The 144179-nt window shown below is 36.2% G+C and overlaps 2 protein-coding genes across 2 annotated transcripts in view; one reads left to right on the top strand and one right to left on the bottom strand.

Annotated features, from left to right (window-relative positions):
* SYTL5 (synaptotagmin like 5) overlaps nucleotides 1–14565 on the top strand; it is a 195537-nt gene extending 180972 nt beyond the window's left edge. The window contains exons 13-16 of the mRNA XM_074210607.1: nucleotides 7257–7365; nucleotides 9759–9891; nucleotides 12656–12864; nucleotides 14010–14565. Coding sequence (XP_074066708.1) covers nucleotides 7257–7365; nucleotides 9759–9891; nucleotides 12656–12864; nucleotides 14010–14152 — 594 coding nt within the window. The 3' untranslated portion in view covers nucleotides 14153–14565. The remainder of the gene's footprint in view (nucleotides 1–7256; nucleotides 7366–9758; nucleotides 9892–12655; nucleotides 12865–14009) is intronic.
* A 15175-nt stretch (nucleotides 14566–29740) lies between these two features.
* On the bottom strand, nucleotides 29741–128854 carry SRPX (sushi repeat containing protein X-linked). The gene is made up of 10 exons (XM_074214193.1): nucleotides 128680–128854; nucleotides 75583–75642; nucleotides 69214–69405; nucleotides 68530–68706; nucleotides 51963–52089; nucleotides 46938–47059; nucleotides 44652–44831; nucleotides 40928–41061; nucleotides 35568–35689; nucleotides 29741–30399 (listed from the first exon to the last, which is right to left on the bottom strand). The coding sequence occupies exons 1-10, from the start codon at nucleotides 128750–128752 to the stop codon at nucleotides 30219–30221; spliced, it is 1368 nt and encodes a 455-aa protein (XP_074070294.1). The 5' UTR covers nucleotides 128753–128854; the 3' UTR covers nucleotides 29741–30218.
* Between the last annotated feature and the right edge of the window lie 15325 nt (nucleotides 128855–144179).

Raw genomic sequence — 144179 nt, 5'->3', positions numbered from 1 at the left:
AGGAAACCTGAGATAAATAAGTTTAGAGTTCCCCCTATAGGTGTTCACATAGACTATTTGTGCTTGACCTGTGGAAGGACATTCCTAGACCCAGTATTGGTCTGATCAGTCACAGTTGGATACACTATAAGTTGTCTCTAACACAGTGATATCATTATGGTATTCTTTGATAATGAAGGACAAGAACCAACCAACATAAATGCTAGTTATTTATATCATTAATCCTATAACTTCACCAGATCTCCATTTAGCTTGTCCTATTGCAGCATAGATACCTACATAACATAGTCTGACCTCATGTCTTTGAGAAAGCAGGTATATATTTCTCCACACTATCATCTGTGAAAAGAAAACATTTTGAGATATTAGTTTGTGAATCATGAGTTTTGATGTCCCTCCCTGAAGGATAGTTACCTTGAAAGTCAAATAGGGTAAAAATTATACTATCTAAGGGTGTGGAGAAAGGAGAAAGGAGAATATTTTGTCCAAAGGATCTGAGGTATCAGATTGTGACCAGGCAGATATGGCACAGTATCCCTTCCTGCTTATCCTAACTATAACACATTATGATTTTATGCGGTTTTAGCTATAACATGATCTGATATCATAGCCCTTAAAGTTTCATTTGGATGAGACACTGCCATATTATGCACAACCTAGGTGTTAATAGAAAATTGTCTGTTAACATCCCAACACATATTGTTAATAGTGGCAGAGAGAGTCCTACCAAGACCTCAGAACTTCTAAAGAAGCATAATTTTATTATGGACATTATTTCTTTTACACATTCTATTCTATGATTATAAAGTTCAATCTTAGCATGGGTCACAATGACCAACATTATCAATCACCCAGTACCCTTTCTTTGAATGATTAGTCACTCTGCACTTAGCTAGATCTTTTCCCAAGGAACAGACACAAAGAATAACAATTGATAGACCTTAAAACTTTCCCAGGTTGGTGGTACTTATATATTGTATACCCCATGAGAAACCAGGTTTATTTCTATTGTGACTCATTGCAGAACTTTTATGGTGATATATGTGTGTTTTTGATTGGGTATGTGTGCACCTGTGTGTGTGTAGATAGATAGATAGATAGATAGATAGATAGATAGATAGATAGATAGATATAGATATAGATATATGTATTATGTATGTATACATGCAAAAATAAAATACAAGAAACATATGTAAATAGATGTTATATAATTTCCATGGTGCATATATTGTGTTATGTTTTAAATAATATATACTTTAAAATCTGTTCATATTGCTTTTCACAAAGCAGGATTTTTTGCCTAAGTATCCCACTCAACATCAAATCATCAAATAAATAATTGTTGCTTTTTATGTTTTCCCCCTCCCTTGAAATAAAAAGCAAAACAAAACACTTAGAACCCTTGAAAATGTGTTAGAGAAATTTCATGATACTGAGTGCAATCCAAAGTAAACATGTTCATAATTAATGAATAACCCATACACAGGATGACAGATTTTGATTCCATATAAGGAAAATCTCCCTAAGAATTGCAGTTGTCAAAAATAGAATAAGCTACCTCTGGAGGCAGTCTTCAAACAAATACTAGAATGTCCATAACAGGCATTTGTATTCAGGTACATATTATACTAGGTCCTTAAATATGTAAAATTTGTATGGTTTCAAACTTCTAAAGATCAATCATGTGCCATGATGGACACAAAGAATGAAGCTAAATTGACCTTTTTGAGAATTTCTTTGTCTTATCCAATGTTCACTCCAATGAATATAAATTCTGGGTATTATGTTTTGTTGTGCTTTTTTGTGTATGGAAGAAAAAAATGTGTCAAATTCAAGTGGAATATAATGAAAATTTTCAAAGCAAGACAAGTCAAGGTAAAGAACATAGGTTTAAGACTGGAATACCTTGGGTTGAATTTCAGCAGTGTTACCTGCTGAAACTGGACTGTCATCTAACCTTAATTTCTTTGTGTGAGAATATTATAAGACAGATGACCCTTTCTAGCTCAAAATTTTATTCTACAAAGAAATAGATAAAACTTACTAAACACTTAAATTTTGATGAAGAACTCAATGATTCTGTAGGCATAAAGCAAGAAAAACCTGTAAAATAGTAATCACAATTGTACAATTCAGTACTTAAGTTCATCTGAAGTTTCATTTATGTAAGACTCCTTCCAAGGATACTGATTACAACTCACTTACCCCTTGTCATTTTATGTTATGATTTTCTCTATGATCCTGTAAACCTTCCTCAATGTGTTCACTCAGCATGCTGGAAGCCTTTCCCCTACATCTTTTGATCTGATTTGAGCAATAGTGCATCATTCAGCTGCCTACATGTTCGTTATCCTTTGATCTCACTACATTACCAGTCTACCCCTTTTCCTGGTCAAATATTTTTAGATACTTTAGACATGATTTTCATGTGTCAGTGATCATTGACATTTTACTACAGTTTATGTATTTCCACTCCATGTCCTTCTATTTTCTATTGAGTGACCTTAATTTTGAGAGTAGATGGAGTTCCAAGACTCAGCCAGAGAATCACTGAATGAAAATCAATTTTTAAAAGATTTTTGTTTCAGAGAGAAAGATGGAATCACTGAAAGTGTTGCTCACTTTCCCAAATGCAATACAGGCCATTCTTTTCTTTCTGCCAATTCTTAATTTGGTTTATTTTCCATCTGAAGTGTACATCCAAGACACGTGTGCTATATGTCAGTTCAACTGCATAACATGGTCTGAATAGTAAATGCTCTTCATTTATTTGGATTTTCCAGGATGGATGGCTAGGCTAAGCCCTCCTGAGTAATTAAGAATTCCATTTTTTTTATTTTTAAATGTTTTTCAATGAATGAATGTGCTCCTTTCCTTACCTTCTCCACTTCAACTGAAACATCCTCATAGCACATATTATATATAATATATATCTATATATAATATACAATATATAATATATAGTATATAATATACAATATACAGCATACAATATATAACATGCAACATGCAACATGTAACATGTAATGGGTATAATCTATTCAAGTAACACAAGTTCCTTCATTAACTATGCATGAATCTCATTTAAGAGACTTTGGAGTATTGGGAGGCTTGTTGCAATCAGTACAATATCTTGCATAAATAAGAGTATCTGAAGGATCTCACCATCAATAAGTAGTTCCTCTTCTATATAGACTGTGTCAGACATCTTCCATAATAGTGTCAAAAACAGCTGATGAGCATAAGTGGACCCCTTTGTTATGCTTTGTTTAATTTTAATATTAATAATTAGGGGATTATCAAACAATGAAATCTCAATTATTAAGTTACATTCATTAAAAGATCTTGTTTCCACTTTCAAAGTATTTCTCACATCGATTCCTTTCTTTCTACTCCCCTGGCTACCACCTGATATTGTCCTTCATTATCTCTCACCTGGATTATTTCTAAGTGGCCTCTCTACCTTAGGACCATCTTTTCTCCAATATACAGTGCACCTGACTATCAAATCATTCCATGCTTAGAATGCATTGCCTCCACACCTCTATCCCTTAAAAACTTAACTTTCTTTAAAAAGGAAAGAACCCACATTTATATGGTTTCTATCCAGCCCCTTTCAATCTGCTAGTACCTTCCCCCCCAAAAAACTTAACCATTTTTTGATTATCTTATTTGATTTATACATATATATATAATATACAAATATATATGGAACACATGCATATTGTCTTAGTTGGAATATAAGCTACTTGGAGGATGAGTTTTTGAATCTCTTCTAGCTCATATAAAAGGAATTTAATAAATGATTGATTGATAATTTATAGCCTTAACATATGCATTGAAGCCATCTTATTGGAAGAGAGCTCTTAAGATTTCATTTTGATTTACTATAACAAATGCATATAATATGCACTTAATAAGTGTTTACTGATTAATTAATTAAGACCTTGTATTTCTCTGAACCATTGAATCATTTGTGTGACTACAAAGATATTATCTATACAATATCATGTAGGAAAGAATGGCTGTTCACCTCTCCTACTTTAATCAAGTATGCTTTTACATGTGTATAAAGCATTCTCAGAATGATATTGAAGGGGGCAACTAGGTGGTGCTGTTGATAGAGCACCAGCCTTGGAGTCAAGAGTACCTGGGTTCAAATCCAACCTCAGACACTTAATAATTACCTAGCTGTGTGGCCTTGGGCAAGCCACTTAACCCCATTTGCCTTGCAAAAGAAAAAACCTAAAAAAAAGGAATGATATTGAAGTGGGCATATGAGTCAATAGGTGTTAATTTCTTCCCACTTAACCCCATTTGCCTTGCAAAAAAAAAAAAACTAAAAAAGGAATGATATTGAAGTAGGCATATGAGTCGATAGCTATTAATTTCTTTATTACTTCTTTCAGAAGTAATTTTTCTAGTTTTTGATATCATTCCCTCTATCCTATCTTGAAAATTATTCTTTCAGTGCCCTCAAATTTGTGTCACCTTCAGCACGGGCTTAGTGAGAATAAGAACTGTTATGTCTTTCTCTTTAGAAAAAGACCAACACTGACATGTTACTGGTTTTTGTGATTGCCCTACAATTCTTAAATTTCCATATAAAGTGATATAAGGTGATAGTCTATGTTGATATTCCTTTATCCACTTCCCATTTTTTTCCAGTATCAGTAGTTTACTTGAATAGATCAGATTGTTTTATGCTACATAGGGTTGTGTGGGAGAAAACTCAAACTGGTGAGAATCAATTATTAAATTTAATGTATGATTATTTATACTTTCAAACCAGTACATGCTACATACAGTTCAGGGCTTGATTTATTATTTTGCTGATGGTCTAGATTTAAGAAAATGATGGAGAAAATAATTGTCATGCAGATTAAACTTAAAGTATGTTGTATGTCCATTTCTTTTTTTCAGAGAGCCAGTTATTAAAAATTTACCAGCACATTCCTGATACCATTCTTTCTCTTCACCTTTATTCTTTCTTCTAATTTCATATTGATGTCAATCTTTCCTCTAACAAATATGTATTCGGCCTATAAGCAGACAATTAAGTAACAATTCAGATTGGCAAAGAGTTATTTCTTATCTGTTAGGTAAAGACTGTTTTATTTTTGGTTGATGTCTATTGTTCACTGTTTATTAACTGCTTGGGGGGAAAACTATTCATGATACTTGGTATGGGGACACTTATGATAACAATATATAATTTTTTTCTCCTACTCTGCTGCTATTACTTCACCAGCAGAAAAAGATATACAGGACTAAGAAACATTTTCTATTTTTCTTGTTTCATGGGTTTCCATGAGCAAAACAACAACAGCAACAAAATTGATCACTTGATGGTCAGTCTAATAGTACTTAGTCATCCTGGTCCTTGAAAAGCAAAAAGTTGTCTGTACTGAGACTATCCTTAAAGTTTACCTAACCCAAAGAACCTTATAGAGTTCCATCTCCTCTCCCATATCAATTAAAATCTTTGAAATTTCCAGAGCAATCTCAATAGTATCTACTATCATTTAGATAGGACTTTAAGGTTTAAAGAGTTTTAAATATGTCATTTCATCTGAATCCTCATGGCAACCCTGGGGGGAAAATGATATTATTACCCCTATTTTTCAGATTAGGAAATTGAGATTGAGAAGTCAGGTAACTTGCCTAAAGTTACACACATAGGAAATATCCAAGGTAAAGTTTGTACACAGATCTTCCTGACTTCTGGTTCAAAACCCTATCTGCTGTTATCACACTATATTAGTAGTGATTCCAAAGAGTAAATGTCCAAGAATTTTTATTCTGGTATAGATTTGAAATAAATACTCTAAGGGCTCTCTCATCTCTTGTTATTTTAAGAAACATATACATTTCTATTTTTGCCCTTAGAGTGAAAGATAAATAAAATATTTTAAATTATTTCCCCTCTTATTAATGAGAAGATTACTAACCACAAGAATGAAACTAGGAAGACTCTCTTTGTAAAAGTGTTATTCCTTGGTGTCAAACTGTGAATAATTTCTAATTATTCACTTTTCATAAAGTGCTGCTGATGATCATCATCAAATTTTTGTCTTTTTTGGTTTTTTTTCCACTCTGTCTCAGAAACTTTTCTGGCTTATCCTGCCTTAGAAAGGAGTGGGGAAAGTGGACCTGGAGAAGCTGACAAAAATCTAGGAACCTGCTAGTTTAAGGAAAAGGCTAAACAAAAGATTCTACCTTTCTATCCCTATTTGTAGAAAATCCAAATATTTACTACAGGGAATTGCAATCAGATTGCCTCAGTCCCACCAAGCTTGAAGAGCTGAACTACCGATATTGCTTTTAATAATACATAGGAAACAGGGTGGCTAGGTGACGTAGCAGATAAAGCACTGGCCCTGGAGTCAGGAGTACCTGGGTTCAAATCTGATCTCAGACACTTAATAATTACCTAGCTGTGTGGCCTTGGACAAGCCACTTAACCTTGTTTGCCTTGCAAAAACCTAAAAAAAAATAATAATACATAGGAAGGTCAATCTTTAGGGCATCTTTCTCTCATGTTGTTCACATGATAGGTCTTCACTTTACAGAATAGTAAATTCCATGTGTTCCACATCTTTCCACAAAATTTTCACGTCTTAGGGAATAGTTTGCTTCACTAAATCTCTCAGTTGTTGTTCCAAGTCATTTACTGAAATCAGCAGAGAAAGTGCCATGGTCCATTCCTATCTTATTCAGTCTAGTTCAGGTTCATGATCAATATAATAAAGAGTTTATTTAACCATAAGAAAAGATCAATAAACATACTACATTGTTATAGATGGATATAAGACTCCCCTTTGTTTCTGTACTTGTCACAGGAAAAATGCCTAATCAGAGAATTGTAGTGACTCTCAGAGTGGTGGGGATATTCTACCATACTTAAGAAGCCTCAAATCTGGGGTAGCTAGGTGGTGCAGTGGATAAAGCACCGGCCCTGGAGTCAGGAGTACCTGGGTTCAAATCCGGTCTCAGACACTTAATAATTACCTAGCTGTGTGGCCTTGGGTAAGCCACTTAACCCCATTTGCCTAGCAAAAAACCTAAAAAAAAAAAGCCTCAACTCCTCATGGAGACCAGGATATTCCAGTGGCTTGTAAAATAGATGCCACTCATACCACAAGGGCAATAACAATATCATGGTCAAGCTTAACATACCATAACTAGCCCTTATTAAGGTAAGAAGCTGAATACTGGAATTGAGAGGCATTGTATTTCTTTTCTTTCTCTCACAGGTGGAGTTTGCACCAGATATTGGTCTTCAGTACAAAGGGGAGCTGACTGTGGTCTTGCGCTACATTCCCCCTGAGAGTAACCTAATACTCCCACTTGAACAGCTTCAAGGTCAGACCAAATTCAGTTACATTAACTAGATATGCTGTTTTCTGAAAGCTTAAGGATAAATTTTAAGGATTGTTCCCAATGTTTTCTGTATCTTTCAGATAAAATGTCAGGATAATAACTATATTCACTTGCAGAGGAGAGTTAGGAGAGATAATTATTATGAGAAAAAGATATAGCTTGTGTCTTGTTTGACCTTTTTAAAAGATGTGATAGTAAGTTTTTACCACATCCATTCCCAAAGTATAGCAAATAACCATGGATAAACGCTTAGGACCTCAGCTGCTATAAGAACCATCTAATCTGGAGCATGTCAATGTTTCAGGCAGGCTCAGTGGGTGCCAAGGAACGTCAACATAATATCATATAAAAGATGAGTGAATTCAAGACAAGACTCTAGATCCCTTGATTCCTGGTTCAATTTGCAGGCAACCACCTCCTATTTCCATACTTCCAGTCATTCTCTTTCCACCCCTGACCTCATTAAAGAATAATTTGCCTCAGGTTGCAACCTTGGACATGATTCTTGGTGGTCAGTCAGCCAATAAGCAGTCAGTTAACAAATACTTAAATGTTCTGTATTTACTTCTTTGAATATTTTATTTTGCATTTTTGAAAAAATGCTTTTTTTCTTTTCTTTTGATGGTTGATTTAGGAAAGAAGAGTTTTATAAAGGGAAATAATTGTACTAAGAACTATGCTAAATGCTGGAGATAAAGAAAGGTGAAAGACAATTTCAGTTCTCAGGACTAAATCTAAAGAGGGAACTAATTTGCAAACTATTTGTGGTAAACATCTCAAATGAAATGATTGATATTTGTAAAAATTGCACAGTGTCAGCATAGTCAGCATTTAATAAAATCTTGTTCCCTCCACCACCACCCCCCTTCTATGTACAAACAAGTTTATCTGCAGGACAAATTGGAGATAATCAACAGAAAGGAGACACTAGTATTAAGAGAGATTAGGAAAGCCTTCCTCCAGGAGGTTAGTCTTTAAGTAGGACTTGAAGGAAGCCAGGGCAATCAGGAGACCAAAGTGATTTGAAGATAATATCAGATATGGGGAATAGCCAGGGAAAAATGAAATAGAAATGGAGTGTTTCCTTTGAGATACAGCGGGAGGGCCTGTGTCTCTGATTCACAAGTAGATATGGGGTTAAGTAAGATTTTAAAAAACTGGAAAAGTAGTAGGGGGGCAGATTATAAAAGGCTTTAAAAGTCAAATAGGATTTTCTTTTTTGATTCTGGATATGATAAGGAGCCACTGGGATAATTGAAATTTTCCTGAAGAAAAAACACTAGAATGGATTTAAGAGGAAAAATAAAAAATACTCTTTTGTGAAGATAAATTCATTCTGAAGGTCATTTATTCAACAATTATCTATTAAACATTTACTTTATGTCAGGTCCTTGCTAGACACTGGGTTCTGACAGGAACATCTATAATCTTGGTAGGACAGGGCATAGATAGACAGACAGACAGATAGAAAGATAGATAGATAGATAGATAGATAGATAGATAGATAGATAGATATAGACAGATATACATATATATCTATATAATTTAAATAGCAAATATACACAAAGCAATTTATTGCATTTGGAAAGATCTACATAATCATTCTATAGAAAGTGAAATGGGCTAAAATTTGAAGGGAGCTAGGAATTATACAAGGTGGAGGTGAGAAAGTCTGCATTCCAAGGTGAGAGACAGAATCTGCATGGGGACAGGGCAATATCATATGGAAGAATAGCAACTCAGACAATTTTGTTGGAAAGCACAATATAGAATAATAGATTATGCTCTCCAGGATTATTGGATCAGTTCACAACTCTACCAACAACAAAGCATTTGTATCCCAGTTTTCCCACAATTTACTTTTCTGCTATATTAGCCAATTTGATAGGTCTAAGGTGTCCAGAGTTGATTTAATTTGCATTTCTCTAATAATGACTTAGAACATTTTTTCATAGCTTTAGATAGAGTTAATTTATTTATCTGAAAACTGTCTGTTCATATCCTTTGATCATTTATAAATTGGAATGGAAAAAGTCACACATTTTAGAAGACCTGGGGACAATGATCATTATAAAGATCAGTATAAAGATGTTTTCTTTTTATCTACCTGTATATGTACAGCTAGGTCCTAATTAGTTTGAATATTGAATCCTTTGAAGTCATTGCTCCCTTTGAATTCTCTCTGGATATTTCTATTGGACTGGAACCATTGACTATACTTTAAATAATTGTAACTTTGAAAAGTGTGTATTCAAATTAATGAAGCCATTTTGTGGGTTTCATTATTCTCACTAATTGGTATTTAAATATAGATGTATATAAGTATGGATATTTTTAAAAAATGTTTTTTTCTTTTCTTTTGATGGTTGATATAGGAAAGAAGAGTTTTAAAAGGGGAAAGAAGGGGCCTTCTTTGCCCTCTGGGGGGCTATTAGAAGTGTTGATCAAAGAAGCCAAAAATCTGACAGCTGTGAAGTCAGGAGGCACTTCAGATACTTTTGTGAAAGGGTAAGTCTAACACATACATACACACACACATTTCAGATGATCATTAATTAATATATATTTTTCATGCATTTACTATATGAGTAGTAAATAGAATGATAGTCTCAGAGTCAGAAATAAATGAATTCAAATCCAGCTATTGAATACATGCTAGTTATAAGAGCTGGGCAAGTCTCTTGAAATATCAGTGCCCCTTGGCAACTCTCTTAAAAAATATAAATTGTAGAACAGATGCTGATATGCATTAATGGAGGATTTTTCTCATTGAGAATTCCTCTTCTTCTCTTGCCACAAAAAAAGAATATGCAACTGAAGGGTATTGATCGTTAAAAAGGAAGGAAAAAATGTATTAAATACCTACTATATGCCAACTATGTCAAACACTTAGAAAATATTATCTCATTTGATCTTGGCAAGATCTCTGGAAGATGGGGCTATTATTTTGCAGTGAGGAAATCAAGGCAGACAGAGGTTGTGATTTACCCATAGCTAGTGTCTGAGACCAAACTTAAACAAGTCTTTCTGATTCCATGTCCAGCACATTATCCATTGCATCACCTAGCTCTGCCTCCTTGAAATATTTCTAATTGAGTATATAGTGAAATGGCATCAATCTTTTCATCATTTCTCAGTTCTGGCAATTAGATAGGAAAAAGTCATTTAATTTCTCTAAACTTCAGTTTCCTCTTCTCTAAAATGAGGATAATAATGTTTGTGCCACATGCTTCAATGAGTTGTTGCAAGCAAAGCCCTTTGAAAACCTAAATATAATATATAAATATTATAATAATCTAATTTTGCTATTTTGCAATGATGAGGATAGAGAGCTGGTCTCAATACCAAGAAAACTTGGGTTCAAGTCATATTAACCCTCAAGGTAATAATTGCAAAGAGGGTTAGAAGAGAGAGTTTATACACATACATGCATGTATATGTGTTAATATGTTTGTATATACATTTACACATAAATTCTTGATTCTAATGAAATCACAAGTCTAGTCCTTATTCCATGGAAAACCTAGGCTCAAATACTATTTTTGGATTCATACTAGCCATATAACTCTGTAAAAGTCATTGCCTTTGATCACTCCTAGAACACTCTCCTACTCATCACAAACAAGCATTTATTAAAGCATTCTATGTAACAGAAACTGTTCTAGTCAATATAGATTTAATTTTAAAAAAAAACCTGAAGCAATGCCTCTTCTTAGGGATCTTACATTCTAACAGGGTAGATAACAAGTACTTATATAAGTATTTATGGCATAAATAAAAAGAAAATAAACATGGATGGGTTAAAGTAGCATTTAGAGTGATTGGGAAGTATTTCAAGTAGAAGGTGGGACTTGAGAAGTGATGTGAAGGAAGAAAGGGATTCTGTGAGACAGAGGTGGAAGAAGTGCATTCTGGACATGGACATTCTGGATAATTTCCAGTGTTAACCTCTGTAAAGTTGACATTATCTATTCCGTGTCAAACTTATTTGAACTATTATTTTGTCTTCCCCTTTCAAATAACTTCTCTGAGGGCAGAAATTGTGTTTCGTTCTGTCTTGTTTTCTATTGATATAGATCAACAGTAAAAACAAGTAAATGATAATCTGCTATATGAATATAAAAAAGGATTAGATGCAAGAAATGTGGAGATAGAAACAGAGATTTGTATATGTGGAATGAGGGATAATGAAGCATTGATGATAAAGTCAAGATTGTGAAGAAGTTACTTCACTGAGAATCCCTTATGTTAATGCAGTCATGGGTCAGGAAAAATGTCAATAAGAGGAATGATAAGCATCATAATAATATAACATAAATTAGGATATTAGATGTGCACGTTTATAATATCTACATCATAAAGTATTACCCTTTAGTATAAGCTATTGTATTTTGGACCTTTTTTATTTCCAAAAAGAATCACTTATTCTGTTAGCAACATATTTCAAAAGTGATCATCTCCTGGGACTCAGGGCTGGCAGAATATTCCTGTGGGATGGCATTTCATTACTGAGAGGAAGAGGAAGAGTGAATTTCTAAATGTAATGTATTTTTATTATATTCAATTATCTTTTGATTCTGGCAATATGCAGTATGGATACTCAGTGTGTGTGACTTAGAATAGGACCTTGTCCATTGTTTGGTTTTGGGAAATATTATGGGAAGACAGAATATGTTACAGCCATCCCCAGATATTTTGACTCATTGCTTCCTTAGAATTCCTCCCAGGAGCAATGGAGACTCATAAAGAATCACAAAGACGTCCAAGAAAACAGTCAGAGCAAAATTCCATGACACCATCTTACAGTAATTCACTTATTTTAAGATAGGGATCAATATATAATGACCTCTAAGTTCCATAGAGGCTTTAAGAAGTTTTTCTTAAATGAAAAGTTAAGAGTTTAATCTCAATGACTCCAAGTCATCAATTAGCAAAAAGGCAGATGTCTCTGCTTAACTTTACATTTATATCTATCTTGATTTATCCTTTGAATTTTTTGGGTATGATCAAGGTTGAATTAGCAACTTAAAACTGCATCAAGATCTTTAAGATACTCTGAATGTATTGGAAATGGAATAAGAGGACATTTACTACCTACCTCTCCATTCCCTAGAAATCAGACATTCTTGCAATTAAAACCCAAACTAAACTATTTGGGAGTCAAAGGCTGGGTCAAAGTTGGAGCAGGGAAGAACAAATATGAAAAAGACAATTAGGATGAGAATTCCAATACCGAAAGGCATATATGGTTGCTGTTTTTTTTCTTTTACAGCTACCTGCTTCCTGATACCACTAAAGCCACCAAGCACAAAACCCCTGTAATCAAAAAGAACATTAACCCCCAGTGGAATCATACTTTCCTGTTCAGTGGTCTGGATCCCCAGGATATAAAGAATGTTTGTCTAGAATTGACAGTCTGGGACAAAGAGGCTCTCTCTAGTAACATATTTCTTGGAGGTGTTCGACTGAACTCTGGCAGTGGTAAGTGACTGGTTAAGAATAGCCAATTTTCTTATTCTGCTCCATGAGTTGATCTAAAATGGTGGAATGGTTGTCAGTGCTGTAGTTTTCAGAATTTTGAGAAAACTCCCTCAAAATTCTCTGAATGAAAAATCTTGTCTTTACTTGAAAGTTCTCTTGGGTCAGCACAGTTAGAGGGAAGATGTGGGGATAGGAGGGGTAACAGGATTGCTTAGGTGGGATCATGCACTAAAAACAAGATGATTCCATCCATGATCATGCTAAGAAGAATGGCAAGAAGATGCCAACTCTATCAGAGTTTAATCAGCCATGATATTTAAGGAATAAAGCCTAGTATTGCTTCTAGCTAAGTTATATATGTTCTAAACCAGAAAGAGGATGTGAAGAATAAAAGGTAGGAAAGAGCTGCTAGATATTTCTTCCTTGTCTCTATGTATCTGGTTTTGGGTTGTGTGGCATTAATAGTAAGAGGGCTAATTTTAGTCATTTTTAGATGAAAATTTAGGTTTGAGTGACATCTCTTTGGAATACTGATTATATATGAATGACTGGTTAAGTCACAGTCTCCCAGGGCTAATTTTAATCAAAGACTTTGAATTTGAATCCCATATGTGGCCACAAAGTAAGTCATTAAACTGTTCAGTAGCCCAGTCTCCTCATTTATAAAATGAATGAGTTGAATTTGATAACTTCTCAAAGTCCTCTCTAATTCTAAAGCCTTTGAGAAATGACCTTGAATGCAAATGGGTGAATCTTCACGAGTTGTCTGTGTGGCTTATCATTCTGTAATTGCTAAATCTGAATATAGATCATAACCAAAAGACAATTGAGAAAAAGAGTCAGAACTAAGAATATATAGATTTTGAACAGAATCTTAACCAATTTTACAATCCATTTCTCTTTTAGAGAGTTGAAAGCACGAATTTTAAATATTGCAGCATGAACAACCATACACCATGGCTAAATGATTATACAAGTGCATTGGAAGAAAAGAATTTTTTTTCCTAAAAGTTATATACAGTGGGTAAAAAGTGTTAAAAGTGTCAAAAATAATTAGAAGGACATTGTATTCTGGCAATAAGACCTCTAGGTAAGATAAGTTACTCTCAATCACACTGTGAAGTTGATCCTCTTCCATTTTTCAGGTATGAGTCATGGAAAGGAAGTGGATTGGATGGATTCTCAAGGTGAAGAACACAACCTCTGGCAGAAGATGGCAAACAGTCCTGGAGATTCTGTTGAAGGGGTGCTGATGCTGAGATCTAGCATGGGAAAGCGTAGACACTAAGAGGAGATCGGTTCTGCCCAAGGAAGAGCTCCCAGTTACCAGTCTGACATCTCTGGTTTCATGGTCTCTTGCAAATAGCACATCAAATTCTTGCAATTCTGTTTCACTGGCATTTTGTACCTTTGGATATTGGGAGAGACAAGAGGAATACTTCCATGTCCCGAATGTGTGAGTGCTTTTGTTGGGTGACTTACACAACCCATATATCTATGTGTCCCCAAACCAGCTTCTTTTTCATTTGCTGTTCGGACAAGTGCCCTCTTTATGTCCTGTATTGATGAAGAGCGATTCTTCCTTGGATTTCTCACACCATTAGATTCAAGAGAAATAGCATATGGTCATATGAAGTTAGGGTATAGCTATCAGGGCCCCAACCCTTTCTTGTGTAGGATCTAATCTTGATTTCCTCCCAATTCTTAGGGAGGAAAGGCAAAGGGTACTGAATTTAATAGGCATGATTACTTAGGGAAGAAGCTGTGGACCATCTTTCCACTGCAGAAGTGAAAGAAGGGCTGGCAACCCTTAAAAGTCTTAAGCTGAAACTCTGACTTGTAGGTTGTGATGAACCTCTGGTTGACCATTGACACAAACATGTTTGTCATCTATGCTAACTACAAAGGAGTCTAAACTGTTATCCTATCTATAGGTCTTTGCCCTTTGGTTTACATTGACTTTCTGGCAGTGACTTCCTTAGTACATGAAAGGAATCTTCAGTACCTCTTCTGTCTCACAGAATGACAGAACAAGCATGGTCATTTACCATAGTTCCTTACACCTCCTTCTGCATTCTAAAACTCTTGGATATTACCCTAAAAACAGATCCTATGAGAATCCATCATGGGTTAATCATGCACCAAAAATAATTGAGTTATGATGTTTTAGAATAGGAAGGAAACCTCTGTGGCCATCTAGTCCATTTTACAGATGAGTAATTCAGAGAGGCAGTGGCTGTGGGGCAGAGGCAGAAGAGGACCAGAACCCAGGGATCCTGAACAAGGGACAATCTAGATCTTGCCCCACTATTCCAACTGGAACTATGGCTTGATTCCCAGGAGGGGCAGAAGGGTAAGACCCCCAAAGAGGTAGTTGCTTTAATTCTGAACAGATATGAATGCCAATATAGTCAGGAGTCTTCACCTGCCTCTCTTTTCATCTTTGCATTCAATACCATGCAAACTTCTTGAAGGGCAAAGACTACTTTATTTGTCTTCATTTCCCAATATTTAAGCATTGTACCTGATACATAATAGATGGTAAATAAATACATGTTGATTGTTTGATTAATTTGTTCAGATTAAGGGAAAGGGAGGTGGAAGGGAATAAATATTTATTAAATGCCTATAATTTGCCAGACACTATACTAAGCATTTTCCAAATATTATCTCGTTTAATCCTCACAACAATCCTAGAATATAGGAGCTACTATTACCCCCATTTTACAGTTGCGGAAGCTGAGGCAAAAAGAGGTTAAGGAACACAGTAAGTGTCTGAGGCTGTATTTAGACTTTGATCTTTTCCACTCCAGGTCCAGTGCTCTATGACCCTCTGCCACCTAGTTGCCTTATATGAAGCAATGTAGGGTTCTTATGTCTTGTGGCAATGGGCATATTCAAAAATGTCAAATTTCAGGAAGGAATGGTAGTTGCAAAATACAGGGATATATTTTATAGAATGGGAAATGAATTAATAAAGATCAGCCTTGAGGATGAAAATGAAAAATCTGCTTGAAGACCAGTTATTCAAAGTCCTTGTTTATTCTTTTGTTAATGCCAGAAAGCCAAGTTCTCTTAGGGATACCTTTGAGCTTAGTATTTTTGCTAAGAGTAGAGAATGAGGAGTGTGTGATAGCACATAGGTGTCTGAGCTTGGATTCACAAAGACCTGAGTTCATGTTCTGATTGTGACATCCACCGGCTGTCATAGTTAATTGCAAGACGACAGTGAAGCAGTGTCCCAGGCCACTTTCCAAAACTAGATGTTATAAAGAAGTTTACCAAACTGCATAGTTGGAGGGAGTGTTTATACTAATAGTTCTCCACTCTGGTTAACTTAAAGGTCTGGACCAAAAAATAAGTACTCATGGACTGTCTTAATACATATGAAAGATGTTTGTTTGGGTGTGGGTTTGGGTATGTCTGTCTGTGTATGTGTTTGCGTGTATGTGTGTATGTAAAACATCACAACTTCATCAGATGTAACAAACAAAAAAAAATAATTGGTTAAATGTCAAGATGCCAGGGTTCTAGCCCTACCTCTGCCCAACTGGAAGACAGTTGTCACACCATTGTTTTGCCTGTTTGCCCTCCTCTATAATAGGGAGAATAATACCTATCCTTCCTTTGTTAGACTCTGATGGCTATAAAAGTGCTTCAAAAAGAAGAGGTCACTTTATGCAGGGAGTATTGTTATTAGTAGGTAAGTGGTTTGGCAAAGTCTGGAATGATGGTCAGATCTACTCCAGAAAGTTATTTAACATTCATGTTCCTGACTCAACCTTGAGAATATATTTAAGAAAGTAACTGATTATGATAATAAGGTCCTGAACAGCATCAAACAAGAATGTCTCTCTTGCTTCTGAAAGACAGAAGTCAGCCATCCATACTAATTTTTTTCTATTGTGTTTTCTAGTTAGCTCACATCCCTACCTCTTCATTAAAACAAAGCATAGAAAAGGAAATTTATTCATTAATTTCTATATAAGGAAGAGTGATAAAGATGAGCTTCCTTTAGACCTGTTTAAAGTTATGTAGTTTTTACTGAGATTTTTAAAATATGATGGTGTCTGCTGGTTGGAAGAATACTTCAAATTATGTAAATGGAATTATCTCATTCTATAGAAATAGAAGGAGGTAAATAGGGTTCAATTGATAGAGAACTAGAACTGGAGTCAGGAAGACCTGAATTCAAATTTGGTCTCAGACACTTACTAGCATGTGTGACCCTGAACAAGTCACTTTCTCTCTGTTTTCTGTGGCAAATCACTCCAGAATATTTACCAAGAAAACCCCATGGATACAAGATCATGAAGAGTCAGACATCATTGAGAAACCAAACAATAATATAGGGATATAAAAGGACTCACTGTGAAATACATGTGCTAACATTACTTCTTCAGCTTGCTATGCTTATCTAGCAAGTAGGCAGGAGATCACAAGAAAACTTCGTGAGTAATCAGCTATTATAGTCATAAGTGGAGATGCTTTTGTATTGTGATGTTTATAAAAATCTCACTCACTAGGTTTCTCACTGACATAAAAATTGGGCATTTTATAATAATGTATTATAATAATGTATAATATAATTATTATAATATAATATAATATTTTATAATAATGTATTATTATAATATAATTATAATAATGTATTAATAACCTACTATCAGGAATTCTAATAGGCACTATGAATATAAGCAAAAACAAAAGTTTTCAAGTATTTATCTAATAGAAGAGGGGACAAAGGAGATCCAGAATCATTGCATTTCAGAGGTGGGAAGGATTTGAGTCACCTAATTCAATCCACTCATTTTATAGATGAAGATAGAAAATTAAGTATTTTGTCTTAACACTGTAAGATTCAGGCATAGATATTCTACTATTCCAGTGACTAACATTGTCTCCCATAGGCCTCTACTTTTGGAATTAATTGGCAGATTGATCTTCATATCTATGATAATCTACTTAGTTCCCAAATATTTTTAAAGGCAAACAGTACTGGAGAAAGTTGACAAGTGTAAAGAATAGAAATGATCTATTTTCATGGGATATTAGTGTAAATACGAAGGCAATGTAGCATAGTGGAGAGAGGGTCCCTCAGAGAGTCAGGAAGAACTGAGATCAAGGTCCCATTCAAATAATTGGCTCTGTGACCCTAGACAAATCAGGTCATCTCCCAGTGACACAATTCTTTTGGAATTGTGACTGATCTGCATCAGAGGAAGAAGTTTACTTAATAGAAGTTCTTAAGCAATTTAGACCACATGTTCAGATCATTCCATCCACACCCAAATAAGATTTTGCACCTCAGTCTTTTATCTGTCCTTACCTTTTGGCCAGTTATGCTTTATGTATGTATGTATATTATATATAATGTACATATTACATTATATATAATGCATATCTTATATTTTATATAAAGTACATATTATACATCCATATATTTTATATTCATATATACATGCATACATATATATACACATATATATATGTATATATATATATATATATATATATATGTACTGGAAGGTATATTAATAGTCCATAGGATCTAGAGTTGACATGAACCAAAGGACATCAAGTTCAAATTCCTAGTTTAACAGAAGAGGAAACTGAAGTGATTTATCCATGGTGATATAGGTAGATAGCATTAGAAGCCTCTAATTCCCCTGGCAATATAATTCCACTGTACTAATAGATTTCCTCCTCTATAAGTTACTGTAAGATCAGATCATGACATCTGACATTTTCATAGGTAAAAATCTAAATAAGCTTCTTAGTACAGTGCATCAGACTGTTAGAAAGAGAATTAAAGTAGAAATAACCCAAGGCTTGTTTTGAAAATGTGTACTCATTTTTTTTTGCTCTCTTTTCATATTGAATCAATCAATCAGTTAGCAAGCATTTGTGAATCAGACAGACCTACGAAGAGCTGTCAGGTTAAAAGGGATGATGTCATATTTAAAAGCATTTTTTTTTCAAATGGCCTTTCTGATAACTTAGAAGTACCTTATTAAACATGTAAGCCTTCCTTTTAAAGAAAGGCCATTTTTCACAATTTATACTATTTCTGTTATTCCGATTGTCCCTTTGAATTTCATATCCCCATAAACATTAAAAAAAAGTCATTTTTGAAAATCAAATTTCATTCCTTCATCCTCTTTCTACATTAAAAAAAACACAACACATGAGATAAATATGTGATCGTTCTATCCTTAATTGCTGTTTGACTGAATGAATAAATCCTAAATCCAACTCACTCACAGGAAAATCAATTTTTCACCAAAATATATTTTCAAGAGCTGTTAGGTCTAGTGTTGGATCTGATGGTAAAGGCAAAGACCATAGAAGAAATACTACATGTACAGCTATGTATAAACTATACATGTATACTATGTGATGGAAAGGTGGCAGTACCTGACTTATGAGCAGGCTAAGTTTTGTGGATATGAAGATGTAATCATAATTAGGCATTTGTTAAACTACAAATTTTAACCTTAGTCATCACTAAAATTTATTACAGTGTTTGATCTAGAAATGATTCACATAACAAAGTGTTTCACTTAATGAAAGGACAAATGTGACAGGAGAACCTGGTTATTTTAAATGTCCTCTTCTAAATTTTATACTGACTATGTGACCTGAAGAAAGTCATGATCTCTCTTTCACCCTAAGTCCTCTTGTCTTTACTTAATGGACACTTATTTCCTCAAGAACATGGAAGTTGTTACATATTCTGAAGAGGAATAATATTTGGATGATTTCTATTTTAAATGCTGCAAGCTCAGTTGGTGATTCATCTATCTAGAAATGCATAAATACAAAAAGTTGTAAAGTTATAATAGTGAGCAGCACTATAGCAACGTGGAATAGTGAGACATTTCCAGAAAACCCAACTTCTCAATATCTATCTCTCAAATAACTGTAGAAATATTACATACAAACTTACATAGGAAGAGGAAAAAGGAAATAAGACTTTTAAGTTTCTCCAATCAGGAAATAACAAAGAAATAAAAAAGAAATTCTAATTAGATGGATAAATATTGTGCAATAAAACAAACAAAAGCAAAGATTTCAGATGGAAAATGAAATTTATTAAAATCAAAAAACTAAAACTATTTATAGGTACATTAACATAAATAATATGCACACTAAAATAAAGAAAGAAAAATAAAAATGCAAATATAAAATTCAACAGCCTGGATATTTCAATGGAGAATATAAATTAAACAATGAATTAACTAAGAAATAGAATTGATTTTGCTGAAGGACAAAAATAGCTTAAAAAACTATCCAACTAGAAAAATGCTTGCAAGCTTCATGAGAAAGATGATAAATCTTGATGACAAGTTTAAAGAAAAAACATCAGTTAATAAGCTCACAATAGAAATGCAAAGAGAGAGTCTGATCACTATATATTTAGAAAATATTGCAAGTGTAATACAAAATTAAGGAATAGAATGCAAACTGACAGAATTCAAAGAACATCATAAGAGCAGAACTTTAGACAACTTCCCCAGAAATGTTATCAAACTCTGAAGCTCCAGGAACAAAAATGTGATTTCCACAAAGAATGTAAAAGAAAAAAAAATGACAAAGAACACCAGTTTGAATTGTACAGGATTTTTCATCAAAGATAAGAAATGACAGAAATAGCTGAAATGTTTTTTTAATAAAGGAAAATTGAATTTCACTTCAAAATATTTATTTAAGAAAAGCTAACATACTTTTAATCATGATATAGTCATTGAAGTGCCAGTAAAAATATCAATACTTTGTTCAAGAACTCAATGAATTTATGGAGGAATTATTTTAACATAGTTTATGACCCGCAAAACCAACAATAACACAGTCTTTCTCCAGGATATAAAACCCAAAGAGAACTTTACGACCAAGAATTACTGTTCCTTAATTTGATCCATTCAAGGAGAAGAAAATAATAAAGTTTTTGTTTAATTTAATATCTATCTCCATGTAATCACCATATAGTTATAACACAAAAGTTTTCTATCTCTTTTTCATCAGTAACCAATGTGTGTGCATCATGTACATTATACAAAGTGACTTTGGACCATTAAAATACTAAGACAATTAAAAAATCAGAAATATAACCAGAAAACTATTAACAAAACCAAATATATAGAAACTCAACAAGAAACTCCAGAAAATTATGTAAACTGGTAAATCTAACAATACATATTCAAAGTTATAAACATGGCTAGAAAACTAGAATTCTATTCAGTAGGTTAAAAAATACATTTAGAAAGCTTCAAACATGGTTAGGAAATAAATAAAAATATGATATGATATATAATGTTAAATTTATGTTTTTTCCAAATCAATATGCTGCCTGGATATTTTTATTTACACTTAACACTGTCTTAAAAAATCTAGAAAGAAACTGAGACATGTTTCAGCAAGATAAAGGATACAAAATAAGTCCACAAAAGTCAACAGAATATCAATATAACATCAAGAAAAACTAGAAGGAAATAACAGGGAAATATTTGCAATAATTACAAAATGTATAAAATATCTGTGTAACATCTATCAAAAGACAATACATATAAAGATCACTGTGCACAGTGGTCTTGACTGAGTTAAATTGGTGAGTGCTCTAGACCACAGGTGTCAAACAACTAACAGTGACCCACGACACTTCCAGTGCAACAGGAATAAAATTAAAATATAATTAGGAAATATTTTTCAAAATAAATAAAAATATAATAGGATGTAGATGATGTTGATTTGTGGCTTTTCTAAATCCAAATGCAGCCTGATGATAACCACTGTGATGCAGTTTAATGCCTCCCCTCACAATTTGTGTTTGAGTTTATTTCCCACTCTCTAAATCCTACTCTTATCCTGAGTCACTTAAAGCCCATTTTATTTCTCTTCTTGCATGAGTCATTGACACCCCCATATTTCTGATTTAGATGGAGAGACACTGTTGCCTATAGGCTTGGAGACTACAGACTTTTTGTAATGCAACCGCTATCTCTTGGTCCTTTGGGAAATGTTTGCTTTTGTTGCTATTTTGTTTTAGGTGCAAAAGGGAAATTAAACAAAGACTTTTGAGTAACATTCTATTTTCCCCTTCATAAGTACATGAGACATCATGTGTCTGTTCACAGGTCCATCAAAAATGCATTAGTGTTCCAATTTTCCCACATTTTCTCCAATATTTATCACTTGTTTTCATTTGCATTTCTCTAATAATAGTGATTTAGAGCATTTTTATGTTCATAAATAGCTTTAATTTCTTCATCTGAAAATTACTATTCATATCCTTTGACTATTTATCAATTGGAGAAATACAAAATAATTTCAAGAAGCAGACAGCACTAACAGAGAATAGGACATGTGTACAAATCAGAAAGGGTTCCCATGGGAAGTAGCTAAACTGGCTCTTGAAGGAAAATGGAATTCTAAAAGCAGAAAGTAAGGAGGAAGTATATTCCAGGCATACAGGTGATGGTTTTCACAAAGACTCATAGATGGGAAATAATATTGTTTATCCTTTATTCTTTTTTTTTAGGTTTTTGTGAGGCAAATGGGGTTAAGTGACTTGCCCAAGGCCACACAGATAGGTAATTATTAAGTGTCTGAGGCCGGATTTGAACTCAGGTACTCCTAACTCCAGGGTTGGTGCTCTATCCATTGCACCACCTAGCCGCCCTTTATCCTTTATTCTTAAGGAAGATCAATGACATCATGAGGAGGATATTTTGATTTGCAAATAAATTGAATTTAAATGAGGAAAAATTGTATAAAATCACCAGCTTCACCCTCTCCTATAGTCATCAGAATCCAGTGGCAAGACCTAGTTCAGGACAACTGGTGGTGGCCCCACAATGAGAAATAGTATATTGAGTTCAAGGAACAGTACTTGGCATTTGAAGACTTAAATTTTCAGTAAATTAGAATTTCATAAACACTTAAGACACAAGGCACTATGGTAGAGATTAAGGCTACAAGGACTGAAGGCAACACAATTACTACTCTCAAAGTCAATACAACAAATATAATACAAGGATATAATAATTGCTAACTAGTTAGTTTTTTATTATATTTTATCCCCAAAGTTATCTGCTTCTCTCTGATGTGATTTGCTATAACTATCTTTTTATCTAATCTATCATCTCTATCTATCTATTTATCTATCTATCTATCTATCTATCTATCTATCTATCTATCTATCTATCTTATGGTAAGTGTGTATCTATCATTCCAAGGTTCAAGATGCCCCTCACAAATTAAGCTCTAATCTCATCACCAAGCTGTTAAGTCAAACTTTAAATGACACTACTCCATTCAGCTTCATCTCTTCTGCAATCAGGAGGGTTAAAAGGTAAAGTACAAGGTTCTTCCCAATGCCTTCTTTTACAGAAGGTCAAAATTGGACTTTCAGCTCATTCCACTGTGTTGATGCCTCCACACTGAGTAACCCCCTTGGTTTCCATCTCCCCATCCCTCCATCTTTTTAACCTGGTTAGTGCATTTTCTCCTTACTAGATTGAAAGCTCCTTGAGAGTATAAACTATCTTTCTTTTTCTTAATTATATACCCAGCACTTAGTACAATGACTGACATATTTAAAAGTGCCTAATGCTTATTGAATTCAAATGATTTAAATATTATATATGTATAATTTGTATGTATATATACATGTATATATTGTTATTGTATTATATATAATTCTCTACTTCTCTTTCCTTCTTTCTCCCTCCCTTTCCCTTTGTGTATGGAGCAGTCAAGTGGTTCAGTGTATAGAATATCCAGACAGGAATCAGAAAGATTCATTTTTTTTGAGTTAAAATGTCCTAGCTATTTGATCCTCAGCAAATCACTTTACCCTTTTTTCCCTCAATTTCCTCATTTAAAGGCAATGGAAAACCACTCTGGTTTCTTTGTGAAGAAAACCCCAGATGGGGTCATGAAGAGTTTCACACAACTGAGCAAAAACAATTAGACTATATGGTTTCTGAACTCTCTTCCACTTCTAGGATTCTATGGGCCTGGAACAAGGAACTTAATTCATTCTAATGACACCAATTCAAAATAAGTTTCTATGTATGATTTGCAAAATTAAATAGTTAGGGGCCAGTTCATCTATAAGAACATCTAAAGAGGCAAACCTTAAAGCACTATGTGTTGTTGCTATTATTGTTACTGATTGTTTTGCCCTATCAGCTCTCTGAGCACTAAGACATGGTGATGCCACTTTCCCTCCTCCTTAAAAATTTTGTGTTTATGCAAAAAAAAATTGATTTTCTGTGATTACCAGCATTTACTTTCCCTACACACACACACACACACACACACACACACACCAAACACATACACTTTTCATGATCCTTGAATAGAATAGCTAATCAAAGGATCAAAGGAGCACTTCATAGAGAAATATTCATTTCCTTACAAGTCATGCCCTGGTGCTTAGATATTCAGTTTTCTTTACTTCTTAAATACATTAGCATCCTCCCCATGTTGCAAGATGACAATATTTTTCTCATTGGCATTTTCAGTAAAGAAGTTGTAGGTTGCCCAATTTTGTCCTTGACTCTAGAGGCATATGCCTGTTTTCCAGAGACTGTCTCTCCCTTTTCCTTTTTCTTTCTCTTCATCTTCTTGTCCCCATCCCTGTGTCTTACTTTTTCTCTCTTTTTCTCTCCTCCCCAACAAAATACTTGATAAATGGTCACTTAATAAAAAAAAATGAATTAGTAAGCAAATGGAAAGCACTGAATATCTACCATTTGGTTAAGTTTAATTCCATAAAAATTACTTAGAAGATATCCAGATGCTCAAGTGAGAGTCATTCAAATGTGATCTGCGACTAGGAGGATGATTACAGCTTCAGTTCCATTTAAAATTCATTTATTCATCTCAGACCACTGTGACCTAAGTACAGAGTGAGCCTTCCTGGAAGGGAGAATGCCACTTCTCATTTATTCAGAGAACTATAAAATGATTCTGAGTGTTATGCATGGAAAATGAATCTTCCCAGACTTTTAAGGCCAATAAGAAAACAAATCTTTAAACCCCTAGCATTGACTGAAATGCAACTAAAGAAATCAAATTAATTGACACTCATTTTAATAAATGGCAATTCTTACTTTCCATAGACTCTTTAGTGAAACACCATTCATCAAGTGCATTACTATTTAACAAAACTCAGGCATTTGAAATTATTTCTATTCCTTTAAACTTTTTTTTAAAAAATTCTGATTTAAATATGGGTCAGTGTTTTATAACAGTATTTAAAATTTTCTTTAATGAATAAATAGGACAAATAGACGGTGCAGTCAATAGAGTACCAAACTCAGAGAAAAGAAGTCTCATCTTTCTGAATTCAAATCCAGTCTTAGATACTTACTAGTTGTATGACCCTAGGAAAATCACTTAACCCTGTTTACCTCAGTTTCCTCAACTATAAGATGAACTGAAGAAGGAAATAGCAGACCACTCCAGTATCTTTGTGAAGAAAGCCCCAAATGAGGTCACAAAGAATTAGACATGAATGAAACAACTGAATAATTTAAAAAAAACACTCCAGATAATTGATACCATTTACAGGACCAACCTTGTATACTACATTGCAGATCAAATACCAGAACTTTGGTTTCAAATTCCTTCTTTTTAATATCTTGGATAACCTCCCATTCTCTCCCTATCCATCCATTCTATTTCTATTTCCCATTGCTGCTGTTCTATCCTCTCAATCAACACTGATTTTTTTGAAACCATATTATTTATTTTTTAGCATTCATTTTTTTAAAATTTCAAATTCTCACCCTCCCTCCACACATTGAGAAGGCAAGAAATATATCAGCTATACATATGAAACTATGCAAAACATATTTCCTTATTAACTATGTTGCAAAACAAAAGAGTAAAAAAATTATAATTATGATTTAATTTGTATTCAAACTCCATCTCCAGAAATGGATAGTATTTTTCATCATGAGCTCTATGAAATCATCTTGGATCATCAGCAACATTGATTTCTTAGTCCCATTTTCAGCCCTTCATAAAGGTTATGGTACCAGCTAGAGAAAATACAGAAGTTTCTGAATGGATTTTATTTGTTTATTTGTATTTGTATTTTTTCTTTTGTTTTTATGTCACCTAAAATGTATAGAAGTCCAGAAGAAGAATAGGTTGAAAAACTGTATGTTTGTTTGTTTTTTGTTTTTTAATCTGCAACTGTGACATGAAACTTCAGCATGTCTTTGTTAAAAAAAAGTGTATTCAGTAGTTTCAATGAAAAAATATGTCCTTGTCAGTTAATACCCTATATATTTTAATTATTTAATTTTCAAATTTTCTTGTTTTGTTAATTTGTTGATATCCAAAATATTTGAATGACATATATAGCTTATTAATTCCATTTTTTTTAGTTTATAAATAAATGTTTGCAGGAACAATTTTTTTCTTGAAGATTGCTTATCTAAATCTCCAAAATGTAAGGTTGTTGTGTCAGTTTAGCATTCCCTCCTACACAGTTATCATTTGCTCCTAAAGTTGGTTCTTGAACCTAAGAATTCAGGATGTTATTTTTTTCATTTAGATTTCCTTATTTATTATTAACAACTTAAGCAAATTTAGAGAACTTGGGTTTAGGACAGGTAAATGGAAGAGAAAGTGCTAAGAGTTTAAATTAAAAGACTAAGATTACTTTAGTGTGATTCTAGGAATATGCTTTAGGGTCTGTATTTATAAAATATTTATTTGATATCTGCCTTTTTATAGTTGTTTATGTTTTATCCATACCACACACATTTTACAGCCTGTTTTTACTATTAGAATTTAGCCTTCATTATGCCATTACATCTTATCACTTGAACTATATCTGTTTATATCCTGGATGCCAGCCAGCCTAGAGGCTCATAGAAACCTTCTAACCTGTCCCAAAATTGAAGTCCTGAGCAGTGCAACCCTTGCTTAAAATAACTGATCTCCCAAGGGGCTCATTTACTCCACAAACAAAATCCCATATTTGTTCCCTGTAGCTCCCACACACATATGGGTCCCCATGACACCCCATCATTCCTTTCCATCCAAAGCCCATCAACTTCTTGCTCCTTAACACCCAGGGTTTAACTCCCTTGAGTTCTTTAATCCTTGAACTGCTTTTAACTTATTTTCCCACAGCCTCAGAAGATTGTTATGCGGAGGAAATGAGATAAGAACTAGGCCTACTGCCTAGTACATAGCAGGTACTATATAAATGTGGTTATTATTGCTATATTGTATATTACTGTCATTGTTTTATATAGTTGTAAATTGTTTTTATTATTATTATTATTACTCATTAAGACACTAAAGAAATCACTAACCCTTCCATATTCCCAAAATAAATAAATAGTGCATCTCTGCTTCCTTTCTATCTTCTCCTCATTTAAGGGACTTTCCTTTGTTATTTCCTTACCTCCAAAAATACATTGATTTGCTTCTAGGGGAATGTGAGGTTTAGCACTTGAAGGATAGAAACAGTAAGGATATTTATGTTGCCTACCATGTGGCAAGCACATAATTGTGTTCTTTACAAACATTCTCTCATTTAATCTTCACAACAATCATGTGAGATAGGGGCTACTACATCCCCATTTTACAGGTGAAGAAACTGTGGCACAGGTTAATTGAACTGCCCAAATCAGTGTTTGAAGCTGGATTTGAACTCTATTCTTCCTGACCCAAATATCTCTCCCTCTCCCTCTCCCTCCCCTTCCCCCGCCTCCCCTCTCACCAATCACCAAATCATGTCAGTGATTACTTCCTTGTAATTCAATTTGAGATGTGGTGCTGATTCCTGATTTTTTTTCATCATTAACCTCGAAATTCTTGACCTTTTGTTTTCCATACAAATTTTGTTATTTTTCTAGCTCTACAAAATATTCTTAAGGTAGGTTGATTGATATAGCACTGCATAAGTAAATTAATTTAAGTAATATTGTCATTTTTTATTATATTTGCCTGACCCAACTATGAGCAATTAATGTTACTCCAATTATTGGTATCTATTTTTATTTCTGAAAACAGTATTTTTATAGATGGATTTATTTAGTTCCTGAATGCATAATAGTGGATATAATCCCAAATACTTTATAGCTTCTAGTTATTTTTAATGAGATTTCTTTCTAGGTTTCTGTCTTGAGTTTTGTTGCTAATGCCTAAGACTGAAGGTGATTTATGTGGATTTATTTTATATTATGGAAATTTGTTGAATTTATTAATTATTTTTGTTAATTTTTGACTGAGTCTTTAGGTTTCCTAAGTCAATTATCATATCTGCACAAAGTACTAATTTTGTTTCCACTTTTCCTATGTTCCCCCCATTTCTCATACATATCTTAGTGCTATTACTAGGTCCATCTAAAATAGTAGTGGTAATAATGGGCATCTTTGCATTATCACAGATCATGTTGAAAAGTTTTCTAACTTTTTTTCATTACCAATAATATTTACTCTTAAATTTAGATTGATAAAACCTACTGCATTTAGAAAACCTTCATTCCTATGCTTACTAGAGCTTTTAAATATAAATTTAGTTGTTTTCTAATATAAATCCAACCTGGTCATATGTCCTATATGTTGTTATAGAATACTTGCTCACATTTTAAAATTTTATTCAGATGGTACACAGAAAAGTGCACCTAGCATAAATTGAAGGGAGCAAAGAGGGAGCTACAGCAATCTCACCATACTGCAATCTAAATCCACTTCTACATTGTCTGTCTTGCCCTAATGAGCATAATCCCCCTACAAGGTCCACTCAGTAGATGTCAAGTCCTTTCTTGAAACCATTACCAGTAGCCCAAGTCAGGTTGCACACTGCCCTCATTTTCTCATCTTGTTTCTTCCACACCAGTTGCTTTGATCCTATTCATGCATTACCACCATCCTCCCACTTTCCATTTCCCTTTTATATATTTTCTTATCCTATCAGCAGGGAAGCTCATTGAGGGTAGAGCCCATCTTGTTTATGTGGTCCTAATGCTTAGCCAGGATCTGGTAAATAGTACTTAATGCTCCCCACTATTTGTCAATCTATCTGTCCATCTGCTTGTCTGTCTATATGAATGGCTGAGTGATTGTCTATCTAATTATTCCAGTAGTTATAAAGAAGTTGGAATTGATCTTGGTAAAATGAATGCTATGCAAAGAAATGCTTTAACTTTTAATTCCATCTCCTTAGAGACAGTGTAAGATGATATAAGAAAAAAGAGTGTTTCCTGGAATTGAGGATACATGTCTGTACATAGATCTGGCTATATATTCAGAATAATAGACCTTTGTAGAAGAAAATGAATGTGTTTATTGGTTACTTAGAACTGGGGTATCCATCACTGGCAGTTGAAAGTGAGCAAAATACAGTGGAATGAGAGCTCAGATTGATAGCTTTAGAGAATATCCCACAATCTATGAACATTTTAAAGCATCCACTATGTATGTACAAGGAGCTTTGTAAAGCTATGAGGATACAGAAAAAGCAAACAACCATCCCTATCCTCAATGAGTTCAAAATCTAAGAATGCCTCAAGAGTACCCCTAAAAATCTAAAAGTGAGATGTAGCTTCTTTGCTCTGAGAGAGTGAGACCAAGGCTGCCATTCTAATTTCTCTTCTCTTTTCCTCTCCTCTTCTCTCTTCCCTTCCCTCCCTTCTCTTCCCTTCTCTTCCCTCCTCTCCTCCTCCCTCTGTCTCTGGCTCTTTGTCTATGTCTGTCTGTCTGTCTCTTTCTCTTTCAGTCTCTCTGTCACTCCCCTTCCCTCCCCTCCCCTCCCCTCCCCTCCCCTCTCCTCTCCTCTCCTCTCCTCTCCTCTCCTCTGTCTGTGTCTCTCTCTTGTAAATGCCAGGTTGCCATTTGGATGTTTATATGATTAGTGGTAAGTTTATACATTCAAAGTGAAATTCAAAATACTCAATTCTGAATTTGCCCCAAAATATTTTATTAATAAAAGTTTTAATTAAAAAAATACAATGTAAAATAGTTCTATTATGGACTGAATGAAATGTCCCAGATTTGTGTGTTGCCATAGTCTATAAAAGTCTGTACAAGGTCATTCACTTTAGTGAGATAGCAGTGGAAGGAGGATGCTATGAGGATAGAGAAAATTAGAAATTCTAAATTCTGTTATTAGTATGAAATTTTCCAGAGATACCTAAAAGTACAAAAAACATAAGGTTCATTTTCAGATGCAAAGAAGTTACATAATAAAATAAAATTTTAAAATTACAAAAGAAATCTGTACATCAGTGACATTTTCCTGGAAAGACATGCTTTGGGTATTATGTAGGTTGGGAAACAGAATCCATTCACCATTCAGAAGTTTCCAGGTTTTGCCAGCATCAGTTGCATACTTGACCCATTTCAGCTTGTAAAACCATCTCTTCTTTTCTCAAGGGGAAAGTGTCAATCAGGTTGAAAAGGGATACTGGTGTCACTATGGACATGTAGCGTTCTTTATCCATGCCATGCTTATCCACCAATAATATGCTGAAGGTATTAAGAGGGATCTGCAGTAACAACCTGAAACCAAACAAAATATAGAACCGGGTTAGAGGTCAAATTTCTGAGAACATTCTGGTGGAATGTATATATAGATATATAGATATGGAGTCCAGGCTTGTGGGTCAGGAGAGCTCATCCTCCTGAGTTCAAATCCAGTTTCAGACATTTATTAACTGTATGATGTTGGGCAAGTCACTTCACCCTGTTTCTCTGCATTTTCTCATCTGTAACATGAACTGGAGAAGGAAATGGCAACCATTCAGTGTCTCTGCCAAGGAAACCCAAATGGATCATGACTAGTCAGACACAATTGAAAAACAATTGAATAACAACATACATGTGTGGATTTATTGGATAGATAACTGAAACAATTTCACCAAAAGACTAGAAAAAGACCCTTTAGGGATAGCCAGGGAAACTTCAGACCCATGTACAGTAGTGCAGATGAAATGGTGCAGTAAAGCTGGATGAGAGAAAACCAATTTATCTTCATAATCATAATGCCATTCACATCTCAAAGTCAGGTTATTGAGGTTCTATCTTAAAGTAAAGTATAGGAAAAGTTAAAATAAAATTGAACCTATCCATTATGTTGGCAGTAGTGGTGGTGATGTTTCTTCATTCTCAAAGAGGACCGTGATATCAGGGGATGATGCCACTATAATGATATTTGCAAAAGAAGCATTTATAGATTAGTTTGATAAAGACTAGAAAGGACAGAAAAGGATCAGCAATCAGTTACTATGATTTATCTCTTCTTAAGTGTTTCTTTTTAAATTTTGGGTTTCCTGTGATCACAAATCTCAGTCTTTCAGTCTTTGTCCCTTCTTTCCTCTTAGAGCTAAAGTTGTATCTTGTACTAATCCCCCGAATCTATTCTTCTTGTCAATATAGTAAGCAAGCTTATAAGCAACCAGTACACGATGGCAATAATTGAAAGTAATCTTCAAATGGGGAACCTGGAAGTCACATACAGACTTTCCCAAAGGCCAAAAGGGAATAATTTACAAATTGTATCAAATATTAACTAAAAATCACATCCTGAGAATTTGTGCTTCATCAGCGGAAGTCATCCATGTCTTTGTTGTCAGGAATTTTGAGTCCTATGCTGTGTAAATCCAAACATCTGCAGTAAGATCAGTTGTACATCAGATGATATTGATAATTGAGATGACATGGATATGTTAAAACCCCAAGATGGCAAAAATAAGAGCTGGACTGGAACTGACCAAAATCCTGCAACAATGAGATCTCAAGCATACCCCTTTCCATCTCCATTAAGTCCATGCTACTGAGGGCTCCCAATCCTGATCCACAGTTACGTGAGAGATGTCCTTGATCTCTTGCCCCCTCTACTTCCCCTCCCCCAATTTCTGTTTGCCTTCTTCCATCATTTCTCTCTTGTTTTCATGTCTTTTCTGTTTGTCTCTATTTTCTGTGAGGCTTTCCCTACATTCCCTGTGTCTTATTAAAAAGTGATTGCATATTTAACATGATTGTACATGTATATAGTGTACATCAGATTCCTTACTGCTTTGGGGAGGAGAAGGGAAAGAAAGGAGGGAGAAAACTGTGGAACTCAAAATCTTACAAAAAATAAATGTTAAAACTACCTTTATATGATTTTGGAAAAAAATAAAATGGAAAAAAGTGATTGCTACCTCATTCAGCCAGTGTTCAAAGAACTGGGCTTGCCTGCCCCTATTTCATAAAAGAATTAGCAATTCACCCTTCCTTCTTTACTTTTTTTCTTCTTCTTCTCTTCCCTCTCTCTTTATTTCTTTTTCTTTCTTCTTTTCCCTTTCTTCTTTTCTATTCCTCAGTTCCTTTCTTTTTTCTTCCTTCCTTTTCTTCCTTCTTTCTTCCTTCCCCCTTCCTATCTCTTTCTGTATCTCTCTCTCTCTCTGTCTCTCTGTCTCTGTATATATCTCTCTCTCTGTCACACACACACACACACACACACACACACACACACACACACACACACAGACCAGTGTGGTACAGTAGATAAAAGACTGGCCATAAAATCAGGAAGCCCTAGGCTTGAGCTCTCCCTCAGGCAGACAGACTATGTGGTGCTTTTAGGTGCTGTGTGAAAACTAAAGCAAATCATTTAACCCTTTATCACCCCCAAGTAGCTCTTCATGATTAGAATTGTACAGTCAGGGCTGATTTCCAGAGAAGGCTGACCTTAAATAAAATAACTCTAGACATGTGATTTCATAGTATAGGAAACTTCCTGTACCACTGCAAATTAACAATTACCTTGCAACTTAAAAGACTTAGAGAACTAGCCAGAGCACTGAGAGGCTAAGTTATAATAACAGCTAGCATGGACATTATGTTTTAAGGTTTATAAAGCACTTTCCATATGTTTTCTCACTTGGTCCTCACAATAATCCTGGCAAGTAGGTACTATCAATTATTCTTTCTTAACAAATGAAGAGGGACAGTTAGGTGGTGCAGTGAATAGAGCACCAGCCCTGAAGTCAGGAGTACCTAGGTTCAAATCAGACCTCAGACACTTAATAATTTCCTAGCTGTGTGACCATAGGCAAGCCACTTAACCCCATTGCCTTGCAAAAACCTAAAAAAATAATAACCTAGCTGTTTGACCTTGGGCAAATAACTTAACCCCATTGCCTTGCAAAAACAACAAAAAATGAAAAAAAAACCAGGCAGGGTTTAAATGACTTAGGATGACACAGCTAATTCATATATAAGTCATGATTTGAACCCAGGTTTTCCTAACTCCAAGGCCACCTCTGTATCACTTAGCTGTCAAATAACTTGGTTAAGGTCATATAACCAGTTTACTTCAAAGGAAGGGCTTGAACCCAGATTGAAAAACCAGCTCTCTATCCATTCTGACAAACTAAAAGATATTTGTACTACAAATCTGGTGGTGATGATGACGATGATGACGATGATGATGATGATGATGATGATGATGATGATGATTTTGTCCTTTGTTCTCAAAGAAGGCCATGAAATCAGTGAGGTGATGCCACAGCAAGCATGTGAATCAGATTTGATTGAGGGGGTGCTGTGCTAAGTCACCAGCCTCACTTTCTTCTCTGGAACCACCTGGGTCCAGGGGTCAGATATAAATCAGGACATCTGGAGATGTCCCTGGATGTGAGGTAAACAGGATCAAGTGACTTGTCCAAAGTTACACAGTTAATAATTATCTGAGACTGGATTTGAACTTAAAGACTTGCTGTGAGGAAAGATGTTTTATAAATCTCAATGTGCTATGGAATCATTATCATTAACCCCTTCTGTGGATAGTTCAAAGGAGCCTCACACTCTCTTCTCAAGGCTATCCATGGTATAGATACCTTTTCCTTCTCTTCCAACTCCTTGCATACCATCAGTCCTTTCTTCTGCCCACATTTTAGATCATTTAACTTTAATATGTATAGACAAAAGGAATAGTGGTGTTTGTGGAGTAGAAAGAGAAGGAATAGAACACTGGAGTCAAAAGGAATAATAAAAATTATATCACCCCCCCTCATTTACAGATGATGAACCAATGCCCAGATTGGTAGGTAATGAGATCACAAAGGGCATCATTGGAACTGTCCCAAAGACCTCCTGCTACCTTTGCTTCTGCCCCATCCCATGGAAATGAAAGGAAAAAGAACTGAGACTAGTTGGTCAAGTTTTGGCATGTGACTTCACTATCAATGAAAGGTGGAAAGGAAATGACATCAGTGCCACTGGGCAGATGACAGTCAGTGATTCTCTCTGAATAACATTTAGGTTTAGAGATCTAAAGCTCCAAGGGACTATAAAGGTCAATTCCTTCGTTTCACACATGGGGAAACTAAGGCCAGGGAAAGAAGTGATTTGTCCAAGATAAGGAATATCAGAAGCAGTATTTGAACCCAAATCCAGGCTCTCTACTCTTTCCACTAAAATCCCTATTATACCACACTATTATATCCTTGCTTTGGGACTATAGAGAATTGTCTCTAAATATACATCCTAAGTCTATAAAATACCAATATACCAAATACAAGTACAAAAGTTGCCCGCCTCAAAAATTTCCTTTTTGAATCTTAGAAACTGTTGGTAATCATAACAATGATGAATTTATTAATAATGCATCACAAAGCATTAATTGAATCTCCCTAGACCTAATAGCTCCCAGATATCACAATATTGTTGTACGGTTGTTTCATTTTTTTTCTGTTTCTGATTCTTCATGATACCATTTGGATTTCTTATCAAAGATTTTTTTGTTTGCTATTTCCTTTTCCAGCATTGGAAACTGAGGTAACCAGGATTATGTCCAGGGTCATACAGCTAATCTGAGGTCAGATTTTAACTCAGATTCTTCTGACTCAAGGCTATTCTTTTTTTTTGGAAGTTTTAGGCTTAACCCAAATTTGGGGGGAGAGCTCAAATTTTAGATTACCCTACAGATGTCAGGGCTGCCCTGTATTGGCAGAGGGAGCTCCCTATATAAGAAATCAGAACTTCAAACTCAAAAGTTTTTTTTTTAATTATAACATTTTCATTCATGAACCCTAGATCTCTGCACTTCCCTGTTTTGCTCTGTTCAGTATTCATGTCTAGTAAGAGTCTAGATATTGAGTTTTTTAAATGTTATTCTGTGATGCTGAAAGTTTGGACACACCTTTGATTTGATTTGGAGTCTGAGAAGGCTCCATTGGCTATTTGTTCAAGCTCTCTCTACAAGTTGCCCAGGTCTTCAGAGCTCTTCCACAATTCCACATCACAGAATGCATTGACCAAAAAGAAATGAGGATTTTTTTCTGCTTCCTTTCACACACACTGCTTGATATCGTTTTTTTTTGTTGTTGTTTGTCCTTCATTTCAGAGACGCAAGGACATCCTGAGGGTGTTGTCTTGACTTATGCATGAATCGGATTTAAGTGGGGCAGAATTAAACAAAATTGTCAGATTCACTCTCTCTTCCTGAGTCATCAAAGTTCAGAGTCATAACGATTGGTAATGGACCAGGATGCAGAGGGTGACCTTGACCTTTCTAAATCAAGACTAGGGACTGATTTCTCATAAAAATTCGTTAAGGAGAAAAAGGGTAAATTTAAAATAAAAGGAATTCACTAGAGTTAACCAGAAAGAGAATGGCAAAGGAAAGTATATATATATATATATATAGCTGGGAAGAAAATAAAAGGTGATTTTTCTCTTACCTGAGCTGGAGGGTGAGTGCTGGGGGCATGATCCTCATTCCTATTCTTCCTATCAGGGTTGGATATGTACCAACCAGTTCGATAATTGTGATGTGCCTTAAGTCCAGACCACACTGTGACTGCTGAAAAGATCAAAATGAAAAAGAGGAATAATTTTAGGATATGAGATCCTTAGTGTCAGGAGAAAAATAGGCAAAGAAAAAGTTGTCAATGGAGAAAAAATAATTTTGCAAAGTGAAGACAACTAATCAATTATTATTTTTATCTAGTCATATCCCTAGGGTCTCAATGTACAAAAACAAAAAAATCAAACAGTCCCTGGCCTCAAGGATGTTACATTTTATCAGGGGAGAAAATAAGTATGGATGGAAAAAGCACTCATTCCTAATGCCTACAGAGAGGAGAGGGAGAGATCATGAAAGCCATCCTACTAAATGTGGGTTTTGGGACCTATCTTTAAAGAAAATAAAGAATTATAAGAGAGAAGAAAAAAAAAGCATTTGGGGTATGATAAGGCAGCCAGTGCCAAGTCACAGAATCAGGAGGAGTGTCTATCCTGTGTAGGACTAGCTAAAGGCCAGTTTGGCTGAATTATAGAGTATCTAAAGGAGAACAATGAGAGCAATGATACTGGAAACAGGGAGGAAGATTGTGAAGGGTGGCTATAAATGACAAATGCAGAAGTTTATGTTTGATCCCATAAAGTAGTCTAGTTCCAAACTTCTGGTTTATATAATGAGTGGAAGTAATCCCTAAGTATTTTCCTATGGTCCATGGTGAAAAATGCTATCCACCTCCAGGGAGAGAGAGAGAGAGAGAGAGAGATTGATGAACTCAGAGTACAGACTGAAATCTATGTCTTTCCTTTATTTTTTGAGGTTTTTAATGCTTTCTTTTATAACATGGCTAATATGTGTGTATAAATTTTGCATGATTTCACATGTATAATCTATATAATATTGCCTGTCTTTTCAAGGGGTGAAGGGAGTGATGGAAAAGGGAGATCTTAGAACTCAAAATTTAAAAAAAAAATGCTAAAAAATTTACATGTAATTGGGAAATATTTAATGAAATAAAAATACATTAAAATACTTTTCTGTGGATCATAAAGCCATGGATTTAGAGCAGAATATTATCTTACTCTAGCCCCTCCCTTTTCCAAATTAGATAAATCTGAAGTACAAAGAGGTTTTAATGTGCCCAAAATAACATTGATAATGACAAAGGCAAAATATGAACCCATGTCTTCTGGCTCCAAAGGCAGTTTTCCACTAGTTATTTTTAAACCTGAACAAAATGGTAGCCTTTGTGTCTATGTCTAGAACTGTTGAAAACTCCATGGAGTCAAACTTTCCTAAAAAAAAAAAAAACCTACTGCTGCCCTAGAGAGTTCTAAATTTGACTTTGCAATGAAAGAGGGAAAAAATATTTACAAGTTTAAAAAGAAAAAGAAAAAAACGTTCCAATCATGTGAGCTGGTCCTAGGAGGAAGATTGAAAAACATAGAACCAGATAGATTTTGCCAAGTAATCTGATGAGTAATAAAAAAGGAAAGAAAGTTGCCAAGGCAGTTAAAATAGATTTTTTTTGAAATAAAAAATAAAAATATCTTCCAATAAATATAATTTTATTTTCAGATCACATATATTGTCATAGCCCCTCTTCTGGGCAGGAAGGTCTGCAGTTTGCTTTTGAAATAGTCTCTGCTTACAGCAAGCCTGCCTAGAATTTCTGCATCAGTAGACTCCATTGGGGTTAAGAAGGTACTGAAGGACTCCAACTGGGAGTTCAGTCTCTAATAGGAGTGACATCTTAAGCTATTCACATTGGAATGGATGCTAAGTGTTTTATTAAGATATCTATCAACAGGGAAATGGTAAGCCTCATTAGGTGGAGTAATAGAGAAAGAAGAGATTATATCCTGGGATTCTGACAGAGTTGCATACCTCTTCAGTAACAAAGTAGGGGTGGTAATAAGTGAAGAGTTGGAATGATGGCAAGAATGATGGGAATGTGACAAAGGAAGGAAGGGTGTTGGGGACCAAACATCCTCTATCACATTTCTGCTTGGGGTTTGACTGGATTCCAGAACTAGATGGATTAGAGGGTAGAGGGGGACCTCTGAGTAGGTATGTCAGGTTTATAGTCACCAAATTCCAGCTTTGGAAGGGAAGTACTTTTGTGGCCATTTCAACAAAACATCTAATAAAATCATCATCTTTGCTAGGAGACTTTAAATGAGGACAAGGTCACTCCTTTCAAAGGAAATCCATTCTACTTTGGGGTAATTTTACTATCAGATTCACTCTTCCATCAAACCTAAATTTGCCTCATTGTAACTTTTCCCTATTGGTCCTGGAATAGCCCTTCAGACAAGCTGAAACTTAAAGACTAAAACCAATAAACTCTATAAGTAATGATCATTCTATAAGACTTTTACTATTGAGATAAATAAACATAAATAAACAAATAGATGAATGAATGAACAAAAAATAAATAAAAGGAACTGCATAGTTCTAAGAAGTGGTGTTTAATAAATAACTTTGGGGGCTTGGTGGTGCAGTGGATAAAGTGCCAGTCCTGGAGTCAGGAGAATCTGAGTTCAAATCGGATCTGAGATATGTAATGATTATCTAGCTGTGTGACCTTGGGCAAGGCACTTATCCTCACTGCCTTGTAAAAAAAACTAAATAAATAAATGACATTGGAATGTATACTATTTAATCCAACCTAACACTATCATTTTATAGAGTAAAAACAATTAAAAGTCTGAGCATAAACTGTCTACTACCTATTTGAATAAACCCAAGCAGCATTTACAAAGGAACTATTAAGTCAGAGCACTGAGACAAGAGCTAGAGAATACAAAGAAAACCCCAACATTGTTTTATGGACATAAAGTTTATGAACATTAGAAATAGATCATCACATACTACATGTTTCTTCCTTAAGGATATAAAAAAGGAAATAGAATAACAATAGCAAGCATTTACACAGAGCTTTAAAATTTGCAAAGTGCTGTATACATGTTATCTCATTTGATCCTCAGGACCCTGGAGTTAATTCTATTAGCCTCATTCTTTGGTGGGGGGGGGAGGGAAGGGAGGGGAAACAGACTGAGAGGTTAAAGGACTTAATCTCTATTCTTCCTGACTCTAGGTTCAAAATTCTATTCATTTTTGCTGCCTAAGGAAGGGGGAATTAGGGATAATCTAGTCCAACAAACTTATTTTTTAATGAGCAAACTGAAGACTCAAAGGCTGAAGCAACCAGCTAGTTTGTGGCAGAACCAAACTCCTGACCCCTAGTCAGTGCTCAGTCACCACCTCATGCTACCCCTTCTCTAGGGTTATGTTACATGAACCCCAACATCAGAATGAGTGTTAAAGAAAATCCTTCTAAACTTCTTGCTTTTCACTTCTCCACTGATTCTGACTTCAAGGAAAGAGGCAAAATAAATTTTATAAGTGAGAAGCATCTCTTCAGAGATTTATGTTTGATTTCTCACCAAAGATGAAGGAAAAAATGTCATTTCATATTATAACAACACTGAGAGAAGGAATGCTATTATGTCTTTTGAAAAACAACAAATATATTCTGGTGCTTGCCCAGTGATAATGGTGCATGTGGTGCCTTGCTGATATGGAAGAAGTGAAACCAGTTCAATACCAGAAGACTCCCACAGGGGCCAGACTATCTACAATAGTCTTGTTTCCTATCAATCAGGCCATGGAATGGAACAATTCTAGTAAAGGCAAGTGAAATAATGTATTTATTCTTCACTATAAAAATATAATTGTGCAACTTATGTCTCCAATCATTAGTTGATGTGCTCCTCATTTATATATCAAAGGATTAGTAGTGATGGTAGTAATGATCAAACTTAGAGACTCATTATGACGTTTTACCAGTTGGAATTTTCCTAAAAATACACACTGATTATAGCCCTTTTTCAATAACAAAGGCAAATTCTGACTTCCACCTATAGTTATATTGGCTATCCTCACCCTACATTAACAACTTCAAGTAAGTGCTACAAGTTCTTATATTTTCAAAATATTCAGGATGTGGTATCTCAGATCCTAACATCTCCAAATTTTATACGGTTGCATGATTCATCAAAGAAAATAAAAGCATGCATACATTCTGTTTTGTATTCTATTTATGCTTATGTCAACAGTTGAACTAAGCTGTTAATTCCTTGTAAATATATATATCTCCTAGTCACCACTAAAATCCAATTCTAATGCCTCATTGAGACATGAAGCTAACACTGGAGACTTTTAAAGTTAAGCTAGCAAGTATAAAAGATATAAAAAGTATTAGCTATACGAAACAAGATATAAAAGCAGACATACAAGATATAAAAATTTTAGTGATAGGCCAACAGTGGAAGTGTGAGGTTGTCATCTAAGAATCAGTTCAATTAAATTTAGAAAAGTTCATTGTCAGGTTGATCCCACAGTAAAGACTTTTTCCTTTGGTCACAGAAACTCTTGTAATAGAAACATATTGATCTGTGTTATTATGAATAGATACCACACTCAAGAAATCACAGATATTCAAAATTCTGAAGTATTTCCTTGTCATTCTGAGCACAGTTATTTGATAGGGGTACTTAACAAATTGAGGAATTAAAGCAAAGAAGGAAGGAGGGAGGGACAGAAGGAAGGAAAGAAGGGGGAGGGAGGTGGAGGAAAGATCTTAAGGAGGAAAGAAGAAGAAAAATAATGGAAGAAAGGAGAGAAGGAGGAAAGAAGGAATGAAGAAAGAATGGAGGGAGGGAAAAGAAAGGAAAGAAGGGAGGGTGGAAAGGAAGAGAGGGAGGAAGGGAGAGAGAGAGGAAGGAAGGAAGGAAGTAAAGAAGGAAATCTATGAACTGGCTTCATTTTTTGGCACCCACTTTATCCTTTATTCATTTCAATTCAACAAGAACACATTAAATACTGAGGGAGATACTGTGCCAGGAAATGGATGAGAGAAAAAGTTTTGAGAAGATAGCCACTGTTCACCTGAGGCTTGTCTGGTAGGGGGAACAACATAAACACAGAATGATAAATAAGAAATACATTTCCAATCCAACAAGCATTTATGAAGCACCTACTATGTCAGGCACTAGGCTGGGGGGCCTGAGGATATGATGACCAGAACAGACAATCCTGCCCTGAAGGTACTTGCATTCTATTAATGGGGAGGGGGATGTGGGCAGAGTATATAGTAAATCCAAATCAAAGAATACAGTGCTCTGTAAAGCTGGAGGAGAAATAGGTCATTCCTGACTTCTTTTAGGGGAAAGGGTGGAGGGGGGATTCAGGGAAGGTTTTCCCTATCCCCTATCCTTCCCCCTAAGTGTGTCTTACCTGTAGCATCGAGAGCTGTGCCCTGTAGTACAAGTTACGGGCAGTTGGTGTAGACACAATAAGAAGCCTTCTTTTCTCATAAAACTGATCCAGAAGGGCCGCGGCAGTCCTGACACCCACATTGATCTTCATAGCTGCAGTGGGAAAAGACTGGTCAATGTCTGGGATAGAGATACATGATTTCTGCTCAGAATGCTCCATATTCCAGGAAATCAAACAATTGAAATATTTTGAGTCTCCTTTGGGTCAGTACCATGCTAAGACCAGAGGCAAAAACATGGAAGATTTCCTGTCCTCTAGGAGCTTGTGATGGAATGATAGTATAAATTCAATATAAAAGAGTAAGTCACTGGAGGATGGGGGCAGGGGGGATTAGTTGAGGTTGAAAAGAGCAGAAAATAGAGGGCAAAGTTCAGATTGACAAGGAATGTCATTCAGAAGAAGGCTTCCTTTGTGCTATTTGCTGATTGTTGCTGTTTGTCTTTTGTTCATGAAAAAGACCATGACATCAGGGAGGTGATGTCATGATAAGCAAGTGAATTGGATTTGAGTGATGGATGCTGTGCTAAGTCATCAACCTCACTTTCTCTTCCAGAGTCCTCTGGGTTCAGTGGTCAGATATGAATCCAGGATTTGCCCTGGATGCAAGGCAATCAGGGTTAAGTGACTTGCCCAAGGTCACATAGCTAGTTAAGTGTCAGGTATCTGAGGTTGCATTTGAACTCCCATCCACCTGACTCCAAGATCAGTGCTCTAACCACTACACTACCTAACTGAAGTGAACCATCTGTTCCAAGATGAAGAAACTGAGACCCAGATTGGTTAAGTCCAAGGATTCAAAGATTATGACAGGCAAGATTCAAACCCATATCCCCTGATTCAAAATTCTTCACTGCCTCTGAGTTAAAAGATATTTAGAGAGAGAAAAAAGATATATAAAATAACAAATGACATTGATACAAAGTTTTAAGAATAACAAAATGCTTTTCCCTGAAAAAATGACTCTTCTTGATTTATTCTTTAATATTTAAAGTTCTGAATATTGTTGTATTGTGGTTTAAAAAACAATAACAACTGGTTTTGTTGTTACTGTTGCTAAACATGGGATTATAATATAAACTTATCTTGTATATTTTTAATGAATATGTTCTGAATACAACTCCTGTAGCAGACAGATTGATGGGGAGGATATATGCCACTTCTTGTTCCAATATGATTATTTTCTTTGCCAGAAATCTATATTTTGATAGAATTTGTTCTGCCTAGCTTGGGGATAATGCATAATTGATATAATTACATCCATTAAAATAGTAAAATGGAGACTATAGTTTGGATAGTTTGCTCCAGTTTCAATGAATCTTAATGTGTATATATATATATATATATATATATATATATATATATATATATATATATATACATATATATATTACATATGGCCATATAGTCATCTTGAAGATGGTTATCCTAAAATTTTTAAATGTGAAAACCTGGTCCTGAAATGCCATCATAAATTCCTTTGTTTCCACAAACAAATCTGAGTGATTCAGTTATTTGTTCAATACTTTTTAAAATAAAAATATTACTAGTTGAAGTCATATGGATGGTTATCTCAAAATTAATGCTTGTTCTAGGACTGATACTATGATGTTACTCATTATTCTGGCATGGAATGATGTCTTTTTACTGCTCATAATTCTGAATTTAAGGAAATAAAAGTACCTGATCATGATGTTTTTAAGCAAAATCTATTCAATCAAAGCTTAATACTATGGTAATATTAGAGATTTCTCCAATTAAACTAGGGAGAAGAAGCTCAACATCATGCTTAATAGCCCAAATCCATTCTTACCAAAGACATTACCACAACCTATATTGTAAAAGATTCAAATATGGTAGTAAGAAAATGTATATGACAAAAAGGCAAATTTCCTTCACTTTTAAACAAATATATTAACATTTACTCTGCATTTATATAAAACAAAGGGCTTCCATATGACTCAAAGAGGAACATGGATCTTTTGATAAATAGCAAGTTAAGGGAGGCTAGGTAGCATAGTAGGGTGGCCAGGTGGCACAGTGGATAGAGCACCAGCCCTGGAGTCAGGAGTACCTGAGTTCAAATCCAACCTCAGACACTTAATAATTACCTAGTTATGTGGCCTTGGGGAAGCCACTTAACCCTTGCCTTACAAAAACTTAAAAAAAAGATAAATAGCAAGTTATCTGAACACCAAAAATAAAGAGCATTCAGGGTGTCTGTGTGTATGTTTATGCGTGCATGTGTGTGTGTGTGTGTGTGTGTGTGTTTGTATTCAAAGCAATACAGAGAAAGAGGGAGGCAAAGACACAGAGGAGACACAGACAGATAGAGGCCAACATAGAGACATAGTCTGCCACCATCATCTCTTACCACTTTCATCACCATCATTGCAATAGCCTGCGAGTTGGTCTTTCCCCACTCCACTCAGCTGTCAAAATCATCTTCCTAAAGCACAAATCAGGTCCACCTCTTTTCTTCCTCGACCCCACCAATGAATTCTTCTGTTTGGTGTTCAAAGTCCTTCATAACCTGCCTTTCCATTCGTCTTTCCAGTCTTCTTACACTTTAAACCCCTTTATATACTCCAGTGACATCAACTTCCTTTTTGTTTCTGAAACAAGGCCCTCAATCCCTCAACTTCTGGCAGTTCCTGTAGCCATCCCCGTATCCTGGAATGCTCTGTCTTATCATTTCTGCTCTCTGGATTCTTTTGCTTCCTTCTAGTGTCATATAAAATCCCACTTCCTAAAGAAAACCTTTCCCTATTCCTCTTAATTCTAGTGCCTTTCTTTTGTTATTTCCAAATTATCTTGTTTACAGTTTCTGTGTATGGGATCAGTCATGTGGACTCCTCCATCAGACTGTGAGTCCTTGAGGGGAAGGGCTAGTTTCTTTCTCTTTGTATCCCCAGTATTTAATGGTTGTCCTTCGTGATTGAAGAGGACCATGTCTTCATATACATGATGACATGACTTGCACATTATATTTACTATGGTGAGGGGAGTGTTGTCAAAGACATCCTACCTATCCAAACTTGAACTCACATCTTCCTGACTTCAGGCCCAGAACAAAAGACAGGATGGCAAGTGCTCAAAGGCTTCTTCTACACTTCCTATGATAATTCTTTATCATCATTTGTGCTTTAAGGCTTACAAAGGCGTTCATATATTTTCTCATCTGAGTCATGGTTGCAAAGATAAGGTAAATAATTTAGATACTATTCAAGCCAATTTTATAGATGAGGAAACTGAAGTACCTCCTTCCTCTAAATTAAATAATTCACCCAAGGTTCCTCAGTAAATATTTAGCAGAGCTAGCACCAGAAGTCTAGTCTTCTATTTTCTAACCCACACCTCTTTCATTCCACCACCCTATAGAAAGGGGACACTGAGAGCAATGAAAATGAACATTTCCTGCTTGAAAATTTTGTTAAACACCAATCCTCAGTTTTCGACACAGAGGATAGAAGAAGGTGATAAGTGTTAAGATGAAGGAACAAGTAAGAGAGATAGCCCCCACAATGAGGAGGGTTGGGATAGTTTTCAACCACGCAAATGAAGTAAAATTCCATTTAAAGCCTCCAAAATAGAAAAGAAGTCCCACACTTCCCATCCCTTTAATTCTGAACATATGATATCACAGGCTTTCCCATGTCAGGCCAAGAATCAGTTCCTCACTTACCTTTGCAAGTTGGATCTGTGCCTGACCAGGCCAAGTTGGACTGGCATACTCTGGCTGGGCTACCTTGTAGCTCGTAACCTCCAATGCAGGAAAACTCACAGGTCGCTCCATAATTATTGCCATCACTGGAACATTTGATGTAACCATTCTCTGGAGCGTGAAGCTTATTGCAACGCTGGACTACAAAAAGAGGACATTCAGAAAACAAAGCCTTCTTCAAAATGACAGTTAGAGTCGTAAGTGGGAATTCTAGTATTTCCAAAAAAAGGAAAGGTAGAAGAGTGAGGAAAATCCAATGACCTTTGGCTAGCAAGTTTTCTTCTCTGTATTCTTGAATTTAGAGTCATAGGCTAGCTCAGTATAAAACTCCTTTCCTGCTCCCCAACCCTTCATCTTTAACTACTTTCTCCTTACTTATTTTCCTTTCTTTCCGTTATAGGCTTTGGAAACCCCGTTTCTATCATGCACAAACATTTCATCTCTTTTTATTTTTTTTATTTTTGGTTTTTGTAAGGGGTTAAGTGACTTGTCCAAGATCACACAAGTAGGTAATTATCAATCTTTTTTTAAAAAAAACTTTCATTTTTTTTTTATTTTTCCCATTCCATCTTCTTAGACCTCTTCCTGACATCTTCTTTACTCATGGAAACCTGGCCCCTCTTAGAAAACACTACAGCCTTGACTATCACTCCTGGAATGGATGTACTTTTTCTCATTTCTCTAACAGTAGTGAACCAGGAATAAGAGGATCCTGGTGACTTACTTTTTGCTCCATGTTGCCATAACCAGAACAACCCTCATGTTGCCATCTCTCAGGAATCTCTCCTCCTTTGACATTCACTTCATTTGTCTTAAGATTAGCCCTTTAACATGCTGGTAGCCTTTATCTACAAATGTCCAGGTCATTCTTCCTGTTTCTCAAGTGTTTTCTATTTAACTGATATAATTTCTCTTTCCAAACCCCTGCCTCATACCTGCATGCTTCAATAACCAAAGAAAAATAAAATGTAAATGTACCCTTTATTGCAGGGCATTTGAGGTTAGATTCATGTATATTAATTAGTTTTAGTCTTCTATAGCTTAAAAGACTTTAGGGGACATCCTGTACTCTGATCTCTCCTGATATGCCTGACCACTTCTCCATGAGTCAATTGTCCTTGAGCTTATCCTCTACCAAGAACACTATAATGGTGCTTACCTCTTATCTCTAAACACTCTGGCTGCTGCCCTGTTCCTGTTCAGACTGAATGTGGTGAAATGAAGCCCTTTCATTTCACCTGAGAAGTATAGCTTCTAATCTCTATCATGTTCCTTCCATCCCTTTATCCTCTCTCCCCCATCCCCTAATTTCCATTTACAAAAAGGCTCTCTTCTATGGTTGGAAGTGAACAAAAGCCTTAGGAAACAATGCCTAGGATTCAATGAGGCACCATGAAGGAGGACCCTGGGCCATCTAAGGGAAAGAGAAAATCAAAAAAGGGGAGAAAGGAAATAAAGATGGGGGGAGGGGAGAATATATAGTTTTATAATTTTAAATATATAGCTTTATCATTTTAAATATATATTTTATATATAGTTATAGCTTTATATATATATATATAATATATAGTTTTATATACTTATGCTTTAACCATATGCAATATATAATTTTATATATAGTCATACAGTTTTAAATATATTATAATATGTTATATAGTTTTATATATTATATAATATATAGTTTTATAAATATATAGCTATATAGTTTTAAATTTTGAAAAACATTACAAATATTCTTATTTAATAATCACAACTCAGAGAGGTAGGTGCTATTATAATCCCCACTTTTACAGGTTAAGAAAATGAGGCAAAGAGTGGACAAGTGACTTGTCCAGAATAACAGTTATTAATTTTTTCATTGTTAAATTTAATGTTTAATTTGCAGAATAAAACAAGCATTTCTATAACATAGCACAATTAAAAAAAGATAACTGCATATGAAACTGCTATTATATGACTATTAATCATCTGAGGTGAAATTTGACCTCAGCTACCTGGATAGCACTGTTTGGTACCTCTTCAACATACACACACACACACACACACACACACACACACACCTAGTTTACCTGATCTTTACCTGATTTGCCCTAGATCCTAGGCTTCTGAACAGAATGAAAGGGAAAAAAAATCATTAAGACAACCCTGCCTCCCCTCCACCCCCTACTAAAGAACGTTTGACTAATTTGGGGGGGATAATAGAAAGGAAAAGAAAATTAAATAAAAAAGGTGAGTAATCATTCTTACCTCTGACTTTAATGTGGAATTTACAAGTTCCCTTGTTTTCAGCTCTGTCATAGACAGTGTATTGGATCTTATGGTGTCCTTCTGAGAAATCTGACCCTGGAGGCAGGCCTTTCAAAATAACACTGAAAGAAGGAGGAGGGATTATTTTCTTACATTTATAGAGTGCATACTGCATTCAGGTCATGTATTAAGAGTTGGAGATGTCTGAGAAGTTGAAGTTTCAACCTTGCTTTCTAGGGGTTTATGACTAACTTGGGAAGGCCGACCAGGTACACAAAATCATAGCCACCAATACAGAATAGACAGTACATGCCAAATGCAAGAGAAACAGTTGGTAAAGATGTCCCACAGCAGCTGAGAGACTGCTCTAGGTTGAAACTGTCAGAGGAGTTTTCACAGAGGTGATAGGGCCTAAAAGATCAAATTGAAATAACTGAAGGAAATGACAGAAGACATCCTAGAGAGTAACAATATGACCATAGGACTGCACATTTTGTATTTAGAAAATGGAAATAAGTTTGACCAGGGTGGAAGTTTCCCATGGGAAGAGGAAACAGAGATAACTGTGAAAAGGCAGGGTAGTTCTTGAATACTAGTTTTATTTCCATTATTACAGAATCAAGCCCAGAAAAACTTCATAGGCTAGGATTTTATTTTCATTTACTAAAAGCAAAACATAATTTTCTCTGTCTGAATATATTATCAATAATTGTGTTTCACCAAGGGAGGAGAGAGTTAAAGCAGGAAGAATAGAGAGAAGGATGATTCTAGAACATTGGCAAAGAATACCTTCTGGAGCACAATCCTGGGTTTTGAGGGGACTTCATCAAAGGGAACTCTGGACAGCCAGGGGGAGACCCTGAGACTATTTGGTGTTTTCTGAAGCACTGGACAGAGAGAACCAGGACCCAGGAGAGGGTCACTGAAAGAAAAGTTTGGAAGGGATCAAAGAAAGATGCATCTTATTATGGTCTTTATGATAAAAACCTTCTGAGTCAAGATTTACAAACAAACAGAAAAACTAACTCTTTTTAGGGGGGGAGGGAGGCAGAGGGGGTCTATCAGTGATACTATGGGGCAAGACAGCACTGAAAGACTAGAAATAGTTTGAGAATGTTAATTTTACCTTGCATGTTACAATAGCCAGGGAGGCCTGAGAAGTTAATATAATGTTTAATCTGCCTGACCCACAGCTAAAAATATATGTTAAACATGCAGGGAATCTAGTTCAATAGTTCACCCATGAAAATCAAAGGGGGGAAGGGGTAGGGGAAGACCACACTGTATAAGAAACCTTGGAAAGTATTACTGAAGAATTCTCTCTCAGCTTTGGGAGTCTCACTTCAGAGCATTCTAGGTGTCTCTGAATGGTACCTAAGTACCTCTTTTAGACTGAGCTAAGTCAAAGTAAAAAGAGTTAAAGACAAATCCCTCCTGACCACAGGAGAGATCTGTGACCTAGTGGATAAAATGTATAGTTGAATAATCAAGTTTTACTTGACAAGATCCCTACCAGACTTTATGACCTAGTTTCATGTTTTTCATAGGGTCTTGTTTTTTCCTCAAAGCTGTGAGGAGGTTGATAAAATAGTTCCAAAGCAACAAAAGTAAGAAAAGCTTTAAGGAAACAGATTGTAAGATTGTTAGAACCTGAAATTTAGCACACACCACCCTGAAGTACATCCCACACACACTCACTCACTCCTGTCCAGGATATGCGGCCAACTCATCATGCAGGACTTTCCTTCTTTCCTCCCTTCCTTCTTTCCTTTCTCCTTCCTTGCTTCTTTCCTTCCTTGATTCTTTCCTGCTGTCCTTCCATCTTTGCTTCCTTCTTTATTTCTTTCCCTCCTTTTTTCTTTCCTTCCTTGCTTCCTCCCTTCTTTCCTTCCTTCCTTTCTTTCTTCCTTTCTTCCATCCTTCTTTCCTTCCTCACTCCCTCCTATCCTTTCTTCCCTTTTTTATCCCTTCCTTTCCTTCTTCCTTCTCTCTCTCTCTCTCTCTCTCTCTCTCTCTCTCTCTCTCTCTCTCTCTCTCTCTCTCTCTCTCGTTCTCTCGTTCTCGTTCTGTCACTATACCTCCCAAGAAGGTACCTTTCTCTGCAACTCACTTATTAGAATGGAAGGTCCTGGAAGGTCCAGACTGCCTTTCTGCCTGTTTTTGTAGTCCTGGTGCTTTATGCTATATTTGACAAATAGTGTTTATTGACTGATGACAGCCTACAAAGCTGAGTTAACCCACTGAGTAAAGGATAGTTTTGTTGGTATTTATTTATTTGTTTGTTTGTTTATCATTCATTCATATATTTACTTATTTATTAATTTATTTAATTATTTATTTGCATTTCCTGTGAATAGCTGATTCCCCTGCTCCCTATAGATGTGGGACACATGAGAGTATAAACTAAGAGGGAGGCAGTTAAGTGACACAGTAGAAAGAGTTCTGGGCTTGGAATCAAATATGCACTCAACCACATACAGGCTATGTGATTCTGGGCAAGTCATTGACCCCCACCTGCCTCAGTTTCTCATCTGTAAAATGAGCTGGAGAAGGAAATGACAAACCACTCCAGTAATTTTGCTATGAAAATTCCAATGGGATCACAATGAGTTAGATATTTAAGATGTTACTGAAATAACTGAACAACAACAAAGATCTCCAATTCAAATCTCCCCTTATCTCCCCATTTAGCTGAGGGTCTAGTTCCTCTCATTTCCACCTTGTTTACAGCATTCTTTCTAAGTTCCATGTGGTAGAGTACAGAAATTGCAAAAGTTACTTCAGTAGAGGGAAGGGTGTCATTAAAATGCCCTATAAAATGTCACAGTTATAACCAGAGCATCCAGATTACCAATGAAAATGCCAAGGCAGATGCAGCTGCTGAACCTTTTAAGAAAATACAACCCACGAATGACCCAGCTGAGTTGACTCAGTGTTAAATGCTATTCTTACATGACTTCATTTCATTTCACAAATGTGACCCATTCTTAAACCCACCAGCTTAATTTCTCTCCTTTAAGAATCTGAGGTAGGCAGGCAGCCAATGGTGAAGAAATCAGAAACAAAAGGATAAATGGACAAACTGTCTTCCTTGAAGAGCACCAGTGATGCAAAAGACAACCCATGATGTCAGAAACCATGTGTCAGTCCATTACAAATGATGTGACTGAGACAGTTCCAGGATCCAGGATGCATTTATGCTAAACTAAAGTGGAGATGTGCCATTGGTCCCCTCACTGGCTTACTACAGAACAATTAGAGTTCCCTGACCTTCATTCTTCTTTCCCAGTTTGGAATCACAGAAAATACCTTTATTCAATTGGCCTTTGTCTTGGTGTCAGATACCAAGTTCTCAGGATTATGGAAACCACCATGTTGCTGAATACAGTTCAAATTCAGCCTCAGTTATTTAGTAGCTGTGTGACCTTGGGTAAGTCACTTAACCCTGATTGCCCAGGATCCAGAGCCATCTTCAGTTGTCCTGATTCATATCTGACCCCTAGATTTAAATGACCCTGGAGGGGTAAGTGAGGTTGGATGGCTTAACATAGCATCCCCTTACTCAAATCCTTTTCATGTGCTTGTCATGGCATCACATCCCTGATGTTATGGTCTTCTTCGAGAATGAAGGATAAACATTATTATTATGTAGTTAGGAAATATTTAACAAAATAAATAAACAAATAATGCAGTAAGGCATAGATAATATTAATATGTGGCAGGGGTTATACTACTACGTGATAGAGATCCTTGTTGTTCTTGTTGCTCACTTGTATCTGATTTTTTGTAACCCCAATTAGTGTTTTCTTGGCAAAGATACAAGAGTGGTTTGTCTTTCTTTCTTCAACTCATTTTGGCAGATGTGGAAACTTGAGGGAAATGGAGTTAAACGACTTACCTATAGTCACACAACTAATAAGTGTCTGAGGCCACAGTAGGACCTAGGAAGATGAGTCTTCCTGACTCCAGGCTCAGGACTCTATCCACTAGCTGCCATGAAAGGATATTTATGAATGATTTAGTGGCCTCCAGTTTTGAGGCTACTAATGTAGACCATGCCACCACTTTTCAGTCTCTGATTACTGCCATATTGACTCTTTGTACAAAACTCTATATAAGTTTGAGCCCTGAGCACTTTGAAGTCATGGATTGGAAAGCCCAGCTTGCCTTTGGATTTGGGGGCTAGTAAGGGAGTAGTGAACCTCTGTGTTGTTCCCCATTGACATCTATCCTCTTCCCTTGGCTACCTTTCCTGTGTGGCAGAATTGCTTTTTAGGAATTGTTCCTTCCCTTTCCCCCCCATACCAGGGGTCATCATTCCAATCCAAATTCCAAATCTAGTCAGCTAACTATTTTAAAAAAGCCCACAAGTTAGAGCACACAATGTGAAACTAGTTTGCTATGCTATACATAGACCCAAAGGTATATCTAATTCTATCATACAAACACAAAACATTCCTCAAGTAGTGTCATTTGTTTTGGTTCTATGAGCAATCTTCCAAAATTGACCAAGGACTTATTTATACCTACTTTAGTCTTTCTACCAACTAGTAGGATTTATTACAAACTTTGCATTATTATTATCCTCACTTTACAGAGTTAGTTGGGCATAGTTAGGCAGAATTAGAACTTAGGTCTTCCTGATTCCATAATTAGTGTTTCATCCGTTACATCACTTCGTATTATAATTAAAGTCTAAAGGGGACAACATAATGCATCATGGGTTTGAAAGCTGTGTTTGACACATAGGTTTTGTGACAATGATCTATTTCACAGGAATGTTCTCTGCCTCAGTTCCTCATGGTCTAGTACAATAGTAGTGGGATTTTCTCCCTCTCTCAAATGAAATCATGTAAGTAAAATGTGTAGAGAACCCTTTAAAGGCCCCATTGTTGCTGTTAATGACAAGTACAAACCTATCACCAAAACAAGTAGAACAATTCAAACTGACCAGGGTTCAGCAGCAGCATCACTGGATATATGGAATTAAATGGATTAATAAAAATAAAATGATCTTTCACTTACTCAGTCAGAATGCCGTCTGCAGTGTCCCTTCCCTCCGGAGTCTCCCAGAATACACGAACAGTCAGCTTATTGGGCTCTGCTATCCGCTCCTTTACACTGGGACACTGAATTCTAGGGGGCTCCACATCTGCTCAAAAAAATCAGAAATTTCCTCACTGTCATCATTAAGGAACAACGCTTTCAATGCCCATGTCCAGATGGGTAGGGAAAAAAAAAGGATCCAGATTGTCCTGCATACTCAGCAATAGTAAATACCACTGTTTTTAATCTTGAGAATCTTTAAACACTTCCTTCAACCCTATCAGTTAGCTAGCTTTTCCTTCTCAGTCCAGTTATTTTTTCCTTCCTGCCTTTAAGGCATTTTACATTTATTTTTAACATTCATTTTTTTTTCATTTTAAGGTCCAATTTCCCTCTTCCTCCTTCACACTCCTGACCAACCACTTGAGAAGCAAGCAATCAATTACACACAAAAAGTCATGCAAAATACATTTCCATATTAGCAAAGTTGCAAAAAAATCAAGAAAAATTACCAAAGTGCTTCAATTTGCACTCAGATTTCATCAGTTTTTTCTCTATGGGTGGACAGCATTTTTCATCACAAATACTTTGGAATCATCTAATGTCATTACCTTGATCAGCATAGCTAAGTCTTTGATAGTTCAGTACTGTCTCCGGGTTCTGCTCACTTCACTTTGACTCAGTTCATATAAGACTTTCTAGGTTTGTCATTTCTTATAGTACAATAATATTCCATCATAATCACATACCATAATATATTAAACCTTTTCTCATTAGATGAACATCCCTTCAATTTCCATTTCTTTGCCACCATAAAAAAGAGAGGCTATAAATCTATTTTTACAAATAGTTTATTTTCCATTTTCTTTGATCTCTTGAGATACAGACCTAATAATGTATTGCTAGGTCAAAGGGTATGTATAGTTCAAAAGCCCTTGAGGCTTAGCTCAAAAAAAATTTTTTTTCAGAATGGCTGCACCAGTTCTAATAGGGCATTAAAGTACTTCTTTTCCTACATCCTCTCCATCATTTATCAGTTTCCTTTTCTATTATGTTGGCCAGTCTGATACCTCAGAGTTGTTTTTAATTTGCATTTATTTAACCTATATTGATTTAGAGCATTTTTAATGTGACTATTGATGGTTTTGTTTCTTTTTCTGAAAACTACCTGTTCATATTCTTTGGTCATTTATCAATTGAAGACTGGCTCTTATTTTTATAAACATGGCACAGTTCCTTCTATATTTGAGGAATAAAGTCTTTATCAGAGACATTTGTTGTAAATTTCCCCCTTAGTTTTCTGTTTTCCTTCTAATTTTGGCAACATTGGTTTTACTTGTTTAAAAAGCCTTTTAATTTCATGTAATCAAACTTATAAAATTATATAATCTATAATTTTCTCTCTATTTTTGCTTTCCCATATTTAGGTATCAAAACTTTATTTGTGGAAAAGAAGAAATTTAATAGCATACCTTTACTTTTTTCAAATAGTTTAATATAGCATTGGGATTAACTATTCCTTAATTATATAGTAGAATTCACTTGTAATGGTTCTGAAGGAGCTCATTTATGACTTGTTCGATGTCTTTTTCTTAGCTGGGGTTAATAACTATTTCCTCTTCTGTGGATCTGGCCAACTATGCAAAATAATTCATGACAATTCATTTTTTAGCTCAGAATTCTCGCAGGACTTGGGTCTAATCCCCATTTTTTTCCCTTTGAGGCTTTGCTGGTAGCTGTTTTGATATTATTGTCTGTTACTAAATTTGTGTCTTGTTCTTTCCTCTTACTATAGTAGCTTTTTAATGTTCAGATTCTTTTAATGTTGTTGTTTTCATTTTTAAGGCTATTTCTTGACTTTGTCTTTATGTTAAAGTCGAACTCTGCTCTTGAGCTAAAGTTGGGGGGGAAGGCTCTTTCCCAAGCTTCAGACTTTTTCCTCACTTCTCGTTTCAGAGTTAGTTCTGAGGGTTGGGAAGATTTTGGTGCTTCCAAGATGGTTTGATCTGGGAGAGATGTAGTTTTTGCCTTCCTGTTCTATGCTCTGGTTCATACTCAGGAAGGGCCCTGGTTCCCTCACAGTTATAAACAATATTGCTCCTTTAACCTTTGTGATTGAATTCAACTGTAAAACTGTGATCCTGAAGCAGGTATAGACAATAGAATTATCAGTGTCTGGTGCTATGTCTAGTGTTAGCACAAGGGTCCCCTGTGATAAATTGCTGGAATATTACTGTCTCTGGCTCATTAGTTCCCCAAGTTACTACCACTACTGTCACTGCCTCTAAGCTTTGCCCCTGGTGTTGCTGTCCTGTTGGCTCCAGCCTGGCCCCCCCACCCCAGTATCACAAAGCTCTGTTTCCAATCTCCTAAATCGTCTTGGACTGGGAAAATATCTCGGCCTAACCTTTTGTCGGTTTTCCTGCTCAAGAAATCAATCTGAAGAATTATTTTTAAAGTTATTTGGAGAGGAATGTTGGGGGAGCTTGACTGTGATGCTTCCTCTACTCCACCATCTTGGCTCTGCTCCCTCAATCCAGTTCTGACTAATGTAACTTAAATATACAAGAGTGGGTCACCAGAGGTTGATATTTGTTAGGAGGTAATCTATGCTTTAAACAGCTGTGTGCTTTGGGGGATCTAAGGAGGAGTAGGGGAGAGCAAAGAGACTTGTATATCACAATCCACTGCTTTGCTGAAAATTAACCTGGAGGCCAGATATCATGGAAATTATTCAGTCTGAATTGTAAAAGTCATTCATCCTCAGTTACTACTAACACACAAAGTCATAAGGTACACAAGGGCTAGAAGGGATTTTTTGACATCTGCTTCAGAGAATTTTAACCTGGGATCTATGAACTTTAAAGAGAGATAGAGACGGGTACAGGGACAGACAGATAAAGAAAGAAAGATGTTAGATATATAAATAACTGTATTTCATTATAATTGATTTTCTTCATAATTCTATGGATTTTATTTATGCATTCAAAACATTATTCTGAGAAGGGGGAGGAATAGACATTTATTAAGTGCCTACTGTGTGCCAGGTACTTTACAAATATTATCTCACTTAATCCTAACATCAATCCTGTGGACTGTTTTCAAGTCCTTTTCATAATTGAAACAGAGGCAGACAGGTAAAGTGATTTATCTAAAGTGACATGGGTAATAATAAGAATTTGATGCCAGGGATCTTCCTGATTCCAAGTCCACTGTATTCTATCATCTATATCATTAACCTTTCTAAAATGAAAGTAGTCCATTGGTATCACCAGGAAAGCAAAAACTAAAAGCCCCTGATCTAGTCTGACTCTCCCTCATTTTATGGATGAAGAAGTTGAGACCTAAAGAGGCAAAGTAATTTGTTCAAGTTTATATATTTGTACCAGAGTTAGGACAAGACCTTTGAGATACAATCTTTGAGTCCGGTATTCTTTGCATTACCTTGACTGTAACTTTTCTTCATTGATACCCCCTTTAATATAAATTTCAATATCCTGAATCAGATTATACTTCAATTTATTATATACCTTTTTACCACACTTCATAAGGCTTTCTGATCTTGGATAGAAATTTTTCCTCCTGATTATAGCCCTGTTTCTGCCTCTTAGATTTCTAAAAGGTAGCATCTATATCTAGCAATTAGTAACTGTTTGAGCTCTTTTCATTGGCCTAAATGAGGGCTAGAGGCAGGCCTAAAGTAAACAAAGCCAGCAATACAGTGTATTATATTCAGGGAAATAGAGTAAGGAGCTTCCAATAAAAGGCACTTTTTAGCATTACTTTTTTTAGGTTAATATGTGTAATTATGCAAAACATTTCCATATTAGACATCTTGTACAAGAAGACTTAAATTAAAAAAAAATGAAAGTGAAAAATAGCATGCCTCAATCTGTTTTCAATCATCAGTTTTCTCTGGAAGCAGAAAGTGTGTTTCATGATAAGTCCTTTGGGATTGTCTTGGATCATTGTATTGTCATTCACAGTTCATCAAACAATATTGCTGTTACATTAGCATTACTTTTTAATCAGAAATGTTTTAATACTATAACATTTTCCTCAGCATTGCATACAAGTTACATCCAGTAAAGGCTTAAAGTCACTGGTGATAGCAACATACAGCAAGGTACAATTTATAAACCTTACCTAGAATGAATAAATGTCACATGCTTGCTAAGAAGAAAGAGGAGGGTAGTGAGGAAATGAAGAAAGGAAGGAAGGAAAGAAGAGAAGGAACGGAGGGAGAAAGGAAGGGAGGGAGGGAAGAAGGGAGAGAGGGAGAAAGGGAGAAAGGAAGGAAGGAAGGAAGGAAGGAAGGAAGGAAGGAAGGAAGGAAGGAAGGAAGGAAGGAAGGAAGGAAGGAAGGGAGGGAGGAAGGGAGGGAGGGAGGGAGGGAGGAAGGAAGGAAAGGAGGGAGGCAAAGAGGGAGGGAGAAGGGAGGGTAGAAAGTGCAGAAGGAAGAAAGAGAGAAAGGGAGGAACAGAGAAAGGAATTAGGGAAGGATGAAGCCAATGAGGTATGGAGGAGTGAGCAAGGGAGAAAGGACAGAAGGAAGGAGGAGAGAAAGAGAGGAAAGGAAGAAGGAATGGAGGGAGGGAAGAAGGGAAGAATGGAGGGATGAAGGAAGAGAGAATGGAAGGAGGGAGGGAGGAATGGAGGGAAGGAAGGAAGGCAGGAAAGAGGGAAGAAGGAAGGAAGGAATGGAGGGAGGCAAAGAGGGAGGAGGGAAGGAGGGAGGGACAAAGGAAGGGAAAGAAAGAGAGGGTTGGGGAAGGAGGCAGGGAAGGAAGGAAGGAAACCAAAATACCAAATATCAAAACCAGTTTATTTCCAAGCATCCTGCTTTCTTTCTCAGCTGAAACATCTGATTTTCTCTTTCATTTTATCCTTTAGGAAGCCAAACCAATTATTAAACACCAATGGCAACCATTAGGTAAATTACCACAAATTTCCATCAATGGAGTGAAATGTTGTTGCTATAGAAACAGACATCCTTCATTCTTGAGTCAGTGATGCCACTGGGCCAGATAATTTGAACACATTGAAACACTAAGTTAAAATCTTAGATTCTAATACCCCCTTGGATGCCAATAGAGTTGGCATATTTATTGCATTAGAAATGGACTCCAAGCTGAGAGAGCTAATGGACATGTTAAAGGATTTAGTTAGGGTCCAGTAAGGTCTGAGCAGACTAGAACTATCAAATAATGGTATTTAACAACTTAATAAGAGTAAAGCAAAGTCTCACATTTAGGTTCAAAAAAGCAACTATATAAGTATTTGATGTGAGAAACTGTGGTTAGGTGACATTTCAGGTGAAAAAGATTTCAATGTTTTTGTGTCAAATTGAGTCCATTACATGATGGGGCAGCCAAAAAAACTATAATGGGATCTTAACCTCCATTCTCAGAGGCAGTATGCCCAGAACTATCCACGTCTCTGTCTTAATCAAATCCCATCCTGAGTACTGACTTCAGTTCTCAATGGATGGATTTTAATTCTAGGATAGATTTTAATGAATTAGAGATGTTCAAAAGGTCAACAGGATGGTAAAAGACCTTGACATAAGAAGATTTATTGAAGAAATTGGAGATAAAAAGACATAGTTGGGAACATGACTGTTTTCTTCAAAGATCTAAAAAACTGCATAGTAGAAGGGAGAACGTTGGGGAGGGAACAAGCATTCATTAAGTGCCTACTATGAATACTGTGATAACTACTTTAGAAATATTATCTCAGTAAGTAAGGTGACACTGTTTTGCTTGGCTACAGAGGAGAGAGGTAAGAGCAATGGATGAAAGGTACATAGAGGCAAATTTAGTTCTGAATTAAGGAAAATCTGACTTTGACTTTTGGTAATCACAGACTAGTCATTTAACCTTTTTCCTCATCTATAAAATTACATTAGTAAAAACTAGCCTTCCTCCTTCATTGGAATGTTATAAAGAAATCACTTTGTGTAATCACAGACTAGTCATTTAACTTTTTTCCTCATCTATAAAATTACATTAGTAAAAACTAGCCTTCCTCCTTCATTGGAATGTTATAAAGAAATCACTTTGCAAATCTTAGAGCACTATATAAATGCAGATTGCTGAGTAGAAATTTTTTGGGGGGCAAGGCAATGGGGTTAAGTGACCTGTCCAAGGGCACATAGCTAAGGAGGCCTGATTTGAACTCACATCCTCCTGATTCCAGGGCCAGTGCTCACTGTGCCACCTAGTTAACCCAAGAGTAGGATTTTTTATGATTGTTTTTTATCACCCATGTCCAAAATGTAGCAGGACACCATTTCCCTGGCACCCCTAAGCTTTTTTTGTCCAGTCAGGAACTCTTGTCTTAGCTCTTTAAACATGGTTACTCAGTTACTACCCTTATCCCTTCTTTTATCTCTTCCTTCTTCCATGCCATCTTCTTCTAGATTCCCCAAGGCAATCATGCTCCCTCTCCTGCCTTCTTCAAATTCCTTCTCTTTCACTTCTCCCATGAAATCTCTCATGAACAGCCACCACTGCTACTCCCAATTTTACATGGTGTAGGCTTGATGGTGGTGGGGCTAATTTCAAGGATAGGGGACAATCTCACAACAGAGTGGAACAGAGAGTGAAAAGAGGCTGCCCAAGCAGAACAAAAGGCACTAGGAAGAGTACCAAACTGAAATGGAAGGAGAATCCATGAGAACTCCAAGAATAGAAACCAGCACCCTCAACCATGTAGAGATACAGTCTAGAACTCCATTAGCCTCAAATTCACATTATGAAAAGCCTTTAAAATTTAAGGTCTATGTGATTCACTGATAATATGAATTAAGAAGTGGCACAGTAACAATAAGAAGTTTTCATTTCCAATGTAAATTAGAAGGTAGAGACTACATAATCATGGACCTATAGATCTAGAAAGGACTTTAAAAAACATCTAGTTCATAGGTACAGAAAGTTACAAACTATGCATATTCTTGACTATTACTAGGCCAGTACCTCTAATAAATCAAAGGAAAAGGAAAAGGAATTATGTACAAAATATTACATATGTATGCAAAATTGGAAAATAAAAGGGACTCCTTGTGGAATAGCTAAGTAAACTGTGGTATATGAAAGTAAGAAGAGAAAGTAAGAATAATTTCTTATTGTGCAATAAGAAATGATGAGGGGGTGGCTAGGTGGCGTAGTGGATAAAGCACCGGCCCTAGAGTCAGGAGTACCTGGGTTCAAATCCGGTCTCAGACACTTAATAATTACCTAGCTGTGTGGCCTTGGGCAAGCCACTTAACCCCATTTGCCTTGCAAAAACCTAAAAAAAAATAAGAAATGATGAAATAGACAATTTCAAAATTCACTGGGAAGACTTTTATGAACTGATGCAGATTGAAGTGAGTAGAGCTAGGAAAACAATTTATAGAATAATAATATTATAGAGAAAAGCCATTCATAAAGACTTTTTTGTGAGAGAAATACTGTTAAGTGACTTGTCCAGACTCACACAACTAATAACTATCAACAACTGAAGCCAAATTTGAACTCAGGTTCTCCTGACTCCGGTGTCTTATCCACTAAGTGACCAGGAAGACTTTAAAACTCTGATCAATGCAACGATTAAACAAAAAGTCCAAAAGAAAGAAGATGAAACATGCTAAAAACTCCTTGACAGAGAGATAATATATTTAAAAATGAGATATAAATTTTTGGATATGAATAATGTGAAAATTTGTCTTGCTGAACTATGTAGATGTGTATTGAGAGATTTGGATTTCATTTGTTTATTTGTTTACTCAATAAGGAGTGGGGAGTGGGAGGGACAGATTAACCAATTATAAATAAATAAACTTGCTATCAGAAATTTTTTTAATTTAAAAATATCATCTAACTTAATCACTTCATTTTGTGGATGAGGAAATTGAGGCCTAGAAAAGTAATTTGTCTAAGGCTACACAACTAGGCAGTGAGGGAACCAAGATGGAAACCAAAGCTGGTACATGGCTAATGTGTTGGTAGTTATATGCTAGGCCTGTCATTAGGGATGCAGGAGTTGAAATTTTGCCTCAGACAATTACTAGCTGTATGACCCTACATATATCACTTAAACTCTCTCCTAGCCTTAGTTTTTCCATCTGTAAATGTGAGGGTTGGCCTTGAAGGTCTTTCCAGTTCTAGACCTAAAAAATCTGACTCCTTGCCCACTCCCCTAATAAACCTCTCTGCTTTTCGGCTGTCTGGTTTTTGTATTGCAATGCACATTTACCAAACATGATACAATCAGGACCTAGAGGTTTTTAGAAAACAAATCAGACATTTGCTTTCAGCTCCAGTGATTTTTGCCTCTCCACATGCATCTCTGCAAATAGCACAGTTAACTCCAGGCAGACTTGTGATGGAATCATCTTTTAACTGAACAGCAAGTCTATATCTCTATGCAGCTTTATTACATCCCCGCCTATGGAAAGCTCTGAGATCTGACTTCCTTAGTGACTAGCTCAGGCCCTTTTTCAAATCTACTTGTACTGACTATCTATCTGTATAATTGTTGCATCCCCACCCCCCCCCCACCCCCTTTGGGAATGTAAGCTCTTGGAGGGCAGAGGCTGTTAAAGGTTTTTTCTCTTTTCCTATGACATCTCAGTGGTGTATCTCATAGGAGCTTAATAAATGTATATTCAATTAAATTAATTCTAGAGCTGTATTGAGATGGCAAAAGTATCATTTATTCTGGTTTTAAAGAAAGGCTCAACAGACACAAAGCCATTCCTGAAATCAAGCCAATTGTGTCTTGTGCATTTCCAAGAACAATTAAATGTTTGCTCTGGATAAACTTTGTTTTTTTTTAAAGGCACACTCAGTTTTATTGCCTAAGGCGTTGAAAGTTTCCTCAAAATTTTTTTTCAGTTGATGTTTTATTTGATTTTTCCAATTACATATTATGAAAGTTTTACAACTTTTTTTTTTGCCTTGATACAAAATTGCTGGTGTAAGGGAGGGTTGGGCTGTTGTCCAAAGGAGTTTCCAACCAAGTATCTTTCAATCTTTGCTATGAAGTATCATTCTTTAAGACCAGGGCAATTTTGTGTAAGGGGACTCAAGAAGAGGGGAGGGAAACATGGGGTGAAACAATTTTTGCTGAAGTGTAGGTCTACTTTTAACTGACAACAAAGATTCTAGCTATTTATCTGTTTTGCTGAAATAACCAGGCATTTATGCAAGCTGCCAGAAGTGCTCCTAAGGCTGTGTGTGGTTTGGATGAGGGAATTCAATTTAATTCGTGGCATTTTTAAATTATCCAGACCACAGAACTGACCACCTCAGAGTAGAAAGTCAACTAGTCTCCTATTTTCTCTCCACTTCGCCCTTTGAATGGTTGTGGCAAGATGCATTGTCCATGTTTTTGTGGAAACCTTGGAACTCTATACACAGCCAAGATATATCAGCTCCCAAAATAGGTCCAGAGGTCTACAAAAAGAGCTCACTCAGCCTCATTCTACATTTTAAATGACAAAGAAACAAATGATTCCATTGAGGAAGAGGGAGACAGCAGAAAGTAGAGTAGATATACTTCAGATATCTGTGATCACAATCAGGAAAATATCTGCCTACCTACTTTCTCATTTTCCATTTATTCTCCAAATGATTTTAAAAAATAATTATAGTAGGTAATCTTGGGGTTCCACACCCTTGCCTTGATAAGACTGTAAAAACTACAAACTGAAAAACCACTTACCTCCTTTAAAATGGGGATAGCTCTTAAGTTCTCTCTCTTCCCCTGGTAATCTTCCAAGGCCATCTGGTTAGTTTTAGGGCATGTTTGCTTTTTTTTTTTTAAAGAATAATCAGCACTTTTCCCCTTTATTTTGTGAGCTCTGGAAAACTGAACAGGACTGAACTAAGAAATCCTCTTTGCCACAAATGGTGAGGCAGAAAGCTTTCACAATTTCCCCCCTTCCCACACCCCACCTCTGGCCTTTTGCCTAAGAGGGGAAAGAGTTCTCTAACACTTCCAAACTTTGAAAGAAGATTAGATTTCACATATCAAGTCATGGGGTAGAAATTGAAAGCTACTTCCAATATGAGAGAGAAATAAAGGGAAAAGGAAGACACCATTTGAACCTGAACATCACCATTTACCTTTCTCAAATGAACTTCTCCTGATAGTATTTGGCAGCCAAGGCTTTTCTCAACATGGCTCCAATCTATCTTTCCTGGCTCCAATCTATCTTTCCAGACTTTGAGTATCTTAATCTCTTCTGTGTATTGTAAATTCATCACACTGACTTTCTTTCCTCATATAAGACAGTCCATCTCCAGTTTCCATTGATTTTGTACTTGCTGTCTTCCATGCTTTCTTTCCTTACCTCCGTCTCTTAGAATCCTTGATGTTATTATTCAGTCATTTCCAATTCTTCAAGATCCTGTAGACCATACTGTCCATGGGGTTTTAGTAGTAGAGATAATGCAGTGGTTTGCCATTTCCTTCTCCAGTGAATTAAGGCAGAGAGAAGTTAAGTGACTTACCCAGGATCATAAAACTAATAAGTATCTGAAGGCAATTTCCATACCAAGTCCAGAGCTCTATCCACTGACCCATCTAGCTCCTCCTTAGAATCCTAGTTTTCACCAAAGCTCACATTAAGTGAGACTTTCTACTCAAAGCCTTTCCAGATAACCCACTCTCTCACTCCAGCTGCTAGTTCTTTCCACCTTTTTCCTCCCCCTCCAAAAAAAATTGCCTTGCATTTATTTTTTATAAATTTTGAATGATTGTATATTTATATAACACTGACAAGATAAAAGTAAGTTCTGTGAAAGCAGTGGCTTATGTTTTTGTATCCCATAGTTCAGTATCCAGCACATAGTAAATGTTTGTTGATTGAGAGGAGCCATTCTACTTTCTTCCACCAATGACTTATTTAATCAGAAATATTTCATCAAGGATCTACAATGTCATCATTGTGGAAACTCCCTCTACCAAGCTCACAGTCTAACTATGACTTCATAGATTAGTTCTGGAGAACTGCTTGGTACTCAGAGAAAGCTGTTCATGCTCATATAATTTGTAAGTAAGAGAGGCAGGATTTGAACCCAGGTCTTCCTAACCTCTCAATACATCAATCTGTCCACTATTCTGAACTGTGCCTCTACCAGTTAACAATGATTCATGATGAAGGGGAGTAAAATATTTCTGCTTTTTTTCCTTTTCAAAATTAAAGGAAACTGTCCAGATTGTTCAGTTAAATATTTGACAAATAGAGGCTGTGAAGGAAACAGAACATAGGATCTGAGTGATGAATTAGGGCTGTCATCCCAGCTAAACTCATACAGGAGGCAAGTATGCAAGTTGCCTCCATGTGCTCGGGGTGGGGGGAGAGCTGTGACAGAAAGGTTCTGACCCTCAACTGTGGGTCAGTCTCTGACTGATACTCCCAGAGCAAATAGCAGAAGCTGCTGCTCATTAGTAAGTCCAGTCATGCCTTAGATGATCATAGACCATATCTAATTATCTGAGTGACCATATCTAACCATTGGAGTGGATAGACTCCTGAGTCTGGAGTCAGAAAGATCTAAATTTAAATCTAGGCTTAGATACTTACTAATTGGATGACTCTAGGCAAATCACTTAAGGCCTTTCTTCCAAGGCCTTCCTTTCTTCCAGTTTCCCTACTTAGAAAAATTGAGTTAGTAATAACACCTGCCTCCTAGGTTTTTGTGAGAATCAAATGAGGTAATAAGGTCTCAGTACAGTACCTAGTATACAGAGGCACTTGATAAATGATTGTTTCCTTCCTGCCATAGAATCATAGATCTAGGGTTGTAAGGGACTAGAAAGGGTCATCTAGTCAAACATTCTCTCTTTATAGATGATTTGACTGGAACCTAGAAAGGTTAAGTAATTTGCCCAAGGACACACTGACCTCAGGGATCATTTAATTCAAACTCCTTATTTTATAGATGAAGTGACAAAGGCCCAGAGAATTTGTTAGTCGATCAATAAATATTTATTAAGCTGGACTTTCCTAAGTGTTAGAAACACACACAAAAAAGGCATAAGACAGTCCCTGCCCTCAAGGAGGTAGTCTAATAGCAGAGATAATATGAAGTTTTCTATGTTCAGGCTACAAGAAAAAGAGAAAATAATCCATAGAGGGAAGGCTTTCCTATAGAATGTAGAACTCTGGCTGGTCCTTGAAGGAAGTTAGAGAAGGTGGATATGAGGAAGTGGACCATTCCAGTCATGAGGAACAACCAACGAAAATGGGAGTATCATGTTCCAGGAATGTCTAGGAGGTCTAGGAGGTCGGTCATTGGATACCTGAGGTGGATAAGAAGGCTAAGAAACATAGTTAAAGAGGAGATATATTATAAAGGGCTTTAACATCTAATGGGTTTTTTATATTTAGTCCTGGAAGTGAAAAGGATGAGATGATAAGAGATGACATGGTCAGTTCTGTGCTTTGATAGCTGAGGGAGGGATAGACTGGAATTCAGAGAGACTTAAGAAAGAAAAAACAATGGATAGACTATGCAATAGTCCAGGGATATGGTGATGAAGTCCTATACTGGGGCAGGGGGAGGTGTCAGAGGAGAAAAGGAGGTAGATGCAGGAGGTGTTAAAAGGTAAATTCAACAGGTCTTGGAATCAGATAACAAATGTGAACTGAGAGAATGAGATATAGAACATGACCCAGGTTGTGATCATGCAGGATTGAGAGGTAGTTATTTCCATTTTACAAGAAAAGGAAATTAAGGCAAACAGAGGTTACACAAAACAGAGTCACACAACTCATAAGTGTCTGAAGGTGGATTTGAAGTCTGATCTTTCTGACTCTAGGTCTAGTGTCCAGTGCTCTGAGCACACTGACCCTGGAAACATGGCTACTGATAATGTGCTCTGGAAATATAAGCTCAGTGTAATGCACAGAGAACTAGGTTTGGAGTCAGGAAGACTGTGCTCAAAATTCTACCTCTAACATTTTCTTTGTTGTTGTTGTTGAGTTGTATTTGGCTCTCCATAACCTCATTTGGAATTTTCTTGGCAAAGATACCCTAGCAGTTTGCCATTTCCTTCTCCAGTTCATTTTACAGATGAGGAAATAGAGGCAAATAGTTACGTGACTTATCCAAATTCACAGCCAGTAAGTTTCTAAGGCCATATTTGAACTCAAGAAGATAGATCTTCCTAACTCCAGACCAGGTTCTCTATCTACTGCACCACCTGGCTGTCCTGATGTTTCCTTGCTGTATAATTAATGGGCAAATCACCTTACCTCCTCAGTCTCTCAGACAATTCTTTAAGACTAACAATTATCAATGAATTGTTGATCAGAATTGTTAGAGGGAGTTTACACCATGGGAGCTCCTGACATTCATGAAATTACAATTCCAGAACAAGAACAAGAACAAATTAGTACTTATTATTAATAGAGTTTCTCAAATTTGGTCTGGGGCGGGGGGAGGTCAGTTGGATACACTGGTGAAAGGGAAGAGCAAAGAGATGATAATTCAATTAAAAAGATACCTAGGACTTCACCCTAGAATAACATGAAAGGTCATAAAGAAGTCTAGCTCCCCAGTATATATACTACAACAATCATCTGAAAAGGGGCATTAAATAGAGTTATGATCAAGGACAAGATGTAATATTGGTAATCTTTTTCATCCACCTCATTGTTGCACAAACAAATACACAAACAAAACTCAAAAAAGCAGCAAGAAGACATGAGTCTGGAAAGGGGCATCCTGCTATGAAAGCCAGCATAGTAAGTTCTGGTGGACAGGCTGGAAGCCTATAACAGCTCCTGAAACAGAGAGGATTGGGAGAGTGGGAGTGGATTGGTGGGTGGGAAATGGAAACTTGCCTGGGAAGGCAAGAGAAGGGGACAGATGACCTGCTCCAGGACAACCAACCACAGAACTCTTGACCATGGACAGTGAAACTTATTGACGCTCTCATCAAAGATACATCAGAGGAAGTAGAAGTTTGTGGCAGGATACCAGGAAACAGAAGTAATGACCAAATAGGGACTGGACACTACACACAAAGAGTGTGGGAGAGGGTAGAGATTACCCTTGATACAAAAATTAAAATCAGGAACTGAAGCTGGATAAAGAAAAGCTCAAGAATTAAACACTGAAGAAAAGAATAACTTCATAACAACTCTAAGCATAATGTCAGAGGAAAACGATAATGTCCTGACCACAAGGACTATGAGTACTCAGAAGAAATAAAACAAAAGGTTTGGAAAACTATTGTAAAGTAAATAAGAACTCAGAAGGAAAGATTTAGAAAAATAGCAAATTATTAAAAACAGAAGGTGGGAAATTTATTTAAGTAACTGATATCTTAAAAATTAAAATAGACAAAAGAGAATTCAATGTCTCTGTGACAAAAGCAATACTAGAACAAAAACAGAAGATTGAACAGATAGAAGAAACTGTAAGGTATCTACTATCCAAAACAATTAAACTAGAAAATAGGTATAAAATAAGCTACATAAGCATCATCAGATATCTTCAGGACCAAATGAATTTATAAATGAATTTTATCAAATATTCAAAAAGCAATCAATTCCAATATTATATACTGTCTGAAAATAAAGGAAAAGAAGAAATTAATACAAACTCTGATACAAAGATGGTTTTGATTCCTAAATTACAGAGACATCAGAAAATTAAAATTATAAACCAATGTCCTTTATGAAAAATAATTCAAAAAATATAAATTAGATATTAACAGAGAAATGACAATAACTTATTTGAAAGATAATACATTATAACTAAGTTGAAAATAAATATTCTAGAAATGCAGAGTTCTTTCAATATAAGGAAAATCTATTAGGTGTGATTATTTATGATATAATATTTATGATAACATAAATAATTTTAAACACATGATTATTTCAACACATATTGAAAAAACTTTTGACAAAATCCAGTACCCATTTCTGTTTAAAAAAAGAAACATTGGAAAACACAGGAATGAACCTTCCCTTAATATCACAAGCAATATTTATTAAAATATGAGAGCTAATTTTATATAAATGGAAAAAAATTATAGGCCTTTTCAGTAAGATCAAGGATAAAGCAAGAATGTTTATCATCACTATTACAATTTGATGTAGTTCTAGAAATATAACATATAGTACTATGAAAATAAAAAGAAATTTGAGGAGATAAGAATAAGGAAAGAGAAAGCAAAATTACTGTTTCTTAAAGATAATATAATGGTCCATATAGAGAACCCAAGAGAGTTGTCAAAAAATTATTTAAACAATCAACTCATGAATTCAATTGCAGAATATAAAATAAATCCACATAAGTCATTAGTATTTCTGCATATTACCTCAAACTCAGCAGGAAGAGAAAGAGAAATTACATTCAAAAATAACTATAGAAGGTACAAAATGCTAAGAGTCTGCCATGAAATACACGGAGAAAGTCCATAGGAATATAACTGCAAAATAATCTTTAAAGAAATACATACCTAAATAATTGAAGAAATATCAATTATTCATGGTAAACCATACCAATATAATAAAAATGAAAATCCTGTTAAAGTTTCTTTATTTAATCAATATTGTTCTAATCAACTATTAAATATAATTGATTTACCAAGATAGGAAAGAACTAATTAAAAAATTCACCTGAAGTATTCAAAAAAGTTCAAGAATCTCAAGAGAAATGATGAAAAACAGTGAGAAGGGGACCAAGAGGAAAGAGATCTCAAGTTATATTATGAAGTAAAGCTCTTTCATGGCAAACAGACAAAAGAAAAGTTGATCAATAGGACATATAGATTCAAAATCAAATGAACACAGTGCAGAAGAATGACAAACTAAAAGACCCTAATGATGGGTATAAAAACTTACTGACAAAACTTGAGGTAAATTGGAAAGCAGTCTGGCAGAAACAAGGTTTAGATGAACATTTGATATCAAATAACATCATAAACTCCAAACATAGCAAAAAGTTAATATAAATAAGAAAAAAAGAAAGGAAATACCTTTCACAACTATGAATAGATAAATTATTAATTCAAAATACGTCTTTACAATAAATTTTTCGAATAATCACTGGATCCAACATATATAGGGAACTGATTCAAATATACAAGAATAAGAACCAATCTCCAATAAAGATATGGACAAGGAATATGAGAGGTTATTCTCAAAAGAAAAAACAAGTCATTAATAACTAAATGAAAAATGCAACAAATTACAAATAACTTCAAGGTTCCACCACAGACTCATCAGATTGATTTCCAATTCTTTGCCACCACAAACAGGGCTGCTATGAATATTTTTGTACAAGTGATGCTTTTACCCTTTTTCATCATCTCTTCAGGGTATAGATCCAGTAGTGGTATTGCTGGATCAAAGGGTATGCACATTTTTGACTCATCAGATTGGAATAAGTGATAAAAATTTTTATAACTACTTGTCAAGGACAAAATAGCAAAAAAATATATAAATTAAAATTAGAAGATATTTAGGTGGGAAATATTATTGCTTCTAAACAAAGCATATTATGCCAGTGCTTTTCAGAAGATTGAAACAATTTCTTACCAACACACATGGCTGGTCGGCCACTCCAAGACTTGTTGTCCATGCATACAACAGTACGTTCTCCTTTCAATGTGTATCCTGGACTACAATAGTACTCACATCGGGAGTTAAAGTATGCTCCATCTATGCATTTAAATCCTCCATTTGCTGGCATAGAAAGGGTAGGGCATCGCTTTTCTGAAACAGAAAATAGATATGAGCTATTCTTTTATATTCTATAAGTGATATCTCTTATGCCTAAGAATTATACCAGCCTTCAGGTGAGTCACTAAACCATAAGTCCAAATAGGCATAGATAAAAAACAATGTTTATGAATTTTTCCCTTGAACTTGACCATTTTTCTAGGTAAATATCATGGTGCTTCATTTTCATGAATCACATTCAAATGGCAGAATGTATCTGTTTTATTTATATTCTGACTTCTCCAGTTAAGGACAATTTTTGATTTGTTTGTGTGTATGTGTGTGTGTGTGTGTGTGTGTGTGTGTGTGTGTGTGTGTGTGTGTGTGTGTTTTACTTTTGTGATTCAAAGGTATTTTAAAAAGGTTCCTAGTTATATACATACATGCACACATACATACATACATATACACATACACAATACACAGCTGAAATTGACTGCAAATCAATGAACAGATAAAGGACAGAAGTCACAAGGAGCTCAAAAGGGTATAATGACTCACGTTTACACAGGACCTTGTCTGACCACCTTTTGTTTAGCTGGCAAGTCATCTGGGATGATCCATGAAGTTCATATCCTTTGCGACATCGAATTTCACATCTTGTCCCCAAGACATTTTTGTAGTATCCTCCATGAGGTGCTCTACAGTATACATCACCATACTTCACTTTTATGGGAGAGCACCATGGGGTGTCTGGGAAATAACAGAAACAAGGAGAAACACATGAAGAGAAGTTTTCTAAAATGTGCTGCTACTTCACAATTACTACTGAGCTCTCCCTCCTCTGGACTTCTAAGATTCCATTTATTGGATATTCACTATTTACTGCCTGGAAGAAAGTCAGCTCATTGAAGGCAGGGATTATTTCATTTCATTTTTTTTTTTTTTTTGCAGTTCCAGGATCTGGCACAGTGTCTAAAAAAATGTTTTTTAATTAAATTGAAAAATAAACATCACAATATTTGCATGCTCTATTCTCCCCAATTAGGGTGGAAGTTGCTTGAAAGCTTCCATTTATGTAGATAAATCCAAATATCTTATATGAAAAGATTATATAAGGAGAATTGAATAGTTTAGAATAACTAGATGTTAGAGTAACCTAACCCAGTCCTCTTATGTTACATCCAACCAACTTTTAGAAAAATGAAGTTTCTTTGTCCAAGGCCTCACTGATAGCAAGTGGCAGGGACAAGATTCAAACACAAGGTTATTGGATCTTATAATTAAAGCTTGAAGGAACCTCAGAAACCATTGTTGTCATATCAAGTCCAACATATCATTTTACAGATGAAGAAACTAATTCCAAATGTGATTAAATAATTTGTTCAAGGTTACCTAGTCAGCATCACATCAGGATTGGAACCCAGGCCTTCCTGATTTCAATTCTAACACTTTATCCACAATGCCATATTAGCTTAAACCCAGGTCTCCTCTCTTTCAATTCCAGCATCTTTCTCACTACCCAATCACATTTTTATACATGATACATAGTTCCAAGCTCATGGAGTATACATGGCAAAAGTAGATACTCAATAAATATTGACTGAGTATCTTTAGGTTTACTCTCAGTATATGGAAACTTCCTTTTAAAAATAACTTATTGTAAATAAAAGGTTCAGCTTTCAACTCATGCCATCAATTTATTTGGCCTAACATTTTTTAGAGCATCAGTCCTAGAGGCCAGCCACCATAATTACCACAAGATCCCTCTAGGACCTTACACCACCAGAGCCTAAATAGAGAACTGCAGTGAAAGCATACTCCCCAAACATCACAGATACAAGGATTTAGGGGTGGAAGAGGCAACAGCTAGCAATCTAACATCTGATAATGATGATGCTTGTCTTTCATCCTCAAAGAAGACCATGACATCAGGGAGGTGAAGTCATGACATGCAAGTTGGATTTGATTGAGAGAGGTCTGTGCTAAGTCACCAGCCTCACTTTCTCCTCCAGAGTCATCTAGGTCCAGTGGCCAAACAGGAATCAGGATGACTGGAGATGGCCCTAAATGTGAGACAACCAGGGCTAAGTGACTTTACTCAAGGTCAGACAGTCTGTAAGTGTCTGAGATTATATTTGAACTCAGGTCCTCCTCACTCCAAGGCTGGTGCTCTATCCATTGTACCACCCAAATGACCCTCTAATCTAGCATCTAGCATTTAATAGAAGAAAAGGAAGGTCTAAATAGACAGTAATTTGTCTGTTACCCTGATATTAAGTCAAGAACCTGGAAGGTCACTGACAAATGAATATCCAGTATTTCTCCCTATGGTGGCTCAAAGAGTTTAGCTGACCATATAAAATCATGCCTCTATCCCTGTGAGTTTCTCTCAAATGATGGAGAATGGGGGAGGGAAGGGAGAAAACAAAACTAAAGTGTTAGATAGAAGTTAGAAAATCCTACAATGGATAATTCCCTGGTTCCAAATAATTTGCCTCCCAGGAAGTAGTCAAACAGTTCCTATAAACTTCCCTACCTTTGCCTTCCCTGTACCATTTCAGCACAGGGTCTAGCAAACATCTCCTATAAACCTGTTGACCTTTACCTTCCCTGTTCCATTTCAGCACTAGGGTCTAGCTCATTGCCTCAGTCCAGAGCACCTGAACTTTCTAAGGTGTGGAGTAAGGGTGCCACCATGTGGACAGTGAGGGTGTAGAGAATCAGTTTTGATTCAGGAATGTTCAGAGGATTGACTTTTATACACTTACTCAGCAGGAGAAGTCAGCAATCTCCTATCATGTGTAATATATAATAGCAGTGTTTGGATCTTATCATTTCCCTTTAGCAAGCACAGGCATCCCTTAATTTGAAACAAGTGTTTATTTCTGTGTCCCAAAATCAAGACAATGATGAGTAATTGGACATCCCAAGTGGGAATGACAAACTCAGCACTTCGGAAAAAGCCAAGAGTTTGATTAAGCAAGACCATGAGCCTATAAGCAGGGTGGGTCCTACCGCCCTGGGTCTACATTTCCACACAAGGAGATTTTTTCTGTCATATGAAGAGCAGATGAAGAAACTAGGGATGTAACTAGAGACTAGTGGTGGGAATACTTGCAGGGATGTAAGAGTTGTTTTCCAGTATTTGAAGGGCTGTTATATGTGAGAGAAATAAGATTAACTCTGTTTAGCTCTAGAAGCTCACACTAGGAGCCATGGGCAGAAGTTATATGAAAGCAACTTTATGTTTGATTTTAAAGCTTCCAAACCATTAGAGCTATTCAAAAGTGAAACAGCTGGAAAGTCATGTATTTTAATTCCTGAAAGACCTCAAGTAAATGCAGGATGACCTCTGACATGTTATTTTTTCCAGGTATGAACTAGGACTAGATAGTCATTAAGTTCATTCCAATTCCAATTCTGTGTTTCAGAAGTTTTGCTCCTTGCCCTTCTAAAGGTTCAACGTATATTTTATAAGCATATGTGTATATGTGCATATATTTATGCAAATTTAAAATATATCAGTATAGAATTTATAAGAAGCAACATGGTGTGATAGAAAGATGTCTGGACTAGGAGTCAGGAAAGTCTCAGTTCAAGTCCTCAAGGCCTCTGTCACATTCTAGATGTATGACCAGGTCTCTTTGCCTCTCCTTGCCCAGAAACTAAGATTATGAATTAGAAAAGAGTCGCTGAGTTGCATCAGTGGAGGGTGTTTCCACAGTAGGAGTCCCTTCCAGTGTTGAAATTTAAAACCATGGTGAAGTAATAGCATAAATGACCTCTTTCTTTGTTATAAATCTCACTAGATAATTGTCTGATTGGGCAAGAGATGACAAATACTTTTTAGAGATAACTTGATGAAGCATGAGATCCAGAGTGTTTAGCTTCACATTCTAGGACCCAGATTAACTATACTGCAGACTAGAACTATTGTGCTAAATGCCTTAATGAAAGATACAGTCTAGCTGGTCTGGAAGGTTCTAGAAAGGAAAGATCATTTCCAAATCACCAACTAAACAAAGACTCAAAATAACCCTCTGTAGGAGCCAGAGAACTGTCAAATAAAAGAGCTACCCAACCTCCTTATTGCTCCCTTTGCTCATTTATCCTTTTCATGGCTTCTAATAGATCAAATAAAATATTTGTAAAAGTATGAGCACAGTGCCTAGCAAATAAAAGACTCTATATAAATGCTTATTCTCTTCTCTTTCTCTTGATGCTTCAGATTGAATAAATCAGTTTTTATATTCTGATCTCTCCCTTTCTACAAAGACCTTATAAGTATTTAAAGGAAAATTTAAAATGTACTATTTACAAAATGGCTATCATCAGCAGGATCAACAGTTTGCTCCCTATTTTTAATTCACACTATGCTATAGACTTCTGTTAAATTACATTTAAAATTATTCAGAAACAAAAAATAAGCATTGTATGGTGCCCTATACTTACCCAGACACAAAAGTGCAGAGATCTTGGATGCTGTGTGAAATTAGCAGGTGTCATACTTTTCAACAAACCTTCAGTCTCTCCAAGCATTGATGGCAGCATAATATCCAAATATAATGCTATTGTTTCAATATGCATGAATAAATGTCTGTATTCTTTTTACTGCTCAAAACTCAGCTGTCATCAGACTAGTTTGTTTTTTATAAGGAATATCTTTGAGATATCCTTTTTGACAATTTACCAGCATTGCAATGACAGTAATTATTATTTCAGTTGAATTACTTGAATTCAATTTTTTAGACATAAGCACTGGGATAAAGTGAGTTGAAAGTGTATTTACACAGATGTTAGAAGGACTTTCTTTAAATGTACATATCAATCAGGGGTAAAGTTAGAAAAATTCCTATATATTTTTTCTATAGTCTTTTTTATGAGAAATTGGCAAATGAACAAGTTAGAAGGTCATTAATATAAAGAGATAAATATACACATTTATATATATATGTGTGTGTGTGTGTGTGTGTGTGTGTGTGTGTATAGACATCCACTACATATATACCTATATATCTATATACTTGTATGTATACATCTACAAACATATATATTAAAATATACATCGATATCTGTGTATTAAATACTGGTTTCTGGGGTAAGTATTCATTCAAACCAGTCCCCTATACGTTATGCATCTTCAGTTCTATACCATGTAATTTAATATTCTGAATTGTTACTGCCATGAGATACACTGAGACTTTTAATCATGGAGGAAAGATTCAATTATTTTTGCTACATTGTATTTACTAACCACACAAGTTATACGCTGATCTATTTTAGGTTTTCAATAACAAGGGTTCCAATATTCATAAAAAAAGTTTTGCATTTAATGCCTAGTTAATTAACATTAGTTATAATAACAACAATAAAAATTTTTGGTTTTAGGGGCAGCTAGGTGGTGCAGTGGGTAAAGCACCAGCCTTGGAGTCAGGAGTACCTGGGTTCAAATCTGGTCTCAGACACTTAATAATTACCTAGGTGTGTGGCCTTGGGCAAACCATTTAACCACATTGCCTTGAAAAATCTAAAAAAAAAAAAAATTGGTTTTGACCTCTTAGTTAATTAGGAGATATAGTTAACCAGAATAGTCCATCTATCCAGAAGGCTTTTTGGATTCCCAATGCTTTCCTGGATTTCCACTTTAGTCAAGTTGCCATATTAAATGTCATAGACAAATATTTATGCATATTTAAAATTCATAACTTTATGAAGGGAATAATATAAGGCAGAGTTTTTGTAGTTTTTTTTTTATTTTGACTTTATTTGGTTTAAGGAGTTTCCAGGAGTTCTCTTTACTAATGAGAATAGACAAATATTTCCTAAGTTGCTAGGAGCATCGACTGCTCAAGTTACTAACAGACAGATGATGTAAAAACAGGATTTGAACCCAGGCTTTCCTGACTCTCCACCTCTCTATATTCACTATACTGTATTTCCTCCCATATTGTTACCCTTCCCTCCCCCAAATGCACTTCAAACTATTGGAAGCTTGTGAAGCACTGACTTATGGGATTTTACTTCATTCAGAGCTAGCATGAGCTATTCTAATATTTCTAAGATGTCAGATTTAACAGAACAGTTCAATGTACAATCTTTTTACCAAAATGTAGACAGAAAAAATGCAATAGTGGAACTTTGTTAACTAATTTTCCTTAAATTATTTCCACACAACAGGAGCCAGATTTGAGAATGTAAACACATACATACTGTCTTTGTCCCAAGGGTCCCTGAAGTTCAAAAAAAAGAAAAAAACAGCAAGCAATGCCTCTTATCGAGCATACTTACCTGGTCCTGGTGGTAAGAGGAGGATTTAGTTAATTGAAATTGCCTGAATTGTTTCTCTAATTTGAGGAGAATGTGGTTATTTACCAGGTTATATTTTTCTTAGGAAGTACATTTTATTCATCATTTCAGCTCCCAAGAAAAAAGACTGTTCCATTTTGGTCTTTGTAACCCCAATGGCTGGCACAGCCTGGCAGTCAGAAATCATAATTGCTTGTTGGTTGGTTAACTGATTAATTGATAAATCAGCATTCTCAACCAATTTATGAAAATCAAGCTTTCTTATTTCCATTTTTTTTTTGCAGAACCACTTCCAAATTCCATTTCCCCTGATTTGCAGGTGACCATTCCCAGTGGAATGTAGGAATCAGGAAAAGACTCTCCAGCTTGATTTTCATTTCCAAAAGCCATAGAACTTTCTGGAAGGAATAAAATCAGTAAAGAAGAAACCGACTTAGAAGAATAAAATGACCAGCTGGTAAGGAGCACTTTGATAGTCTCCTCTGCTCTCACTTGTGTTTGTATCTCACCAGAACTTAAGCCTGCCCTCTGGTCACTTTATTTCAGTCTGCTCAGAATGGAGAAGAGAAGAACATTCTTGGCATCAGCAGAACTCCGTTAGTATACAAGCAAAGCATTCACCTTTCTGTCTAGGGTATGTATACACATCTTCATCATCTTCTAGTGGTGAATATCCAGAACCTACAATAAAACAAAGAAGAAGGAGGAAAACTACAGGAAGAAAAGTCATGTGATATATATTGTTATACATATATATATACATGTAAATTATATATATACATATATATGTATATATATATATATATATATATTCCAATTTGAAAGCAATGCTTCAGCATTATTCATGCAGGGACTATTAGAATGAAGAGACAGCAACAAAAGTCTCAGTGGCCATTGGTTAAATCATGGTGGTCTCTTAGAGTGAGTTCTGTTATGCCAGAGCCCAGCTGAATGAGATTCAAGTTGCTCTGGTGTGACCACATGCCAACTGTATTTTTGAATTCAGTAGGGAAAAGGGGAGAGAAGGATCTGCTCGAAGATACTGCCAATGTATACAGTCTAAATGCCAATGAAATGCAGTAAAATGCTTTCGAGCCAACCCACTGCTCCTCTAGAATTAAAAGAAGCTTCCCGAAACAGTGGGTGCTTATGTTACCTGAAAATTGGTATATCCCATGAAATGAGTTTGGGTGGAAGAAAGGAAAAAAGGGATCAAATTTCTTAGCTTGAATATCAAAAGGCTCAAAATAAGCTGCACTGCCATATGCAGCAATTTAGAGAACAAAGAGTTATTTATATATATATATATATATATATATATATATATATATATATATACACAAAACTCTTAAGGTTTCTAAATTCTCTAAATTCTCACATATATGTATATGTATTTTCATGAATATGGAACTTTATATATATATACATATATACACATATAGTTTTCTATGTATAGACATATACACACATACTATATATGTATATGTATATGGATTTTTTTTAACTGACAAAGGGAAATTCTCAGTAAAAGTGCTGGATAGATTTCGAGATCTCAATACTATTTTGGGGGAGTGGCAATGGAGAGAAATATTTACCTCCTTTATTTTTTCTTTTCTTTCTCTCATTCATGTTTGTTTATTTTAATTTTATAGAAAGAATAATTTGAAATGTGGGATTGTATCATTTGGGAAAGCATTTGAAACTAAGCTCCAGGAAGTGGAAGTTTCTTAATCCTCAGAGCTGCTATAGATCTCCAATTTTATATAGCTCATTCTAATTACATGGGTGAACTTCACCCTCTAGTTTCATATACCAGTCACTAGTATTTCCCTTGGCCAAGTTATTGTCATCCCTAGCCACAAGAAATATTTTCTCCTGAGAGTACCTGAAACTGTATTTTATAAAATAATCCCTTAACAATATGGTCACTGAACCCCTTTCTGGGTCTCAGGGATGAGCCTTTTGGTTCATTTTCCTCATCTTCCTCAATTTTAGATCAGAGACAAAAAGTTTTCCAGATAGAGGGAAACATAGAAAAATGAAATAGAAATGGTTTGTTTCCCTCATAGAGATAGAAAGGGATTGGCAATTCCCATTCCTAATTTGTCTTCTCATGGTGCTCATCTTTCCCAACTGACTAAACCACCTTGAACTAAAGATGGTTAGAGATTTCAAAGTGATCATTATGCCACAGCAGAAAATGAACAAGGACTATAGGATCTTCCAACCCTATGAGTTAACTTATAAATCCTAAGAAAGAAGTCAATATGATGAATGTATCTCCTGTAACCCCCATTAACACTGTTGCTGTTGTCATTTTCAGTTTTATACAATTCTATGACCCCTTTTAAAGATTTGCTTGCCAAAGATACTGGAGTGGTTTGCTGTGACTCTTCATCTAGGAAACTAGAGCAAGCAGGAATGAGTGACTTGCCCAGGATCACAAAACAGCTGTCTGAGATCAGATCTGAAGTCCGATCGTCCTGAATCTAGGCTATGTACTCTATCCACTGTTCCTTCTAATACCTACTCCATAAATATATGATTTGTAAAAGCAGAGAGAGATATTCTTTATCTGTTCCAGATTTAATCAGAGAGAATATCTCTAACTATTTTGGAACCAACTTAGTATATATATATATATATATATATATGTATATATATATATATATATGTTATTTTAAAAACAATAATAATCATAATAACCAACACATTTGTATAGCAAATTAAGATTTTTTTAAAAGGAGTATATCTGCAAACATAGTATATGTGTGTGTATACACACACTCACTTTAAATAATCTAAGCATGCATTTTACAAATGAGTAAACTGAGGCAGACAATGGTTAAGTGACTTTCCCAGGGTCACATAGATGAGTCTGAGGCTCATATATGAAACTCCAAGTCTCACACTCTATCCTTGATACCATGATAGTAGTAATGGAAATTCCAATTCACTTTCTGACACTACAATTTTCATTCATTTCCACTGTTGAGATGCAGAGCAGATAACTACTGGATTCATGGCCTTAATCTGCTGTATATCTGTGTTTTTAAAAAATCAAAATCAATGAATATATAAATGACAAATTGTATGCTTCAAATTTTCATAGAATCTAATTTTCCATTCCCAGAAAAGACCCAAATCCCATTATGTTTTCCCCCAGGAATCCATAATGACAATAAGAAGAGAAACTTCTGAGGAAAGTATTTAGCATTTTAGGTTTTTTGCAAGGCAGTGGGGTTAAGTGGCTTGCCCAAGGCCACACAGCTAGGTAATTATTAAGTGTCTGAGACTGGATTTGAACCCAGGTACTCCTGACTCCAGGGCCGATGGTGCTTTATCCACTGCACCACCTAGCCACCCCAGTATTTAGCATTTTAAAGTTTAGAGTACACCTCCTTCCTGATCCATTCCCCAGATGTTTACAAATAAGTCTCCCTCACTTCCATAAAAATTAGTTTTTCACATACCCATATTTAAACTTCAATACATTTGCCTCCTAGTGGCATCAAAGGTAAGAGATATTATAATATAAGCTCTATACAAGTTCCTTTTTAAAATGCCAGGTGTTTGCTTAAAGAAAGAAAAACTGAGAGAGTTAGTGATGTTTAAATAGTCAACAGAGGATTCACAACAAATTTAAAAAGCCACATATATCCAACAGATGGAACAAATACTCATTGTTACTTTGGCACCAAGATTTTTTTATTCTACCTGGAGAAATGAATAGTCTCTCCTTTCCCACAAATGTTCCATCAGTTATCCCATTAATTTTCTCATTCTTTAAAAAGAATTTAATGAAAAGTTTCAAGATGCCTGAATCTAGAATCCAGGCAGCTTTTAACCACAGGTGCATTTATTAACCAATCCATTTGTACTGTGAAATGTTTATGAGGAAGGCCATACTACTATAGGCTGGAGAACCTGCCTGTGGAATTTTTCCATTTATATTGGTTGATTTTTTTCAATCATGCATTTATTTAGTCAAATGACCTTGTACTATATTCTCAATGAACTTTGAGAGAAGTATCAAAAATAGAAATTTAAAGTTATTTCTAATGTACAGTATGCCTGACATATAATAAACACTTGTAAAATGATTGTTGACTTGATTTGGTGATTTTAGGTAGGAAAAATACACCTAGAAGGGAAAATAAAAGTCCTTTCCCCAAAATTTCCCATATGATGGAGTAGGAAGCTTCAAAAATCTGGGTTTTGTCTTTCCCTTGAATTTCTATATTATTTGTTTTCAATTAGTAAATATCCTAGTATCCTTTTAAATTGAAAACTATCTCTTTATATGTCTTCTAAACTGAGTTGTAAACTCACTGGAAGAAGAGCTAGAACTTATGCTTCCCGAAGAAGGCCAGCACAGTAGTCTATCTATAGAAGGTTCTTGCTTATTATTTGCAGAAATGATACTTAAAACACAATAGAGAAGAAAGTATCAAACATACACAACTAGTCAACTAAATACTCAGAATTATAACTAGCAGTTTGGGGATCTACAACAAGCAGCATTGAAAAGTGCCCTCAAATCAGCTTTGGAATTCACAATGTGAAAATAATGCAAAAATGAAATTTGAGGGGCAGCTAGGTGTTGTGGTGGATAGAGCACCAGCCCTGGAGTCAGGAGTACCAACCTCAGACACTTAATTACCTAGCTGTGTGGCCTTGGGCAAGCCACTTAACCCCATTTGCCTTGCAAAAAAAAAAAAAACCTAAAAAAATGAAATTTGAAAAATTCCACTTATTGGGAGGGGAGAACTTGGAAAATTCTTTCCATTATGATTGAGAGCAACAGAGATGCTAGCCTTCTACTACATCTAGGGAGAGACCTCAAGATACCACAAGACCCTAGATGAGAAAATAACTATCAAGTAAGGAGCAAGGCAAAGCACTCCAGGGAGGGACTCATCTAGAATGTAGTTACAAGAAAAGTAGGAGTGGCGGCTAGGTGGTGTAGTGGATAAAGTACTCGCCCTCGAGTCAGGAGTACCTAGGTTCAAATCCTGTCTCAGACACTTAATTACCTAGCTGTGTGGCCTTGGGCAAGCCACTTAAGGCCATTTGCCTTGCAAAAACCTAAAAAAAGGTAGGAGAGGAAGTATACTATCTGATTGCTTCCTACTTTAAACTAATTATTCTTGCTAACTAGGAGCTGAGCCTGGTTTCTTCATAACTTAAGCAGTATTGATATGTGTCAAAATGTTAAAGTTACAAATTTCAGTATTTCAGAATCTTTTAAAATAATAATTTTAGTTTTATGCCTTCTGAATTTCAGTGCTATGTGGCAAAACTCTGATTGTCATATCTTAGGTAAGGCTCTGATGATGTCTTTAATTAAATGACTGCAAATTCATCATGTAAAAGAAAATAAGTCAAATTGCTTGCTGTTGCATATCACTGAGAGGCAAAATGACTTAAGCTACTGATAATGGAGTAAGGGCAGCAGTTATTATTTGACAAAACATGCTTCCTCATCCTGGTGCTTATTCCTTCTCTGCTTCTCGTGAGATTAAAAACAGGCTAGTTTTTTTGGATGCCTATGTCAGTCACATATTATTTGTGTTGCTCTCATGTTATCTTGTAGTTTCATCAAAAATAAGATAGGAGCCCAAGCATGTACACATCAAGCATAGGACCTGGAGGTCACAGATAAACAACAAAAGCAGCATCTTCACCAGAAAAGGATTTGAAAAACAGAAAACTTTTTAATGGAGTATGTGTATGTGTGTTTAACCCTATCAAGGAAAGAAATCTAACTAGAAAGCTCATTAACTAAAATGTTTTTGTCCCTCCAAAATTTAGGAAGTAACACAAAAATAATTAACAGAAATTTTTTTAAATTCTATACTTCTGGTCAGCAGCTCAGAGTCAGAAAGGACATCAAAAACCATTTTGTCCAACTACTACTAAAAAAGAATTTCCTTCTATATTATCCCAAGAAGCAGTGGTTATCCAGTCTGCAGATGAAGAACTGTTGTAAAATAATGATCACTGTAAAGAATGAAGACTCAAGGACACTGGAAAAGAATGAAGACCCTGAATCAGCAGAAGGAGATTTAATTATTTCCAACATGCTATACTTCTGAATTCAAGAAAGCGGACCAATTTTCAACAAAGAGCATTTTCAGCACAGAAGGGTGTTTCCAGTAAAACTGTTTCTCAGAACACACCATTCAAATGAATGAACTTGTTACCTGAGGTTTTATCATAGTAGTTTGTTCCCATAATTTGTTCTGTACTCTCTTTTTTTCTACATTCTCTTTCTCAGTGTGACCTCATCAGCTCTTATGAGTTAAATTATATTTTAAATTCAGAGGATTCACAAATCTACATAACCATTCCTGCTCTTTACTCTTAGCTTTCAGACCCACATTACCACCTGCTTTTTGTATTCAAACTAGAAGAGCCAGAGACATCTCAAACCCAATGTATCCAAATCCCCAAACCCACCCTTTTCCTAAACATTCACATTTCTGTTGTTTCTGTTGATGGCACTTCCATTCTTCAATCTCTGAAATTCAAAGATATTAGCATTATCCAAATACAGCTCCCAATCTGACTCCTTTTTTCTACTCACAAAACTACCCCTCTTATTCAATACATTCATTTGGAATATTGTGAAGACCACCTAACTGATCTCTCCACCTCAAGTCTCTCCAAACCAATGCATTTTACGCACAAGAGTCATTTTCCTTTGGTGCAGATCTGACTACATTGCTCTCTTACTCAATAAACTCCAGCAGCTCTCTATTGCCTCTAGAATAAAATGTGAATTCCTGTACTGGGCATTAAAAGTCTCAATATGACCCCATGCTATCTTTCCAGCCTCATTAAATATGACTCCTCTTTTCAAACTCTATAATCCATCTAAACTAGCCTTCTCTCATTCCCTTTATATGGTGGCACGCCATCACCTTTCTATATATTGGTCATGTCTGGAATGTACCTCCACTTCAATTCTGCTTCATAGAATCCCTCTTTCTCAAGACTTAGCACAAGTACTGCTTTGACTCCATCCTCACCCTTCTTAACTCTTCTTTATATATTATCTTCTCCTTTAAGAATGGGGACTTTTTTTTTAGCTTTTGCAAGGCAATGGGGTTAAGTGGCTTGCCCAAGGCCACACAGCTAGGTAATTATTAAGTATCTGAGGTCACATTTGAACTCAGGTACTCCTGACTCCAGGGCCAGTGCTCTATCCACTGTGCCACCTAGCTGCCCCAGGACTATCCTTTTTGCTTGTATCTGAATCCCTAGCATTTAGCACAGGCTAGTTATAAGAAATAAGAAATGCTTTACCTATCTATCTGATCACAACAATGGCAAATGATTCTCCTCTCTAAATACCTCCTTTTTTAACTGTTTGTATTTCTTTTTGTACATACTTATTTATGTGTATATTGTATCCCTCATTTGAATGTAAATTCCATAAGAGAAATGATTATTTCATTTCAATTGACTGCAGAATTGCAAATGATGGAAACTGAGGGACTGAGGCAAGATTAAGGAATAATAAGAAACAATACAGCAAGCCTCTTTCTTCCCTCCAAAAAAAAGAAAAACTTCCAAATAGAACTAGAAAATGACCCAGTCCAAATCCTGATGGGAAATGCATAAAAAGGCATAGTGAGTCATTTGTCCAGCTCCAGAGGCAGACAGGGCTGTGAACACTGTGGATGAAGACCACCACAACACTCCACACCAGGCCAAAAAAAAAAGTTCAAGACTCATATCAAGGCACCCACTGTAGGGACTATAGGGGATAAGTGGCAGCTTGATCCAGTTCAGGGTCCTAAATACAAGGGAGAATGGGGGGGGGTGGCATTTATGCCTTAGAGTGATATCAAGGTAAGGAGGGTCAGGGGGATTTCCTGAGAAAAGTAGAAGTCCAGAAGCAAAAAAGCACCAGTGTGGTCCAGAGCCCCGGAGTAGACATGGACTCAGTTCCAGCATCTAGCCCTACCTGCAGAGGAATTACCAGGGCAAAAATTCCAGACCAAAACTGAAGCCTGTCACACTGAACCAACAAAGCTTTCCAGCTGAGGGATAAGGGTTGAGTTCTACTGCTGCTCAGAGAGAAAATTCAGGAAAGAACTGACAGGCTCAGACATTCACTGGGGTGGGGTGGGGGAAGCGAGAGAGGGGAGGGCTGTAATCATACTTTAGGAGCACTGAAGGCTTAAGATGCCCAGTCCATCCCTGAAATCCTGAAATAACACAACACTCAAAATGTCTAGAAATCAGCAAAAGGAACAGTCCAGAGTTTTCTTCTAGAAGTGTGTCAGATTCAACCCAGACAACATTTGAACTCAAGAAATAGGATAGAAGAGGGGAAAAAAGAATACCACTGTGAAGAACTATTATAGTGCCAAGACACAGATGCAGAAAAAGAGTGACTGAAATTTCTAAAAGGAATAATACATCTTTAGCACAAATTCAATTCAAATTCTTAGAAGAGATGAAACAACAATTTTTAAAAGAAGTTAAAATGCTTTATAAATAAATGAGAACACTTGGGGGGGGAGGAAAAGGAATGAAAGCTGTAAAGAAAGAGTTGGAAAGGAATTAACAGCTTGGCACAAGAGGTACAGAACTTTGTCTAAGTCAAAAATAGTACCCAAAATTAGAATGGACCACATAAAAACCAACGACTTCATGAGACAATAAATATTAAAACAAAATCATAAGACTAAAAAAGCAACTGACCCAAAAAAACATATCAAAGGAAAAAAAACTGAAGAATCACTGGGCTATTTGAATGCCATGAACAACAATAAAAAATCTTGGCATAATATTGCAAGAAATTTTAAAAGAAAATTGTTCAAGATCTCTTAGAACAGGAAGGCAAATTAGAAATTGAAAGAACCCACCAATTACCTCCTAAAAATCACAAAATTAAACATTCCAGAAATATCACAGCCAAAATCCAGAACTTCCAGGTCGAAGAAAAAAATTCTTTAAGCTGCCAAAAAGAAAAAAATTAAAGTACTGAGGAGCTACAGTCAGGATCACACACAATTTGGATTCACCAATATAAAGAAGAAAAGAATTGGAAATGTAACATTTCAGAAAGCAAATGGTATGGGCTTACATCCAAGGATAACTTGCCCAGAAAAACTGAGCATACATACAGCTACATGGGGCTGGGAGGTTGGGAGGGAATGTATGGATTTGTAATGAAATAATGACCTCCCATGCATTCCAATTTTATTGGAGGGGGGTTCCTAAAAACTCTTTGTTTCATTTATTTATTTATTTGGATTTTTTTTCCTAAAAACTCTTTGGATTATTTATTTATTTATACTTCAATAGTTTTCTTACTTTCAATTTTATTAATTTTTCCTTTGATTTTCAGAATTTCTCATTTGAAAATTAATTGGGTATTTTTAATTTGTCGTTTTGGGAGGTTTTGTTTGATTTTTTTTGTTTTTGGCAAGGCAATGGGGTTAAGTGACTTGCCCAAGGTCACACAGCTGACTGATAGGGGTTTGAACCAAGATCCTCCTGACTCCAGTGCTGGTATTCCATCCATTGCCCCACCTAGCTGCCCCTAATTTGTTCTAGCTTTTTTAGCTGCAGGTCTAATTCACAAATTTCTTCTTTCTAATTTATTTCTATTTCTATTTATTTCTAATTTATTCATGTAAGCATTTAGAAATATAAAATTTACCCTAACAACAGTTTGGTTGCATCCCACAAGCTTTGGTATAGTGTTTCATTATTGTCACTGTCTTGAATGAAATTGTCGATTATTTCTATGATTTGTTGTTCTATAATTCTTTAAGATTAAGGTTTTAATTTCCAATTAATTTTTGTCCCTTTATTACATGTATTTTTATTGAATTATGATCTGAAAAGGATGCATTTAATATTTCTGCCTTTCTGCATTTGATGGTAAGGTTTTTAATGCCTCACTACATGATCAATTTTTATGTAATTCCAAGAATTCCTGATTAAAAAAATAAGAGTTGCATTGAAACTTTGAAGCTCAAACACAAGAGTGATGATAAACATAAAAAGGGTAAACATGAATTAACAATAACAAAGGAACTAAATAAGAATAAACTGCTCACATTTGAAAATGAGGAAATGATACAAGAGTCTCCTTAGAATCCTCAGATCATCAAGTGTCATAGATGAAGTCTAATTTGACAGAGGTCTGGGATTTTTCGGTGATCTCCTGGTGGTCTTAAGGGAAGAATGGAAAAAGGAGCAGAACAAAATTATAGTGGGATGGGGGGAGGGAAACAGGAAAGGAAGGTTAGGGAACATTATCTCCCATAATAGGGTACACAAGTAGATATTTAGAAAAGTAAGATGATGCAGGAAAGAGTAGTTGTTACTCAACAAAGCTAAAAATGCTTCAACTTAGCAGGCATTTATTAAGTATTTACTGTATACAGTGTTGTACTAGGTGCTAAGGGAGGGAGGGAATTACAAGATTTAGCTAAACTGAGGGTAAAAGGATTGAGAAGGTATGACAAAAACAATAATACAAACTGTTACATAATAAATATATAAGAGAGAGGCAAAAGTGCTTGAAAGGAAGACTTAATGGTAGAGATACCAAGTCAATAAGCACTTATAAATGCCTGTTGTATATAATAAATTATGCTAAGATCTGGGATACAAAGACACAAACAGTTATACAAATAACTACTCACTAACAAGATATAAACAGGGTAAACTGGTGGTAATCCCTGAGGGAAGACATTGGCATAAAAGGGGATCTGGAAAGGTGACATCTGAGCTGAGCTTTGAAGAGTGAATGATAGGATTTCAATAGACAAAGAGTAGTGGGAAGGCATTCTAGAAAGAAGAAGTAACATCAGCACAGGCATAGAAAACCGAAAATACAGTAATGTTCCAGAAATGGCAGTAATCCAGTTTGACTTTGGTATAAAGAATGTGTAAATAGTAGAGATAATAATATAACAACAATCACCAACATTTATGTAGGGTTTTAGGATTTGCAAAGCAATTTTTGCAGATAAAATTTCACTTCATTTTCACAACTCTGGGACAAAATAGTGTCATTATCCTTATTTTACATAGGAGGAAACTGAAGAAAAGGAAATTTAATGATTTTCTGGCACTTTATTCACCTAACTACCTTGCATCAGTGAATAGAAAAGAGAATCATTTTTAGGAGTGGGTAGACCTGCTTGTAAGTATATCTGTAGGTAGAAGGGAAGAAATTGATGGAGAAAGAGGGGTCCTGGAGGAGGTCAAAGTAAATGAAATCAAATTCAAGGCTAAGGGATTAGTATCAACAAGATGAAGAGCAATCCCTTCCTGTGGGACCAGAAGGAAGGAAAACACAAATAATGATACAGAAATGTTGAGGAAAAGAAGAAGGAAGTCAAGGAAACTCAAGTAACATGCCCCTGATCGTCTCAGTAAAATCATAAGTTAAGTCAGTAGTGTGGTAGATATCAAGCCATTCATTCCTTTTGCAATAAAGGACACTGAAGCACACTGCTGTCTGTTTTATCTCCTCAACTAGACTTCATGCCCTTCAGGTGCACCTTATCACACCTTAATAAACTAATGAAGCAACTAAACCACAGCAGATCCACGATAAAATGTGATTAACTGAAAAGTTTCTGTATAATAAATGGGCTGCCTCAATAAGTACCACTAGTAACTCAGAATAAAACCCTGCTCCTTAGTAAAGTCAGTATTTAAGCAAGAACTGTGGTGAAAATTCAAAGAGAAATCCAAATGGAGCTAGAGATGGGTCTTGGCAGTTGATCAACCCTGTCATTGTGTTTATTTCTTGCAAACTGAACCACAGAATTCAAGGAAGAGAGAAATTGAAAAAAGTAACACAACGAAATCATGCATCAAAAATAGTAACGGGTAAGCCTTTAATTATATATCTGTAGAATGACATTTTAATGTTGTAGATTACAAGTCTGAAAGAACAAGCAACAGGGAATGAAACACTGACTCCTGGAGACCATCCCAATGTTGGTATCACTACATTGTCAGCAATTTTATCTGAGAATAAGAGACTGTCAGTTGGTTTGGAACCATACTGCACGATGGTTTGGGGTGCCCTACTCCCAATGAGTCAAAAGTCTTTGGACAATTCACTTAACCTATGGCATTCAATTTTACAGACCCTCAAAATTGGGAGTGACTCAGAGAACAACAAGCACAAATCATGCCTAAATGAGAATTTCTTCTAAAATTTACTGAACAACTGTTCAAGCAGTTTTTGTTTAGAGATATCCAGAGAGGGGGAAGCCATTACATCTTGGGGGGTCCTATTCCAGTAGTACACTATTAATCATTAGGGGAATATGTTGTGTGTGTATGTCTGTGTGTGTGCGGGGGGGGTGCACACACATTTTCCTTTATGAGGATTATATGGTATAATATCTATGCCAAGGGAAGATAAAGCAAAGAAAAAGAATTACAGATCAAAATAATGCAACTGATTCAAACTCTTTCAGGAAGAGCCTAACAAAAAATTCTATTGAAATACACCAAAAAATTATGACCAACTGAGATTTACACTAGGGATGTAGTTTAAAAATTAATATCAATAATTACATTAAAACTAAAACTACATCAAACGGCATGATTATATGTAGACGAAAACATCTTTGACAAAGTACAACACTCAAAATGCTAAAAAAATCCATCAAAGCACAGACAGAACTATTGTTTATATGAGAAAGAAAACATATCTAAAATCTAAATCCAACAGTTACACAATATGCAATGGGAAAAACACAAGAAATTTCTTAGGAAATATCGTAGTAAAACAATGATTTCCCTTGCCCCACAATTATTTGACATAGATCTAAAGTGCTAGTGATTGCAATAAGATCAAGGCATAAATAATAAAGATAAATGTATAAGGGCAAGGAAAAACTACCCCTATTTAGTGACAACATTCTAATTTATTTAGAAAATTGATCCTACCCAAAAATCAAGTAAACTAATTGAAACAATAGCTTCAATGAAGTAGCAGGATAAAAAAGAAAATTACTAAAGGTAACAGATTTCTGAGATAAGAATTTTCTACGTTATCTCAAGCCTAAATGTGGCTTTTGGGGGTTTGGGTTTTTTTTTTTTTTTGGTTTTTTTACAATTCTGACACACTGTTTTGTCCTAGTTCCTCTTTTAAATGACAGGATTTCTAATTCTTGAAAAGTATTCAAAGTATTATTGCTTCACTTTCTTCCCATGGAGACATCCCCTCTTCTAGGTTAAATAAACATCATTAATTCAAATAATCCACGTGTCATGAACTCAAATGCCAACCATCCAGTGCCAATATCCCATGAGGAATGAGTGGCCAGTAACTTCTCAAATTTTTCATTAGTAATGTTTTTGTGAAACTGTGTCTTCACCTACTAAAATAAAAACCAGTACCACATGAAAATCAATATGGAACAGGAAAAAATGCTGGTAGTGTCCAATGTGATTCCAAGGTTTAAGAATTAAATTGTTTCCAACAGGTACATGTATCTCATTTGTAAGTAATTATGATCATTTAAAAATGAATGTAAAATAATATTTTTCTTTCAATTTCTCTCAATGTTGTTCCAAGTAGCACAAAATTACTAAGAAATAAATAATTACTAAGTTGTTTGGTCCTAACCACCAAATAAACAGAACTATTAGTTTTTCTTTTGGTCTATCGATGCCATAAAAGACTTATTGAGATACTAAGGGCACTGTGAACTAAGGAAGTTTGGGCACCTATCACCTAAGATCAGAGTAAGAAACTATTGTCAAAAGATTACAGGATAGCCAAGACTGCTTGCTTCTAAGGTTGACAAGCTTCTCCAGTCTACACATAGTATGACCTCAGCCAGGTAGTCACAAATGTAGTCCTCTGATGCAAGAAAAGCTAGGACTTCTATCTCTCTGAAATAAAATGAAGGAAATAACCCCTCAAAATGATTAATATGAGTTTCATTTGTTGTTCATGTTGCTTAGTCATTTTTCAACCATGTCTGATTCTTCATGACCCCATTTGGAGTTTTTCTTGGAAAAGATACGAGAGTGGTTTGTCATTTTCTTCTCCAGCTCATTTTACAGATAAGGAAACTGAAGCAAACAGGGTTAAGTGACTTGCCCAGGGTCACACAGCTAGTAAGGCCAGATTTGAATGCAAGAAGATAAATCTTCCTGACTACTTTCCTCACCTACCTCATATTGTTGCACGGATCACATCAGCTCAACAGTATAAAAGTGTTTTGGAACCAGAGTGGTAAGTAAGCATGAGTTATTTAGTACCCGTCCAGCATTTCATACCTTCAGCCTCAAACTTTCTTCCAAACATGGTCTTGTGTCAAATATCATTATCATCACCATCACCATGAGATAAAAAAGGAGCTAGAATCAAACATCTTAATTTTCAGTACTCTAAGCAATCATTTGAGTTATGTGTGTGTGTGTATATATATGCATACATATATATATATATATATATTAGAGAAAAAAAGTCACTGATTTTTCAAAGTTCTCCTATCTCATCATTCATTTTGCTTTTACATTTTATCATTAAATTTTATTTTTTCAATTAAAAAGTATTTTCCTTCCCCTCCTGAAAAAAGAATTTTAAAAAAACTTGTGACTAATATGCATAAGTCAGGCAAAGGGAAATCTATTCAGCATTTGAAATAGGATGAAAAAATCTTTTTATTCTATACATTATCTTTTTAAAAAAAAAAAAAAAGGCAAGGAAAAAAGACCAAAAAAGAAGAGTATTCTCCTAAGTACAAAGTTCTAAAATAATGCATTGAAGTGGGGGAAGAAAATATTAGAATTTCTATTTCTATTTTTCACCCCAAAAGAAAAAAAATTGATTCAAAAATGTAAACATGAATCATCCTCTGATTGGTTTTCAAGGATAGTCAACTGGCATTAGGGAAAATGGAAATTTACTAGCTAAATTTCAATTTAAAAAAACCTTTGCATAATATGTGGAAGGGATTTTAAAAATGACTATCATGAATCAGTAAGTTCAACCAATGATGCATATCTTCCATTTGAATGTTTGATTGCCAAATCTAATGGTATTTTCTTAGTCCTCATCTCTCTTGACCTTTCTCCAGAATGTTACATTACACTATTGATCACTCTCTCTTCCAAAAAAAATTTTTCTTCTCTGGATTTTTATATTAATCTAACTTAGCTCTCATTCAACCAGTCTGACTACACTTTCTCATTTTGCCTTGCTGGATCATCCAGGTTGAATCACATAGACTAGATCGGTCAATCCACTGACATACCTTAGGCCCTCTTTTCTCTCTACTCCTACTTGGTGACCTCAACAACTTTAAAAGATTCAGATATCATTCCTATGTTGATAACTCTCAAATACATTTCTTCTGTACAGCTGTCTCTCCTCATCAAATGAATATCAGATAATTCTTAATGAATATACTGTAAGCATATGTAACTCAACACATCCATTATATTTCCCCAAAACCTAATCCTCTATTCTTTCTGTCACCCACATTTAACTCTGAAATACTCCAGGGTAGCTGAAGTAAATATCCTCTCCCAGAGACGTTCAGGACCTTTGCCCTATGCATTTGCCAACAAGTAGATCCTCAAATTAAGGTCTTTGTCCTATTCAAAGATCAGGGATCTAGACAAATTAAAGTCAAATGTTTTTGAAACAGAGGAGTACTTGTGTTCCTCCAAGTCTCTCCTCTCCTAGGAATCCAATCAAATATCTTCTTAAGCTTCTGTAGTTGAGACAAGCTCCAATTGTTCCTTTGTCCTTCAAGTTCTTGTGTATATCAAGTACCCTTCTGTGTGCCCACATCAATTCTTTTTAAAAAATGGAATATAAACATAGTGGAGAGGTTCAAAAACCACTTTTTATACTATTGGATCCTCACAACTGTTTGAGATACAAATCCAAATATTATTATCTCATAAGGAAATGGAGACCAGGCAGCTAGGTGGTGCAGTGGCTAGAACACCAGGAGGACCTGAATTCAAATCCTACCTCAGACACTTAATAATTACCTAGCTGTGTGACCTTGGGCAAGTCATTTAACCCCATTTGCCTTGCAAATACAAAAAAAAGTTTAAGAAAATGGAGACCCAGAAGAGTCAAGTTATTTGCTCTTTGGAGAAGTCAGGACTTGAACCAGGTCATCTCACCTTAGGTGCAATGATCCTTCATAATATCAACATTCCTATGCAAAAGACCGGGGTTAGTATGACTGTTCTTCATGGTGTCCACCTCCCTATGACTATTTAGATATTAAATGGGAACAACCAAATTTTGGCCTATTGAAGGCCCAAGTAAAAATAGAAAAAAACTTAGGTAGTATTGAAAGGTTTAAAAAACACCTTCACTTCTATTATTTCATTTATTCCTCACAACAATATTGCAAAGCAGGAGTTATCATTTTGTTCTCTTTACAATTGAAGAAACCAAGGTTCAGAAAGATTAAGAGACTTCCCTATACCACAAAGCTATTTGAACCCAGATTTTATTAACTTAAGTCAAGGACACTATATACTAATACTACTTGGAAAAACATAAAGTCATCTTTCATGTGAAATGGGAAATTGAGTAACAGAGATTATGATCAGTTCAGTTTCTAAGGATCTTAACTCCAGACCACATTTCTCAGGTCATTAGATGAAGCAGGCATGAAGATGTGAATGACAAGTTTCAGAGTAACCAATGTTGTCAGGCTGGACTTCTCTCTACTTTCTTCGTAAATATAAAGTCAAATAGTCTTCTTTATAATATTGGCACCTTGCCAATTTTCACTTTATCATAAAATCTTAGATAAGGTAAGATGATTATTTGAGAATAATGTAGTTTATGAATTAGCAAAAGCTTACCTGAGGAACTCTGCTCAGTTTGATACAGATTAATAAAATTTCAATAATTAAAAAAGAAGTTATTTTTGAAAAAACAATTTAAAATACAAAGAGGGCATTTAAAACTAATGTCTGACTAGCCCTTGTTACCTATTGGTGAAGTGGGTGTCCAAGTTAGGAATAGCAGAGAACACCTTGCCTACAAGAATTTCAAAAGAGTAGCAAAAATAGTCTTAGTAAAGAAATAGGTATAAAATTGAACAGGAGATAGATATAAAATTGAATAATGCTATACAATGGGAAGTTCCAAAACTGAGAACTCTAAGTATCATGGGTTTGATAGCAAATTCCCATAAAATGTTCATTTTTCATGTTTCACATATAAACAAATATTCAATGGATCTGTGATCCCAATAACATATTTTCTCCATTGTTGTATATTAAAGGTATTCATGTTTGTTCACTCCATGCTCTCCTATCTACATTTTTCCCATAAACTTGCTAAAAGTTAACCATACAAAATGGGGGTGAAAGGGGAGCTTCCTCTCATTCTTTTATCTATTTTTTTTTTGAGACTGGGTTTCCTTATCTTGTTCAGGAAGAAAGTACAGCAACCACTCAGAAGTCAGATCAGATTACTGATGAATATGGCAATTTTGCCTTATTTGTCCTTCTGCTTCTACTCACATATTGGTTCCAGTTTCAACTCCTGTTTCTGATACCTGGCCCTTCCTTGTATTCTCTTCCTATCACTAGGATACTCTCAGTTATCTGGTAGGAGGAATATCTAACAAGATCCTTCATCATAGGCTATGCTAGCTATTTTCCTTAAAATATACTAAAACCTGATCTTAAGACTTAATTGGCTTAGAGAATTTAAGGCTAAGGTCATTGACAGTAGCATCTGGATGCCTGAATACCAAAAGCTATAAGCAGCTCTTGATAGGCTTCACCAGATGGCCAAAATTCAGCCCTGGACAATACTGAGTTGCAGTCAGAACAGTGAATTCAGTATTTGCAGCTCAGCTCTCCTTGAATATCCTTCCCCTGCTATGGTAAAAATAAATCTCCTTTGGAAAAGTGTTTTTACTAGGGTTTAATTTTATTCCAATATCTATGCTAATCTACCAGGAGACCAGACTGAGTTATACCTTTCCTCCAGCATCAAATCTATCTGTTCTATTCATACATTTCCTTAATAATATCTTCCATATATTCAAATGTAAGTTATAAATGAAAATATTCAAAGGAAAACAAGAGACTAAGGTGAAGAACAGGTTGAAATGCTGAGGAAGATGGCATAAGGCTTACTTTTCAATTCATGCTTTGCTTCTGACTTATCTACCTCTCTTTAAGCAGCAAGATTTAGATGAGACATTAAGAGAAATTTGAAGCTCAATATGAATGAGGCAATAAATATATGTATGTAGTCAAAGGGATATGAACAAACCATTCCCAGAAGAACTGCAAATTATTGACAACCACATGAAAGAATGCCCCTGAATCATTAATAATAAGAGAAATCCCCATCAAAGCAATACACACTCAGCAAATTAGCAAAGATGGCAGAAGATGGTGGCAGAGAGATGTACTCAACAGGGCATTATTTATGGAGCTATGATTTAATTCAACCATTCTCCTAAGCAACATATAATTATGCGAATAAAACAACTAAAATGTCACTATCCTTGGATCCAAAGATTTACAGGTAAACCTTGTTTTTGTTTTATAAAGATTTTGTAAATCTTGTTTTCCTTTGATCCAAAGATTACACTTGTAAGCAGGCCATTGAGTAGGTGGGTCTATTATAAGGAGGTCACTGTCAAGAAGAAAACCTACATGCACTACAAAACATTTGTAGTGACACTTTCTACCATAGCAAAGAATTATAAATAAAATATATGTTCATTAATTGGGGATTAGTCAAGCAAATTGTGTCCATAAATGTAATGGGATATTACTGGGCTATAAAAACTATGAATATTATGAATGAACTGATGCAATGAAGTAAGTAGAAATAAGAAAACAAAATCCATAGCGAATGCAATAATTTAAATGGAAAGAACAACCATAAAAATTGTAAATGCATCTTACAGAATTGCGAAGAAAAAGAATGACATGAAAGAAAAATTATAAGGAGACACCTCTCCCTACTCCTTTGCAAAGATGAGAGATCCATAAATTTAAAATATATCATATATATAATTTTCTGATTTTTTTCAATGTAATGATTGATTTTGTTGCTTTTTCTCTTCTTTATCTTTTCCTTATGTCTTTAAATATATTATTTTGTAATATTGAATGGGTCTCTGGGAGGGAAGAAGAAAATTATAGAGGGAGATTTAAGGACATCTAGGTGGCACAGTGGATATACAGTAACCAGCCCTGGAGTCAGGAGGACTTGAGATTAAATATGATCTTAGACAATAATTGGCTGAATTCTCTGTGTGTGTGTGTGTGTGTGTGTGTGTGTGTGTGTGTGAGAGAGAGAGAAAGAGAGAGAGAGAGAGAGAATATAAAATAAAATTTATCAATAACTGATATAAAAAAGAAAATAAGAGTTCTGATATAAAATCAAAGCTCTACTATTGAAATAAGATAAAATGAATATGATTGAAGCTATAATATAGTTAGTAACTGAATGGGGATGGTTAGATATTCCAAGTACAAAAATACAATCTAGAAACTCTAGAAAAGTAAGGTTGATATGTATTCCCCTGCAAAATTCTTGAAAGACATATTAAACAATTAAACAAATTCTCTGTGGAACTAGGTGCCATAGTGGGTAGAGCTTAGACTTGTAATCCAAAAGACCTCTATGACTGGATCCTCCCTCAGTCACTTTACTGGTTATATGACCCTAGGCAAGGCACTTTCTCAGTCTCAGTTTTTCTCACCTATAAAATGAGGGTGTTGGATTTAATGTTTCCTAAAAGTATCTCCAAACTCTAATAAATTTATGATTCTGTGATAATACCTAGGAAGCACCACAGTTTCACTATAAATAAATAATTTCAAACTTCCTTTTTTTTAGTTAACAGTTATTTCATTAGTCCAGGGTTAACAAGAACTTTCTAAAAATTGGACTGTCTGAAAAATGGTAGCAAGTTTCCCATCATGAAAAGTAGTTAAGCAGAATCAAAATGATCATCTGTCAGGATTGTTCTTGAGAATGGGAGATGGACAACATGTTCTCCCTGATTTCCTTTGAAACCTTATACTCTATGAATACTTTTGAGGAGGGAGTGGACCTTGGAATTCATTATTATAAGGAACTATGATAAGAAATCCCCTTCTACCAATGTAGACTAACAGTTATTTAGCAACTTGCAGTCTAAGAGTATTGCCTGGGACAGTGAGAATTTAATGGATTTGCCCAAGGTCACAGAACCAGTCTATATTAGAAGCAGAACATGAATCCAGGCTATCCCTCTCTCCTCTATGCTATGCCTTGGAGGATTATGAAATTTGTTGTTCGGTATTTTTTTCAGTTGTGTCCTATGCTTCATGATGTTATTTGGGGTTTTGTGGCAAAGATATTTGCAGTGATTTGCCATTTCTTTCTCCAGTTCATTTTATAGATAAGGAAACTGAGGCAAACAGGGTTAAGCTACTTGCTCAGGATCACACAGCTAGCAATATTCTGAAGCCAGATATGAACTCAGGAAGACAAATCTGGCTTGGCATTTCACTGTGCCACCTAGTTACCCAGATATGACGTAACAACTCCTCCAAAAAAAATTATGATACTCCTACCTACCACCTTACCTTTGCTTCTATTAAGTCAATATTGCTAACTGCCCACAGTATGCTAGGTACTATTCTAGCTCCTAAAAATAAAAAAAAAGTGCCTGACCTCAAGGAACTTACATTGAAATAAAGGAAAACTCTAGTTTGGGGGTGGGGCAGAATAGAGTGTTCTTTCAAAAATGAGCTCAGGAAAATTATTAAAAACAGAATCAATTCACCTAACACCAGAGAGAACGAAAGAATATAGTGCTTTGAGTGTATAAAAGTGACAGATACAAAGTTGAATTTCTGCTTCTAATGTCTGTAGTAAATGAAAGCTGGGAAAGAAGCCCTAGGTAGTTTAATTTTATGTATTTCAGATTCAATTTAAAGGGAGGACATACAAGAGGTTTCAGTCCTTTCATTTGGAAAATGAGACAGCACTCTTTACTGAATGCATAAGCCTATATCCTGGCAGACAGCTGTGCTAGGGAATAATGAATGCAGGATGCTTCGTGATTGCTCAAGCCCATGGACTTAGAATATTAAGCATACAAGTCTTTCCCCAGAGCAATCCCCTGGAATTACTAAATTGTCATGCTCGTTATTTTGTCCTGATGCAAATGTCCTTTTGTGGGTGGTATAATGCCCAAGTTCTCCAAAGAGCTTTCAGTATAAAGACTAGGGAGGCCTGAGAAGAGAAGGAATCACTGGCATGAGTACAAAAAGACTTTTAAAAATGAATTTTCAAGAAGGATAAGGAGGCAGGAAGAGAAGTCACTTGGGATATAGTAATAGGCTTTGATATCAGATAACATTCTGGAACACCAACAAAAATTATTTGGAGGACACTAACTTATTTTTCTTTGCATATTCTTGTGCTTGTTCAGAAGGTCTCATTATCAGAGAGTCTATTTTTTTAACCAAGTGTTAGATTATGTTTAATAGAAGAGCAGGAACTATTTTTGAGCTTTCTTTGCATCCCGAATGCCTTTCCTGATCCTGGAATACAGCAAGCACTTAATATAGGCTTTTTGATTAACTGATTGCTCAGTTCTAATGGGTATCCCTAGGATTTCTGGTTAAGGCCTACCCAATGTCATTGTATTCAATTCTCCTGATGTTGTGGTCAAGTTTGGATGTGATCCTTATTGGGCTATTCTCTGGTTGAAGGTCAAATTCAAGTATCTGTGCCAAGTCATTTCAGTTGCTGTCCAAAAATCTTATCTCTTTATTCATTGTTAGGTTGTCCCAGACCAGAGTCATAGATTCCCAAAGATATTTAGATTTTCCCAGTTGGTAAACATTTATCCAGTCTACTATGTAACCCATATTTTGTTAAATTTGGGCTTCCAGAAGCAACTTCACAAAAAGAAACAAAGCACTGTTTCTATATGTCTGTGCATACATGCATATATATATATATATGTATATATATATATACATATAATTTGTGTTTTATGTGACTGTATTTATACATATATACATAGACATACACATAATAATAGTATACATTATATATAGTATACATGCATACATATATAGTTCATAAATAGATAGATATAAAACGCTTTACAATTTACAATTATTATTTCATTTGATCCTCACAACTCCCCTGAGAGGTAGGAGCTATTATTATTTTTATTTTACAGATGAGCAAACTGAGACAAATAGTCTATGATTTTTCAAGTTTATGATTTATGATATTTACAGTAAATGTCCAAGGCCACATTTGAATTCAGGACTTCCTGAACTTAAACTAAGTGTCTTCACTGGAACTGTTCCAGACATTGGAATTCAAAAATAAAATAAATGAAACAGACCCTACTTTCAAGATTTACATTTTCTAAGTGGAGTCGTATATTTATATGAATATACACAGAATCAATACAAGTTGATGGGGATGGGCACTAGAATATGGGAGGAGGGTATTGAAAGGTCTTATCTAGGATGTAGCATTTGAAATGAACTTTAAAGAGTACCAGGGATTCTAAGAGGTAGAAATGAAAAGAGAATCCATTCCAGGCATCAGGTATTTATTGTGTATAATGATACATAGGGAGAAAATGGAATGCTGTGCTTTGAAGAATAACAAGAAAGTCAATTTGGCTATACTGTGAGGTATGTGAAGTGGAGTGATATGTTAAAAAGCCATAAAGGTAGAATGGGATGAGTTTATGAAGGACTTCAAATTCCAAGAAAAGGCCATTATATTTGATTCTAAAGATAATAAGGAGACATTAGAGTTTCCAGACATAGGAAGTGACATGGTCATATTTGAGCAACTAGGTGGAGGATAAATTGGAGAGGGAAGAGGTTCAAAGTAGGGAGACCAATTAGGAAATAATTATAGCAGTCTAGGGAACAAGCAATGAGGGCCTGAACTAGGGTGATAGTTGTGAGTGAAGAGAAGAGGATGGATGCAGGAAATGTGGAAATGACTAGTGTCATTCATGTATATACATATATATATATACATATATATATGTACATATGTATGCATGTTTTGGGCAAGAGAATGTAAGGAGTCAGGAATAACTTCAAGTTTGTGAACCTGAATGCTTATGGAAATGAGGAAGTCCATGCAATGGGTATGTTTGAGGGGAAAGAGAAAAAGTTCTTCTTATGGACATATTGAGTCTCATTTCCATAAGAACTGCAATAAGAAATCTATTCTGAAGCATCAGGAGCTCAAATATGTTCCTTAGCTGAATTTGAAAAGGCAAATTGGTTCTACTGAGGAAGCTTAGTAAGACCATTATATAAAGAACATTTCCAATGCCAGAACAGTGTAATAAAATTGGGAAATATTGGATCACTGTTTATTGGATGAATGAATGGCTTTTCTTGTACCACACTGTCCCTAGCCTCTCCATCCTTGGAATCAGACATTTGATTCTAAAACAATCATTCTATTTGACTTTCTGCTTGGTAACCAAGATGCTGATTGGTTCTTACAGTTTCCTCAGATACCACTTGTCATCATAATTGAGTTGTCCTTTCTGTTCTCCAGAAGCTCTGTTAAAATTATTGACTTCATCAATTGTCCTGTTCGTCTTATGTCATTTCCCTTCCTTTTTCTTTCCAATTAAAATGCAATCTCTTTGCTTCATTACATTTGGATCTCCAACACCCAGAACAGAACCTGGTATACAGCAGGCAATCTGTTCAGTGGTAAAGTCAAAATGGTGAAGTAGTAGGAAACAACACGCAAGCTTCTCTTATCTTCCCCCCCAAAAAAATTACTTTTCAAACAGACCTGAAAATGTCCCATGCCAAATTTTAATGGGTAAATTCAAGAAGAAAAGTCACAGAGTCATTTTTTCCAGTCTAAATCAGCACAGAGAGGCACACTGAGAGGAAAGGACTGCAAACAATGGGAAAAGAATATGCCCAGATATATGCTGGCAGGGAACAGTCCAGCATTTGAGGAGAAGCTGTAAACCAGGACAAAAGGAGGTGGTCAGATCCATCCTGGGGCAATGAACTGGGAAGTTTTGTTGACCACTACCCAGCTTCAAGTCCCAGATCCATGACAGACTGAAGAGGGATGGGCAGCACAGGTTGTTATTTAAGTAGAATGATAGGAAATCCTGGGAAGTATTCTGAGAAGGAACAAGTTAAGAAGCAAGCAGCAGCAGAGTGTCTCAAATCCCAGGAGCAGAGCAGAGTCTCAGGTCCAGTTTTGAGTCCAATTTATAACCCATCAAGCATTACCATGGCAGGAATCTCAAACCTAAGAAGAGTTAGCAAATATATCACTCTAAACCAGCAGAACTTCCTATTTGGCTGACAGGGGTTAATTTCAAATCTAAACCCAGGTCATTAACTTAGAAAGCTCAGACCCAGAAGATGGCAGTAATCAGTCGCTGCCCTGACTTAGGTCACTATGAGAACACTGAAACCTAGCAGGTTCCCCTGAGTTATCCCTGAGATAATGGAATAACATAATACTCAGTATCCCAAAAAAGCAATCCCAGTATCAACCTGAGGAGTTCCTCTAAAAGAATGGCAATATGCAGCATTGACATAAAATTCTGGCATCAGGAAGGAGACCTGAAGCATAAGCAAACAAACAAAAAAGAATCACACCATTAAAAAAATAGTGCTGTTATAGAGATCCTTAAAAATCAAACTAAGAAGAGAATGACATCTACAACCAAAGCTTCAAATAAACACAGTTAAGGCACAACTTAACTAGAATTCCTAGGAGAGATAAAGGAAAAGTTTGTTGGAGGTGGGGGGGGGTGGAGTGGTTTAAAAGCAAAAAAATTTAGTAGATTTTTTTTAATCACCAAGAGCACCAGGAAAAAATAGGGGGGGGGGGGGGAAGGAACAGGAACTAAGGGGAAAACATGGGAAAGGAAATAAGAGATTAGCACAAGAGTTATATAACCTTGACCAACCAAGCAACAAACTCTAAAAATGAAAAGAGGCCAAATAGAAACCAACGATTCCAAAAGACAACAAAAGATATTAAATCAAATCAAAAGACTGAAAAAGAAGATAATGTAAGGTATACCACAGCAGAGACAACTGTCATGAAAAACAGATAAAGGAGAAAATAATTGAAGAAATATTGACCTACTTGAAGACTATGAGCAATAAAAGATACTAGATATCATATTGCCATTAAGTAAAGACTGTCCAGATCTCCTAGAACCAGAGGGTAAAGTAGAAACAAAAAGAATTTACTAGTCACCTTTTGAAAGAAAATTCAATTTTATAGCAAGTATTTCAGATAAAAGTCTCACTTCTCAAGTATATAGAGAACTGAGTCAAATTTATAAGAATACAAGTCATTCCTCAATTGATAAATGGTCGAAAGATATGAATAGGCAATTTTCAAACAAAGAAATCATATAGTCATATTTTTAAAGTGCTCTCACTATTGATTACATAAATTCAAATTCAAATAACTCTGAGGTACTACCTTACATCTATCAGATTGACTAATTGACAGAAAAAGAAAATAATAAATGTTGAAAGGATTGTGGAGACTGGGACAAGTTGGTGGACTTGTGAAATGATACAACCATTCTAGAGAACATTTGGCATAAAATAGTACATATTCTTTGTTCCAGCAATACCACTATAAATCTGTATAAGGTATAAGAATAATTGTTACAAGAGGCCAGAAAGAATTCAAGTACTATGGTTCCACAGTCAGGCTCACACGTGATTTATTAGCCACCACTCTGAAGGAGCATAGAGTTTAGATTATAATATTCCAGAAATCAAAACGTATAAGATTACAGCTAATAGCAAACACCCCTCAGAATGGACAATCATGCTAAAAGTAGAAAAATGGAACTTTAATGAAATGGAGGATTTATAAATAGTCCTAATGAAAAAAATTAGAGCAAGACAGAAACTTTAAGGATCAAATACAAGAGATAAGAGAAACACAAAAATGTAAACATAAGGAATCAATAGAGAAAACAAGGATAATATGCTTACAATTGGGAGATGATATATTTGTCCCTCTGAACCTTGTCATTCTCAGGGATCACAGAAGAAGTCTAATTAGATAAGATCTAGAGCAGTTCTGTTATATCTAGAAGATCTTAAAAAAGGGAGAGGGAGGATAAGGGAAGCTTAGGGGAATTTATCTTGCTTAATCTTTTGCAAGTAGATATCAAAAACAAGCACTCTAATCTGAACTATTCAAAGGAAGGAAGACTATGCATACACACAACTGGGTACAGAATTGTAGGAATATACTCATGGATGCTCAGCAAGTACTGGAGTCTGGAATAGAACTCAACTCTCCTGATTTGAATGCAATTTCTGTTATATATATTTATATATATATATATAGATATATAGATATATATATATATACATATATATACATATATGTATATATATATATATATCATACTGCCTCTTGGGGTGGCATTTAAATCACCAGGATAAGACTTGAGCAGATCAAAAATGATATGAGCAGCAGTATACTGGAAAAACTTAAGTGAGCAACAGTAAGACTTCTAGGTCAACTGGTAGCACAGTGTATAGTGTCATTTTCCTGGAAACAGAAAGACTCAATTTTTTAGTTCAAATCTGGCCTCAAATATTTACTGAGTAACCCTAGGCAAGTCATTTATCTCTGTTTGCCTCAGTTCCTCATCTGTAAAATGAACTGGAGAAGGAAATAGCAAACTGCTCCAATATCGTTGCCAACAAAACCTCAAACAGGGTCAGATGCAACTGAAATAATTCAAAATTAACAAATTTCTAAGAAGGTAACATTTTCTCTTTTGCAAAAGGTAAGTAATAACCTAGCATTATCTAGTGCTATAAAATTTATAAAGCACTTTACAAATGTTATTTCATTGGTCTTCTCAATGATCCTAAGAGAAAGGGGCTATTGTTGACACCCCCCCCTTAACCACTGAGAACACTATGGCAGACAGCAGTTAAATGGCTTGCTGAAAGGATCACACAGTCAGTAAGTACAGAGGGGAGGAATTTGAACTGCAATCTTTCCAATTTGAGGTGCAGCACTCTGTCCACCACCCCACCTAGCTAGGTGATTTAAGCATGAATGAGATTTTTTTAATACTGAAGGAACAAAAACCTGATCAATTAAAAACAAACTAAAAAAAAAACCTTACAATTTCTAACAGTAGCAACATCAAACTATCAGTGAACTCAAAATCATTTATTAAGTGCCTCAAATCCCAGATTCTATGATATGCTGATAACAAAAATGAAACAACTCTTAATCACAAGTATTTTGTATTCTAAATGGGGAGAAATGGAAAGGAAAAATGAAATAAATGGAAAGGAGGGATAGAAAAGATGACAACAACATAGTATGAGGGGATAATTGATAAATGGGGAAATGAACCTGGCAACATTAACATAAAGATGGGAGTGGGGATGAGGTAGTAGAAAGTTGTCCAGAAAACTTTTCTAGATATTATTAGCAATGAAAAGTGCATTTTATTATTATTTCAACTATAAATAAGTCCCTGGGTTTGTCCAGGAATGTCGAAGATTTAGTATGATCAGTTAACAGATGAAGAGGCAGTGTGGCATAGAAAGCTATCCTCAAAGTCAGGAAAACCAATAACCAAGTCCTACATCTAACAGGGGCCATATTCCTATATTAGTATGGAGCAGTTCTCTAGGCAGCTTTCCAAGTCTAAAAGGTGCTAATCTACATTGGTAGAGAATTTCCTCTCCCCAGAATTTTCAATAGCAGTGAAATCACAAGTCTAGTTCCTATACTTGATAATTAATTAACCTTTATTATTAATCAAAGAAAAGGCTTCAAAAGAGTCTATTAAAACAACAGAATTTGGACATTAAAAAGAAATTTATTTTGTGAAACTGAACCACCACTGGAGTTCAGTTAAAGTTATTTCTGTCTATTTAAAATTAATTGGTGCCATGCTGTGACTTGGACGGCAATAGTGAAAGGTAAACCAGAGGGACCAGAAATCTGACTAAATAAGAACAGAACTGGGAGTTACAGGCAGGAAAGTGGTCCAGAGATATTAGGAAGAATGATCTGAAATCTCAGATAGAAAAGGAGTGCTCTGGTCTTTACTATTGGAACACTAGCCTGATTCTAAGGAATATGTCATTAATCAATCAGAGGATAGGAAGATGGGTTTCATCTCACCAAATATCTATACTTGTCTCCAGTGAAACCACAAGAATGGCTATCTTAGGATACTCCCCAATTCCAATCCCTCCTTTTTCAACATAAGCTTCTTGTCTCTTTCAGGCTCTACAGCAATGTGAAAGTGAATTTCCTAAAGCACAAGACTGAGCAATAGATTCTAGTTAGAAGCTTCCTATAACTCTAGGATTAAATATTATTCCATCTTTATCTCATCCTTTTCTGATTTTTCTATCTTTTTAGGCTTTCACAGGGCAAATGGGGTTAAGTGACTTGCCTAAGGTCACACAGCTAGGTAATTATTAAATGTCTGAGTCCAGATTTGAACACAGGTTCCCCTGAATCCAGGACCAGTGCTCTATTTACTGCACCACCTAGCTGCCCTTACTGATTTCTCTTTTAAAGTTTATTACCTAATCATCAGTACTAATGTACATGTATATGATTTCTATATAAGTAAATATGTTAGGGCATATGCTCAGTTTTCTTAACCAATGGGGTAGGTACATGATCAAGAAACAATGTGTGAGATACAAGCAAAGGTTCCAAAAAAACATGATGTCAAGGACTCAAACAAGAATCCTGAAGGACACAGGGTCAAGTAACATGAAATTAGGATCCAGATGTGCTTGAGAAATAGAAAGTAGACCCTGCAAACAAGAATAGAGCTTGATACTGAGCCAACTACCTTCTGAAAGAGGAGTTCATTTCATGCTTCCTGCCCATTGTCATAACTGATTCCAAAATGTGGGTGGGCCTCAGTTCACAGATAGAAGCAGAGTGGAATAGAAGGGTGAAAGGAGAGAGGGGAAGGGATAAGGGAAAGGAAGCAAAATATTTCCCAATAGTATAATTTTTAATTCAACAGCCAAAATAATCACATTTGTATCTTAAACAAATGTATTTGGTTGAAATATACCAAATATCTAAGAAATTCTTTGAAAAGTTAGAGAACAAGGATACACTATTTGACAAACCTGAACAAAAAATGTAGTAGAAATTAAGTATAAACTAGTACCTCATACTCTAAATCAAATAAGTTTAAAATGGGGACATGAAAAATATAAAGAGTGATATCATATGCATATTAGTTAGCTTCACAGATAAAGGAAGAACTTTTGACCAAACAAAACAGATGAAGAGGATCATAGGAGGCAAAATGAATAATTTTAATTACATTCAATTGAAAAGGTTCTGCACAAAGAAAACCATTGCAGTCAAAATTAGAAGGAAAGTAGGGAATTGACAGGGTGGAGGGAGAAGTTTATAGTAATTTCTCTAATAAAGATCTAATTTCTCAAATATATAGTGAGCTAAGACACCTTTAGAGCCATTCCCTAATTGATAAATGATTAAATGTCATTAACAAGTAATTTCAGAAGAAATCAGTTACAAATAATCATATGGAAAAAATGCTCTAATTCACTTAATAATTAGAGAAAATCTAGAGAAGTACCATCTCATACCCATCAGATTGACTAAGATGACAGAAAATAAAAACAACAAATGCTGCCCTGAACAGAAAAGAAATAAATACAGAATGCACTGTTGGTAGAGTTGTGAATAGGTTTGCCTATTCTGGAGAACAATTTGGAACTAAACTTAAAGGTTGAGTAATATCACTATCTAGGATTATATCTGCAAAAGTTCAAAGAACAAGATAAAGAACCCGATATTCAAAAATATTATAGCAGCTTTTGTTGTGGTGGCAAAGAATCTAAAATTGAGGAGATGCCAACAATTGGGGAATGTTCAGGTATATGAGTGTGATGTGATATTATTAAACTGTAAGAAATGCAATCAACATTTGTTAAGTGACCACTATATTCAGGACATTGTGCTAAGAGATACAAGGACACTCTAAAGGTCTCTCTAAAGACCTTTTTAATTGATTGCACAACATGGTAGACCCAGGGTACAGGACCACCCAGCATGGCATGCCCTCATCAGAGAGAGTACTGTGCTCTCTGAGAAGATCAAAGGAAATGTGAACTGCAAACCTTTAAAGTACCCACCCCAGGTATTCACAAAAACTACTTGTGCCCCACCTGTGGTAAAGCATTGGGAGCTTGTATTGGTCTGATCAGTCACAGTTGGATGCACAGTAACTTATCTCTATCTAACATGGTGAGGTCCTTTTGGTCTTCTTCGATCATGAAAGTAAAGAACCAACCACCAACTGATAATAAAAAGATAGACAGTCAAAGGACTTATTGGAAGGAGACAACACAGAACAGAGTTAGTTTGTGGGGAGGAGGAGACACAGACCAGTCAGTTTGGGGGGCATATTCTTCAATGGAATTGAAATTGGAGGAAAAAATAAATGCAGATTGAAGTCAGGCCCTAAAATCCAGTCTCTGCCCACTAAAAAAAGGACGGCATCAGGAGGAGTTTGATACTCCACTCTTCAAAATTCTAATGAGAGAAGAGAGGCATCTTAGGGAAGTGGCCTTAAAGTTAGCAGTATAGTGATGATATCAGAGATGATAAACTTAACCTGGGAGGAACATCTTAATCAATGGAGTTGAAACCAAAGAAGGGAATGGTTTCAGTAAAACCTGGGTTGACTTATATGTACTGATGCAAAGTGAAGCAGGTGATTTGTGGTGAAGAGAATGACCTGCACTAATAGAAGCATTTTTCTCACCTGGGAGTTCTCTATACCAATGTAATCATAGCTCCAGATTCTATCCCTATCTTTATCCTCATTGCCATCCCATTTGAAGGAAATCAGGAAAGTTAGAAGGCAGAGATGAAGGTGACAATTCCATACCTAGGGGCAGTTAAAGAAAATGCTGGGAGCTGGGAAATGGAATGTCTTCTATAAGAAACAGTGAGGAGTCCAGTGTCACTGTATTGAAGAGTAAAATATAAGAAAACTGGAAAGGGGGGGGCAGATTTTGAAGGGCTCTTAACACTAACCAGAAGATTTTAAATTTGATCATGGAAGTGAAAGGAAGTCACTGGAGCTTTCTGAATAGCAGAATGAGATAATCAGACACAGGCTTTAGGATTATTACTCTGATAGGTGAATGGAAGATGGGCTGGAGAAACAAGAGACTTGTGGCAGGAAAACCAACAATTAAACTGTTGAAATAATCCAAAGGTGAATAATGTTACACCAAGGCAGTGTTAGTAGAAGAAAAGATAAGGGAACATATAGGGGAGAAGTTACAAAGATAATATGGACAGGCCTTGATTACAGATTAATATTAGAGATAGTGAAGATTCATGGATAATTCCTAGATTTCAAGACTAGGTGACTGGGAGGAAGGGGGTGTCCTCAACAATAATTGGGAAATCAAGAAAAGGGAAAAATCTGGGGAAAGGGTGGGGGAGATAATGGGCTGAAATGAAAAGAATGCTAGACTATCAATCTAAGGGTGTTCAAATCTGACCAGTTCAACTTAGTAGCTCTGTCAGTTGGTTCAGTCATTTAAAATCTTGAAGTCTCAGAAGAATAACAATACCCATTCACCTAGATCACAAGGTTCCTGAAAGGATTAAAAGTACTAATGGTCATAAAACATTTTACGAACTCTCAGTTTATAAACAGAATTGTCTGCCATTGACCAGAACATCATTTTTTTCTGACTATTCTACTGTACTTCAAGAGGAACAAACCACTCAGCATGATTGCTAAGTAACCACTAGTTATTTAAGGCAAAGAGTTTACAGTAAGCTGAAGAGAGACTGGGTGCTTCTGGTTAGGTTTTTACCAGGCCTCTAGGGTTTTAGGGTTTCCTATAAAAATTTCACATGACTTGTTTTGTTTTGGTTTTGGTTTTTTGTTAACCTTTAAAAACACAATAGGGTCTCTTGGTTTCAAGCAATTTCTTTCATTTATTCATCAAGAACTCTCATCTCCCTTGAAAAAGTGCCTTATGTCCTTTCCATCATTATTGCATGGTGCATCCTACTCTGGGCCTGCTTTTATTTATTTTTAACTTGAATTTCTCAGTGATGCGTGAGGGTAGATTATGTTTTATTACTTTAATTAATCACCTTATGAATCACTTGATTTCATTACTGGAGATATTCACTCTATCCATGTCAATCACTGACACCCCACCCCTTTTGACTCCATAAAATGATCTTTGAGAGCAACTGTGGCTAAAAGACTCATCATCTTAAGGACCATCTGAAGGTGAAACTCTAGTCTTGTCAAGCCTAGTCTTTAGACTGGAGACATATGGTCCATGCCTATAATCTTTCCAACTTGTTAGAAGTTGCCAGTTTTTAACTAAGATGACCTTCAAGGACCCAGGATCTCCTTCTTGCCATAATGAAACTTCAAAGTGGGACCTTGATTATGTTTTCATTTATTAAGCATAATACTCTTCCATTAAGATCCAATTCTCATATCTAGTCATGGAACAAGGGGAATATTAAAGGGTAAAGAGAATGGCATAGAAGATAAAATGTGAAACTTGGATTCAGGAATATCTGGATTCAAATCTTGCCTTAGATACTTACTAGTTGTGTTACACAGTGCAAATCTCAACCATGGTCTCCTTATCTACAAAATGAAGATAATAATACCTCCTAGGGCTTCTGTGAGGATACAATGAGATAACATAAGGATACTTCACAAAGCACTTTAGGTACTATTTACACACATACACACACACATACACACACACACACACACACACACACACACAAAACAAACTCTGAGAGGTATCCTAAATCAAATTAAAACAAATGAGATACTATTTGTAAAATAGCATATATCAATAGCCATTAAAACCCTCTGGGTCTAGGCAAATAATAACTTAATAAATGTTTATTCTAGTCCATTCCATACCAAGTTGGAGAGGCTTGGAGTGTGGGCCCAATGAAACTGTGTGGGTCCAATGAGACTGTTGTATGAGCTAACTGACTAGCTAGGTTAATTGTCTGTTCATGGACAGAGAAATGACATAGGATGATGACTTTTGGGTTCCCCACAACTGGTGAAGACAATCTACTCAGGTGGAGCAGGCTGTGATCTATGTGATTCACACCAATGAAACCATGGTTCTATCCTTAGAGTATTCTCATTCAGAGAATTAAAGTTAAAAGCAACATGGAGGTTTAATAAAGCTTAAAAAGCTACTAAGCTGGGAAATATTTTCAGTCTATTCTTTAAGGACAATAATAATGATAGTATAATGTATTTTAATATTTTCAGAGCACATTAAATATATTACCTAATTTAAATGAGTAATGATGATCAGGTTTAAAAAATGCCACCTAATTTTCTATTTTTCTTTAATCTCCAAAGCCTTTCCATGTGTCTAATATTCCAAGCCTTCCTAAATTTTTAAAAAAAAATTAGCCATGAGGGGCGGCTAGGTGGTGCAGTGGATAGAGCACCAGCCCTGGAGTCAGGAGTACCTGAGATCAAATTCGGCCTCAGACATTTAATAATTACCTAACTGTGTGGCCTTGGGCAAACCCTTAACCCTGTTTGCCTTGCAAAAACCAAAAAAAAAAAAATAACCATGAGAATAAGCATGGGATTTTAATAAAATTTCTGTTAATATTGTGATAGAGGGGTGAGAGCAAGAAAACAAAGTAAGCTAATGCTAGAATGCAGAGGCAAAATCATATTTCAATTTTTTTGTACTTTATAGTATACAATCACAACACCTCTGTGCCAGAAGTAATGAGAACATTATTATTGTTAGTGTGGGGTGGGTTTTTTTTTCCTGTTGCTAAAATGAGAAGTTTTTAAGTGACCAAAATATTTTTTAAAATCTGCAGTTTTATAAATTGGGGGATACTTCATCATACATTGTCTAAGAAACAGAGGAAAAAGGGGAACTATATTATGGGTCACAATGGTTAAAATATGATAACTGTTAAAATAAGAAACTGAAGCAATGTACTTATAAACTTCAAATGTACAATACAGAGTATGTGTATTTGTTGCTGATAATAGAAATGGAGGGAGGAGATGACTTGAGAGGGATTTTGTAAAGAAAAGAAAAGATAAAATCTGTCTATACTTATTTAGATAGCCCCCTTTTTAATCATTCTTTATTCTAATTTTAAGATAAGGGAGAAAAACAAACACAACTGCATAAGTTATTTCACAAGTTTGCCAGGACACTTTAACTAAGTGCCAGTGTGTGTGTATATAGACTGGGGGTTGGGGGAAGCACCAATGCTCTTCATTTTGCAAGTAAGGGAACTGGGGCTAAGAAAAAGTAACTGCATAAATATAATTACTCAGAGGGTTGAATCAACATAATAAAAATGATAATTCTACCTAAATTAATTTACTTATTCAGTGCCATCCCAATCAAACTTCCAAAGAATTATTTTATAGAGCTAGAAAAAAATAATAGTAAAATTCATCTGGAAGAACAAAAGCATAGTCAATGAAAAAAATGTGAAGGAAGACAGCTTAGCAGTACCAGATTTCAAACTATATTACAAAGCAGTAGTCATAAAGAACAATCTGGAACTGAGATCAAAATATGATGGAGGGGGACAGTTAGGTGGTGCAGTGAATAGAGCACTGGCCCTGAAGTCAAGAGGACCTGAGTTCAAATCCAGCCTCAGACACTGAATAATTATCTAGCTGTGTAACCTTGGGTAAGTCACTTAACCTGATTGCCTTGCAAATGCCAGAAAGAAAGAAAGAAAGAAAGAAAGGAAGGAAGGAAGGAAGGAAGGAAGGAAGGAAGGAAGGAAGGAAGGAAGGAAGGAAGGAAGAAACAAAGAAACAAAGAAACAAAGAAACAAAGAAACAAAGAAATATAATGGGGGGGATCAGTGGAATAGATTGAATAAATAATACACAGCAAGTAGTGTTTGATAAACCCAATGATCCAAGTTTTGGGGGCAAAAACTCAGCACTTTAAAACAAACTGCTGACAAGAATATTTTCATAATGTATAAAAAATATCATTTGTGCAAAAATAAAAATAAATATAATTAAAAAAAACAAACTGCTGGAAAACTGGAAAGAATTTTGGCAAAATACCAGACATAGACCAATATTTCACTTTTCTGTGCCAAGTTAAAGTCAAAATACAAAAATGATTTAGACATAAAGAGTGGTAAAATATGCAAATTATGAGAGCATGGAAAAAATTTATCTGTCAGATCTATAGATGAAGTAAGAGTTAATATCCAAACAAGAGATAGAGAGGATTATGGGAAGTAAAATGGATACTTTTAATTACATCAAATTAAAAAATATTTTACTGAATAGAAGTAAGTCAAAATTAGAAATAAGGCAGGAAACAGAGGGGGAAAAACATTTATAGAAAGTCTTTTTGATAAAGGGTACTGGGCCAAATTTATAAAAATTAAAACCATTTCCCAATTGACAAATTGTCAAAGGATATAGACAGGTAGTTTTCAGAAGAAATCAAAGCTTTACCAATTATCATAGGAAAAATGCTCTAAATCACTAATAATTGGAAAAATACAAATTAAAACAACTTGTAAGTACCATCTCACACCCATCAAACCAGCTAACATGACAGAAAAGAAAAACAACATTTGCTGGAAGGGATGTGGAAAAATTGAGATACTAATGCACTGTTGGTGAAGTTGTAAATTAGTTCAAACATACTGGAATATGTTTTGGAACTATATCTAATAGACTATAAAACTGTACATACACTTTGATCCAACAATGCCAAAGAGATCAAAGAAAAGGGAAAGTGATCTATTTGTACAAAAATACTTATAGCTACTCTTTTTGTAGTGACAAAGAACCAAAAATTAAGAGAATGTCCATCAACTGGGGGGTGGCTAGACAAGTTGTAGTTGATTATGTTGGAGTACTATGGTACTACAAGAAATGACATGCATAATGTTTTCAGAAAAACTTAAGATTTATGGGAACTAATGTAAAGTGAAGTGAGCAGAACTAGAATATTATACAAAGTAAAAGCAATGTTGTAAGGATGATCAATTGTGAAAGATTTATCTAACAAGATAATGTTTCAAGATCGTTCCAAAGGACCCACAGATGAAAATTCCTCACTACCTCCAGAGAGAGAGAGAGAATTGATCAACTGTGAGTGCAGATTGAAACATAGATTTTTTAAACTTATTTTCTTATTTGTGTATGTATCTTCTTTTTCAAAATGACTAATATGGAAAAGTTTAAAGACTTCACAAGTATAACCAATATCATATTACTCATCTCAGAGGGAAGAGCAGAAGAACAGGGAAATCTGGGATACAACATTTTTAAAAATGAATGGTATAAAAATTTACATGTAATATTTAATAAAATATATATATTAATATTAGGTTCCTTGAAAAGCATAAACAAACAAAAAACCTGGCTATCTTATTTCAAGAAATCAGAAGTAAATCACCAGCACCTATTAGGACCATATTCTCTAGTATTTCATAGATATGCCATCTCCGCTCAGGCTAATAAGCTCCTCCTCATCAGAAGTCTACTCTTGCCTGTGAAAACACCCTGGGTTCTGACAGATCCATTTTCCTTGAATTTTGTCCATTTCCAAACCTTCACAGCATTTCCATACCTAGTTACCAGCTTCATATTTCCCTATCCTTTCCTTCCCTCATCTTCTGGATTCATTTTATGTTTCTCCTCACCAATTAGAAAGTAGGCCTCTTAAGCATAGGGACTTTGTTTGCTTATGTTTCTATCTCAAAATGCTTACAACAATTCTTAACACAGATTAAGTGTTAAACAAATATTTAATCTAGTTAGATAGCAATCAAAATATCAGCCTAGTTTGGCTCTTTTAAAATGACTAAAATTTCAGTGAAAACACTTAATAATTAAGCTAGAATAAACTGAAGTACCTTGAGATGAGCTTTTCCCAAGACTATTCATCTAGAGTCAAGTTTGGAGTCAGGAAGACTCATCTCCCTGAATTCAAATCAAACTTCAGACACTTATAAGTTGTATGACCCTGGGAACGTCATTCAAAGTCATTCAACTCTGTTTACCTCGGTTTTCTCATCTGTAAAAAAAAAAATGAGATGTAGAAGGAAAAAAAAAATTAAAAAAACATTCCATTCCATTCCATTATTCTTTGCCAAGAAAACTCTAAACAAGGTCACAAAGAGTCAAACATGGCTTAAATGACCTAACATCAACAAGAAATTCAAAATAGATAAGAAGCGTCTATTTAGATGCTTCGATTGGAAGGCAGATAAAAAAAGCTACTCCAGAGGAAAATAGGAAGCCCTGTATTTAAGTTCTACCTCTATAATGATCATAACCTTGGGCAAGTGCTCTTTTAAAACCCTTCAGAGCAAGGCTCTTTTCTAGCTTCCAGCCTTCTCATACCTTACATCCCTGCCCCCCCACCCCATCTCCATCATTCCCTACCACTGTCGCTGATCTCTGTTGTTCCTTGCACAGGATGTTCCATCTCCAACTCCATGCCTTATCACTGGCTGTCTCCCATCCCTAGAATACTCTCCTTCCTCATCTCTGTCTTCCTGGCTAAGATAAATCTAAGATATAATTATACCTTTCAGAAAGTCTCCTAAACCTAGTGCCTTCACTCTGGGATTATCATCAATTTATCCTGTTTGAACATGGATACAATGTTTGTACAAAATTATTTGCATGTCTTCCACAATTATTAGACTGTAAAATCCTTATGGTTAGGGACTATTTTTTTGCTTTTTTATATTTTCTCAAAGCTCAGTGCAGTGCCTAGCACAAAGCACAATAAATGCTTATTGTGCTGTGATATTGTGCATTTGTACATCTCTATCTACATTTTTATAGAAAGGTAGACTACCAAAATTTGAAGGGACCACAGCTTCAACCCTCCTATAATATGCTAGGCAAGCCATTATACATATTTCGGAATGTCTTACTTCTCAAGAACACCCATACTATTTTTGAACATCTCTGACTATTTTTTAATACATTATTTTGAGCCAAAATTTTCTTTCATAAGAGTTAACCATGAGGTATTAATCCTTTAGTCTGCTTGACATTCAGAGAGTAGAAATCTCTAGACAGAGATTCTCCTGGTGTCTGTCTGTCTGCAGATTTAGAGTGAGTTGAGAAAACAACTCATATTGGATAAATCACTATTTCCTTGTGATGGGATCTGATCCCAGCCTCCTCTGGCTAATGTATACCTGAGAATGACTTTCTGAAGCATTTCCTTTCTCATAACCAGAGAACAGGGGGGAAACGAGTGGGAGTAGAGGGTTGGGGGGGGAGGGGGGGGTGATTGGCAAGGAATGATTGGCGAGGAGTATTTCTGACCCAAGGAATAGGTCCAATGGTCTTAGTACCAAGGCATGAAGGAAACAGGAAATAAATGCCCCTACAACTGCCATATACTCAAAACAAAGTAAAAACATCCTTTTAGAGGATTACAAAGTCAGTCTTGCCAAGAAAAAAGGAGACAATGTCTCACCAATGCTTAGTCACTGGCAATAAGTCTGATACAGTTCCTCTGAATAATGCCCACATAAACTTAACCCATGATACCAATATGGACCACAGCTCCTTGTGGTGCAACCTTCTGTAGGAGAGTAAAGGGGGTGGACTTGGTCATTGGTACCCCTTCTTTACCACACCACAGTGGGCATTGAGGTTTTGGCCAAACTTCCCTTAAGTTCTCAATGAGGCACTTTGCCCACACTTTGTTATATGGCAGTTCAGAATCAGGAGCCAGAAATAAAATCAGCATTAAAATGATATTCACTGAGAATGAGTGGACTGGGGAATGGCAGGAAATCCTAATCTATAAAATGAGGGAAATAGACTAGATGTCCCCTAGGTTTCTTCTAGTTCCTGATTTATGATCCTATAATTCTAAGAGATGATCAAGCAGCTAAACTGAGGATGATAAACATGTGAAGGACAGAAGAAATTATTTGGACTGTCCTCAAAGTTTCTCTTCAAATAAAGTAGCCCATCTGAGTGAACACTTTCTGCCTCCCAGTTCTGTGTTTGGGGTCAAAATTCTTTATGTAATAAAAACAAAAACAATAACGAAACCTTCCAAGGAATCTATAACCCCAAACTTCTGGGTTAATTTGAGCCATCATGTCCAGAGTCAAGTATCAGCTTCCCGGAGAGCACTGGCTAAAGAAGCATCCAGCAGGGCCTAAAGAAATGATGCAGAAGTGAATCATTGGGCTCTGGAATGAATCCCCTGAGGACCAGAGCCCAGAGTGCTTTGTGAAACTAGAACAACCAGGTGCAAACAATTACTTCTTGGAAAACGGGTGCTTAGCTGTTCTATCAGTGAATGGTGTTCTCAAAACAAACCTTTCCTAAATCTCCATCTGAAAATCTTGCTTAAAAGTTTTTGAGTCTCCAAGTCACCTGAAATAATGTTCTAGCCTGACTTGATCTCCAAATATCTCACAAATTAATAGTACTGTTTGCTGTTTGTCCAAATGGAGCTTTTATTAAACACATTATATATTTCATCTGATTCTCTGTAGTCTTATTTTTATAAGATTACTAATTCTGGCAGTTCTGAGTATGTTGTACTTTTGCAAAGACATAGTTTTATTCCATGAAAATGCTCTAGTCTCTCCATCAATAAATATTTGTTATTTACACCTCTTAGTTACGTGACCCAGCTGATAGAGTGTTAGACCTGGAAACAGGAAGATTTATCTTTCTTAGTTAAAATCTGGCCTCAGACAGTCACACAGATCCTGAGCACGTTACCTCACCATTTGCCATGATTTCCTCCTCTATAAAATTAGCTGAAGAAGGAAATGGCAAATCACTCCAATATTTTTGCCAAGAAAACCCCAAATAGGATCATAAAGAGTCAGACACAACTAAACACACACAGGCAAGGCACTTCCAGGATCTGTATGCCCCTACTTTGAAATTTAACAAGCAACTTCTATGTGGTGGATACTAATATCAAAAAAAGAAATGGTTCCTGCTATCAAGGAGCTTATTTTCAATTACATACCAAATGCTATACTACAAAGGAGACTCAAAGATAAATTAGGGAGAATGTAGTATAATGGAGAAAGTCCTGAATTTAAGAATCTCAAGACCTCAGAACTAATTCAAGGCTAAATCACTTACTAGCTTTGTGATCTCAAGCCATCATTTAGTCTCTGTGACTTGATTTTCTTATCTCTAAAATGGAGGTGAAAACACCTGCATTTACCTGCCTTAGTTGAAAATCAAATGATATGTGTGTGGGTATGTGTTCATGTTTTGACACCTATTACTATTTTTAAAACTTTTTTGCTCACAGAAATCATGAGGTTCTACAGAGACTCCTGCCACTATGATCTAGTGATCTTAGGCAAGTCAAGTCATACATTCAAAGATTTAGAGTTGGAAGTGTCCTTAATAATCATTGAATTTAGTCTGCCCAATTTATAGATGAGGAAACTGAGGGCCAGAGAGGTTAAATGACTTGTCCAAGGTTATATGAGCAGTAACAGAATGGAGATCTGAGCCCAGGGTCATAGATTGGAAGGTCATTCACAGGAAATTTAGACCAAAGGTTCTTAATTTGAAATGCAGGAATAAATTTCAGGGGAGGGTATGAACTCGGATGGCAAAAGTTAAATCTTTATTTCAATATAATGAGCTTCCCTTGTAATGTGTTTTATTATACACATTCCAAAAACATAATTTTGAGAAATAGTAAATAGATTTCATCAGAATTCCAAAGGGGTTCATGACACAAAAAAAAGTTAAGAATCTCTGATCTAATCCAATATACTCTATTTCCAGATGAAGGATCTGAGACACAGAGAGGTTAAGTGGCTTGCCAAAGATTACCCAAGTAATAAGTCCTAGAGATGGGTTTTGAATCCAATACTCCAAATCCAGAGTGAGGGTCCCTCTACCCTCTGCCATGCTATCACCTTAATTCCACTGAACCTCAAGTATCTCATAAAAGCTATTTGGTGGTATAGGTAATAGAGTTTTGGGATCTAGAGTCTGGAAGACCTGAGTTCAAGTGCTGCCTCAGGTAAGTACTAGCTGCATGAGCCTGAACAACATAAGATAAAGACTTGTGTCTGCCTCAGTTTCTTCATCTATGAAATAGAACTTATGATAATAGTATTTATGTTTGTTGTAAGGATAAAATAAGGTAATAAATTTAAAGAATTATAAATTTAGTTAAGATACAAAAATTAGGTATTTAGATTTCTAATATTCTGCTCATTCTAAATCTGTGATTCTGTATATTATATGATCTTTATCTGATGTAAAAATACAGAATTTCAGAGACTATTAAAATTGTAGGAACCTTAGAAATTCAATTAGTCAAATACCTGGTGCAGCGGATAGAGCATTGGTCTTGGAATTAGGAGGATGGTTGTTCAAATCCAATCTCTGACATTTACTAGCTGTTTGAACTTGGCAAGTTAACTCTGATTGCCCTGCATCCAGGACCATTTCCAATTGTCCTTATTTATAACTGGCCACTGGACCCAGATGGCTCTGGAATAGAAAGTGAGGCTGGTGACTTAATACAGCACCCCCTCACTCAAATCTAATTCATGTGCTTGTCATGGCATCACCTCTCTGAAGTCATGGTCTTCTTTGAAAATGAAGGATAAACTTCATAATTTCATATTCTTAAGGATGAATCCTTAATGAAATCCTTAAGATTAAGGAACCAGTTAGCAGCAGAATCAATAATCAAACCCACTTCTTCCAGAGTTCTTCCCAAAGCACCATGCTGCTTTCCTGCATGACCTGAGATAGGGAATAGAGATCAAAATTATAACTCAAAAGCAATTCCCAATATAAGAAAACCAGTAAAGGTCATTTGGCAAACTGGGAGACAAAGCCCAAACAGCATGAGGCAGCTTAAATGGCAGATTATCCTGGTTTTGCTTCTTCCTGACTGTGTGTTCCGGGATCCTGGGTCTTGGTTTCCTCATCTGTATAAAGCAGGGTTAAAACTAAATGACTCCTAAACTCCTATGATCCTAATTTTCATAATTAGGCAAACAATTTCTCCAATATTAGCAATCAAACCAGGGTTTCTTAAGCATACATGCTTAGCAATTGGAACACTCCTTACATCAGTCCAAGTTTTGCTGCCAGATCCTTAAAGCAGCAACCCCCTCCCAGATGATCTTGTGTAACAATGATTGTTGAAAAAAGGCCAATGAGGCTCTGAAAAGTAAGCAGAATTAACATCAGGCTTTTGGGATGAAAATATTGTTCCTAGTTGAACAGTAAAGATAGGAGAGAGCAAAACACCTAGGAAACAGAAAACATGCTATAAAGTAAGTCTCATTTAGCAAACCAATTGATTGATTTTCTCATGGATAAATATCACAGAAATTAAAAGAAACTTAAGTAAAGAAAAGAAAATGGAAATCACACAGTAGAAGTTGAGTTTGTTTTGTTAAAATAATTATTACTTACTATTTAAAAAGAAAAACTTGCCACAGAGTCTACAACTCTGTGTCTTTTGATAAATCACCTCACCTTTCTGGGTCTCAGTTTTCTCATCTGTAAAATGGGAGGATTGGATTGGATTTATTCTAAAGTATCCCTTCCCATTCTGTGATTCTGTATTTGTAAATACAGGGCAGAAAATAAGTTTCTGGATAGTGTCCCAATTTCATTTTGAGAGAACACAAACTGAGAACAGGGAGAAGTAACATTTATATCCACATGAGAAAGTCTCTGGCACCTAACTTCATGGAAAAAAAAATGGCAATGGATAAGAATGGACAGAATAGGCATTAATCATAATCTAGAACAAAGGAATTGACAAAAGAAACTCTCCAAGTCTTTCAGAGTAGAAAGAGGGTTTTTGCTTTGTTTTGTTTATCTGTTTGTTTTTAAATTATTATTCTGGATGTGAATCTTTAGCTTTCTGTCAATCAGAATTTCTCTGGAAAGCATTTGTTGATTCTAGGGAATAAATATTGAACTCTGTCATAAATATATAAAATTACTCGCCTAATATCTTTCTTCTCTTTTCACAACCAGTTTCTGTTGTCTTCTTCAATTCAGTTTGATGAACATTTAAGTGCCTTACTATTCACAGTGCACTGTGCTCCTTTGGAAAAGGAACTGGCACAAGCCTTTCTGTGTTTAGCGAGTGAAACATTCAGCCTCATTGGAAGGGAATGAAGCAGAACAAGTGGCCAATAAAATAATAAATGCCAACTCCAGCTTGGGACTGAAGTCAGTTTCTCATCTTACAGCCCCCAATGGACTGACTATTGCTTAAACAGAGTATGTTTGTGGCTTGAAAATCAGCTTCTGTAGCCAGGAAGCCACAGTTCCTACATTGCCCTGGATTCGCAAAGCACGAAACTACTGTCCTCATGAATGCTTTTCTCTCTGCTGTGATCACCAGTGTCTGGTCCCCTCCAAAAGGCGGACCTGGACCATCAGAAAGAGAGACACCCAGTGCTTCAGTGTTGATTGTTGTTAACAGTATACTGTATCCAAGTTGTCATCAAGAAATAACATAACAGATGAGAGCCCCCTCCTCCAGCCTGCCCTTTACTGAGTGCTGGTATCTGGGCCTGTCCCATGGTAACTGGGTTTAAACCCAGACAGAAATTTCTAGCCTGTCGCAGGTAAGACTTTAATTGTACCTATTGAGTCAGGTACTCAATCTCTAATAGCTACATCCAAATATGTCATTTTAGAAAGGTGCTCTGCTATGACTTTGTTTTCTTGAAATAATAATCACTGCCTTCTTCAGGTTTTCTGAATTGCTAAACAGAAGCAAAATCGACATATCTGCTTTACTCTGGCAAAATTTTAGGAAGTCTCTCACAGAGTATAACAGTCTTGGAACCAGTCTGCATAGAATGGAGATTTGAACTTCACTGGACAGGAGGTTGCTAATGTTTTATTTTAAAACAGGAAGGAAAGGAAACAGGAATTTTTTAAGTACCTAATCTGTTCCAAGCACTGTGTTAAGCATGTTACAAATATCTCATTTGATTCTCATTTGATCCAACACCCCTGGAAAGTCACAGTTTTTTGATTCTAGGGAATAAATATTGCACTCTGCCTTTAAGTATATAAAATTACTCAGCTAAAATCTTTTTCCACAAACAGTTGTCTTCTTCATTCTACAATTGAGGAAACTAAGGCAGTAAAAGTTAAATGATTTTTACTAGATCACACAATTAGTAGAAGTGTAAGGTCAGATTTGAATTTTGACTCTAGGCTCAATGCTCTCTTCACTATTCCACACAGGTATCTCTAAAAACCTCAAAGCCAAACTAATCTACATCACTCACACATATAGCCAGTGTTACCAACGATTTTTCTAGAGTCATAACTGGGAGAGGTGACCAGGGATTTATTCCCAGAACACCAAAGTTAGAGGGCAACAGCAATATTTCAAAGTTTACTTCCTCTTCACTCATGGTCACACTCTTAAGTTTCACTCTTCCCAGTAATCCTTTTCCTGCTTCCTCTACCCCAAGCCCTACATTGTATTTTCCAAATGCTTGATAAGGCCTGGGAATAATGGAAAAAGAACTGGGGTGGAAGACAAGCGCTTCAGCTTCTAACACAAGCTTTGAGATTAACTAACTGTGAGACCTGGAATAACCCACCAAAATTCTCTTAGCTCCACTTTCCTCATCATTAAAATGAGAACTAAACTAGGTGACTTCTCTAAAAGATCTAGTATTCAATGATTTTAATCTATATTCTAAATCTATCTTCCTCTCTTCTTTGCAGAAATAGGGAACTATGAGTATAGAAAAATTATCTGTACTGTCAGACTCAGTTTGATGCATTAGTAAATTTAGCTGAATTGTTTGTTTCGCTATTAAAAAAAATCTTTAAAGGATAGCTCCATGGGTAGGGGAGAGGAATTAATTCATTTTTAAATATAAATAATATTAAAAAATCTATAACTTTTGAAAACTGAAAAATTTATATTCTAAAATTCCTTAAAGGTTTCAAAGATGAAGGGTGGGAACAAGGCAGACTTATTTATTTAAAGAAACAGAGAATTCACAAAGATAAAGATGTAGTGATTTACTCAAGCCACCAATCTCTCTCTCTCTCTCTCTCTCTCTCTCACACACACACACACACACACACACACACACACACACACACACACACACAAACAAATTCACACATAAAGAGAAGTATACCTACATATTGGCAATGCATAATTGATTGTATAAGGTTCTTTAAAAAGCTGGGGTGGTAAAGAAAGGATGGTATCATGGGCACCAATAGTTGGTTTAGCTTTGTTAAAGAGTAGGGGTTTTACCTTTTCCTCTCTGACTAGAAGGAAGAATTAGAAAATGGATGATAATGTTGAGAAATGTTGAGTAGAAGCAGAGCTGTGTGCTTGTATGTACATACATGTGTATGCATATAGTCATATGCATATACTTAAACAGACATTTGTATTCATAGTACTATGTATATGAATACAAATATGTCTGGTTCAGTGTATCTGTATTTATATATATATATATATATATATATATAAATAATATTTATACACATGTATCACCTAAATTTTTTACTTTTAAAAATTTCTAATTTTTGGAACTAGCCACTCTTTCACATTACCTTATCTGCCCCCCTTAACTGAAACAAGTTCCAAAAATGATCACCAAAATATATACATTTATTATTAATCGCTTTTTGCAAAAATACCCTCACATCTAAAATTAAGGACTAAAAGTTTTCTTACTTGTTTGATATAAGAACCAACAAAACATTTCCAGGTCTCTCAGGCTGGCTGGAAATTTTCCCTGCCTCACCCTCCTAGCATAGATCTTTTCAGGTAAAAACAAAGATAGATATTCAGAAGCTTCTATTAAAATTCATATAGTTGGAGCTAAGTGATGCAGTGGATAGGACAAGGACCCTGGAGTCAAGAGGACTTGAGTTCAAATCCAGCCTCAGACACTTAATAATTGCCTAGCTGTAGGGGCAGAGCCAAGATGGCAACAGGAGAAGAGCCTCTCTTAGGCGATCTCTCCATAATATTTCAAAAATCATAAAATTATGACTAACTAAAATTTCAAGAAACAGAACCTACAGAAAGATCCAGTGACGCAATTCTCCAGACCAAAGTAACCTGGAAAATAGAGGGAAGGCTAGGCTCCACAGGGTTACAGGGGCGCCCACCAAAGTGAAGGAACTTCAGCCTCCCAGAGGCAGCCCTAGGGTGCCTGGGAGCCATGACTCACGGCATGGGGGCAGTTTCCTGACCTACACCCTAGGGAGCACCGGGTACAACTTGGAAGATCAACAGGGGTACCTTTGCCAGAGTGAGCACATGAAGCCCAGCCCTCAGAGAACTCAGTGAGCAGTGGGGCTGCAGCAGCCCAGATTCAGGAAACAGAAGCAGGTAAGGCAGTAAGCAAGAGTCCCCAGGCAACTGAGCCTTGAGTGCTCAGCCTACCAAAGGTAGGTAAGTGGAGAGAGATTTCTGAGGCCTGTCATGTGTACCTGGAACAGGACTCTGGGGCTCTGACCAACATTAAGATCCTGATAACAGTCTAGGCCTCCCATAGAACAGCAGGGCTCCCCCCCACCTTAGCCCCATGGCAGGGGGGTGCGCTTGTGGTCATTCACAGACCAGGAGAGCAATCAGAGCTTCACACATTGAGATCCTTGTGAAGGAGGTGTCCCAATAATACTCAAAAGCTCAGGAAGCACCCCAAAACCAGGCACAGGCTGGAGAAATGAATAAACAGAGAAAAAAGAACACCATTGAGAAATACGTTGTCTATGATCCAAGAAGGATCAAAATACTCAATCTGAAGACGAGGAAGTACAAACGCCTGCATCTAAAGACTCCAAGAAAAACAGAAATTGGGCTCAGGCTATGACAGAGCTCATAAAAGATTTTGAAAATCAAGTAAGAGAGATCGAATAAAAATTGGGAAAAGAAATGAGAGAGATGCAGGAAAAACATGAAAAAGAATTCAGCAGCTTAGTCAAGGAGATCCAAAAAAATACTGAAGAAAATAACATGTTAAAAACTAGCATAGGTCAAACAGTTCAAAAATTATTGAGGAGAATAATGCTTTAAAAAGCAGAATTGGCCAGATGGAAAAAGAGATAAGAAAGTTCTCTGAGGAAAATAAATCCTTCGGATGTAGAATGTAGCTAAAGGAAGCTGTTGACTTTATGAGAAGTCAAGACACAATACTTCAACACCAAAAGAATGAAAGATTAGAAGAAAATGTGAAACATTTCATTGAAAAAAAAAACAACTGATCTGGAAAACAGATTCAGGAAATATAATTAAAAAATTATTTGGATACCTGAAAGTCATGATCAGGAAAAGAGCCTTGACATCATTTTTAAAGAATTCCTACAGGAAAAATTGCCCAGATATCCTAGAAGCAGAGGGCAAAATCAAAATTGAGAGAATTCACCAATCTCCTCTGGAAAGAGACCAAAAACCAAAAAACAACCCCCAGGAATATTATAACCAAGTTCCAGAACTCCCAAGTTAAAGAGAAAATATTACAAGCAGCCAGAGGGACACAATTCAAATATCATGGAGCTGCAGTCAGGATAACACAGGACTTAGCACCAACTACATTAAGGGCTCGTAGAAGGTAAAAGAGCTCAGAATGCAACCGAAAATCAACTACACAGCAAAACTGAACAGCCTCTTCCAGGGGAAAAGATGGACTTTCAATGAACCAGGGGAATTTCAATTGTTCCTGTTGAAACAACCAGAGATGAACAGAAAGTTTGATCTTCAAATACAGGACTCAGGTGAAGCATAGAGTGGAGGAGAAGGGTCAAATACGAGGAACTTGATGATGATTAACAACATGTCCTGCATAGAAAAATGATACTGATAATACTCATATGAAACTTCTCATTTAATAGAGCAGGTAGAAGGAACTTTTATAGATGAAGCACAGTAGAGAACTGAATTTGAAGATATAATATATTGTAAAACTGGATTCAATGCCTGAAAGGGAAAGGTAATGGGAGTAAGAGGAAGGAGAGGTGTAATAGGCTAAGATATTTCATACAATAAGATATTTTTTTATTATTGCAATGAGCTATTGCAAAGATATGGAAGGGGAGAAGGCAAGAGAGAATAAAGGAACCTTTGCTCTCATCAGAGGTGGCTAGGAGAGGAAACAGCATATATACTCAATGGGGTAGAGACATCTAGAGTAAAAAGGAGAGAAGGGGCACAGGGGAAGGGGGGGTGGAATGTGAGTGATGGGGGACAGGGTGGACCATGGGGGAGAGTGGTCAGATATAGCACATTTTATTTTTCACTTCTTTCAAAGGGCTGGGATTGGATGGCCTTTCTGGGACCACAGAACTGGGTAGTTGCTGGGCCTTAGGGGGTGGTATGTGGTCGCGGGGTCTCTTGGCCCAGGGCCAGTGATCAGTCTGCTGTGCCACTCAGCTGCCCTACAGCACATTTAAGAAGAGGGACAGAGTGAAAGGAGAGAGAAAATATAGTATATGATAGTTGGGAGGTATGAATGGAGGGAGTTGCGATCAGCAATGGCAACGGTGGAAAAATATTTAAGTAGCTTTTGTGATGGACTTATCATAAAGAATGTGATCCACCCATGACAGAGCTGGTGGTGTTGGAACACAGACTGAAGCACACTTTTTTTTTATTTTTTTCTCTTTACTTTATTGCTCATGAGGGTCTATATTTTTTTTGGGGGGGGTATTATGTTTACTCTTAAACAAATATTTTAGTAATGTATAAAAAACATCATTTGTAAAATTACACAGTACATATGATAGAAACTCAGGAATGGAAGCCATTTCATTTCTCCTGGGCATCTAAAGGATTAGGGACCCTGCACAAGCCAAATAAATTTTTCACTGTGCACCTTTATGTATCTGGTAGGCTCATATAATTTTTTATATGTGTTGGTAGGTAGACTCCCAATATTTTATACTTTCTGCGGTTATCCTGAATGAAATTTTCTTTCCCATAGTTTCCTCCTAAGTTTTGATGCTAATTCACAGAAAGGCTGATTCACAGAAAGGCTATTGCTCTAATTTCTAAAACTATATGAAATAATAAGGAAGGCATTGTTTGATATTTTTAAATTTTTTTTTAAATTGCCTAGCTGTGTGACCTTGGGCAGGTAACTTATCCCCATTGCTTTAAATTAATAAAAATTTTAAAAATAAAATAAAATTCATAGTCACACCACTGGAACCTTGTCTTTCCTGAAATAGGTGATACTATTCAACACAAGCTTCCTCAGCTCTATTTCTGTCCAACTCTTCTCAACATAACCACCCATTTTCCATTTCTTCTTTCTGGTTACAGAGGAAGAGAAATACCATCTCTACTCCTTAACAAGGTTAACCTCTCTATCAGTACCCTTGATCCCATTCTTTTTGCACTTCCACAACAGCCCACCCCTATGCCACAAACTTCTAACAAGACTCTATAATCATTCTTTATCTCTTATGCATTGTGAGGAAATTCACCTTTCACCCATCACAATTAGCAATCTTTCCTTCTTTCCTGGTACCTTCCTATCTACCTACAAAAAGGCTTAGGTCTACAAAATATTAGAAAAATCTTCTCTTGGCTCCTTCCAAACCATCTATTTGTACCTAATGTCCCTACTTCCCCATCCTTCATTTTCAGTTCAACCCTTTACAATATGGCTTTTGCCCTTGCCAGTCCAATGAAATTGCATCTTATCTTTACCAATGATCTTTCCATTGTCAAGTCATTCCTCCCACCTCCAGACTCTTGACTATCATATACAACTGAATATTCTTTTCTCACTTTGGCTTCAGAAATCACATTCACCAGATTCCCTTCCTAATCACTTTTTTTCTATGCTTCCATTGCTTTCTCCTCATCTTTTTTTCCTTTTTCCCTTTATGTGGTTTCCCACAACTCCAATTTTCTGTTCTTGGTTCTCTTTGCTTCTCTCTCTCTTCTCTCTCTCTTTCATTCTCTCTCTCTCTCTCTCTGTCTCTCTCTCCAGTTCTCTCTCTCTCTCCCTTTCTCTCTCTGTCTCTCTCTGATGAATCTCTCTCTATCTTTCTCTCTCTCTCTCTCTCTCTCTCTCTCTCACACTCACACACATACACACCTTCTCTATTCCCAGAACTTCCACTTGTTTGCTATCATCTTGAATACCATAGAAGACCATGAGAGTCAGATACATGACTTTTAGTAGATATTAGAGAAAGAAGGGTGTAGGGAAATCCCAGGCAGGGCACCTGGGAGACATGAGATCTCCTTGGCCAGGATGGAGACTGGTTCCAAATGTATGACTTAGATGTCTAATGGGATCATCATCCAAGGCCTACAAATTGCTTAGTAAGGCAGAATAGGATAAAGTTGACTCCACCAACTATTTTCTTGTTGATGTTCATGGTATTGTAAAAAGAATGCTAGACTGAGAGTCAGATTTTGAATCTCAGATGTGCTACTTACTATCTGTGTGAGTTTGAGAAGTAATTTTTATCCCCTTAGGATTTATTTTGTTCATCTGCAAACTAAAGAATTTAGACCAGAAGAATATCTCTTTCAAATCTAAAACTATATTTAGCTACCAGGTGATACTGATTGTCACCAGCAATGTCAGAAGTTGTGTTTAACCCACTTTCACCCTTGAGGTTCCATGTCCTTGGAAAAAAAGGTGCTGAGCACACTCTATTCTATGACTTGTAGACAATGACTTTCTAACCATCAGAACTACTTGTCTCTATAGGATGGCATCTAGTCATATGAATTTAGCTTTGAGTCCAAACTCATTTGCAAAACATTGCAGCCTTTCTTGATTTGCTTCATTTTAGTGAGGGCTAGTTATGCAACCTTGATAGAATGGAATCAGCTCTCTGCTGAAACACATAGAGTTAAATAAATATTGTAAAGTTTTATTCTTAGTAAGACTGATCAGTAAATAAATTACAATAAATGAAAGGGAGACAATGTGGAATAATAAACTACACTGAAGAAAACTGATTTTCTCAGGATTTAGGTGGACTAGCTGTTCCTCTGGATGATTCTAGCTATCATCACCAAACCTGGTAGGATGAGTAGCATCCTTGAGTAACAAACAACCTTCTTTCCACAAATAGCATTCAGTGTAGAATATGGAATTCAGTTCTGTATATCTTTTTTTAAAGCAAATATCCCCAAACTCTTCTTGTCTCCTTTAACCCATCATAGAATGAGGTAAATGGTCTCAGTGATGAGCCCATTGTTATTGTTCATTTTTTTTTAGCCATGTCTGACTCTTCATGACCTCTTTTGGGAATTTCTTGGCAAAGATACTGGAGTGGTTCACCATTTTCTCCTCCAGCTCATTTTACAGATAAGGAAACTAAGGTAAATAGGATTAAATGACTTACCCAGGGTCACACATATCTGAGACCATATTTGAACTCAAAAAGGTAAGTCATCCTGACTCCAGGTCTAGCTCTATATCCACTGCACCACCTACCTGCCTTGTGTCCCAGTTTCCTACAATCCTTGTCATTATCTCTTAAGCAAAGTCCTCTTTACTTTAGCCATCCTCATTGTCTGTTGTCATTCCCATTCAAATCCATATATCAGAGCAGAGAACAGGTGAAAATAGTAGGAGGCATGCTGCATGTGATTTTTATGTTTCCTTGCTTTTACATCAACACCAATTGCTGTCGATAAATTGTTTTCAGTAGTATCTGACCTCATCTGGTGTTTTCTTGGCAAAAATATGAAGTATTGATTTTATGGATGAAGAAACTGAAGCAGAAAGGATTAAATGACTTGCCCAGGGTCACACAGCTAGTAAGTGTCTAAGGCTGGCTTTGACCCCAGGTCTTCCCAGTTGGAGGTTCATTTCTCTATTCTGTGTGCCACCTAGCTGTTCCTATACAAAATCAGCCTATAAATATCTCCCCTTTTAGACTGTTAGCTCCTTGAAAGTAAAGAATGTCTGTTACCTTTGTGTCTTCAGTGGTTAGCACAATGCCTAACACATAGTGGGACCTAATAAATACAATACTGATTGAATACCCTTACCAAAGTACTTCCATAGTCAGACTTGAAGGGGAATGTAACTCCTTCCCGATTTATTTTCAGTCTTAAATACTTCCTTTGATAAACTGACCGTGGAAATTAAAGTGTAAAGAGCATCTAATACAGCTCACTCTTTTTATAAATGAGGCCCAAAATAGGTGCCAAATTGCTGAAGTGATTTACCAGGAAACAGAGAGGCTAAGAGTAAGGTCTAGATATGTGAACCCAGTTTAAAAACTCTTTGCTTTTCCCACTATACAACACTTACAAATACAGAAAACTGGCATAAAACGTAAAGCTTGAGGTTCCTCATTATTTAATAAGGAAATGAAGATGAAGTTTTAATTGCAATTGTTGTGTTCTTTACTGAATGTAGCTTTAACCAATCTATTTGCATCTCTGTAATTGTTCCTAGAACATATAGAATTACCCCTTCCAAAGGCATCGGCCAACCATCTAAGGGATTACTTACTCTCCAGTGACACCAAATAAAAACGCTCTCAAGGGTTTCTATACCACTTATGGTAAGAAGAACACCTCTGTGCTGTCTTGGATCTCCAAGGCTGCTTACAAACGAAGCACAGATCAGCCAGCCAGCCGGAAACAGGAGGAGTCTCATCAGCTCCAAAGAGGGTATTCCACAACTTCAGGCCGCTACCAATAAATACCAGGGACGCAAATGACAAATGGGGCAGAGTCCTCGAGTTCCAGGCAACCCTCCTCACCTCAGCCCACGCCAAACACGTGTGTGGTTTTAAATTTTCCTCCTTTCGTCTCACCTCCCCCACCCCCGCCAGTTTTAATTAAAGTGGAACCATAGACCGCATCTCCTTAGCCTTCTTCAGAAAAGACACCATAGAATGCCCGCCTGGGGACGGTTACAGACAATAGTACAGGGTCTCTCTCTCCCTTGCCATCTTCACTCCTGTCCAGAATCCCAGCTCTAGTCCTTCTGCCTGGTGTGGGTAAACGTGGACAGGAGAAAGTGGATCGAGGTAGGGACTGGGAGAGGAGCAAGGGGAAGCCACTTCTCCAGAGACCCGAATCCCTCTTTCCCAGGTCCAATATCTTCCCTCCCCACTCCGCCCCCGGAAGTTTTGCGGACCCTGGGGAACCAAATGGAGATTAGGTCTAGCCGGGCTGAGGATGGGGAGAAGCAGTCAGAAGTTTCCGCTTGGCCTCCCACGTCAACAAGAGTTTGAATGAAAAGCTGGCTCCCAGAAGCCCGAGGGTGCCCAGGAGGCCGGACTGGGGAGGCCGGACTGGGGAGGCCGGACTGGGGAGGCCGGACTGGGGAGGCCGGACTGGGGAGGCCGGACTGGGGAGGCCGGACTGGGGAGGCCGGGGGGAGAAGTGCGACGCTAGCCCGGGGCGGCCGGCGGCGGAGCCCCGCGAGCTGCAAGCACAGCTCCTGGCCAGGGCTAGCGGCTCTGCGGCGCCTCGCTCCCTCCTTTGAGGCGGCGGACTTTTCCATGTAGAAAAAGTCCCTGGGTTCTCCCTCCTAGCTCCAGCAGAACACCCGCCCCGCAGCGCCTGTGCCCGGCAGGCGGGACTCCGCGGGGCAGTTCACGGGGTCCTGGTCCGGAGCTCCCCGGTGCCCCGCCTCCCTGCTCCTACCTGGGAAGCCGAGGCTGAGCCAGGCGTGGAGGGGCAGCAGCAGCAGCGCTAGCCCGACCGGGTTGCTGCCCATAGTGCACGGCCCGCTCTCCTTCCCTCCCGATGCCTTGGGTTCCACCAGGGGGGCTGGAGGCGCAGAGAGAAAAGGAAGGGAAAGGGGGGTGGGGGGATAGGAGCAGACGTGGGTCTGAGCTGGAAAACTCCTCCTCTCCACTCCTTTTCACCTCCCTCTCTTCCTCCTCCTACTCCTCTAAAGGCAGGGAAGTTCAAGGTCCCTGCATCCCCCCTCTACTGCCTCTTTCCTCCTCCTCCTTAGGCTGCGCCGCTTTCTCAGCAACCGCTGTTGTACCAGCCAAACTGGTCTTCCTCCCTCTTCTCTCTGCCCCCCCCCCCCCCACCAACACACACCCTAAAAACTGAGTTGGGGAGCCCTTTGCAGCCTTATCCGTAACCCTTGACAACCTGGATTACCCCCCCCCCCCGGAGGTAGGGCTTTTGAGCTACTCTTTCACAGTTTTTCAAGTCCAACATTAAAATTATTGTCCGATCTTAAAAGTCTAGTGATCTTAAACATTCTCCCTTGTAGGAAAATTACTTGTTTATATATTTCCATCTCACTAAACTATAAGCTACCAGCGCACCATAGGATGTGCTTAATAATAGACTCCCTGGGAGAAAAAAAATGAATTATACGTTTTAAAAAATTTTAATCCGTTATTTTAATTGTAATCAAATATAATTAGTGATAAAATATGCAAGTAGTTCTTTTTAGTAGCCTGTACTAGAGTCATTCACGTTATTGCTGGATATCAAACTGATATCTATTAGGTTTTTTTCATGTCTAATAAATAATCTTATAGACATCATCCAGGATAAATAGTAGCATCTAATGACATTCCTTGCCTATTACATTGTTTTTAGTGAATGAAGATGAAGTATATATTTTTCTTAAATGTCATAAGTGTAAACAACAGAAAATGCCCTTTAACCAATAATGAATTCTTGATTTGTTCACCTGTAAATAAAATTTATAATGTTAATAGCCTATTCAACTAAAGAATTTGGCAAAACAACTTAATCTGACATTATCAACATTTCTTATCAACAGAACAAATAAGTCAAGCCTTGCTTTTGTAGCCCTGCTGATTTCCAAAATGTAAATGAAATTTTAACAAATCATTATCAGTCTTGTTAAAGCATCTGTCCCCAGTGCATGGAGATATGAGCCTACAGTATGAATCCTTATTTCATTCTGCAATTTGTCTTGACATGAGGAACTGGGATGTTTAGCCAGAAGAAGTGATTTCTAGGGGACCTGATAGCCACCAAATAGTTCAAGGGCTATCAACCAGGAATAGAAATGAGACTTATACTGCTTAGTCCCAGGAGGCACAATTAGCAAAATGGGACAGAGATGACAAAAGAGGGAAATTTAGACTAATATAAGAGGCAATGTCTTAATATTAAAACAATTCAAAAGTGAATTGGGCTGGCTCAGTTTTGGGTAATGGGTGCTTCAACCAATGGTTCAAAATATATTTCTTAGGTCATAAAGAGAATTATTGTTATGCTAGATGAAATGTTCTCTGAAGTTCCTTCTAATTTTGAGATTATGAGATCCTGTAGTCCTATTGTAGTAGGTACTAAACTGTAGAGTCAAATGAGAAACACTATATGGTCAAGTCAATAAACATTTTTAAAGTTCTTACAGGCACTGTGTTAATATACTATTATACTATTAGTTATCCCAAAGATAGAGCGCTATTTATAGATGAGGATTTTACTATTGACTCCATTAGATTGTAAACTTGTTGATGGCAGGGATAATCTTTTGCCTCTTTTTGTATCCCCAGCACATTGTCTGGCACATAGTTAGTGATGAATAAATGTTTAATGATTAATTGACCTACCATCAGTTGGATTTTCTCAGAGGTAGCAGCTGAGGCTGTCCTCCTTGTGCCTAATGGAGAGTAGCCAGGTAAAGGGGATATCTGGGGAGAAGACTATTCACTTTAGTTGACCTTAGTACTGAGTACAATAGCCAAGGAGGCAACTTGATGGTTCAGTAGACAAAATAATAGGCCTAGAGTCAAAAAGATTTGAGTTCAAACTTGACCCCAGGTGTGTGATTCTGGCAAGTCACTTATTTGTCTTAATCCATTAGAGAAGGAAATAGCAAACTACTCCAATACCTTTCCTAGAAAACTCCATACAAGGTCAAGAAGAGTTGCACATGGCTGAAAAACAAGAATAACTACACAACCTGGAGCTGGAGAAGGGGCCTAGTCTCCAGAAACGTCCAGTGAACCTCCTCCACACCAAGCCCACTCCACAAAAAAATCATTTGACCATAATATCAGGTAGTAGAAGGAAGCAGTTAGGTGGTCTGGCTAGAGTGACAGGCCTGGAATATGGAAGACTTATCTTCCAGAGTTCAAATGTGGCCTTAGGTCCTTACTAGCTGTGTGACTATGGGCAAACCACTTAACCCTGATGGCCTCAGTTTCCTCAATTGTAAAATGAGTGGAGAAGGAAATGGCAAGCCACCCCAGTATCTTTGTCAAGTAAAGCCCAGATAGGGTCACAAAAAGTTAAGCATAACTGAACAATAACAAAATGTACCAAAAGCTCCAGACTTGGGCCAGAGTTTCCCTGACTCTGACCCAGCTGTCGCAAGTTACAAAAATATTCTGACCATATGGACCTCATGGTACCAGCTCAAGTTTGTGAAGTTTTGACTGAAATATTGAAACTCACTAGTGGTAGGTTCTCCATCAACAGAGTCATGAAAAAGATGTCTTGAGGGTTTTTCGATCACATCTTCAATGTGTTCCAACACTGAACAGTTCTTTAGTTTGTGGTTGTTTATAATAATAATAACAAAAACAATAATTAACTGGTTGTTTCTGACCTTACTGTCTCAAAGTAGGTTCTTCCTCCTCAAGCTTCTTACAATGTCAGAAACCACAGGTACCAGGGAGAGTCCTCATAAGCCATCTCATGGATAAAAAAGAGTCACTTTGAAAAGTTGTATCTGATTAAAAACATTTGAATATATAAAGTAACTTGGACCTATTAGTTTAAATTCCATTTTTCATATGAATTGCCATTTTGATATAAATATATATGCTAATAAGTATTTACTTTGACTTCTTTGTCCAAGAAATCTTATAAAGTTTAAAAGAACAGTGTCTGATACATGGTAGGAGCTTAATAATGATTATTGAATTGATTTGAATTGAATTCTTTACACAGAAACATTATGATGTCCTGGGAAGAATATTAGACAAGAAGCATGAGGAACATGAGTTCTAGGCTGGCTCTGTCACTAACTGGTGGCTATTTAATTTTGAACAAATCCCTATCTGGGTTTTAATTCCCTAATCTGCAAGAGACAAGGATTGGCATTTTTTTTTTTTTTAGGAAAGGATAGTGCTTTTCTTTTCTTGAAAATTTCTCTTCTTCCACTGACCAAAGCAACCATATTGCCTTTTGCCTTTCTTTTCATTAACTAATGGGCCACCACTGGACCCATTTCAAAACCAGGGAGAGTGAGTCAGATCCAAGTTCATGCCTTGGCATGTGTTTTTGATGTAAAGATGTAAATTTTTGCTTCAGTCAGAAGAATACAGAAATGCATGAGTTCCCATTCTTGTGACCACATTGTATCAGATGAATATAAACAACTGGCTTTGGGGACCTGCCTCCCAGAGTTGTTGTGAGGATCAAATGAGATAATAATTGTAAAATGCTTAGCCCAAGTCTGGAACATAGCAAGGGCTATATAAATGTTAGCCATTACTGTTTGTTACTAACATATGCCCCAACATGTGGTGAATGGCCCTAGCAAAGATTACTTCCACATCTGTGTTCTTCTATACCCTTTTCACATCATTCACATAAAAAAAATGGCCTGCAGTGAGGATGATAGGTTCCAGACAGGCATATGGGAGTGCCTTTGGGTACCTTGGCCCAAGTGCACAAAGGACAAGTGATTTTATCTATTTGCACCAAAGTCTAGAATACATAAGTGAGAAACAGGACCACCAAATTTAACCACACTGAGTGTAAGGATATGGTGGGTGAGAAGTATTTTATTCTTAATGGCTAAAGGAACAAATAAGTCCCTTATTGGGCTTTATTGATTAAGTGTCATGAATTCCATGAAGGAGGAGCATCCCAGACATTTCTTATGTTATAATACTTGTCCATCCTCATCTCTGCCAAAGATTAATCTAGATTTTCTTTTTTTTTTTAGGTTTTTACAAGGCAAATAGGGTTAAGTGGCTTGCCCAAGGCCACATAGCTAGGTAATTATTAAGTGTCTGAGACTGGATTTGAACCCAGGTACTCCTGACTCCAAGCCAGTGCTTTATCCACTGTGCTACCTAGCTGCCCCAAATCCAGATTTTCTAAAGTTTGGATTAGTCAATAATTAAGGTACCTTCCAGCTTGAATATTTTATGGTAATCTGTTATTCTGTAGTGATATGGGGTGCATGGAGTATTCAGGAGGGCTAGCACCTTTTGTGTGAGTGCTTGCCTACACTTTCCAGCACAGTTCATCCATTTTTGGTGTCCACCTCTCACGTGGCTCCTACCTCTGGCTCCAAGAAGCTGCCATATGTGGTAAAGACACACAACAGTGTTAAAAGTGTTTTGGCAGAGAGCTAAATGTGCTTAAGGCTAAACTACAAGTCACAAACCCCTCAGTGAATTAGGGGGATATCTACCCCAAGCATGTGAAGACTTCCCTTGGTGAAATGGTTAGCTTGATGTTCAGTTGTTTTTAGAGGTAGCTGGGTAGACTAAAGCAAGGGGAGTTCTGATTCTTGAAAAACATTTTTGAGTGATTATTGACATAGAGACTGATATTTTAAATTCTGAAGGATTTTTTTTTCAAGTTGAAATAGGGAAGGGGAGAGGATTCTGGGAAGATGGTAGAGTAGGTGCGAAAATTCCAAGCTCTCCAAATTTCTCCACAAACAAATTAAAAATGCACCTCAGGGTAAACATAGAGGGGCAAAATTAAACAAGGATTGGGGCAGAATAGTGAACTTTCTGGGACAACATAAGAGCCTAAGAAAGATCCCAGGACGAAGGTCTGGGCTAATTGAAATATAAACACCTCTAGGTGAAACAGCAAGAGGCAGGCCTAGTTGCATGCAGTTGGGAAGTAGCTTCCTTGATTTGGAAGGTGGTCTCTGCCCTAATTAGCCACAGGAATTCTCACCTCCTGGACAGTATGAGGAGCTAGAGGTCTGAGCAAGGAAATGAGAGTATCTTTGCTGATAAGGGATGCTAGATCCAGCTGTGCTGCCTAAAGTCCTGGGCGAGAAGGACCTGGTCCACTGCTGGGGAGTGCAGCGGCAGTGGTTCAGGACACTGCTGACTGTGGATTCTTAAAGGAGAACTAAGTTCTCTCTTGGTCTTGGTTTCAAGTCAGAGTAGAAAGCTGAAGGTTATAGACACTGACGTGTCCTCAAGGAGTAAGAGCATTTCTAACATTTCTGAACTGAAGGGCCCCAAATGTGGCTTGGAGAGGAAAAGAAGTGCAGAGATTGGAACCAAGACAAAGCTCCATCCCTCACACTCCAGAACTAGAGGTGAATAGAACAATAAGATGCTAATTTTTGTTTTGATGAACCTACAAAGCCAATCATAGACTATTAATATGGGAATAGAGAATTCCAGGATTCATCTTCAGAGGAAAATACTGAAGCAAATAAAACCTTTTGTACCTCAAAGAGTAATGGCTGTCTGCTCAGAAAGACTTCATAGACAAACTCAAAAAAGACTTTACAAAGCAAATAAAAGAGATTTAGGAAAACCTAAGAAAGAAAATAAGAACAATTCAAGAAAAAAATAAAATTATAAAAAGAAAGTAAACCAACTAGAAGAGGAGATCCAGAATCTCAAGGAAGAAAATGACTTTATGCACATTAGAATTGGGCAAAGGGAAATAAGTGAAGTTATAAAAGACCAGGAAATAATAAAACAAAATTGAAAGAATGAAAAAATAGAAGAGAATGTAAAACACCTCATAAGAAAACCAACCAAAGAATGAATCAAGAAGAGAAAACATAAGAATAATCAGACTGCCTAAAAACTACAAAGAGAAAAGAATCTTGATACACTAATACAAGATATAATTAAAGAAAAATGTCATGAAGTGCTCAAACAAATGGGGAGAGTAGAAATGAAAAAAATTCACCAAGCACTACCTGAAAGGGATCTTAGAAGGAAAACTGACAGTAATACCATAGCTAAATTCCAAAACCCCCAGGTTAAGCAGAAAATATTAAGAGCAATAAGAAAAAAAAATCAAACATGGAAGAACTACAATTAGAATACAAGGACCAGGAGAAATATAAGGTAAGCATCAAAGACTAATTACAAGGGACTCAATAAGAACAAATTGTTTACTAACTATACATGAAAATGTAAACTGGATGTCAAAGTTTATTAGTAATTGTATAATATGAAGTAAAGATTGGGATAGAGCTGAGTAGGATGGGATTCTTAAAAGTAAAAAGATGTAGGAAAGGTTTAAAATAAAGAGAGCAGGGGCAGCTAGGTGGTGCAGTGGATAGAGCACAGAACCTGGAGTCAGGAGGATCTGAGTTCAAATCTGACCTTAGATACTTAATAATTGCCTAGCTGGGTGACCTTGGGCAAGTCACTTAACTCCATTGCCTTGCAAAAAAAAATAAAATAAAGAGAGGAAGAATTGATTAAGAGGAATGAGATAGGGAAGGAGAGATGGTAGTTCTGGAAACCTACTCTCAATGAGAATGGGTTAAAGAGGAACAGTATATATATATATATGCATACATACATACACATGCATGCATGTATGTGTGTACAAATGTATGCATATATATGCCCTTTAGATTCAGAAAGAAATAAGAAAAAGGGTATTGGGAGGATACTGATTTAGAAGGTTAGTAAATAGTATAAGAGTATATAGAGGGTGTATAGTTCATTGGGGAGTGGGGTATAAAAGGGTGTGTGAGGGAAGGATTCTTGAAAGGTGGTAGGTCAAGGAATAGAGGGCAAGGCAGTGCGTTGAAGTAATGTAAAGGGGTGAGGAAGGGGCTGTTGCTTTCAGGAAATGTTAGAAAAATGAGAGATCCATACAAACCAAACATATAGCTATCAATGAATATGTATGTGTATGTATTTATAAGCATCTTTATGTACATGAAGATGTATTTTATGCATATACATAAAATATCTCTATAGGTGGGTGCACATATGAATGTGAGTATTTATATATGTATAAGTATGCATAGTCATGTATATGTGTTATATATCCATGCTTAATTGTAAACATCTTGGGTGGCAGGGAGTGGGAGGGGAAAAAAATAAAGAAAAAACAGAAGAAAACCTTCAAGGAAGAAAAGAAGGAAAATTTTGAACACAATGTGTAGTCTTTATTAAATAGTCTTTTTGAAATGAAAATTCAAATTATATTATGAATTATATTATGAATCCTTATGTTTTGCTGCACACATTACAATTTTTTTCTTATTTTGAACTTATGTTTAAAATAAATAAACAGTAAGGATTTACAGTTTTCTTTCTTTTTAATTTAAGGGAGAAGGAGAAAAAGAGGAATAATGTTTTTAAGGAAAAAAGAATATTTCTGCCATAATTATTTCAATATAACTTATTGATGTCCAGATGATACAATGATGTATCAAAATTAAGTAATGGAATCATGCTGACAAAGAGAGAAAATGAAAATATTTTGTATCATCTTGTTCCTGAAAAAAAATATAGGGGCAGCTAGGTGGCACAGGGGATAGAGAGCACCAGCCCTGGAGTCAGGAGGACCTGAGTTCAAATCCAACCTCAGACACTTAATAATTATCTAATTGTGTGGCCTTGGGCAAGCCACTTAACCCCATTTGCCTTGCAAAACCTAAAAAAAATTTTAAAAATATAGCATTCAGTACATTACCTTAATGGTGTGAGAATGCTGTTGATATTATATATTTACTGGGCAAATTACTTAATATCTGCTTGCCTCAGTTTCTTTATCTGTAAAATGGGGATAATAATAACACCTAACTTCCAGAGCTGTTGTGAAGATTAAATAAAATAATAATTGCAAAGAACTTAGCTGGGTTGTAGTAAATGGTAGTTATCATCATCACCATCAAAAAGGTCTGAAATAAAAGATAATATAGGAGTTGATATAAAATATTTATTGATATGAATTGAACTGCGTTATCAAGAGCAGTTTTTTCTATAATGTTCAGGAATCAAGGGCACTTCACAAAACTGCAAGCATAAATCACTTTTTTCCTATAATTGTTTGAAATTTAAACAGGATCTGTGCTTGAGTTATTGCTGAAACTTCAAACATAATCCTCAAAGTGTCACATATGAGAAAACATTAAAAGACTTAATTGATGACCTGAAAATAAGGGAATTCTTATGGGATGAGGTTTTTTTACTCCAATTTGTGGAAGACATTGTTTAGTAGTCAATTCATTGCCTAATTCTATAAAGATTGATTGAGGTCGAGCCATATTCATTGTGACACAACGTGTTGGAAATCTGTGTCCTAAAACTCTTTAGCCAAGTTTATATAACCTACCAGAATGAAAGATAAAGGGGACTAATTAAATGAAGTCATACTGAGCAAGATAAACTGGCATGAAATGAATTGCATTTGCTAAATATCTGCTTTTTCTTCCAGACCTAAATCTTTCTAGTTAAGCCAAGAAAATGATGCAGCTTCCTTTAATTGAAGTAATTTAAATTTATTATCTGGTTGATACTATGGGTCTACCTATATTAAATATAAATAGACATTGGAGTTATGAACTAGGCTTTTTATTTTGTTGGTATAAAGAATCACTAGATGAGGAAAATATTTCTACAAATGAAGAATGACCCCTTTCCTACAACAATGCAGAGTTTTAAGAGAATTGCCTAGATCACTGAGACATAAATGATTTGCCAAGGGTCTCACACAGCCAGTTTATGTCACTTGAATCCAGGTCTTCCAGATTTTGAGGATGACTCTTCATTCTTTATGTCACAACTTTTTCTCTAAGTAGAAAAAGAATCATACAATGTTAAGAGTTGGAAAGAAAGTCAAGGGTCATCTAGTCCACTCTTTTCATTGTCCAGAAGATGCCACTGAAGCCTAGGGAGGTGAAGGGATTTGAGCAGAGTCACTGAAGAAGCTAGTAGCCACAGAAATGTAATGAGAGCCCGGGTCCATGATACAACTCAAGTGCCTAAAGTTTCTTGTGTGCTCTAACATAAAAGACCCTAGGACCAGATCTAGGGATGACTTCGACTCTAGGATTCAGAAGACCTAGATTTTAGTCCTGGCACCACACAAATGAGACCTTTAGATATAATGAATTAGTCCATCAATATATAGATAGATATAGGTTTATATGTATATATGCATGCATTCACATGAATGTTTACACACATGTCTATGTATACATGTGTATGTACATGTGTGTATTGTATGCACTCATGTATATACATGTGTGTGTGTGGATAGATAAATAGACAGACAGGCAACACATGGTAGGTGCTATAGATGGACAACAAGGTGAGTCTAGAAATGAGCAAGAAAAGGAATTTGTGAAATTGCCTAATGCTCAAAATGTCTTTGGCTATAGAAGTCCAATTCATTTTATTATTTTGGTGATGCTCTATGTATGTAAATCATGGAATGCCAAAATCTCCAAGGATTCAAAATTTTCAAAGGATTTGGAAGATTGACTTAAGGATCATGTTGTAGAGATTATATCAGTACTTTTGAGCTGGAGTCTCTCTTGGACATCAAAGATGTAGAGTCCACTGAATACAATTTAATCTATCTAGAAATTACTTCTTTATTCTTAACCTAAGATCCAGAAGTGTGCTTTACAGACGTTTATAGAATTCAAAATTGTGCTCACATGACAAAATCATCCCAAATCTCAAATCATAGCTACTCCATTAACTTAGATTTTTTTACAAACTAAAATATCGCACATTCAATAAAGCAGACAGGCTTTGAGACTGATCCCATGCAAAAGGCTTTGTAATCTCTTGGGTGTGGTCCATTTTAGTCTCATAACACTCACTTTTGGCCCCAGAAATTGTTTATTCACAACTGTGAAAAAATGTTTAAATAGAATAATCCTACCAAAGTTTTTTTTTAATTTGATCACTAAATCTGATGACCTCTTCTTTTTTCTTATTTGTGTACTTTCTGCAACTTTTGACATTATTGAACACTCTCACATTCTGGTTACTATTGCCTTTCTGAGTTTTCATGATATTCTTCCTTTCTGATTCTCCTCCTATCTTGCTTTATCTTCTTGGTCTCTTCTACTGATTCATCATGCATAACAAACTCCTAAGTTTTTTTTCCCTCTTTTATTTTCTTCTATACAATCTCACTTAGCAATTTTATGAGCTATATTCTTTATATTAAATGACTCAGAGATCTACATATCCAGCCCTTGTCTCTAAAGCTATCTCTTGCATTGTTAGTTGTCCATTACAAATTTCAGCCTGGATCTTCCCAAAGGCATCTCAAATTCAAGATATCTACCAAAAAACTCATTGTCTTTCTCTGAAATATTTACCAAACTCTCAAGCCTCCCTATTATCATCAACCACATCACTAACCTCTCAGTCACCTAAGTTGGCAAACTCAGTGTCATCTTTAACTCCTCACTACCATTCATTCTATCTATACAAAAAAATGCTATATCTTGTTGCTTTTATCTCCACAATAGCTTTCAAATATGTCCCATCTTCTCCACTAATGCAGCTAACAATCTAGTTCAATTCCACATTCTCTCATCCATGAACTGTAAGAGACTGTTGCAACATTATATGGCAGTACTAGCCTGAGAGAGTAAACACCTGTTTGATTGGCTACTTAAAAGAGTTGGGGGGGAAATCAGGGACAAGAAGGGGTATTTAAGCACTTGTTTTCTGTGAAATAGAGAACTTGCCATCTTTGTCTCTCAGCTCTTCAGTGTTCACCTGAATAAATTGAGAAGTAAGGAATAAAATATAATTTAGCTGGCAGGCACCTAACATATGGCGCTCAAGCGTGGGGCATGAGGGCATGAAATAAGCATATTTGGGGCCATCTGATTGGAGTCCAGAAGAAGGACCAAGCAGAACCATGCACCAAGGACTGAGATATTGGGCTGTCAAGGAAAAAGCTTCAAAGGATCAAGACTTTGAGTTGTCATACAAGCGAGGAAAAAGCTTCCAGGCAACATCCCAGAGCCAAAGATTTCAGAGAAGGTAACAGGGTAATTATTATCATGGGGCAGATATTAAGGATATTTAAAAGGGAATGGGAGCAAGAAAGTATGGAGGAAACAGAAAGTACCAAGGATCAAAAAAATAAATGAATATTATCAAGAAAGGCCTAGGATTAGTACTACAGTACCATCTAGTAGAGAAACTTCAGCATTACAAAAAAGCCATGGAAAGGGTCAGAAATGAGGGCGAGAGTTTGGGAGACTTAGGAGATGAATTCCAGTCATATCCTGTTATTGAGGAGCTAGATCCTTTTAATCCAGGAAACCTTAGGCAAACACATGAGCCAGTAGACATAAAGGCAGCCACAGATTTAAAGAAAGCAATGGGGGAATATGGGGCAAGATCACCCTTTGTTCAGTTACAATTGGATAATCTAGCATACTCCATATTAACATCTAAAGATTGAAAGCAGATAGTTAGGGCATGTTTATCACCCAAACAATCTGTCTTTTGGTTGACGGAGTTTGTAGAACAGTGTAGACAGATGGCTTTGAGGTATGCACAAGGTCCCAATGCCATCACATATTATGAACAATAAAATTTTTCAACAATGCACACCAAATAAATTATGGGTTACAGACATATGAAAGAATTGCTATCTGTGTAAAAAATGAGGGCAGCTAGGTGGTGCAGCGGATAACGCACTGGCCCTGGAGTTAGGAGTACCTGGGTTCAAATCCAGTCTCAGATACTTAATAATTACCTAGCCATGTGGCCTTGGGCAAGCCACTTAATCCCATTGCCTTGCAAAAAAACCTAAAAAGAAAAAAGAATGTCTGGGAGCATATTCCAATACAAAATGAAAAGAAAGAACCATTTTCATTTATCAGACAAAGGAATGATGAGGCTTTTGTAGACTTCTTTGCCTGATTGCAGGAGGCAGTAGGAAGAACCTTAGAAGATAAAGCAGGAATAGACATATTAATAACACAATTGGCATGGGCTAATGCAAATGCTGATTGTCAGAAAGAAATGATTGACTTAAGAAGGGATGCCACCATTGAGGAAGTGATTCAAAGATGTGACAGAGTGGGGTCTCAGATGTATCATGCTGAATTGATGACAGAAGCATTTACTAAAATGCACATGGGAAATAAAGAGAAACGGACTTGCTTTGTTTGTGGAAAACCTGGACATTTAAAGAAAGATTGTTGGAGTGCCCTAAGAGCTAAACCCAGAAAAGTAAGGGCACATTGTCCTAAAACTCCATGCCCAAAGTGTAAAAAGACAGGACATTGGGCATCAGAATGTAGACAAGGAAATTTAAAATGGGTAAAGGGGTCCTCTCCCAGGGGTCCCTCAAAAATAATCCTGGATATGATAGTTCAGGAGCAGCAGGGAATGGAATGGAAAAACCAGTATGCAGCTTTGGCAGCAAACTGACCCATACAGAAATATTGATGGCTAAAAGTGCTGGGAAATTTAGGGTACTTCCACATGCTTCTACTAAAGTACCTATTTATCCTTTACCATTAATGGATAAGGAATGTGCAATCATTTTGGCTCCACCAAATCTGGAATATATGCACATCATACCTGTAGTAAGGCATGTGAGTGGGGAAATTTTCTCTATTGTAATAATGAATGCTAATGATGATGATGATAGTTACCTAAATGAGAACCAATGTATAGCTCAGTTACTTCTTTTTTCAGGATCTTGTATAAATGATAAGCAAAAGGAGCTGATAAAGGGGCCAAAACTGAGAAACAATAATGAAACCATGTTCACTACTACATTTTCTTCAGAAAACCCTCTTTGTGTTATCCAAGTAGAGGGAATTGCTTTTCTAGGTTTGAATGACACTGGGGCAGATCGGACTGTGTTCCCCATACAGAACTGGCCACAGGCTTGGCCTAAACAAGCTGCCTATACTAACCTAGAAGGCATTTGAGGTCAACAGGAAATAGAAATTTCTTGTCAACCCTTGAAATGGAGAAAAGAAAATAAAGTAGGGACTATCACTCCTTTCATAGTTGAAGGACTCTCTACAATATTATGGGGAAGAGCTATATTGGGTCAATTAGGGGCAAAAATTAGCACGGATATTTTGATTGAGGCTGCTGTTGAATTGGAAAGGATTAATGTACCAATAGTTAAATTAGAATGTAAGAATCCCCAACCTATATGGATGGAAGTGGCCCCTGAGAGAAGAAAAAATTTTAGCCTTAAAAGATATAATTAAGGAACAATTAGAACAAGGGCATGTGGAAAAGAGTCACAGCCCTTGGAATTCCATTGTGTTTGCTATAAAAAAGAAATCAGGGAAATGGAGGGTGTTAACAGATTTATGAAAAATCAATGAGGCTATGAAAGACAAGGGTGCTTTACAACTGGGATTACCTTCTCCTAACATGATTCTCAAAGAGCAACCATTGTGGGTGATTGACATTAAAGATTGTTTTTATTCTATTCTCATTCACCCACAAGACTGTGAGAAATTTGCCTTTTCCATTCCCAACACAAACCTTGGAGCTCCTCATGATAGGTATCATTGGAAGGTGTTGCCACAAGGAATGAAAAATAGTCCAACTATATGTCAATATTTTGTACATGAAGCATTAAAGGGGGTTAGGAATAAATATAAAGATGCATTTTTTTATACATTATATGGATGACATCTTGGCATCTCATGAAAATAGTGAAGTATTAGAAGAGATGTTGTGAGATACCATAGCTGGGCTTAAGGAATATGGGTTAGTGATAGCTCCACACAAAATAAAAAAAAAACACCCTCTTTTTCATTTTTTAGGTTTCCAGGTAGATTCCACCACCATAAAAATTAAACCTCCAGCACTGAATATAGACAAAGAACAGGCATTAAATGATGTTCAGAAGTTGATAGGTGAGATACAGTGGATACAACCTCGGGTTGGGATTTCTAATGATCTTATGATGAAATGCTGAGAGGAGACAAGAATTCATCATCAAAGAGTGAGTGAACTGCAGAAGCAAAGTCTAGCATTCAGACCATTATTCAATTGATTCATGATCAACACAGTATAAAAGTACATCATTTGATAAACCATTTTGGACATTGTAGAGTGTCCTACTGGGACTACCAAATAACAAGCTAGGAAAATTGTGCTACAATGTACCCATTGTGTGCCTTTTCTCCCCAAAACATCAAGGAATTCCATGAATCCAAAGTGGATGCATACGAATTCTCTTTGGCAGATGGCTGTCACTCATGTATCTGAGTTTGGCAGATTGAAGTATGTTCATGTCTGCAGTGATACCTATTCAGGCTTTGTCTGGGCAACTCCACGAACTGGGGAGACTTTTAAACATTTGAGGACTCATTTATTGAATTGCTTTTCTCTTGGTGGACATCCCAAGACTTTGAAGACTGGCCTATCTGGCTTAATCATTTAAAAACTTTTGTGCAGAATTTGCTATCACACATATTATAGGAATTCCTTACAATCCACAGGGGCAAGGGATAGTTGAAAGAACGAACCAGATGATTAAAATGGTGCTTCAAAAACAAAAAGGGGAATATATGATTAGCCCACCCAAGATTGAATTATGCAATTGATACTATAAATTTTTTGAAATTTGATTCTAATTGGCTTACTCTGGCTATGAAATTTTGGGGAACTGAATGATGCAAACAAAATAAGGGGGTATTTCAAGAAGGTTCATGCAAGAAAAAGTAATATGGAAAAATAGGGAAGGAAAGTGGAAAGGACCCTACCAGGTAATAATCTGAGGGCCAGGATATGTTTGTATTTCCACAGGAAATGGAAAAATCTGGGTTCCTGAAAGGAATGTTTGCATTATCACAAAAGGAGAGAATCAACATCAGGAGGAAGAAGAATTTCTCTGCAATAGGATAGTTAACTTTGAATTTTGTGAAGTTGCTTAAGAATGCATTCAATATTTTTGATTGGCTATTTCAAAAATCTTAAGAGCATCCTCAAGAAATCCTGATTGATTCCAAGTTATTTTTCTTGACCAGTCAAAATATAAATATATGTGTGTATATGTGTATACATGTGTATTTCATCATCTATAGGACATTTTACATCTCTCTACTGGCCTGGAGAGGTGGGAAAATGTTTCTCTGTTCTGAGATCTGGTACTGTACCCAGTAATCTCACCTTGGTAAATATGAAATCTGATACAAAAAAGTTGTGTCTGTATCTAAACCCCTGTGACTTTGAGTGTTTGTGTGTGTGTGTGTGTGTGTG

The sequence above is a fragment of the Macrotis lagotis genome, chromosome 1 (genome assembly GCF_037893015.1).
Source record: "Macrotis lagotis isolate mMagLag1 chromosome 1, bilby.v1.9.chrom.fasta, whole genome shotgun sequence".
NCBI classification, from domain to species: Eukaryota; Metazoa; Chordata; class Mammalia; order Peramelemorphia; family Peramelidae; genus Macrotis; species Macrotis lagotis.
This window is presented reverse-complemented; position numbering and strand designations above follow the sequence as displayed.

Excerpts from the sequence above, each read along its gene's own strand:
- SRPX (XM_074214193.1), bottom strand. The coding sequence starts at position 128,752 with ATGGGCAGCAACCCGGTCGGGCTAGCGCTGCTGCTGCTGCCCCTCCAC. Across the intron at positions 75,643-128,679 it reads GCTCAGCCTCGGCTTCCCAG|GTTCTGGATATTCACCACTA; the intron begins GTAGGAGCAGGG and ends GTTTTATTGTAG. Across the intron at positions 69,406-75,582 it reads TACATACCCTAGACAGAAAG|ACACCCCATGGTGCTCTCCC; the intron begins GTGAATGCTTTG and ends GTTATTTCCCAG.